General features: G+C 35.3%; 14 protein-coding genes across 32 annotated transcripts; 9 read left to right on the top strand and 5 right to left on the bottom strand.

The window, feature by feature from the left end:
- Positions 1 to 9,776: 9,776 nt before the first annotated feature.
- LOC111017316 (nuclear transcription factor Y subunit A-1) lies at positions 9,777 to 14,951 on the top strand. 6 transcript variants are annotated; one of them, XM_022293031.2, is made up of 6 exons: positions 9,777 to 9,959; positions 11,834 to 12,108; positions 12,296 to 12,411; positions 12,597 to 12,668; positions 13,119 to 13,283; positions 14,152 to 14,951. In XM_022293031.2, the coding sequence occupies exons 2-6, from the start codon at positions 11,853 to 11,855 to the stop codon at positions 14,575 to 14,577; spliced, it is 1,035 nt and encodes a 344-aa protein (XP_022148723.1). In that variant the 5' UTR covers positions 9,777 to 9,959; positions 11,834 to 11,852; the 3' UTR covers positions 14,578 to 14,951. The 6 variants fall into 6 exon arrangements, with proteins under 6 accessions (XP_022148723.1, XP_022148724.1, XP_087977120.1 ...); XM_022293032.2 differs by having other exon boundaries at positions 11,848 to 12,108; XM_088120994.1 differs by having other exon boundaries at positions 11,851 to 12,108.
- A 147-nt stretch (positions 14,952 to 15,098) lies between these two features.
- On the top strand, positions 15,099 to 16,790 carry LOC111017318 (uncharacterized). Its single transcript, XM_022293035.2, has 3 exons — positions 15,099 to 15,380; positions 15,495 to 15,976; positions 16,384 to 16,790. Exons 2-3 carry the CDS (start codon positions 15,706 to 15,708, stop codon positions 16,638 to 16,640), a joined length of 528 nt encoding a protein of 175 aa, XP_022148727.1. The 5' UTR covers positions 15,099 to 15,380; positions 15,495 to 15,705; the 3' UTR covers positions 16,641 to 16,790.
- A 777-nt stretch (positions 16,791 to 17,567) lies between these two features.
- LOC111017358 (calcium-dependent protein kinase 8) lies at positions 17,568 to 21,210 on the top strand. Its single transcript, XM_022293098.2, has 9 exons — positions 17,568 to 17,882; positions 18,226 to 18,780; positions 18,951 to 19,074; positions 19,200 to 19,343; positions 19,575 to 19,727; positions 19,813 to 19,928; positions 20,014 to 20,181; positions 20,416 to 20,646; positions 20,942 to 21,210. The coding sequence occupies exons 2-9, from the start codon at positions 18,259 to 18,261 to the stop codon at positions 21,086 to 21,088; spliced, it is 1,605 nt and encodes a 534-aa protein (XP_022148790.1). The 5' UTR covers positions 17,568 to 17,882; positions 18,226 to 18,258; the 3' UTR covers positions 21,089 to 21,210.
- Positions 21,211 to 21,975: 765 nt separating this feature from the next.
- On the bottom strand, positions 21,976 to 22,521 carry LOC111017359 (Photosystem II 5 kD protein). Its single transcript, XM_022293099.2, has one exon. The coding sequence runs from the start codon at positions 22,426 to 22,428 to the stop codon at positions 22,105 to 22,107; it is 324 nt and encodes a 107-aa protein (XP_022148791.1). The 5' UTR covers positions 22,429 to 22,521; the 3' UTR covers positions 21,976 to 22,104.
- Positions 22,522 to 28,587: 6,066 nt separating this feature from the next.
- On the top strand, positions 28,588 to 30,719 carry LOC111017315 (myosin-like protein). 2 transcript variants are annotated; one of them, XM_088120473.1, is made up of 5 exons: positions 28,588 to 29,122; positions 29,423 to 29,686; positions 29,758 to 29,910; positions 29,998 to 30,216; positions 30,339 to 30,719. In XM_088120473.1, the coding sequence occupies exons 1-5, from the start codon at positions 28,697 to 28,699 to the stop codon at positions 30,636 to 30,638; spliced, it is 1,362 nt and encodes a 453-aa protein (XP_087976599.1). In that variant the 5' UTR covers positions 28,588 to 28,696; the 3' UTR covers positions 30,639 to 30,719. The 2 variants fall into 2 exon arrangements, with proteins under 2 accessions (XP_087976599.1, XP_087976600.1); XM_088120474.1 differs by having other exon boundaries at positions 29,767 to 29,910.
- Positions 30,720 to 41,595: 10,876 nt separating this feature from the next.
- LOC111020626 (phenylacetaldehyde reductase) lies at positions 41,596 to 44,679 on the top strand. The gene is made up of 6 exons (XM_022297330.2): positions 41,596 to 41,764; positions 41,920 to 42,089; positions 42,538 to 42,729; positions 43,255 to 43,417; positions 43,583 to 43,769; positions 44,296 to 44,679. Exons 1-6 carry the CDS (start codon positions 41,644 to 41,646, stop codon positions 44,438 to 44,440), a joined length of 978 nt encoding a protein of 325 aa, XP_022153022.2. The 5' UTR covers positions 41,596 to 41,643; the 3' UTR covers positions 44,441 to 44,679.
- A 7,268-nt stretch (positions 44,680 to 51,947) lies between these two features.
- LOC111020605 (ABC transporter G family member 15) lies at positions 51,948 to 57,537 on the top strand. 4 transcript variants are annotated; one of them, XR_015789404.1, is made up of 10 exons: positions 51,948 to 52,341; positions 53,754 to 53,829; positions 53,921 to 54,382; positions 54,495 to 54,617; positions 54,744 to 54,875; positions 55,051 to 55,335; positions 55,442 to 55,714; positions 55,817 to 55,924; positions 56,071 to 56,482; positions 57,226 to 57,537. XR_015789404.1 is itself a non-coding variant. In XM_088121111.1 (9 exons), the coding sequence occupies exons 1-9, from the start codon at positions 52,106 to 52,108 to the stop codon at positions 56,425 to 56,427; spliced, it is 2,052 nt and encodes a 683-aa protein (XP_087977237.1). In that variant the 5' UTR covers positions 51,949 to 52,105; the 3' UTR covers positions 56,428 to 56,680. The 4 variants fall into 4 exon arrangements, 1 of the variants encoding a protein (XP_087977237.1); XR_015789406.1 differs by having other exon boundaries at positions 57,245 to 57,537; XR_015789405.1 differs by lacking the exon at positions 57,226 to 57,537 and adding an exon at positions 56,765 to 57,201.
- Positions 57,538 to 57,893: 356 nt separating this feature from the next.
- LOC111020604 (ABC transporter G family member 15) lies at positions 57,894 to 63,983 on the top strand. The gene is made up of 9 exons (XM_022297308.2): positions 57,894 to 59,019; positions 60,350 to 60,429; positions 60,604 to 61,065; positions 61,344 to 61,460; positions 61,717 to 61,848; positions 61,970 to 62,257; positions 62,741 to 63,013; positions 63,244 to 63,351; positions 63,423 to 63,983. The coding sequence occupies exons 1-9, from the start codon at positions 58,743 to 58,745 to the stop codon at positions 63,789 to 63,791; spliced, it is 2,106 nt and encodes a 701-aa protein (XP_022153000.1). The 5' UTR covers positions 57,894 to 58,742; the 3' UTR covers positions 63,792 to 63,983.
- A 337-nt stretch (positions 63,984 to 64,320) lies between these two features.
- On the bottom strand, positions 64,321 to 69,081 carry LOC111020623 (protein RETICULATA-RELATED 4, chloroplastic). The gene is made up of 8 exons (XM_022297327.2): positions 68,338 to 69,081; positions 67,803 to 67,871; positions 66,970 to 67,101; positions 66,820 to 66,873; positions 66,672 to 66,716; positions 65,833 to 65,972; positions 64,879 to 65,004; positions 64,321 to 64,735 (listed from the first exon to the last, which is right to left on the bottom strand). Exons 1-8 carry the CDS (start codon positions 68,920 to 68,922, stop codon positions 64,699 to 64,701), a joined length of 1,188 nt encoding a protein of 395 aa, XP_022153019.1. The 5' UTR covers positions 68,923 to 69,081; the 3' UTR covers positions 64,321 to 64,698.
- Positions 69,082 to 75,917: 6,836 nt separating this feature from the next.
- LOC111020606 (uncharacterized) lies at positions 75,918 to 86,668 on the top strand. Of its 4 annotated transcripts, none has more exons than XR_015789326.1 (11): positions 75,918 to 78,683; positions 78,851 to 79,090; positions 79,954 to 80,083; positions 80,597 to 80,749; positions 80,933 to 81,177; positions 81,366 to 81,435; positions 82,291 to 82,497; positions 83,000 to 83,235; positions 84,982 to 85,060; positions 85,164 to 85,276; positions 85,561 to 85,700. XR_015789326.1 is itself a non-coding variant. In XM_022297310.2 (11 exons), the coding sequence occupies exons 1-11, from the start codon at positions 76,342 to 76,344 to the stop codon at positions 85,759 to 85,761; spliced, it is 4,041 nt and encodes a 1,346-aa protein (XP_022153002.1). In that variant the 5' UTR covers positions 75,921 to 76,341; the 3' UTR covers positions 85,762 to 86,668. The 4 variants fall into 4 exon arrangements, 1 of the variants encoding a protein (XP_022153002.1); XM_022297310.2 differs by having other exon boundaries at positions 75,921 to 78,683; positions 85,139 to 85,276; positions 85,561 to 86,668; XR_002602708.2 differs by lacking the exon at positions 85,561 to 85,700 and having other exon boundaries at positions 84,946 to 85,060; positions 85,139 to 85,208.
- Positions 86,669 to 87,479: 811 nt separating this feature from the next.
- On the bottom strand, positions 87,480 to 93,255 carry LOC111020567 (Saccharopine dehydrogenase). Of its 5 annotated transcripts, none has more exons than XR_002602698.2 (14): positions 92,947 to 93,255; positions 92,543 to 92,640; positions 91,346 to 91,428; positions 91,145 to 91,271; positions 90,824 to 90,887; positions 90,121 to 90,218; positions 89,937 to 90,021; positions 89,367 to 89,490; positions 88,803 to 88,904; positions 88,632 to 88,696; positions 88,449 to 88,530; positions 88,287 to 88,366; positions 88,080 to 88,191; positions 87,480 to 87,745 (listed from the first exon to the last, which is right to left on the bottom strand). XR_002602698.2 is itself a non-coding variant. In XM_022297256.2 (13 exons), exons 1-13 carry the CDS (start codon positions 93,150 to 93,152, stop codon positions 88,134 to 88,136), a joined length of 1,272 nt encoding a protein of 423 aa, XP_022152948.1. In that variant the 5' UTR covers positions 93,153 to 93,255; the 3' UTR covers positions 87,956 to 88,133. The 5 variants fall into 5 exon arrangements, 1 of the variants encoding a protein (XP_022152948.1); XR_015789500.1 differs by having other exon boundaries at positions 92,543 to 92,712; positions 92,947 to 93,088; XR_002602699.2 differs by lacking the exon at positions 87,480 to 87,745 and having other exon boundaries at positions 87,956 to 88,191; positions 88,449 to 88,550.
- Positions 93,256 to 101,122: 7,867 nt separating this feature from the next.
- Positions 101,123 to 105,720, top strand: LOC111020661 (hexokinase-3). The gene is made up of 9 exons (XM_022297377.2): positions 101,123 to 101,738; positions 102,616 to 102,766; positions 102,867 to 103,046; positions 103,413 to 103,487; positions 104,101 to 104,256; positions 104,364 to 104,459; positions 104,536 to 104,663; positions 104,906 to 104,987; positions 105,099 to 105,720. The coding sequence occupies exons 1-9, from the start codon at positions 101,467 to 101,469 to the stop codon at positions 105,450 to 105,452; spliced, it is 1,494 nt and encodes a 497-aa protein (XP_022153069.1). The 5' UTR covers positions 101,123 to 101,466; the 3' UTR covers positions 105,453 to 105,720.
- Positions 105,721 to 107,609: 1,889 nt separating this feature from the next.
- On the bottom strand, positions 107,610 to 109,139 carry UBC20 (ubiquitin-conjugating enzyme 20). Its single transcript, XM_022297286.2, has 6 exons — positions 108,869 to 109,139; positions 108,585 to 108,612; positions 108,254 to 108,481; positions 108,107 to 108,170; positions 107,947 to 108,006; positions 107,610 to 107,845 (listed from the first exon to the last, which is right to left on the bottom strand). The coding sequence occupies exons 1-6, from the start codon at positions 108,982 to 108,984 to the stop codon at positions 107,796 to 107,798; spliced, it is 546 nt and encodes a 181-aa protein (XP_022152978.1). The 5' UTR covers positions 108,985 to 109,139; the 3' UTR covers positions 107,610 to 107,795.
- Positions 109,140 to 110,756: 1,617 nt separating this feature from the next.
- Positions 110,757 to 114,271, bottom strand: TTN9 (titan9). Of its 3 annotated transcripts, none has more exons than XM_088120542.1 (10): positions 114,250 to 114,271; positions 113,912 to 113,983; positions 113,719 to 113,766; positions 113,311 to 113,380; positions 113,061 to 113,151; positions 112,851 to 112,912; positions 111,821 to 112,098; positions 111,704 to 111,737; positions 111,492 to 111,623; positions 110,757 to 111,238 (listed from the first exon to the last, which is right to left on the bottom strand). In XM_088120542.1, exons 3-10 carry the CDS (start codon positions 113,764 to 113,766, stop codon positions 111,051 to 111,053), a joined length of 903 nt encoding a protein of 300 aa, XP_087976668.1. In that variant the 5' UTR covers positions 113,912 to 113,983; positions 114,250 to 114,271; the 3' UTR covers positions 110,757 to 111,050. The 3 variants fall into 3 exon arrangements, with proteins under 3 accessions (XP_087976668.1, XP_022153093.1, XP_022153092.1); XM_022297401.2 differs by having other exon boundaries at positions 114,117 to 114,258; XM_022297400.2 differs by lacking the exon at positions 114,250 to 114,271 and adding an exon at positions 114,106 to 114,243.
- Positions 114,272 to 114,824: the final 553 nt, after the last annotated feature.

Genomic DNA, 114,824 nt, shown 5'->3' on the forward strand with positions numbered 1-114,824 from the left:
TTTAATCAATATTATGTTTTATAATTATAATAGTTTGGTTATTTGTCGTACATATTATATGGTGGGAAGCATAATTCCATTTTAAGCTATTTAATTATAACTATAATCAACCCCATGAGAATGCAGGAAGTATTGTGAGAAACAAAACCTTCAAAGTAAGTTTAAAATATTGTTTTATGCATTTGTATTAAGAACAAAATTAATGAGGTTCATGTTGAAATTCCAAATTTTTATCTAACTTTCTTAGATTATGAAATTTGGTTTTAGTTAAACATGTCGGGAGTATATTGTCATTTTGTCTCACTAATCTATCTCCCGCTAAACTATGGTTTTGAAGCACTTTTTTTTTTCTTTAATCAACATCAAAATCAACTTAATTAAACAATTAAAGTGGCTAACCCAACTAAAATTAAATGGAACCAACATATAAGTAGACTAGAATATTCTTGATTCATAAATTTTATAAAAGAAAATCAAACTTACATATATTGATTGGTTCTTTCAATTTTTTAGTTTCACTTTCAATAGCAACTCTTGTTATCCAAATAAATATTTTATTCGAAAAGCAATGGATGGTCGGCTCTTGTTTAAGAGCCTACATAATATATAATTTGATCATGATATAATATATAAATGTAGATATTTTTTTTGGCAAAGGTGATTATGAGAAGTTTCTATAATTATGTCAAACATTAAAGGTACATAATTCGTTTTCATTTTCTGTTTTTCTGAATAGATTTGTATCAAATAAATAAAGGAATCTTCATAAAAAAAAACTAATTAGTACAATAATCAATTCCGATAGCACCAGCACCACATATCAATAAAATTCATAATTATCCGAAAAAAAATCACAAACACTATTAGCTTCGTAAAAAGCACAATAAAGTACAACATTTTAATTTCTTTTTTTCTTACTACCATTTGATTTTTCTTTTATTTTCGCAAAAAGAATAAATATAAAAATGTATTATATATTTAATTTATTTAATCACCCCTGTTGATTCCCCCACGGGCAGCGGGCAGCCCCCTGCTCAAAGTTGAACTAATCAATCAAATAAGCAGTAATACTAATCCCAAGAGTGCCTAAAAATTTGAACTCCCTCTCCCTCTCTTCTGATAATTGCCTCGGGCAGCGGGCAGCCTGCCCTAATTATGTCTACTTATAACCAGCTCGAGATGGGCAAAACGAAAACGAACGCGGCTGACCCTTTCTCTCTCCTGTTTCTCTCTCTAGGGTTTTGTGGGTTTTTGAAACTCCTCCCTCAAATTCTCAATCCTTCTCTTTAATGGGTATCTTTCAAAATTCTCTGAAACCCTTCTTCTTTTAGAACAAATCCCATTGACAGAACCCACAAAAAAAAAAAAAAGTTCAATTTGTTTGCGACCCTTGTTTTTGTTCTCTTCCATTTGGCTTTTGCTCTTCTTTTTGGAGTCAAATTCCAGTGCCTCAATCGACCCTTTTGAGAACAAATTCAAAAAATGGCTCCTTCTGGAGGAAGAATGGCGGCAAGAACCAGAGGAAACTCCCAGAGCTTGAAGCTGAAGAAAATGAAGAAGACGAAGAAGCAGCAGCAACAGAAACTTCCAGCCCCAGCGACAGAAAACGACGTCGTTCAGTGTTCCAACGACGACATCGACGGCGGCTGCAGCACGCCGAGAGCAGAGAGATTCAGAATTCCGGAGATTGTAACATGCCCGCCGGCGCCGAAGAAGCAAAGACCCGTTTCCGATTGCTCTTTCCGGCGATCGCCAATTGCCTTTTTTGCCCCTCCGGAATTAGAGCTCTTCTTCTTCTTCGCGCTGCCGGACATTCCAGTCTGAAAGCTAAACCCAATTTAAGCTCGTGTGTTCATACAAAAATTTACAGAGATATCAATCATCAAATACCAAGTTCTGATTTTTCTTCTCTTTTCTTTTCTTTTTCTTTTTTTATTAGATATTAGTTTCAATAAGTTTGGGGTTTTTTCTTCTTTTTCCAGTCATTTCACTGTGTGTGAGAATTTGAGCTTGGAAATGCAGTTTTTTTTCCCTTTTCAAATTAGGTTTGCTCTGTAATATTATCATGATTTTTTTTCTTCTTTTTGAATTTGAACTGTGTAGGGTTAATTTAATTTGTCCATGTGCCACTACTTTCCCCTTGCGATAATTTCAATCAATGGGTCACTTTTTTCTGTTTGTTTTTTTGATTTTTGAAGTGTATTCAATGGGAGTGATGGTGGGCTACTGCCATTTTAATGGTTCTCTGTTTGTAAAGCTAATTTTGGCCTAGGGCTAGAAGAAACGGTGGCGGGAGGAAGAAGATGAAGAGGGATGGTGGAGTGGAGGAGGGTTCATGGTAGTTACGGTGCACCTTCCGAGGTGAGGAGAAAACGGCGTCGTGTTAGGATGTGGCAGAAGACTGCGCAAAGAGCAGGACTCTGTTTCCCTTTCCTCCATACATTCTCCACTTGTAGAGAGTGACAACACTTTCTGAATTTTGACATTTTACACGTGGCCTTCCCTTTTTTTTTTTTAAGTTTTACATTTTTTTTTTTGGATTCGAAGTTATGACCTCTCCTCTTAATTAAATATATGTCAATTATAAGTCCGTTGAGCTAAACTCAGGTTGACAAACGAGTTAAACTCATATTAACAGTAGATTTTTCTTTTCAAATTTAGAAAAATTTGGCTATAAGACAACAAAGTTTTTTTCTACTCGCTCCGATTAAAATTGTGATAAATTATTTTTTCTTAGTTGTAAGTGGTATAGATCTAGTAGGTAGCATATACCTTCCGTCAAAAAAAAAAAAAAAGGGTAGGATATACCTATTTACTAGTAAACACTCAAATTTATCCGTATTTATATTTTAGTCTATTATTATTTAATACATTTATATATTTAATACTCGTCTCAAGTAGATTTACGTGGTCAAGTACACGTTAGAATCAACATATTAATACATATTTTTTGAAGGCATGTTATCCGTTTATCAAAATCAAAACATAAGAATAATTTTTTTAAAAAAGTCTTGGATCTAAAATATATATTTAAAAATTTTAGAAATAAAAAAAAATAAAAAACCTAGATTGAAATAGATATTTTAGAAGTAGAGAGAATAAAACGGATAAAACTTATTTATGATTATACTATAAAAATTTACCAAGAAATTAGTAATTAATATAGAGTGGCATTTTGTATTATTTTGTGCAAAATATATCATTTTATCCACAAGTATAATCATCCAAATGAAAAGGTTTTTTTAGTATATAAAGTTTACCAGCCAAAAAACACTAAAAATTGACCTCAAAATTTTCCTAAATAATTGTAAGTTAAATTATACTTGTTAAAATTTCCTAAACTACATACGTTGAAAATTGTTGACCATAAATTGAGGAATAAAAAACACACATATATATTGAGAAAATAAAAAGCAAATATTTGTTTAATAAAGTAATTCAAACCACATGTTAAAGCAAACCAATATGATTAATTAGTAACTTAAAATAAATAACGAGAGAATGATGAACGCAGATTAATAATTGAAAGTATTATAGTAGTGATTAAAAGGGAATAATGAATAAGGGGACGTTTAAAAAAAGACAAAAGATAAAAAATAAAAATTAAAAATGGAAAGAGTTATTATTATTTACATATTCACTTTGTCTGAAGTTGAAACAAAACCTCATCCAAATTCCAAACAATGTAAGAGAATCCAATGAATCAAACTCGTGCGGCTTCCGAATCACTGTCTCTAAAATAATGTTACCAAATGGAATCTCATCATTTTTTTTTTCTCTTTTCAAATTTCCCTTTTTCCATATTTATTCCCAAAAGAAAAGAAAAAAAAAAAGAAAATTGGTGAAATTATGGAAGCCCCACATGTGTTTTTGGCACAATCTTTTAGAATCTCAAAACATATTAGAATAGAGAGAGTGAGAGATTGGCTTTGAATATATCAAATCTGTTGGAGCTTTAGGGAATTTTAAAATGTGGGGAAAAGGACAGTTTTGGTTTTATGATGAATAATAAGAGCTCTTTAAAATGATGTGTTTTCTCCTTTTTCATTAAACAAAAATAATAACATATACCCTTTCTTTTATTTCCACTCTTTTATGCTTTTCTTTTGATACCAATTATCATTTGGGTAGGGCTGGATTTGCACGTTATCATATTCATTTTCATCGAGAAGAAAAGAGACACTTCACCCCTAAAATCGAAACAGAGCACATTCTATTCTTTTCACGGCAACATCTCTACATTGAAAAAAAAATTAAAAATAAATGCCAAAAAAGGATAACAAAAACTAATTAAAACAAGTCCTGTGGTAGTTGCTTTTTTTAATACGTAGGAATTGGGAAATTCGAACTCAGGATCAGGTTGGCAAAAAAGAAAAAATATAAATACAAATTTGTGATCTTTCCTTACTTCTAACATACGTGTCTTTTTGTTTACTTTATAAAGTATTCGACATTTTATTTATCTAATACCTACAAAAATAAGTCAAACAGGATAAAATTTTGAAATGAGTTAATGAAGCATGTGAGTGATATATACAAATATTTTTATAGGAAAGACAAATGTCCAGCTTGCTATAGGGACCTATGGAAATTAACCATACAAAAATATTATTGTTAATTAATTAACAAATGAATCATTACTAAAAACCAATTATATCCCAAAGTTATTTTATTTCTCAAACCTCCTAAGAATATATGCACATGTGATTGCATTGGGAAATGTTTTTATTTAACCTACCAAAGTCTATTGAAATAAATATATATTATATGATACAAAATAATTAAAATAAGGATAAGATATATAGATTAAACAATAATTAACCAATAAGTTGAACAAATTATGAGTTTTAGTTGAAACTATGGATGTTCTTGCAATAGTTGATTAATATTAATGGAGACATTATAATTAGATTAGAGAGTCGAATTAATCCAAGCCGGCCATCCCAACTCTTTCTTTAATCATACCATCATTTCCAAAAGCCAACACCTATGGTTTATAAATAGTTGGTAGCTTAATACATTTTTCATATTTTTAATATATTTTTGTTTTATTTTAATAGAATTAATTTTATTTGGTTATTATATTATTTATGAACATCTTATTTCATACTATATTAACTTTAAATATATATCTAACAAATAACCTAGTTTAATTATAAAACTAAGTGGATAATGGAAGAACTCGGAATATCATTTATATATTATAGCCTCTATAATAAGGTTAAAGGGGAAATATAGAAAATTAGTGATTTAATTTTGGCGTTTGTCTTGCAATATTAAATGTGGTAAGGGTTTAAATTTATTTTTCATTTGAATTTTCTTCTTTTTGTTTCGGTGTTTTAGACTTAAAAATTATCGTTCAGTGGATTTTAAACTTTATATTAAAAAATATTTCAATAATTGACAAGTATATTTTCCATAACTATTTAACAAAAACCTTATCTTGTTTCGTCACCTAAAATTCTGCTTTAAAAAATTGTTTATCACACGTATACATGAATAAAACTAAAAGATATGTAAAAACAATTTATGAATAATTAATAATTAAGATTGAAAACAATTTATATGAAGATTTACCTAATTTTAAATTAAAAACAAAAATAAAATAAAAATCATATAATTTCTAGCCCAAACAAACCTATCTTGTAACAAGGGAATCTTATCAAGTGAATAAATGGTTTTTTTGTTTTTTCTAGGATGAAATTTTGTGATGAAGCAAGAACTTTATGCATGTTTCAAAATAGTCTTATTAACCAATCTAATCAGTTTATAAAACATAAAATCATATCGGAACTTTTGAGGAATCCGAGGTTGTTCCAAAGGGTTATTTTTCAAATAAAGAAATCTAAGCTCTTCTTTTCCTTTTACGAGTCAAAATAACTACAATAAAAACTATACTAAATAGTTTTTTTTTTTTTCATTTGCTTTTTTATATTTTCTACATTACATTTTTCACATATAACCAATCTTTATGTATTTTTAAAGTATAACTTGATTTAAACATATTAAGGTAGAATAGTAAATAAGGTGAAAAAAAATAAAAAACACTTGTCAAAATAAGTTTTAAAACTAAAAACATTATTAAAAAAATTTCTCAAAGTCCAGTCTCCGGCACTATTAAAAAATGGAAAAGAAATATCCAGATCATCCCTTAATTATCAAAACTCAAATGTAAAATTAATACATGGTTAAAGATCCCACATTTAAAAAATAAGAACCTGATAAAGGTTTATAATATAGATGAACTACTCTTTCTCTAACCAATTAGTTTTGTGATGGGATCCAATGAATATCGATACGGTGTCAGAGTCCAAAAGCTGAAACGAGTATCCGATCCAAAAATAGGATTTGGTCGAGATAGATGAGTCAAAAGAACTACGATCTTAAGAACATTAAACCTCTAAACGTCAATTGGTTTTGAGACCCGACTCCATAAATATTGATACAACCTGATTGAATTACACTTCCATTCTTAATAAAATGATAATGTTAGATAACTCGACCAATCGAATAATTCTTAGAATGATTTGAGAGAGAGAGAGAAAAAAGGTGTGAATGAAGTGAAGGGTGTTTAGAAACATGAGTGGCAGCTTTTGGGTAATGTAGAAAAATCTGTGCCAGCTTTTTGTCTAAACTTTGCTTGGAGGCTTTGCAGAAAGCAAAGCAATATGGGAGAGGCCAACTCTTTGCTCCCCAAACCTTTTGATTCTGATGGATGAATGGATCAATAATCAATTGGATTCCCTTGCACCCCCAAATTCAATTTGCAATTTGCTTTCCCTTCCTTTTCCTTTTGACCATCTAAATTCATTTTTTCTTACATCCCACTTTCTTGCTCTCATTTTAATACGCTTCATTCACGTTAAATTACAAGATCAGTGTCTAAATCTTGGATTAACTTTAAATTTTGTATTGAATAAGCTCATTAACTTTTTATTTTGTGTCTAATAAGTCAATAAATTTTAAATAATGTAAAAAATAGGTTAGAGAACTCTTCGACCCTTTTTTATAGTTCACGGACTTATTAGATACAAGTTTGTGAATTTTAAATAATGTAAAATAGGTTAGAGACTAGTTAGACACTTTTTTATAGTTCAGTGACCTATTAAATACATCTTCATGAATTTTAAATATTCTAGAATAGGCTAGAGACCCGTTCAATATTTTTTAAAGGCCAATGATCTATTAAGTACCATTCTTAGGTCAACCTGTGATAATTTTAACCTTTAATTTATTATTTTTCAATCCAACTGTTTTTTTTTTCCTACCGTATTTGGGACAATGGTTAAATTACTATTGAAACTAAAAAATTAAACTAATGGAAGAAATGATGTTACAATAACTCAAATAAACTACTTCTTTCTCTAATAATATGTTAAAATTACTAACTAGATTCACAAGTTAAGTGGATATGTTAGGGTGTATTTACTATTTTATTCATATTCTTCTTTTAGTACAAAATATAGGAGTGAATTGAAGATTCGAAGTTATGACCTTCTAGACGGAGATACGTGCCTTTTAGATTGAATATTTTATTTATATTCTTAATAGAGTTTATTACATACCATAACAAGTCTATTAACAGCCAATTTAAGCATAGCTTATTAAAAAAGCATATATCCTCAATTAAAAAAGATGGAATATTCATGTACAAATCGTCATATGTTGTTAAATTTAAAAAAAAAGAAACTCTATTAGTGAATGACGAAAATGTAGTAGTTGTAAATAAATAGACTTAAATAGACTCTTCATCCTTGTTTTGACTCGAGATTTCTTTATTTGGTCTCTCCAACTTTCTTCCTTTATTTCCACATTCAAATTAAGGTGCTTTTTCTTCCTTTTTTTTTTCTTTTCTTTTTAAGAAGAAAAAGAAATTTCCTCAGTATCAAAGTATAAACTGCCAAAAACATAGGCATGGACATCCAGGCCTTGCAAAAGTATAATAGCCATTAATTCATGGTGGGCCTAGCCCAATATCCGGCACGGCCCATATCTCTTTCTTCGCGGCCTATTCCATTTATGATAAATATTTATTAAATTTACGGATTTATTTTATTTTCGGCCACCTATTAAGATTTTTTTTATATCTTACCATCCAACTGAATTAAACCTGGCCTTTTAGACTATAAATTCAGATCATAAATTTGTATCTTAAATAAATTTTAAATCAAGATTTCTCCTATTGTAGTTTGGTACTAGTTAAGTTACAGTAGTTCTTTTTTTCTTTTTCTTTTTTGTAGGGAAAGAGGACTTTGAGGTGAAAATGCCACTTGGCTACGTATTGAAGGAAGATGGTATCACCTCCAACAGAATCCAAATTGGAAAATTAGAATCTCAAAAAGTTATTCTTACTCATAGTCAAATTTGACAAAGGCATCAGCTGACCGGTTACATTCTCTGTAAAAATTATTGAAAGAAATCGAGTTGAAGGAGCATGACAAAAGACTATGATATCATGTAACTAATTAATCTCGTCACCTAGGGTTGAAGTCTCTCCGCAAATGAGGTGAATTGCAACCAGACAATCAGAGTTAACATGAAGATAGCCACAATTAAGAGCACAAGCTAAACGAAGACTTTCTAGAAAGACACTAATTTCAACAAAGTGAGAGGCAAATCAGTTGGGAGGAAAATTGAACCCGTCGCGAGAATAATTCCATGGGTATCACGGAGAAGTAAACCCAACCCAATTGCGACCTTCACAAGCACCAATATACGTTTAATATAAGCTACATTAGTACATGGTTTGATGATTTAAATAACCATATTGATTATCTTGTGATAAAAAACAATAATATTAATCAAATATAACTCTATGTTGGCCTTTGGACTACTCCAAATAATTAGGCATGATTATTCTTGGAAGCCTTTGAGGGCTTGGTACCACCCACTCAAGACTTAAAGTACCATTGCATGCTTATCTAAATCCCAATAAACTTGAGAGTTGAGCCACTTACATGATGCCACATGTCCTAGACTCAATTATCAACAATCATTTTTAGTACAAGCCATAATTATTTTTTCCCCACTCCACCATATATGACACTGTTGTATGGTTTAATTATACATTATTTTTATAAGAGTTGCTTATGCGTCGTTGTAGTTGAAAACATTTTAAACCATATTATGTATCAAAATGAAAAACAATACATTTAAAATATCAATATATCTTATTAAAACATAAACAAAATATTGATGGATAAAAAATTTATTTGAAAAAATTTATATCTTCATTCTTCTGATATTCAAATTAAAACAAACTAAATATACCGTAGGATCAAATAACAAAAAAAATAAAAGAAATGAAAGGTATAATATAAATGATAAAATATGTTATTTAAGAATTGGGTGGTGCGTCACGTAGCCTGGTGGGAAGCTTATACTGATACGATGACCCGGGGGTGATATAAGAGATTTGTAGAGATCAGTAACTACTTTTGGAGCTGGGAGACGTGGCATGCGCTGCTGTCGCTGCTTTAAAGCTGTGGTCCCACTTATGCGCCAAGCGTTTCCCGGACTTTGCTCGTCAAGTGCGTGTCACGTGGGTCAAATTATATTATCCCATTTTTCGCTTTTTATCCTGAAAAAGGAATTATGATAGCCTCACCCGGCCGTGAGTCTGACAAATTAATGACCCACGCCCAACTGGGAACCTGCTGTAGCCGGTTCACCTTTTGGAAAGCCGCTAGCTTCCGAGGCGAATACTCCCAAACCGGAGGGGGAGGTTGCCGGTGGAAGAGTAGCTGGAACTGAAATCGGGTCCCGCAGTGGGTGAGGGAACAGTAGCCGTAGCTCTTGAATTTGAGTTGCCGAAGGTCTTTGTTCGTCTCTGTAATAACAGACCCAAGTCTTAGAATCGCACAAGAACTGAATTGACTGTTGAATTTTTCTTCCCAGATTCCGAACCATCTGTTCCTGAATCTAGGGCTTCGAATTTCCAGAATTTTCTTTGCAAGTGAGTGAGTTCCTCTTTCCCCTGACTCGATTCTTGCAAGATTCTTCTTCTCTTCTACCTTCTGTCTTCTATCTCCTCTCTTCTCTCGTATCTGTTATTACTCTAGGCTTTTCTCAATTCAGTTATCTTTCTTCCCTTTTTGTTTTGTTTTTATTTTGTTCGAGTATTGTTCTTGACTTCTCGTTGCATGGAATCGCGCCGGCTTGGGTTTCTGGATTCATGCGACTAGGATTTGGACCACTAGAGTGGAAAATTTCACTGTGTGCGTTTTCTTTGCTTAGGGAATGGAGTGCGAGTGGAATTGAGATCTCGACGGGAATTTAGAAGTCATGAGTTCGGCGATTTTTGCTCAGTTTTTTAGAATTGAACTGAAGTCGTCGTGCTTTGTTCTGCCTCTTCGAATTTTTATACAGTCTCCCGGTTTTTTGGGCTTCGGTTTCTCTTTGTTCATTGCATGTGGGGATTCTGGTTTGCGCACCTCTTAATTGCCAATTTTAGATTGATTGAATCAACTTGCGGCGCAATCCTGGCAGTTGTTTTTATGTTTTCTAATTTTAATTGACTTCTCGTGCGAATTAGGTTCGAATGTTGTCGGCTTAAAAACGAGCCAAAATATCCAACTGAACGTCTTTTATCGAACCCTTTTTGTAACCACTGCCCTTGCATGTGGGTCATTTGCATCTCAACTGAAATGGCAAGAAGAGCTGATTTAGAGAGAAGAGAAGATTTTAATACGAGGCTCTAAATTTTGATATGATATTTGAGGCTGGGGCGTTTTGGAGGATTCATCAATATTATCCTGCAACTTACTCCCTTCTCATTTTTTATACTTCCGAGTTGTGGTTGAAAGAGTGATAAAAGAAGGTCACCTGTTAATAATTTCTAGTCTAGCACGGAAATAATTGAGCTCCAAAATAAGATATGACGGTGGAAGTAGATTAAACAAGTACTTTGAAACTTGTGCATGGAAATAAATTGATTTCCACTCAACATTACAGGAATTGGTTTATATTTTGAATTAAAGATTAAAGATGATCTTGGCTTGAATTTTTGGAGTTTGTTCGACATTTTATACTTGTATCTCTTCAAATTTGAAAACCTAGGAGTTTCAAGTTGTGATTTAGCTGCTATCAGTAAAGCATTCGCAATTCCAAGTTCTGGCAAGCACAAGTTAGATACTTATTTGGTTTCTGTCTTCCAAATCATGGAACCCAGTTAATGATAGATAACCAGCTCAGCTTGGAAGCGAATGATGTAAAGGTGTAGAGAATTTTACTTTCTTTAGGTGATGAGCCTCATTCAAGCGAATGATGAGCAATTCTCTACACAAGGATTGGATATAGTTGTATATGCTCTGGGAAAGAACTAGATAATCATTATTGAAAGGAAATAAGAAGCATAGTTAATTGTTAAGAATGGCTGTTGCTGCTGCTTGAGGTTAAGTTTTTCTTGGTGATTATCTTCTGGTCCTGGCCTTTCCCTATGTTTCCTCCCCAGCCTCTTAAATACCAAGCCACTCTCCAATCTTACAGAAAAATATTTTCTCCCTCATTTGGGACCATAAAATTTAAGCTGTAAGCCAAGCTGGCTATTGAATGTTCTTTTTTTAGTTTCCTTCTCTTGCAACGTGCTATTTTAAACCATAGGAGGAGTGAAACTATTTCCCTTTTCTCTTCAGAAAAGAAAAATGGACTGGAAGATCTCCAAGGTTTTTTTAATCTTAAGAATGATGCTTCACTTTTTTTTTTTTTCCCCCTTTAATTTCTTATTTTACTGCTTTTCTCATAGGGGGAGTGGTTCCCCTGTTTATCAAACACTGGTTCTGCATGCATGATCTGTTTATTCTAGTCGACTCCATTCTTTTATGGTATCTGACAGGCATCATTGTCCAGAAGGTATGCATTCAAAATCTAAAAGTGTGAATCAACTAGAATCTGAACCACCAAATATGCAGCAGACTGGTAGTTATTCTGAACCTTGGTGGCGCAGTATTGGGTACAATCCTATCTCCCCGCCAGCAGCAGGAGGAAATGTGTCCAATTCAACATCACTGGAATGCACTAATGGTGCTTCCGAATCTAATGAGGGTCAGTCGATGTCAAATGATGATTTGAATGAAGAAGACGATGATGATAACACAAAAGACTCACAAGGTATGGCCTTCAACAATAATGTAGACATGTTTGCTTGTGAATCTTATTATAGCTCTAAGCAAGGCACTTGGTGTTTTTAGCCTTTTTAGTTATGAGCTGAAAATATTATACATTATCTTGGAAGTTGAGGACAATATTAGCTTATTGGATTGTTAACAAATAACAAACATGTTATTATCAAACTCAGCTGCAAGTTATGGGCAAGAACAGCACAACACCCAGCGTGCTGTTTCAACTGCACCTACAGTGCATGGTGGATGTATCACACAACCTCCTCAGCTGGAACTTGTAGGCCACAATATAGTGAGTTTTTTTTTTTTTTTTTTGCTATAGTCTGGTTGATTTCTTTCTTACTGTAGAGACATCTTGATAGTATACTTGCTGACTCTTAGAGTCCAGTTTTTTAATATTGAATAACATTGGATTTTCATCCGATTTAAGATATTTCTGAATTTAGTGGGATTACTAGTATTTGTTATTTTTTGCAGGCGTGTGCATCAAATCCATATCAAGATCCTTATTATCCAGGACTGATGACTGCCTATGGGCATCAACCTTTGGTATGTAGTACAGGTTAAAATCATAAAAGATAAGGTGACAATTTGTATACATATATATTTTTCTGGTAACTTTTGCACCATAATCACAAATTTTTAAGGTATATATTTTAGCCCTGGTAACCTGGATGTGTACTTTTATTTTTTCTTTTTCTTTGCCTTTTCAATTAGTCAGGAACTTCATGATTGTTTCTTGTCCAGATTTTCACTTTCTCAAACCATCTTAGTAGAATAGCGTGCAAATATCTGGTGAACTAACTGAAATTTTCCAGTTTCTTGGAAGAGGCTGTAGCATGATTATTGTATTATCCTTGCCTGTAAATATATTTCTTGGCCACAATGAAAAGGTCTATCGTCTATGTAAAGGATATCTGAGATCATTGTGGAATGTTATCAATTTTTCCTGATAAGTAAGAGTTGATGTTGGCACCTGACAAGTACTTCTAATTGCAGGGTTATCCTCCTTTTCTTGGGATGCCACATGCTAGAATGGCTCTGCCCCTTGAGGTGACACAGGAGCCAGTTTTTGTGAATGCCAAACAATACCAAGGGATTCTAAGGCGAAGACAAGCACGTGCTAAAGCAGAGGTCGAGAATAAACTGATAAAAGTTAGAAAGGTACAACTGCTATTCGAGTAATTGTCTGTCATGTACTACAGCTTGGCTCTTATCGATGTTAATGTGGCTGGGTATTTGGCTCTCTTGTTCATTGTACTCACAAGCTACCAACATCATTATTAATTGTATTTTATTTTTAATGAAGTTCATTCTTCATGTATACTGCAAATTTGATTGAGTACTTTTAAATTCTCTTACTGAGAAGTTTTTACTCAAACTGTTCGAACCCTTACATGTGTGTTAAGGGCTACTGAAAAATTATTTTGTCGTGCTGGACAGTGAAGTGGATGTACTCACATAGGCTTTGTTAAGAAATAGGTATAAGCTTTTTATCATTGGTTATTTTTCCTGGGAACATAACTTTATTTTCCTATTCGACTTCTTATCTTGGATGTTTAGGATATTGCTAATGGCATATAGATTATATTCCAGCTACTATCTAATAATCAGATTCAGTGCAAGTGGGAAGAAACCCAAGTTTACAAGCTTAACTTACTCTAGGGATCCTTGAGCGCTAAAATGAATGTTGTTAGTACAAACACGTATATGAATTACCAAGTCATTGTCTCAAGACCATAAAAGACTGATATAAAGATGAGTCAAAATTTGTCTTTCAAAATTTCCGGATTTCTTCTTCTTGTATATTGTTCTGCATAGTTAATTCATTACCCTTTGAGACACAAGGCTTGGCTAGCTTATATGGGCCAGGGTTTGATTTAAAAAATCAAATGCCATTTCGTTGTTGGTTCTGTATGTTTGATGAGTGATGATTGTTCACCCCCACCTCTTCTTTTTCACGTCAGAAACTAATGCAGGTAAATTTTTCTGAAGTATCTCTAATATTTAGCTTGTGTTCAATGTTTAACAGCCATATCTTCATGAGTCTCGTCACCAGCATGCCATGAGAAGGGCAAGGGGTAGTGGAGGACGTTTTGCCAAGAAGAGTGAAGTTAATTCTTCGTGCTCTACTATGAAGGATAAGGAATGTGGATCTGGTCAAGCTATCTCATCGCACTCAGCTAGTTCATCTGGTTCTGAAGCTGTGCCTCGTGTCTTGGCTGAAACCTGGAATTCCTCCAATGGTCAACAAGAAGCAAGGACGCAGTTGCATGAGACATATGAAGCTCGTACTTATGTAAATGGCAGTAGCCATTTTCAAAACTACAGTAGCTTCCAAGCTTCATCATATGCTTTACGTACTGGCGAGAGAGGTGAAGATGGAGACTGTTCGGGACAGCAACGAGGAAGTATCTCAGAAAATCAGGCGGCACAGAGGCGTCTTGCCATTAAGTGAACGTACTGAAAATATGGGGTACCCCTTGGTTATATCTGTGGGGCTACATTCCCTGGCAGTCCTCTGCTAGGCGGCAAATCATTCTTGGCTTTGTTCTGGTGCATGTTCCCAAAGGAGATGGGATGATCTAAGTTGGCCATTTGGACCCTAGTTCTAGTTAAGTCCTTGGATGCTTTATTTCATCAACCTCCCCCATTTTTAACTTGTGTATAGAACACTCCATAGATTTCAGACGCTGTTTTATTTTATTTTCCAAACCACCTTTCTAGATCAAATGTTCAACTGTTGTGTACTTGTGAGTGTGTCAAAGCTTGAATTGTGATTCTTGATTTAGTTGCAAAGTTTGCGAACTGTCAAGCCTTTCAGGTTCCAAACATGATTCTTTGCTATTGTATGAATCCTGATTTCAGCCTTTTCTGGAAAGACTGGAAAAATGAACTATGCCTGAAAACTGATTATTTGAACACCTTGAGAGGATCCCGAGTTGGTCGTGTTTTAAACCATTTCAGGTGATTCCGATTTGTGGGAGGAACTTAGATCTGATGTGCTTTCTGGATTGCAGGTTTCATGTATGCTTGATTAAAACTTGAAGCTGTGTATTTCCACTTGTGGAAATGAAAGTGAAAGAACACTGATTTCACTTTGAAAAATGCGAACGAAATGAATTCAACTCAAGCTGTTTGCTGTTCAGAAAGTAAAGTCAAACACAGCGGGTTCTCGCTTGTCATTCCCCAAGTTACTTTTGAATTCTCTTTTGATTCTGTGGAATGCTGAATACCTTTTAAGAGGAAAAGCAATTATTCGTACGTACTTGATATATATATATATATATATATATATTTTAAGAAATAGCTTCCAAACAAGCCGTTATTTTTTTAAGGAATGTTCTTCTCACTTCTCTTGTCTAATCTTGTCAGATATTTAAGATGGAGTAATATTATCTCTGGCGGGAGTGAGGACAGCCATATTCTGGACAAGATCCTGCTAATACTTGTTGCCAAACACTCCGGTCTCATCTTTAGGATCACGCAGAGAGCCGCTTCAGATTCTTGTGGCTTCGGGGAAATGACATAAGACTATCCTGAAGGGCATCCGCTTTTGCGACTGTGGTTAATTAGCAGCACTCAGATGCTTTCTCTTCACTCTCTCTTCAATCAGAACCAGTGGCCACTCTCATCTCCGCCATTGTCAGCCACCAAGAAATGCTATGGTGTTTTGAGGAGAAGGAATGGTCACCCATTTCCTTCTTCTGCTGCTCGCAGTTGCATTGTGTGTGCAAGGGAGAGAGATTCACAGCAATTTGAGATGGACCCAGATAAGGCCAGGCAAGCCCTTCAAGAGCTTGATCAGCAGCTTCAATCTTTCTCCAAAAAACAAGTCACTCCTCCCAAGATGAAAGGTACCCCCCCTCTTTTCAATACTAATTCCAAGTCAAATTTGTTGCTGCTCAACTTTGGTTGAAGAGTTGATTGAACTGACTCGATGAGGGACGATATCGATATGGATTAGACTCCTAATTCTAAGTAAAATTTGATGTTTCGAAACTTTGGTTGAAGAGTTGATTGAATTGATTCGAAGCAAGGGCAATATCGAGAGAACATTAGTGTGGTGTATTTGTAGTTTGTGGAAGCTCTTGCTTTTGGACCAAAATTCTGCGGCAATAAAAATTAGTAGCTAGTTTCTCTTTTCTTCCCAGATGCCCTGAAAATACCATGATCTGCTTCTGTTGTGAGAATCAAGAATATGAAATGCTGGGTTGTGGGAGTGTTTCTAACATACGCATGTGGTTTGCAAAAACTTGTGCAGCTCAGGACATGAAGCTTCCAAGAAATCAAATCAGAGGAGAAATGTCAGAGATTTCAGGATCCCTTTTAGCAAATTCAGCTGTTTTTCTCTTCATCTTCTCCATTCTCTACAATGTGCTGTTTTATACAGTCATAAAGCCTTCCATTGATGGTCCACTAACAAGTTCTATCAGTTCTGAGAGAGAACCCACTGAGCCACCAGTTTTGCAGCAGCTTCCACTTTCATCTGAGTTCATACCCTCTTCACCTCTTAGCTGAATTTTTATATTACTAGAAAGAAGATATTACAGAAATTAAACATGGGTGTTAAATTTGTATCAAGAAAAAAGTGATGAAAATGACTGTTTACACTTTACAGTATATTGATAGTTGAGCCAAATAAAACGTGTAAACAAGCAAGTTCGTGAATTAGTAAACTCAATTAATGTAACTCGTAATATTAATAAACTCTAGCTTAGAATAAGGAAGTTTTATGTCCTAAAAACTTTAACTTGGAGGCAAACAGCAACCTTTAGGTTCTAACTTTGTTATAATGTGAACAAATAGAAAATACGTTCTCTGTGTTATTGAAAAAATGCAAAAATTACAACTATGAAAAATTTGTACAATTGTTTTTGGAGAATTCTGGTTACCTTAAGAATTTCAAGGGGTTGAATTACTGAAGTGTTTAAAGGCCTCTACAATTAGAGCATCTCTACATTATAAGCATTGATAGGTTGGTTTCACTCACCAGCCACTTAGCACGGCCTCGAGATTTGCGACATGAGATGGATGATCGGTCGAGCGCGATTTCATTGCATATAAAGTTGGAGTTCAATCGAGATTCTAAAGTATGGTTCATCGACTTTGTGGATATGATGTGTTCAATTTCGGACCTCAATAAACTCTCTTCTATGCCGCCCAACAACAATCTCATGCCGAACCTTTAATTTGAGCAATTGCATCTAAAATATAAACAAGATTTCCATATGATAAAAGAGAGTTATAAATAACCCTCCAAATCCAACTACAAAGATTATACCTTGAAGTACACTCTAAATTAAGATTTAAAATTAATTAATTTTGATGGTATTGGAAAATGAGTCATTAATTTGACTTATTATCCAATGGAATTATTTTTCTGAAATGCAATGATTATTGGTAAATTTGTTGGTAAATTTAAAATTAGGAAAAACGAAAAAAAGAAATGGAGGTGGTGGATTGAAAAAGAGGGAAGCACAGAGGTGGGGGAGGAGGGTCTCGTTGGTGTTCCCGTCTGGGTTGAAAGAAACTTTGAATCCAAGGTGGGGGGAAGAAGATTTTTGGAGGAGGGAGGGAGACACAGATTCTGAAACCCAATTCCAAATCAAATCCCCATTCACATTCTTGAGATTCATCTTTCTCCTTCAATTTCCAGATTCAAATCCTCCAATTCTCCTCCCCGCCACATTCTTCCCCTTATCCGGCCATCTTCTCCGGCTGTTCCTCCCAATGTCACCGTGCTTCAACTGAAAATTCCAGGTGCGTTTTGTTTTGTTTTGTTTTGTTTTGGTAGCATTTCTCTCTCAATAGAAAAGATCGTTCTGGACCACGTGGGATTGTTATGAACATGAATCAAAATCTTTCTCTGTTTGTAATTCTTGTTTTATTCTCTCGAAAATTGTGATATCTTGTGGAATTTCCAGATGTATATTAGTGGAAATCATCGTCTCCGTTATCTATCTCCTTATATGTATGAGTATTTACTTGCCAGCTTCTCGTCTGAGGACAAAAGAATCTTTGGATCTTAACTTGTATTTTGGTGTCGTTTATGAATTGCTACTTTTCATCTATGTTTCTGACCCTGAATGTGTTTTCTTGTAAGGCCTGAGCATTTCGACATTTCTGGATCTTGACCATGGGTAATTGCTGTGCTACTCCTGGAACTCCTTCGGCTAAGCCTAAGACTAAGACTAAAGGCAAGCACAAGAAGAAAGGTAATCGGTCTCCAACTGACGACAACAGGAAACAAGTGAATGGTGCTGGTAACAAGCTTCGGGTTTTGAAAGAACCAACTGGTCATGACATTTCAGCTCACTATGATCTCGGTCGCGAGCTCGGTAGAGGTGAATTTGGAGTAACGTATTTATGCACAGATACTAATACTGGTGAAAAGTTTGCCTGTAAATCAATATCGAAGAAGAAACTTAGGACTGCTGTTGATATTGAGGATGTGCGGAGGGAGGTTCAAATTATGAAGCATTTGCCCAAGCATCCGAATATTGTTACACTGAAGGACACTTATGAGGATGATCAGGCAGTTCATATAGTGATGGAACTGTGCGAGGGTGGGGAGTTGTTTGACCGAATTGTTGCAAGGGGGCATTACACAGAGCGTGCGGCAGCTGTTGTTATGCGGACGATTGTTGAAGTTGTTCAGGTGAAAAGAAAATGTCGGTTAACTTAAACATGGAAGATTTTTATCTTTTTTGTAAGTTTAGTTTAGTTATAACTTATAACTGTCTTAATTTATCTGAAATGAGCAAATGTTAATATCAAGGCTTTTGGCATATTTCAATCTTTTCTGTTTACCTGCATTTCGCTTTACAGGTTTGTCATAAACATGGAGTGATGCATCGTGATCTCAAACCTGAGAATTTTCTTTTTGCAAATAAGAAGGAATCATCCCCATTGAAGGCAATTGATTTTGGGCTGTCCATCACTTTTAAACCAGGTATTACGGCTTGTGTTCAATCGACATGTGCGATTCATGTTATCGTTTTGTTGCTCTTGCCACACCTTTCTATTTGCTAATGTCATGAAGAGTCCTACTAAACATTCATGTTTCTATTGGATTAGGCGAACAATTTAACGAAATAGTAGGCAGTCCTTATTACATGGCCCCAGAGGTCCTGAAAAGGAATTATGGTCAAGAAGTAGACGTTTGGAGTGCCGGGGTTATCCTCTATATCTTACTCTGTGGCATCCCACCATTTTGGGCAGGTTTGAATTTTTGTTCTCTATTCAGTCAGTTCAGGTCTTAATAGACCATCTTTTTAACGGTAAAGGTCATATTTTGAAAAAAATAATGAATTCATGTACCATTTTGTTTAAATTTTAGTTCTTATTACTCGTGGCTAGAATCTTCCACACAACTAGCCGGTCGGTGTGTAATTTTTGTAATTAGTTTTTCAGGTTTCCTCCTCATAAGTTGCATTCCAATTTTCTATGTAGAAACTGAACAGGGTGTAGCACAGGCAATTATTCGCTCGGTTATTGACTTCAGAAGAGACCCATGGCCTAGAATCTCTGATAATGCAAAGGACCTCGTAAGGAAAATGCTTAATCCTGATCCCAAGCGGCGCCTTACTGCTCAGGAAGTTCTAGGTACTATGTACACTGATTTCACAAGCATAGATCTAGCTCTTATATGAGAATTTGCAAACAGTACCTGAAATAATGCTTTGTGCAGACCACCCATGGTTACAAAATGCTAAGAAGGCCCCTAATGTTCCACTAGGCGAGACGGTGAAAGCGAGACTCAAGCAATTTTCTGTGATGAACAAGCTGAAGAAACGAGCTCTGAGGGTAATAAAGAAAGTCATTCGGGGTGTTCTCTAGATTTAAGATTTCTTGAGTTATAAATGACATTCCATTTGATGATTATCCGTAGGTGATTGCTGAGCATTTGTCAGTGGAGGAAGTAGCTGGCATAAAGGAGGCATTTGATACGATGGACGTTGAGAAGAAAGGGAAGATACATCTCGAGGAGCTACGAACTGGGTTGCAAAAGCTTGGACATCAGATTCCAGACTCAGATCTTCAGATACTTATGGAAGCAGTATGTACATTTCCCCGTTTTGTTTTACTTTCATATCCTTCAGTGCGGTACATTGAATTTGCAATCTTCCTTCTTTCTTGGAGTTGTATAATTTCTCAATTAGTGAAGGTGTAGAGGGTGATATTCTCTAAAATGAAACTGAAAAGCAAGGGAAAAAACACTTGTCAGTCTGTTTTCTGGAGTAGTAATCAGATTTTGAGACACAATTACTGAGTCAACTTTTGCTTTCTACAGGCTGGTGTTCATGACGATGGAACCCTGAACTACGGAGAGTTTGTTGCGATTTCAATCCACCTTAAAAGGATGGCCAACGACGAGCATCTACATAAAGCTTTTTCATTCTTTGATCAAGATCAGAGTGGTTACATTGAGATCGAAGAGCTTCGAGCTGTGCTAAATGATGAAGAAGAAACAAACAGCGAGGATGTCATCATTGCCATTATGCATGATGTCGACACGGATAAGGTTAGCATCGCGATCCAGTTTTTAGAACGCTTCGTAATTCTATGATAGAAACCATAACTAGAGGACAGCGACTTCCCAAGTAGTCGAGGTACTTAGATCCTCCTCTACTTATAACATGTTCCTTGGCTAATTACTAATATGGACTTGCTATCTTAATAAACAAACACTCCCAGTGGCATTCCTAAAATTATAGTTCCTGTTTGGCGAACATCTGAAAGTTGTTCAGCTCCATAGATCTTATAGATGTGGAAACTTTTAGGCCAGTTCTTCCAACCCTTTTATTCTCCTTGTATAGGACGGACGCATAAGCTATGAAGAGTTTGCAGTCATGATGAAGGCGGGCACCGATTGGAGAAAAGCGTCGAGACAATATTCACGGGAAAGATTCAACAGCCTTAGCTTGAAGTTGTTCAGAGAAGGGTCATTGAAACATACTAGTTAAGGTAGATGAAGATGAACCGTCTGAAAGATGAAATGAATCAAATGATATTTGAAGAATGCAAAAATTTGGAATATATATATATTTTTATATTTATATTTATATTTATATTGGGTTTTCTGCAATTCATTTGTGATTATTTATTAATACTATAATCTATTAAAATATATTCCCAGTGAAACCATTGGAGGATCATCGAGGTCCCAAGTGTGTGAACTGTGAACATATTCTTCCTCCCAAATCACTCTATTATTAGAGCTTTGCTTGTTTTTTAAGGTAGAGCTGTTGTGAACTTACCATTTTGCCCTTCCATTTGCTGAAGTAGAGTTAACACTTTGTGGGATCTTCTTGCCAATTCCAACCTCCATTATTGACTCCTCCACATTCATATTCTTTTAGAGAGGGAGAAAAAGTTTTTCTTTCATTATTTTCTGCAGACATGGCTTTAATTAATAGTTCAAATGCTTGATGTATATAGTATAACAGACAAAAGACCACCAAAAAAATCCATTCATAGATGTACAGATAAATGTATGAACTTTGATGATGATACGCATGCATTCCAGATTATTCACTTTTTTAATTTAACATTTTTAATCTTGATCTTCAATGTGCTTAAAGATGAGTCATTTGGGTCCTTAATTCCTTTTGTAAACCTCCACCAGACTGAAAGTGAAACTAAACAAGCAATCCATAGTAAAATTCTGGAAAACCAAATCTAATCTGATTATTAGATTGCATTGGTAATTATAAGTTTGGCCTATGAACTACCAAAATTTTGTCCATTTAAGCTTCCAAAAAGTTTGTAACAACTCCTCAATTTTTAGATTGTATGTATGCAGTTTGAATACTTCAAAAACTTTGAGTTCGAGGAAGAAAAAGTAGAGAAAGACATCAAGAGGTTCATGGCAATTCATTGCTTTCTTTTACAGATTTTACAATCAAACACTGAAACCAAACGAAATGGTTTTAATGGAGAAGAAGAAGTAGAAGACACAGCAGAAAAACATCTCTCTCGATCAGTTGCGACAGATGCGCGCAGTGGGCATTGTGACGCACACCGGAGCATACTTCTGTTTCGCTTCTGCGCTGCCGCGCTTCGGCTCGTCCGCCATCGCTGCCTTGGCCAAGGTGGCCGCAGCCACCGTCACGGCGGCCGCCACCAACTCCCGCCGCCCCTGCCAGCTCTCCACCTGCACACTCCTATTCATCTCCAAGTTGGGCTTGGACGCGTCGTTCGCGGCGGCGGAGGCCTTGGCCACGATTAGGGCTCTCCGGGTAGCGGCGGAGGGATGCTTGGCGGTGAGGGGGAGGAAGGAGGCTGCGATTGCGGTGGACGCCATTTTTGGGGATTTGGAGAAATTGGATTTGTGTTGAGAGAGAAGAGAGAGTGGGAGAAGAAGGATATAGTGGTAATGTTTGGGAGTGGGAGAGTGCCCAATTCGTTCAAGGTTCATGTTCTTTCCATCATCCATTTCCTTATCCAAAACAGATATTCTAACCACTAGTTCTTTGCCACGTGTCTTTTTCCTTTATCTCTATAAAATACCCTACTACTTTCAAAAATGAAATTTGGTTTCCAGTCAACCACATAATTGAATGAGAATAAAGGTTTGGATTGGATTCAATACCAATTTCATCCGTTTGACTCTTAGTTTCGTCAAATTTTACAAATTATCTTTACTATTATAGATATTACCATGTTGAATGTGTGACATATTTTTTAGCTAGTGTAATTGAATTCGCTAATTGTATTAGGGTTTATAACTGAGTAAAACAAGAGAAAATGTGAGTTTTCAAGTAGGTGAAAAATAATTTAAGGATTATTTATAAAGCTTAACTAAATCATAGATAACAACTTGAACTAAGGCATCATGACCAAGAAGTCATGAGTTCGAATCTCTCACATCTCAAACTTTGTAATAATCACTTCCTTTAAAATGGTGTAATCTCATTCTTCTCTTACTATTTCATCAATCTCATTCTCAATCTTATTATAGACTATCAAAAGTTAGAATGAGGTTGAGTTATCAAATTGTTTAGATAAGTTTGATTTAAGTTTCAAGTTTTTTTAGTACAACAGATATGAGGATGGGGGATTGAACCTCCAACTTCGATGAAATGAGCAAATGAAACCACTAAGATAAGTTTATGTTGGCCATTTGAGTTTCAAGTAGTTGATGGTATCTTCTATTATTAGTCTTTATTAAACCAAAACCAACCTAAGCAGTATTTATGATATAGTCAATTATACGTTGTCGTCCTTAATTTCATTTCACTAAATTTATATGAAAGAAATATCTAAATTATTGGAAAAATATAAAAAGGGAAAGTACGAGGATGATTAATTTTTTACTGGATTATTGCGTGATTCTAGTTTGCATGACATGTCAACCGGCGATTTGATATGAACTCGTATATAAGTTTAGCTAGGAACCAACAAACAAAACCTTGCATCGATGTGGTGCTCAACCACGTATACTTAGAAAATTAAGTTAGTACTTAATTCTAGCTTGATGTAAATGTAAGAGATTCTGTATCTTTTAGAACGTGAAACTCCGCCTTTTATACTAAAAGTATTAGGAAGTATGGTTCTCTCATCACGATGGTTGTACCTATCATTTAGCAGTAGCTTCTGCCGATAATCAAAAGATTCGTTACTAGTAGAATTGGCGGATTTAATGCCAATCAAACTTCCTCATGTCGGAGTCGAGTTGAGCTATGCTTCTGGACACGTGGGCCACTGCTCGTCCTCGTCGTGTCTGATTTGAGGCATGGATACACGTTTCTGGCCCGGGGTCCTCTTGACCCCTTAACAGTATTATATTGTTAAAATATAATATTTAGAATTAAAAAAAAATGGTACTGTACTTGGACCGTAAACCTGAGTATCTGTGTGGTATAGGTATAGCAGAGTGTCGTCTTTTACCATGCCGATAACCAGGGCGACATTTTCAAAATTTGAAAGTTTGGAAAATAGATTGGGCCTTTAATCGGACTCTTTTGGGCTTCGGCCCACGGGCCACTGGACTTGGGCCCCACGCCCAACTAACCAACCACGTTTCATGCAGCCCTCGACTCACTCACCAGTTGTCCACCTTATTTTAATATTTTTCAAGGGGCATTTTTGTAAATACATGTCGTTATTTTATTTTATTTATTTCTTTTTTCGTTTATTTTCTTTTTCAATTTTGAATGCATCAAAACAAAAATTAAAATTAAAAAAAATAATAGAAACATTGGAAATTCTGTTAGCAGTGCCCTTGAAATACAACATACAACAAACTTAATTTTAGAAAACAAACTTCATTATGTTATTTCCAAAATTTATACGCATAAAAACGTTTTTTAAAATGGGAAACAAGAAACCAGGGGCGGGTGTACGAAGGGCTGAGAGCCCCCCGAACTTTTAATAATGTAGAGTAATAATATACAAATGCATAAATTGTTAAGATATTCATCATTGCTCCAGTGGTTCAAGTCTCCCGCATCTTCAACCAAAACCTGTGTTCGAGCCTTCATCTCAAGTTTCTTTTCCTTTTTTTTCTTTTGAAAAAGAATAGTATAGTTTAAATTCTGAGGACTAAGACAAAAAGAGTTGGATGATAGCTATTTTTGGTTGTACTTGTAGGCAGAAATAATATGAAATATGGATAAAATGAAATTTGGTTTTTATCAAGGTATTGCTTCAAAAAAAAAAAAGAAATTTAAATAGGGTATTAAATTTCAATTTACATGTCCGCATTTCGTCCATCTTTTTATATATTCATAGATTCAATATAAATAATTAATCGACATTTTAAAATGTTCCAAAAAAATTGACATAATATCACTTAGACGTAATATTAATATTAATAATTTAAAATTTATTTGAAAAATATGATTTTTTTTTTGTTAATTTAAATATATATTACACTTTTGTTTTTTATAATATTTTTATAAATATCCATCGAATTGAGATTTCAACATGATTTTTAAAATTTTGATTTAAACTACGTATTTATTTTTTCTGGAATAAATATATTATTGTTTATTAGGAAAGAGAAAAGAGAGAAATTTTGGCTAAGAGATTTGGGAAATAATCATGTGCGGTAACTAAGAGTGATAGTTAGGGTCAGAACGGTCACATCATTCGTGTGAGTTTCTTCATTTGGTGCGCTCTTCTCAACTTCTCTGCCCATTGCACTATTTTTCTTTTTTTTCTTTTACAGTCTTTCCTTCAATTATTCTTTCCCATTTTTTCAAAATTTTCTTGTTCTTATTTTGAATGTTCAAGAATTATTGGTTCTACTCAACATTTGAAATATCGATACCACGTCGATGTCTCAATTTTATCATGAAAATATCGATACTCATGGATATTGTTAAAAAATTATGAAAATCAATCCATTCATCCAAATTAATTAAATTAATAAATATTTTTAAAATTTGTATTTCTAATAATATGTTCTCATCAAGATGTCAATTTACTTCTCATGCCTTATGTTGAACTCATTGACACATGAAAATGTTGACAAAAATATTCAAATGCCAGACATTAATTTAATATTATTTTTTTAGTATGATATGTGGGGTGGAAGATCGAATTCACAACTTCTTGGTTTGAGACATATGTCAATTACCGTTGAATTATGCTCGCTTTGGTATTTAATATATTTGTTGAATTATGATTTTAGTTTCGGTTTCGATATGAATTTTGTAATTTTAAATGCCAATAATTCTAATTTTTGTAAAAGATGTAGGGTGTTTCCCAATTGCTACCCTTACTATGATATTATGTGTAATTTATTTTTTTTAATGAAATTGTTCCCATTTCAACATAGGTGTTTGTGTTATTATTACAAATTTTTCGTTACAAATATTTATGATAGAGAAATATGTCAACGCTAGCATAATTCAATGATAATTGATAAATATTTTCAATCAAGAGGTTGTAAATTCAATCTCCCACCTTACATGTTATACTAAAAAAACAAAAATATAGAAAAATATGTCTATCGGAGCATTTTGAATTTTAAAAAGTGCAACTTTGTTTTAAAATATTACAAACCAGTTTTTCTACACATTTCTCAAATAACAACTTGATGCTGAAGAAATAGGCTGGAGAAGATGGAGTTGAGATTTAGATTTAATTAAATTAACAAAGTTTATTATATAGTGATTTTATTATTTTGAAGGAGGGTGTGGTACATTTACAACGGTAAAAATTCATGAAACTGCGTGACCAAATTGCAGAATTCAATATTAAATTAAGCCACGTACAATTTTATAAAAATAACAAATGGAAGTTAAAAACCAATTGAAAATTTTATTTATGTAGTTACTGTTTTAACTTTTTTTGTTTAGAAGGTTCTGCTTTAATTTATTAATCTTAACAATTTTTTTTTTCTTTTGAGGCAGAATCCTAGCAATACTTAATCTAAACTTAAATAATTAAGTGTATAATTCTAAAATCTAATAATGTCTCACTCTCTGTCAAGAAGAATGAAGATATTGTCATTTGTTATTTGTCAGTGGAAAGTTTGAACCCCATAATAAAAGGAATCACATTAAAAATTAAAAAATATATAATTTAAAAAAAAAATCCAAGCCACCCGACCAAACCAACAATTCCCTTAAACGGCACGTACAAAATACAAATATTTTTATTGGTAAAATAGGCCACCAATCATATATATTTATATGAAATTTGGCTGACACATACACCTTGTTATCTGTGACTGTCGTTTCCTTAACATTAAAATATTTACCTTGTCTTTTTTTGAATTCTATTCTTTTTCCCTAAACGTTTATATATTTTACTTTATTTTAGATTTAAATACTACTTATGTCCTGTATTATTATTTTTTTGTTGTTGTTATTTTTCCATCTACACACTATCAAAATATTTATTTTAGTCTATTTTCAACCTCGATTTTTTTTAATCGTTTTACTTCCAAAATGTGCATTTTTTCGTTGTATTTTTTGAAAATTGACATTTTAGTTCCTATGGTTAAAATTTAACACAAATGTTCCTATTTGTAAAATTTAACACAAATTTTATACATATTAAAAATCATTTTAATACAAATTTATAGCTACGTTTTAAAAAATTAGTGATCAAAGCGTCATACTAAATATGTGATAAAAAGAAGTGAGATAAAAATAAAAATACCAAAATAGTTACTTGAAACAAAGCCAAAAACACAAAAATAGTAACTAAACCTTTATTTTATCAACTTTGTAACAAAAAAAAAATCTTAAATTACAACCTTGATCCACAATTTTGCCTAATTTAAAATTATAAGTTTAAGTACTTAATAAACACAAATATCTAAGTTAAAAAAATTATTAGCCGCTTTTTAAAATTTAAGAACTTATCGAACACAATATTGAAAGATTAAAAACTTATTGTACACAACCACAAAAGTATAGAGAACACTTATAATCTAACCAAAATTATTTTAGTTATAATAATTAGTTAGTTTTAATGAACTAGAAAATTGATACATATACATCTTTGTTCAATATTTATTTGATTAATAAGGGACCATTTGGTAACATTACTGTTTCTTGTTTCTCGTTTCCAATTTTCTTAACAAATCTATGCATTTTAGAATTAACTTTGTTTCTTGTTTCTCTCCTTTTTTTTAACATTTTCACAATTCTATACAAATTTTTGAAACAACCAAAGCAAGTTTCTTTTTTTTGTTCCTATTTCCAACATAAATAATAAATAAAAAATTTATTTTATCATACTTTAATTCTTAGAGGTTGAAACTATACAATACATTTTTCTTCATTAGAAGCAATGAAACATAACGTTACCAAACGGACTAAATGTCTACACAAACAAGTAGAGCAAGTGTCGAGTTTCTTCCAAATTTACTCACTTTCTATGAAAGATGTAAAAACTTTAAAAATACCTAATCAGCCTAAAGAAACATCCGTAGTCCACTTATTTAATTGATAGATGTCTATATAACATATAGTAGCTAGATGTCAAGCTTCCAAATACAGTTAATTTCTAAACCCTAATTAAATACAACTTCAAACCAAACCCAACATTTAAAAAAGTTAATGCTAGAAGAATGGCAAATAAAGTAGGGCAAGTATGTTTAAACAAATTAGTTAGTGTGGGTGTGTTTTGAGTTTGGGTTTAAGGATTTGACCGTTGTGCATTGAATTGCTTAAACAAATATTTTTGTTTTTAAATTGGAGCAGAAAGAACTCGTGGTCTGTGGCGCTGAGCTGACTTTATTGTTTAGTGGTTTTTGGTTTGGTTGCCCAAAATCCGAATCCTTCTTCCTTTTTCCTTCATATATATGTCCATTAATGAAAACCGGTGGTGCTTGTGTTGTGTTGTGTCACTCACATTTCTCACCATTCAAGGAAATAAATTAGGCCATGCAAAAGGAAAAAACATTAACACACTACTCACAGTCACACATTACAGCTACAGCAGCAGCTTTCATTTGAAATCTCTGTACTCTTATTACCAGTTACCCACTTCACGAGGTTGCACGCCTCGATTCCTTTCTCTCTCTCTTTCTCTCTCTCTGGTTTTTGTTTTCCATTTTCGAAACCCATTGGGAAAAAAACGAAGAGCGATTTTTTAGCCTTTAGGTTCGTATGTCATCTTTGGCGACAGTGACTGCTACGAGAAGGCCGAAATGGCAGTACCCGCAACCGGCGCCGCCGACTCCGAGGATCCTCCACTTCCCGAGGAGGCCGAGGACGAGGCGCCGGCCGTCCAAGGCCCTGCCGGCGCCGGGGAAATCTATTTTGGGGTCTGACGGGAGAGGGAAGCTGGAGGCCTTGTTTGACCAGGAACGGGAGTTTTCGAGGGAGAGCTTTCCGGTTAGTTTGCTGGAGGAGAGAAAGAGTGGAGGTGGCGGTGCGGCGCCGGTGGAGGAGAAGTGGAGGTTTCAGGCGGAGATGTTGAGGGCAGAGTGCAACTTGCTGAGGATGGAGAGAGAGATTATCAATAAGAAATTGGAGAAGATGAAGCTTCGAATGGAGAGGACTCTGAAATCAGCAGTTCAAGCTCTTGTTTCCGTGAGTATTATAGTCTTCTATTTCCATTCCATTTCAGTTCTCTGTTTTCTTTCTAATTAGAATGGAACTCAAAATCTCTAAACTAGAACTTTTGATTTCCGCATTTGAAATTGAGCTGAAACAGTAGAAACTAATCAATGAACTCAATCCTCAATAATCATGCTTCACTGTTTGGTTGCTCCTCAATCCTTAGTAACTTCTTCTACAAAGCGATTTTGTTGTTAACTGGAGTTGGATTTGAGTTTTCTGAGAAATATTGGCACCAGATTTTTCATCTTCTGAAAACCAAGTTTGATGCAGGGGAGAAACAAGATATATGAAGGCAAGGACATGAAGATGGTGTTGGAGGAAGAGATCAACTATTTGGGTCAGAAACTCGAGAGATTGCGAAGGGGCTCGAGAGATAAACAAATGGAGGTTAGAAAGTGCAGTAATTTTGACAAACGAGCGTCATTACTACAGAGAAAGCTGGAAAAAATTGGGGAGGATTCGGATGAACCGATTGTTACAGAGAACAAGTCTTGTAGGGATCATGAAAGCTTCGTATCAAGTGGAAAGTTAAATGTAAGAATGGCGCAAATATCTAATAACCGATCCTAATTTTTTCCATATCTAATCTGTTTTCAACTTTGAAGAATGTTCAGGTGGAGGTTTTGAGGAGAAAAATGGAAAACCTGTCAAATGGAACTTTGTTGGAGATGATGAGGGAGGAATGTAGGTCTATGCTTTCCACTACAGCTACCACGAAAATCAGAGCTGAACATCCTGATTCTTCCATGTCAAGACAGGTAAATTTCTCTAGTCAGGCAATCGATTTCAACCTAATTTGAATAGAATTCAAGTCTATTTAACATGAATGATCTGTTTTCGTTCAGGACTGGACATCACAAGAACAAAATCAATGCTCAGGACATTGCAAGGCGATTATTCGAAGAATCATGGAGCAAGTTAAAGCAGAAAAAGATCAATGGTCTCAAATGCAGGAGATGTTGAATCAAGTGAGGGAGGAGATGGAAGAATTGCAGGTTTCTCGAGAGTTCTGGAAAGATCGAGCCCTAGAATCCGAGTCTCAAATTCAATCTCTACAATCTTCAGTAAGAGCATTTCTTCTCAAAATACACATATCAAAAAAAAAAAAAAAAAAGAACAACTACTCCATTACCATATATTACCTTGCAATCTCTAATCTGATGATTCAAAATTCCACTTATGCTAGGTCGAAGAATGGAAACAGAAGGCGATGGCGTACGAAAGCAAATCGAAAGAAGCAGAGAGATCGAAGATGAAGGGACATGGAAAAGCTTCCTTACCAGATGAGATGGAGAAGCATGTGTTGATTTGCCGCATGAAGGAGAAGAATCCTAACCTCCATACACGCGATGTTCGAAGCAGGCCTAGAGAAATCGCCATTGATGAACAACAACAACAACAACAGAAAAATCGTTCGCAAATAAAAAAACTTGAGAAATCTCAACGATTACCTTTCCGAGATATTGCTAACCTTGTTCATAACTAAATTTGAACGAACTCCTCGTTAGCTCAACGAAATTTAACTTAATTTTTATGCATTGATTTATTTCCTGAAGTTGTACATGCATTTTCAGTCTTTACCCTTTATAATAATTTAAAGATTTGCAAATCCGAACCTATTCCGAGGAAAAGCCATCTCGAACAAAAATCGTACGTATTTATAATATATATATATGAATTTAAATAAGATTCGAACTCACCCTCTTTTAATTTGAAATATATGTCAATTATCGTTAACTTATACCTGTGGACGGTTTGAATTTTAATTTGAAAGATAAAAATGAACAGAAAAATTTTATAAATAATTAACATTATCTAAAATTTACTCACTCTACTAATTCAACAATTAGTGAAGCACTCTCTTAAATCTCAATTTGAATGATTTTAAATTTTACTAGTATAACTTAATTAGTATTTGAATGTTTTTTACAACTTTTTAGTCCAGATCGAAATGGGTCAACGTAGGCAAGTGAGACAAACTTGAGTGTTACTCGCACAACATCCAAGTCAGTTTAGTTCGAATTAAAATGTTATACTTTGATAGGAGAGAAACACTCAATAGTAGGTGGTGCATCCGACATGCTGGATGCTATTTGATCGACCATCCAATCATGAAAAATATTTAAATTACACGATAAAAATTATTAATATTAATATATTATACTCATGTTAGTAATATTTTTTACATTTTATCAATTTATTATGTAATACTACGGCATATCGATACACCTTCAATATCAACATAAAATGACCTCTCAATTTTTTTTATTTTAATAAATTATATGTTTGTACATTATTAATAAGTTTTTTTTTTTGTTTTAGAAAGTATGATAGATTTTAACATAAGCCAAATTATAAATATACATTTTGGGAAATTTTTGAAAATTTTTAGTGGACAATAGCTTTGTTTTAAAAATATTATTTTAAAAAAAAATCATCACACATATAATATTTAAAAAAAATAATTACAAAGTAATCATTTTCTTGAGCTTATAAATCATTTATTGTGGAGATAGAATTCAAACTGAGTACTGTTTTTGTTATGAAATAGATATTTTAATCGGATCAACAATCACTATACTGTTTTTTATGACTAATACATTTTTATTTCTTATCTAGAAAAAAAAAAGACCAAACTCCAATTATAAGAGAGAGAAAAGGTGACGATTATAATTTATTTTCTATCCTAGCGATTTTTATTTCAGATGTTTCATTTGAGATTCAGTTTTAATCTATTAAGAGATAATTAAACTAATCTACTTGTAATTATTTTTTCTATAATGGGCATTTTAAAATCATCTCTAATTTTTTTGGTTTACTTTAATCCTAAATTTTTATGGTTGTTTTTCTTAGTCTCTAAGTTTTTTTCATTTTGTAATTATATATCTGAATTTTAAATTTTCTAAATAATAAATTAAATTTCAAATTTTATTTTACCTACTTGTTTCATCAAATTTAATCAATGTCAAAACAATTTTACTAGTGGTGTGAGCTTATTAAAATAAAATCCCAAAGTGCACAAATGTGAACATTTTTCACATGTTAACTCAATAGATACTATTATAATAATGTTTATAATAAATTTGTAATTCATACTTTGAGTTTATAGTTAAAATTAAAAAACAAAAATCTTATTTTGAAGTTTGTTTAATAATTTTAAATCATTTTAAAAAGATGAGAACAATAATAAATAAATTTTCAATGAACAAATTAATAAAATAATATTAACTTTTAATCAATTAATCAGTAGTATATATTTTAATAATAATTATTACTACTCTTCCATAGATATTTCATTACAATACAATACAATTCAAATAATTAAAATTAATAATTACCTTTCTAAAAATAATAAATTTAAATTGTTGGGTGGCATGAAGCAAATTTAACAAAAGAGTTTACTCGGTAGTAAATTTTGGTTCAAGAATTATATTTGAGAACTTCATCCAATTATAAACCTAAATCTAATTTTTATACGTCTCCAAATTAATAAATCGTGTCAAAAATAAAAAATTAAATCGAGTTAAGGTGTCGGCAAACTAGTGGCATTAGTATACACATTTAAATTTGATAGATTATTTTTGTTATTTGCGGATCAAATCTTACTATTCAGTGGATAAAAAATGTCCCACATATTTTTGGGATGAGTACAATCTCACTTATGCACTTTCTTCTATTTTCCTTTTTTTTTTTGTTTTTTTTGAGATATCTTCTATTTTCCTTTTGTGTACAAATAGTTTTTTTTTCTTTTTTAGAGTGTTTTTGTGTACAAATAGTTGGAGAATGATACGGTTGTCATATTTTATTCCATATGGTGCCTCGTCTTCATTGATCCATATTCACAACAGAAATTTAAATTTTAAATACATAATGAAAATTTTGTAAAAACAAGGATTAAAATGAAGGAGTTAGCTCGTGCAGCAAGGCACGAGGTGTGCATCATCAGGGAGCAGGGGCCGACCTGCCCAATCACCTTCGACGGTGCAGACATGGAGGAGGTCCACCTGCCCCACAATGATGCACTTGTGATTGCTCCCTTGATTGATCATGTGGTGGTCAGGAGAGTGCTGGTAGACGGGGGCGCATCCGCTAACATCCTGTCCTTACCGACCTACCTCGCTTTGGGATGGACGAGGTCGCAATTGAAGAGGAGCTCGACACCGCTGGTTGGGTTCTCTGGAGAATCGATCATCCCAGAGGGTTGCATCGACTTGCCGGTCACGCTGGGGCAGGACCAAACTCGGGTCACTCAAATGGCCGAGTTCGTGGTAATTGACGGTAGATCGGCCTACAACGCCATCTTTGGGCGACCCATCATCCACTCATTCCGGGCCATTCCCTCAACACTTCATCAAGTTTTGAAGTATCCCACCACCAATGGCGTGGGCACGGTCCGAGGGGAACAGGCCGCTTCGAGGGAGTGTTATGCCTCCGCACTCAAAGGCTCATCGGTCTGCGCCCTCGAAACTCTCGCCGGCAGGGATGGGGCGCTCGAGTTCGAGGATGACCTGTCGAGGAAGGAGTTTGCCGCACCCACTGAGGAGCTCGAGCTTGTTCCTCTGCTTAGTCCCGAGAAGCAGGTAAGCATAGGAACCAAGTTGGGGGCCACCGACAGAGAGGAGCTAATCCACTTCCTCAGATCCAACTCAGACGTCGTTGCGTGGTCCCATGAGGACATGCCTGGCATTGACCCGCGAATTATGACGCATCGCCTCAGCATAGATCCATCGTTCCGACCTGTGAAACAAAAGAGAAGACCTATAAACAAGGAGATGAGTGATGTAATTGTTGAGGAAGTTAACAAACTTTTGAAAGCTGAATACATAAGAGAAATTTCGTATCCCGAGTGGCTCTCCAATGTTGTATTAGTTAAAAAATCTAACGACAAGTGGAGAATGTGCGTAGATTTTACGAACTTAAATAAGGCATGCCCGAAAGATTGCTTCCCACTGCCGAGGATTGATCAGCTCGTGGACGCCACAGCCGGGCACGAACTGCTCACTTTCATGGACGCCTACTCTGGGTACAACCAAATCAAGATGCATGTCCCAGATGAAGGTCATACCGCTTTCATAACGGACCAAGGTCTGTACTGCTACAAGGTCATGCCCTTCGGGTTGAAGAACGCAGGAGCGACCTACCAGAGAATGGTGAACAAAATGTTCGCCAAGCAGATCGGCCGGAATATGGAAGTGTATGTGGACGACATACTTGTCAAGAGCAAGCAGTCTAAGTCGCATCTCTCCGACCTGGCCGAAGCCTTCGAGGTCTTGAGGACATATCAAATGAAGCTCAACCCGGCTAAATGTGCCTTTGGAGTCTCTTCGGGAAAATTCCTTGGCTTCATGGTGCACATCCGGGGAATCGAGGCCAACCCCGAAAAGATTAAAGCCGTGATCGAGATGGAGGCACCTAAAAGTCTGAAGCAGCTTCAGTGCCTCAATGGCAGGATTGCGGCCCTGAACCGGTTTGTTTCAAGGTCGACAGATAAGTGCCTTCCTTTCTTCAAAGTCCTACGAAAGAAAGGGCCGTTTGAATGGACAGCGGAGTGCGAGCAAGCGTTTCAGCAATTGAAGAGCTACCTCTGTTCGGCGCCTTTGCTCGCCAAGCCCATGCCGGGGGACAAGCTCCAATTGTACTCAGCAGTGTCTGACAGTGCCATCAGCTCGGCCCTAATCAGGCAAGAGGAAGCGCGGCAAAACCCGGTCTACTACACAAGCAAGGCTATGACCGAAGCCGAGACTAGATACCCTCAGTTGGAGAAGTTGGCTCTCGCTTTGGTCACCTCGGCCCGACGACTTAGACCATACTTCCAAACCCATACGGTGGTGGTGCTCACTAACTTGCCCCTAAAAAGCATCTTCCATAAGCCGGAAGCTTCTGGACGCCTAATGAAGTGGGCAATAGAGCTAAGTGAGTACGACATCCAGTTCGAACCCAGAACTGCGTTGAAAGGTCAAGCAGCGGCAGATTTCATAGCCGAGCTCACACCACCTTCCGAGCTGAACGAGTCCGACCTACCTTGGACAGTCTATGTCGACGGATCCTCCAATGAGAAGGGGTGCGGAGCCGGGGTCCTCTTGCTCGGACCAGGGGGCGAGCGATTTGAGTATGCCTTGCGGTTCGGCTTCCGGACTTCTAACAACGAGGCTGAGTCTGAAGCATTTATTGCCGGCCTGCGAGTTGCTCGAGCGTTGGGGGCCTCTTGTGTTAAGGTCTTTAGTGACTCCCAGCTGGTTGTGAGCCAGATCAAGGACGAGTACCAAGCCAAAGACACTCGAATGGAGAAGTATTTGAGCAGAAAATTCTAACGCTGACACCTTGGCCAAGCTAGCGTCGGCGTACGAGATCGACCTGGCCAGGTCGATCCCCGTCGAGATCCTAGATAACCCCTCGATCTTAGAGCTAGATCAGATGGAGATCAGCACTCCAGAATCTTCATGGATGGACCCGATCGCGGACTTCATTAGGGGCAACTCACCACAAGACCCCAAGGAGCGCAGAAAGTTGGCAACGCGGGCAGCTCGGTTCGTGGTCCGAGATGGGGCACTGTACCGACGTGGCTTTTCCCTGCCTCTATTGAGATGTCTAACCCCTGAAGAGGGCCTGTACGTCCTCAGAGAGATCCACGAAGGAGTGTGCGGCAATCACTCAAGCGCCCGGTCGCTGTCAGCCAAAGTGATCCGACAAGGATACTATTGGCCGACCCTCAGCCAGGACGCCAAGAAGTTCGTTAGAACTTGCGACAATTGCCAACGCTACGGAACCATAATCCACCAACCTCCCGAGCTGCTCACCCCCATCTCGGCCCCGTGGCCATTCGCGCAGTGGGGGGTAGATATCATTGGTCCTTTCCCTTTGGGCAAGGGCCAGACCAAGTTCGCTGTGGTTGCTGTGGATTACTTCACCAAGTGGGCCGAGGCCGAAGCGCTCTCCCACATAACGGAATCCAGGGTCACGTCTTTCGTATGGACGAATATCGTCTGTCGCTTTGGTATACCGCAGGCCATAGTGACAGACAATGGGAAGCAGTTTGACAACGCCAAATTCAAAGACTTTTGCAGCAAACTTGGCATAAGTCATCTCAGTTCGTCACCCGCACATCCGCAAGCAAATGGGCAGGTGGAGGCAGTCAACAAGATCATCAAGCGAGGCATCAAACTTAGACTGGACACCAAGAAAGGCAGGTGGGCCGAGGAGCTACCAGAGGTTCTATGGTCGTACCGGACCACCAAACGAGAATCGATGGGTGAGACCCCGTTCTCCCTAGCCTTCGGCTCCGAAGCTGTAGTCCCGATTGAGATCGGCATGCCATCTGACAGAGTAGAGCATTACGAGCCTACGACAAATGAGGAAGAGCTACTCCTCAACCTCGACTTGTTGGAAGAAAGAAGAGCAATGGCCCAGCTACGCCTGGCGGAATATCAGGGCAGAATGGCCAGACATTACAATGCCCGCGTTCGACCTCGGTCCTTTCAGGTCGGAAATCTGGTCTTAAGGAGGGTCCAAACACATGTGGGTGCCCTTGATCCGACCTGGGAGGGCCCGTTTGAGATCAAAGGCATAGTCCGACCTGGGACGTACACGTTGGCCGATCTGAAAGGAGACATCCTCGCGCACCCGTGGAACGCGGAGCACCTGAAGCGTTATTATCCTTGAAATGCCAAAAGGGTTTTCAATGAATCTATAAAGACTGTTCCAAAAGAATTATGATCGGAATAAATGTGATGATTTAATTTCATGCTTCCGAGTTCGACCAGAAATTAAATGGGGGCCGCGGACTCCCACGCGATCGCATTCCAGCAGTTGGTTCAAATTCAATCCTCCGAAGCCTAAGGGTACGAGGTGCGATGCCAAAGCCACTGACACGAACTTAAAATTCAAAACCTTCAAGGCAAAGGGGCGATGTGAAAAGTTCAAAATGATCAAGCCTCCGAACTTGGGGGTACGAGGAATGATATGAAGAATAGCTGCGGATTTAGGATTTTAGCCTTGTTACCTTTTTTAAGTTAAGGGTGAAATGTTAAAAATCCAGAGTTGATGCAATGCATTGAATGCTAGACAGAGATTCAAATTCAAACTTTCAAATTATTTTAATTAAAGGCGCGACCTCAAAAGTAAGAGGTGCGAGATGACATTAGCTGCAGTTCAAAGGAAAAGCAAAGAAAAGAGGTTGCCAACAACAAAGTAAAAGCAAATGGGAGTCCCTTTATTGAATAAAGAGCAGAGCCAAGGCTTATAGACCTTGCAGCTCTGCCCTGACACTTACAAAACCAAAGAAAAGGGAGGAAGATCAGCGAAAAGCCTCGTGAAGGGTGGTCGCCTAAGAGCCCGCTTGAGGAGCGCCCTCTTGAGTGGAGCCGACCTGGTCCTCTTCGGGATCGGAGTAGTCAGAGTCCAGATCTTTGACATACTGATCCACCAACGCTTGGGGGCCAGGGGTGCCGCCAGGACCAGACGCCCACTTCTCGGCATACCTCCTTTTCAGACTGCTGAGATCGATCTGAAGGTCGGGCATGTCGGAAGCAATGCCCTTCATGAGGAACTTGAAGCCCGCGTCAGAAAAGTCCTTGGCAAATCCATCGAAGTCGGGATGTTGCCTAAACGATTCCTCCAATAGGACTCCATTGCTGAGCCGCTCCTTCGCCGTCTCCAGCTCGGCAGTCGCATGCTCCAACTCCTTATCCTTCGCTTCAAGCGCTTGGAGCATGTCGTCCTTCTCCTTCAGGAGCTGGAACTTCTCCTTCTCCAAGCCCCTGGTGATAGCGTGGGCAGCTCGGAGTTGAGCCTTGCGCCTGTCCTCTTCTTTCTTCAGCAGCTCGGCCTGAGACTCCACCTCGGCCTTCAAAGTCTCCACCTCAGAGTGAGCCTTCAGCAGCTCATCCTTCATGGTGGAGGAAGCAGCCTCCAAGGCAGCAGAGAACTCATCTTTTTCCTTTGCTGCCAGAACTTCCCTCCCATCCAGCTCGGCCTTTACAGCCAGAGCCGATTGAATGGAAGCAACGAACGCCTGAGAAACGGTACAAGGGAAACGTTAGACCGAGCTACCTGTTGGGCAAAATTAAGCAAAAATGGGGACGCTGGTCTTACCTCGGCGGCATAATCAATGGTTCTCTGCAGAACGGACCCAGGGTCGCTCACAAATTTGGACGCCCTCCTTAGGCAGCGGTCCAAACTTGCAGCTGAGATGCGGGACACCTGGTCCCTCACCCCGGAACTTGACAGCTCAATTCTGAACCGTGTCGTCACGTCGGACGTCCCGCCCATCCTGGCCGCAGGATCGTCCACCCGATCTGCAAACTTGCAGGCAAGACCCTGCAAGCTCCGACCTCCGAGGGGGAGATCGCCTTCTTTTTCTTCCTTCTTCGCTTCAGAGGGGCTTCCCCCCTCACCTCCTCGCCCAAAGGCGGGGCGTCCACCGCCTCGGTCTGGGCGTCCACCGCCTCGGGCTGATCCCTGGGGCGCTTCTCCCTCGAGGGACCCCCAGAAGACTCCAGCTCGATCACTGGGGCTGGATCTTCCGTGGCAGGTTTCGAACTCTGGGCGGCCTCAAGAGCATGGGCTCGGCCCTTAGACTTGCGCTTCACGCCGCTTGCAAATTCGCAAACCATGGCTGCGAAATAAAAACAGGGGTCAACACAAGGTTAGAGGAAAAAGGGGAGAGGTAAGCTCGGCATACCAAGTTCAGAGTTCGGCCTTGAGGATTCAATGGGACGAACTGCAGGGTTGTAATCTAGCAGCCCGGACTCAAGCAGCAGTTCGTCGGTTACCAGGGTTCCGACCTTCCTACCCCTCGGAAAGCGCTCATTGTAGTATTTCAGCGTATCGAAGGAGGCTTGCGTAAGCTCGGGGACTGGTCGGATTGAAACTGCACGAGGACAAAAACCGAGTTAGACCTGAATGACGGAAGAGAAAACTACGAAAAGCAAGAACTACTCCGTACCTAGGTTCCCAAACCTAGTGGGGACGTCAAAGAAGGAACGACCTGACTCGTCCTTTGCGAGCCATTCCCCGGAAGCGTAGAACCACTTCCTCACCCATCCCTTGATGGAGGTCGGCCCCTTAACTATACCGCCTGCGCCTTTCCTTGCGCACATATAGAACCGACCAGGCTTCGTAGCTATCCTTTTCACCTCGAAGCACGCGAGGAGCTGGTCTACGTCCAACAGCTCGGCCTCCTCACTATCCCGAGCTCGTAGCCAAAAGAGGATGGCCAAAGCGAAAATGACACCCCACCCATTGGGGGCCACTTGAGCCGGAGCCAACCCAGTCCGGAAGAGAAATTCTTGGACAAAAGGGTGAAGGGGAAGTCTGAGGCCGTACTCAAACATTTTGAAGTAGAGAGTGACCCATCCCTCTGGAGGATTGTCAGCTCTCTCCCCCTCCTCCGGAAGCCTGAGGAGGATGTTCTCAGGGATAGCGAACCCCCTACGAAGGGATCCGAGGTAGTGCTCAGGTATCCTAGAAGGGTATTCCAAACCCTGACCTGAAGTGGAGGCGTCACTATCCTCCCCGTCATCGGAGATTCTAAAGTTTTCTATCTCCTCGAGCTCGGACTCTAACCTACGAGCTAAATCGGATCCTAGGTTGCTGCTAATAGAGGACGACATGGCAGTTATGTTCGAAAGAGAGAGGGAAGAGACCGACCTACCAAGGGTTCGAGCTGCCTTCAGATCGAACTCCAAGAATTCAAGGAACGTAAGGTATGATCTGAAGGATTGGGGGCATTTATAGCCCGTCGGAAGAATTTCCCCACCGTACACGTGTAATCAACGAGCGGCTAGGATCCTCTCTGAGACCCGAAGCGTCGGAATATTTGAATATTCCGACGATAAATCTTCCGCGACGGTTGTATTTTCCCACGAATAGGAAGTCGCCACGTGTCCCAAGCAAGTCGAATGAACTTCTCTGCCAGGTCGAGATCGGACCAGACAGAGAGGGGGCCAATGTTTGGGGAAGGGAATACCCTGGACACGTGGAGGACCCCTATTGGTGCTCCAAGATGGCTCATGAGTCATGCCCAGCTCGGATGTCCGAGATGGCCGCCACCAACGCCGACAAATGCTAAGTATGAGGGCCGAGGTGAACCTGGCCCAGGTCCGACCTACCGGGGAGCTTGGTAGGGGCCGATGTGAGCAACTGTCTACGACGTGATTATCGGGTGTAACCGTCGATCCCGAGATTACCGGGTGTAACCGACGGTCCCGAGATTACCGAACGTAACCGTCGCGAGATTAGCGGGACTACCACCCATAAGTAGAGGACTTCACTCCACGATTAGGTACGATGATTTCTGACCTCGAACTAAATTGGGAATCCGACCTATACTGACTTGATCGTCGGAGTGCTCACCTTTTTGTGCAGGTCCGCCCAAGCGTTCAGGTCAGTCCGGAGGCCGAGTTCGAGCTGCAATCTGGAACACACTGTTGTGCATATCCTTGCATAAACAAAATAAATCCAATAATAACAAATTCAAATACAAAATTCGTACTCTAAATCAAATTTGTATAAATAATCATAATAATTTTGTCTTATGTAATAATTTATGTGGGTCGATGGATTTGGATTTCAGACAATAATTAAAAAAAAAAAACTCAATCGGTTTAATTTAGTCGACAAGAAAACTGAACCAAATTATTTATGGTAGTTTCTTTCTCTCTTTTTCAATTTTCAATCTCAAACAAAAAAAAATGATCGATCCATTGTCAAACTCGAACCGACCCAAATCGATTCAAGTTAAGCCAAATTTTATTCTAATTTTGTTTCAGGTTAGTTTGTTAAAGTTTGGAAGAGAATTTAAATGAAACCAAATGTTGTACCATGGATAGAATCTATTGTCTTGAAAGCAATTTCGACATGACCATGATGCTAAATCGTTTGTTCGTCAATTGCTCCTTAAGATTAACACAATTTCTAAGCATACACTCTTCAAAGCACAATGAAACCCAAGAATAGAAAGAAGTTCGATTTTATGTGGAAAAAACGAAATCTCTCCCAATATTTATTTTGTATATCTTGTTGAAGGAGGAGAATAGATTTGATTTTTTTTTTAAATGAAATAAAATAAAACATTTTTAACTTAACTAATCAAGACATTACAAACAAATGAATGAATTAAAATGTTTAATGAATTCATTAAAATTTAAATAATTAGTTAAAATAAAAATAAAATATTTATTTTATAATAATACTCATAATTAAATATGTGTCAAATTCTCGCCGAGTCATGGGCCATTCCCAATCCATCATTATAATTTAATAACAATCATTTTACTACAATAAATAGAGAATACAAAGACTAGTGTGCGTATATATATATATATATATATATTTAATTAGTCATTATTAACGTCTGCAAAATCAACAAATTCTGAAAATTTTGTAATGATTTGAATGGGGGACCAAATAAAAAAAAGTGAAAACTAGAATATATAGGAGAAAACAAGTCCAACTCTACCACTCACAAAATCTGAACCAAAATCAGAGAGAGAATGAGCGGCGGAGCGGCGAAGACTGTGTGCGTCACCGGCGCCTCTGGATACATCGCTTCTTGGATTGTCAAGTTCCTTCTCCGGCGGGGTTACACCGTCAAAGCCAGCGTCCGAGATCCGAGTTTGTCTCTCATTTTTCTTCTTCCGCTTCCTCCATCAAATGCATCACAAATTTACTTCACAATATTCTGTTTCCCCACAAATCCTGCTGCCTATTTCATGTTTCCTAGTTTTTGGCGACTTGTTTGATGATCGGTTTGCCTTTCTGTCCCGTAGGCGATCCGATTAAAACTGCACATTTGCTTGCACTCGATGGAGCGGCTGAGAGGCTTCATCTGTTTAAAGCCAATCTCCTAGAGGAAGGTTCATTTGATTCTGCTGTTCAGGGCTGCGAAGGGGTTTTTCATACAGCTTCTCCCTTCTTCCATTCTGTTTCAGATCCACAGGTTTGTCCACTGCAAAGTATGTATGGATTGAGCCTAGAAGATTCAGAGTTTTGTATTGTGTGTCATATATGTCTCTGGAAGTATTATGTTAATGAAACTAGTTTCTGAAGAATTGTGGATGTCGCGTAATAAGAATAATCAACTTATGGAAGAACAATAATTCCCTCAGATTAGCTTTTACTCGTTATAGAAGCAGAAGAAAGAAGACTCTAGGAGTTGTTGTCTTATTCACTTCTATTTATTTCTATCTTTTGTCTTCTTTTTCACTACACAGGTGTTCTTTCTTTCCATTTCTGCAAATATCTTATAGCATGAAACAATTGAAATTTCGTTTTTAATTCATGGAACAAGTAAGAAGTATATGCTGGTCGAGCTGCTCCTTAGTAACCCTGAAATCTTCCATGGTAAAGGGGATACGTTGGCCTTTTAATAAGATTCTTTTTTTCAGGCTGAACTTATTGATCCTGCATTGAAAGGAACACTGAATGTTCTTAAGTCAGTTGCAAAATCATCAACTGTCAAGCGGGTTGTCTTGACATCTTCAATTGCTGCTGTTGCTTATAACGAAAAGCCTCGTACTCCCGATGTTGTAGTTGATGAGACTTGGTTTTCTAGTCCGGAGGTTTGCAAGGAATTGAAGGTATCCATTTCATTCATTTTTCATACTCCCACCATCCTTGGTAAGAAGGCAAAAAACAGAGGAAAAATAAAAGAGTACTTGTGAGCATGACTCCACTGGCTATCGTACCTTGTCATGTGGTACCCCGATAAAAAACCGATGCATACACATAATTCTAACTTCAATTTGCATTCTCAATTTCCTAGAGCTCGCTGAGTTATGGTATCAAAGAGGTTCTTATTGTTAATAATATTGTATGGATTTTTTTTTAATGTCTTCTTTCTCTGGATTGGATGTCTGTCATTTTGTGCTCCTCTTTCCCTTGATATGCTCCACAAGTTTCTCAACAGAATTGAGAAAGAAAGAGCTCTCATCATTTTTTTTTCCCTCACCTATATCCCGATTTCAATTAAATAATCAAACATGGAAGTCACACCATATGTCAAAGTTTGTCCTTGTTTCCTATCATATTTCTGTATTACAGTTGCCTCAGTGTTTCAGAAGCTAAATATAAATCCTTTCCTCTTATTTCCTTATGGGTTTCAGCTTTGGTACGTGCTCTCCAAAACTTTAGCTGAGGAGGCAGCCTGGAATTTTGTAAGAGAGAAGGGAATTGACATGGTTACCATAAACCCTGCTATGGTTATCGGTCCATTATTGCAGCCGACTCTGAATACTAGTGCTGAAGCTATTTTGAACTTAATATCTGGTATTTGTTCGGTTATCTGGGGTTATGCTTAACGCGTTTCCTCTTTCCTTTCATCAAACTGTTTTAAGTGCTTAGTAACAATGAACTATACATTGCATCAGAATTCTTCACAAGATCTTTCCGAGTATGATAAATCTATAACCTTGTGGTTTTAATCTAATGCAGGAGCACAAACATTTCCAAATTCCACATTCGGATGGGTTAATGTCAAAGATGTTGCTAATGCACACATTCAAGCCTATGAGATTCCATCAGCTAGTGGAAGATACTGTTTGGTTGAGAGAGTTATTCACTATTCAGGAACTGTGAAGATTTTACGTGATCTCTACCCTTCATTAAAACTTCCAGATAAGTAAGTTTTCCTGATCCACACCTACCCTCCGAAGAACTTTATTTATTTTTAAATGGCTTTCCCGACAAGAATAGTATCTTAAATTATTTCATCTGCAAACTTGCTTCTTTGTAGCTTCCTTGGCTTTGATTCCTAGCATTTATCCCTAAGTTTCTTTATAAGAGAATCAATCGAACATTTTTGGTAAATCGGACAAAGGTTGGTGGAAGATTCTACAATTTAGCGAATGAGAACAAATAGAAAACTAATTTCATAAAGTGCGTCATGCTCTTTCTTTTGGCTGAACCATATTCTGAGGCTCTGAAATTTCATGACCAGAACTTTATCATATTTTTTATTCTTGCATGAAAGAGCATCAAGGTTTCATAAATCTTTGATCTACAAAGATTTCATATTGCTGTAGTTGGTACAATTAATCTGCACCTCAATCCTCTTGAAGCCGTGATCATTATAGGTGTTATCTGTCATATTCATACTCGGTTTCGACGACAAGTCTAGTTAATCAGTACTACACTTTCAACTGCAGGTGTGCAGATGATAAACCGTTTATACCGACGTACCAGGTCTCGATGGAGAAAGCAAAGAGCTTAGGCATTGAATTCATTCCTCTAGAGGAGAGTCTGAAGGAAACCGTTGAGAGCTTGAAGGAAAAGAAATTTGTCAGCTTCTGAGTTTCCTGAAATCACTCAATGCTTATTGTTATCAGAAGCCAATAATCTCAATCTCTGGGAAAGCCTTGTGATTTTCTGTTACGGTGGTAGTAGTAAAATTTCTTCTTTGCGATCTATCTAACTGAAAATAGTACTGTTACCTTGTCGTAATAAGTTATATTTGACATTTGAGTACTGTATAACGGCTACTTCAAGGCACTATAATTCGAGAAATGTGAGAAGAATTATCTTGTGTGAAATTGAGTCGATGCAATCGAACGATTCTCAATTATCGAAGTTTAAAGTGAGAGAGCTGGTACTGAAGGTTTGAAATTACAATAAGAAATGAACAATAGTATATCTTGACTCCTCATCATGGTCTATATTGTTGGCTTGTTTATATAATATTTAATTAATAAAAAATCATACGAACAATGTTCAAGATTCAAGATTGTCCATACCAACCACAAGCCTAAGTTGGTTGCCAAAGCTTGGCTTTGGAGATACTTACCTTGGGTTATGGAGCCTGTGCTTAGGCAGTGTGAATTTAGATCACTCTTGGCTTTCAGCTTTAGTTGGAATGCCTCGTGTCCTCATCTAACCACAATGAAAGAATTTCCGATGGACTAAAAACGGTTCGTAGTCTTGTCGATGGGGAATTCATTCGGTGTGATCATCATATATGCCTCCAAGCCTCCAATAAATCACCTCAGGAGTCACAACCTAAACATAATTGCATCTTCACATGATTAAGCATGCTTGAAAAGTTTCATGCTTAGCCAATGGAAATAAACGGCAACATAAAGGATAGGTAATGTCAAGGGCACCAGGAGACAGTAGTACCTAACAAAGAAGAGCAAATGCATTACAAATAGAGGTTATTTTCAAGAGATCAAATGCAAAATCACTAGAGCTACTTATTGATCAATTGTTAATCAATGGTAGGGAGAGAAACAATAAATCACATTCGTTTCCTTCAAGTTGTGATAGTTTTGGCTTTGGCAACCAATTCTTTTCAAGAGATCAAAAGCAAAATCACTAAATCAATATACATAAAATTGTCCCCTGATCAAGGGTATGATTTGCTGCAAAAGCGTACAAGCATGCGGATTTACACATCGAAATTTCCTGGTATGGATGTGAGCACTACGGATGTCTAAAGAAGTCGACGTTCTTTCCTGGACAATAATATAATTGCTGTTTGAATATCAAAACCGAGAGATATCTCGATTAGCCAGCTCCAACATAATGCCCACAACATCTAGAAGTGATTATCACAAGTTGTGAGGCTATATTTCTTTCCTGGCTTTGATTCTCAAAATTCTATAATTCTAATATTCTATATTTCCTATTTAACAAACGGCTTCACCAGAGTGTTTTCTGATCCTTGTTTTTCTATGCTCATGGCACTGTATAAACACGATTTGTGATATAAACGGAGAACAAGTACGCTACAGTTTCAAAGTCGCCTTCGAAGTTTAAGCTGAATCATAGTTAGAGATTTTCTCCTAAGGTAGATAAAGAAAACTAAGAGACAAAAAGAAAGAAGTTTCCTATCTCAACGTCTTGAGTCCGTAGGGAAATACTATAACCTCAAGGAAACCATAAAATACAACAAAATCCACGAAAGTTTCAAGTAAATATTCCTGGAGAAGAAACAGAGACTTTGTAATGGAGATAAAAAGCATCTCCCCTCTCTCTCAGCAGCTACGTACGGTACTTGATTCCTTCCAACTTCCGTACGAAAAGTGAATCTCCTTCTCCCTCTTCGATCAAACCAAGAAATTTCATTCTTCGGTTTCAGTAAAATGTAAACGTCTCAAGATCCAAGCAACACGAACAAACAAATTTTCCAGAGGAAGAAGTTTAAGAAAAGTTACCAGTCGTTCTGAACAGCAGATAAGAAGATATTGCCAGAAGGTGGAAGAAGCTTGGAAACGAGCGCCGCATAGAGAAAAACCAGAAGGAAAACGAAGCTGACGACCACGAACGAGAATCCATGCCACCAATTCACCGCATCTTGGCGGGAAACGAACAATCTGAACAAACTCATCCCAACCAAATTCAAGAAGATCGAACAGCGAATTGACGGAGCGTTGAATGAGATTGCTGGGGAGAAAGACGCAGGATTTACAGATGCTGGGCCCAGATTAAACCTAATTGGGCCCACCAATAGGATGTTTCAAAAGCCCAATAACGGCCCATCAATGTACCACACGTCCCGCCACTGGGTCCCGGGCCAATATATTCTTCTATCTAATTATGTAAAAATAAATAAATATGTATTATTTAGGTTAAAAAAACACTTTTCACTTTCCTCCCTTGAACTAATAATTTAGTCCTTGAATTCTAGTATTTAATGATAAGTTATAATTTGGTCCATATAATTTACATTTTGTAATAATTTAGTATGTACCATGTAAATTTTGTTACGGTTCAATGAAGTTTCTTACTTACCTCGTCACTTAAGAATACACGTGTTTAAACATTGTCTCAAGAAGAAAAGACCACAGGGATGAAATTATTACGTAATAAACATCGTCAATACTTCACCTCACATGATTTTTCATTGTATAATTTAAAATAATTATGTATTTTAAATATTAAACTGTTACATATTAAAGTTTAGAAACTAAATCATTACAAATTAAAAAAGTACATAAACTAAACCATTATTTCAACCAAAAATATTGTGGGTGGATGAGATAAAACATAAACAACTAGAAATTCATAAAATTTATACATTTTGAATAAAATCTAATAATCTATTTATACTAATATAATCACAAATCATAATTCAAATAGAAAATTTATTTCAAATTTAATCTAAATTATATATTTTTTTTCAAATGACATGATGTAATAATAATTCAAATGAAGTATTTTTAACATACCTGTTACCCATTTGGCTAAAGTAAAATAATCTTAAACTATGAAATAAAGATATTTTGAACGTTTGATTTTCTAATTATATCACTAATTATATCACAGGAGGAAAGTAAACTAGCCAACCTATCGTAGTCAATAGTCAGTAGTCAGTAGTAGTAAGTAGTTAGTAGGGGCTTGCCTAATTGCATTACTAATTAATGAAAGAGAGAGGAGTGGAAATCTTTTGAAATAATACAAATTGTTTCAAAAGTAAAATGTTAGAATTGTATTTTATTTTGAAGTATTTTCAAATATTGTTCTCATTTGTAAATTTTAGAGATGAATAAAATTTATGTTTCAATTTAAAATTGGTTCGAATCATATTGCAATGTAACTAAAATTATCTAGAAATAAAATTGAGTGATATAGGTAGATGAATTAAGAGTAGGAATAAATCAAATTTATTGAAAATTTATTTTAGGCGATTGAATCGGACTTATTTTAAATTTGAGAAATTTCTTAATACTTTATTTTTTTTTTTGTTTTTATTAACTGTTTTGAAAGGAGTATATTCGTGATTTTTATTTATGATTTTGGATTTTGATTTTAAAAATATTTAATAAATAATATTATAGAAGTATAAATGGGGCTAAACTAGCCATCATATTTTCTTGAGTTTTTTTTTCCTCTTTCGTTTGGCTACGTGGCTTCTACATTTTCCACACATTGGCTGCCCCTAGAAAAATAATTTCTATACTGTGTCTTTTAAAAAAAAAATCGAATAATAAATGTTTATATGGTTGGCTGGTTTAAATTATTGTCAAACACATTAATACCCCATTTTCAATTGTCACTTTAATTATTCTTCAAAAGAAAATTGTCACTTTAATTTAATTCCACTGTTAATAAGATATTGCCTCCCATCTTCAACAGCTATTCTTATATAATATAATATTATAAATATCTTCATGGTTAATCTCAAAATAAAAAATTATATATATATATCAAAGATAATAATTAATATGTATTTTTAAATTAGGTAGAACGTCCAAATTTTTTAAAATAGCATAATTCATAGCGAAGTTATTTTTTTCATTTTTTTTATAAAATAAAACTTCATTAATGATAGCTTAAATCCGATTGGGCAACCGTGACATCGGCCTCCTTTCTAGCTTTCTTGAAAAAGCCAGAAGGGATAATGAGAAAGCCAACAAAAATTCAGAGAAGACTAATTATACATATAACTCACTTAGGTAGTTTGAAAGTAAATTATTAAAAAAGATTTTTATCTGTCTGTGATGTTTGACTATTTATGATAGTGATACATGCAATCCATCGTTTGATAATTTGAAATTTATATTCGAGCTAATTTGGAAATTTGTAAAAATCATTTTTATTTGACTTTTATTTATTTTTATTTATTTTTGAGAAATACTGTAATCTTGTTTCAAAAGTATTTTTTAAAATAAAAAAAATTAAAAAGCAAAAGTAGTGTTGTTGTTTGATAACATTTTTATTTTATTTTTGCATTTCTTCCAAAAAAAAAAGCACATTTTGGGCACTTGCAAATATGGCAAAAAAATTTTAGTAAAATAAATAAAATAGCAATCACATTTAATTTTTTCAAATATAGTATTTTTTTCAAAAAAACGGAGGTCCAATTATAAAATTACAAATTCACCATTTAATATATCTGATATATATCTGTAATATATCTGACCACTGATATATATCACTGATATAATAATGATATACAATTGATTTACTTCTGGTATAATCATGGTATCTACTCAACTTCTAACATGTCTTACCACTGATATACGTATGATAACAATTGATTTACTATGATACAACACATATATATGTGATATGTATCTAATTTACCATTGATATACAAATGATATACCAATGATATAACTATGATATCTACTGATATAACTTTTTATATGATTTACCACTAATATAACACTGATATATATTTGATATATACTTAATATGCTTCTAATTTATCACTTATATACCTCTTATATAATCATTATATCTACTAATATAATTATGATACATGGGTTGATATAATACTATTATATCCAATATTTTTTTTCTGATGAAAACAATTGTGCAAAATTTTTTATTTTTTATTTTTGAAATATAAAGTTATTATATAAAAACTTTAAATGGACCATGAACGTCCAAAAAGGCAAGTTTATAAATTTAAATATCTCTTATATTTAGTATCTAATTATATATATATATATATATATATATATATATATATATATATTTGTTGTATATCAGTGGTATATTTGATAATGTATATCATGGATACATCTGATACTGTATATTAGGGGTACATTGTATATCGGAAGTATATTAGAGTTATATCGGATGTACATTAGATATAGATTTGATATATATCATATACAAATTTACATCGGATATATATCAGATAAAGATTTGATGTATGAAATACATCAAATATATATCAGATATCATCAAGGTAAAATTGAAATAATAAAAATTCCGAAAATAAAAATTCAAATATTTTACTATATTTGAAATTTTGAAAAGCTGGTGACATTTTTTGAAATACATAAAATATTTTTGCTATTCACTGTAATTACCCCGAACATTTTCTCTAGTTTAAAAAATATCTTCTAACTACAAACCAAAATTGAAAACTTAACAGATATTCAAAACCTACTTTGTGCCTTTTAATTATTTTTTAAGTTTGACTGATATTTCAAAGAAGAAAAATTTTGAGAAAAATAACATACGTAATTTTAACAAGCTTCATTAAAAAAAAACAAAACAAAACAAAACAAACAAACAAAATTGATATTCGACGTGTTGTGCTTATTCTTTTCTTCCACAAATATTTTCTAAAGTATTGGGAAAACTTGAAAAATGTTTTTGAAACACTGGAAATTCGACTTTTCTTTTTTGAGTACTTAGAAATTGGGACTTAGAACATTTTTGTTGGGTATAAAATTAAGTACGAAGTAAATATTTTAATTCATGACCTTTTAATCGAAAATATATACTTTAATCAATTGAGTATGTTCCGCACCTTATTATTTGTTAGAATGATTTTTAAAAAATCTTTCAATATAATACCAAAAAATATCGAACAACAACAATATTAAGAATCCCACATTGAAAAACAATGATTTATAATAGACATGAGCTACTTTTCTCATTGCCAATTGATTTTGAGATCGAACCCCATGAATATTAATATGCTATCATAGACTATTGAGCTCAAATGAGTATCCGATCCAAAAATGGGATTCGGCCAAGATCAATAAGCCAACAGAACTATGATATTGAGGGGCATATAATAGAACCCCATGAATAAAATTGTATCTAATAGATTTATGAACTTAAAAAATAATTCAATAAATCTCTAAATTTTTAATTTCTGTGTAACAGGTCAGTCCTATTTAATACATTTTAAAATTTACGAAATTATTAGACACACAAAAATGAAATGTCAGAATAATTCTATAAGATAGTGTTCAAAAAATTGGATGATCTAAAAAATCCGAACAACCTAATCCAACTCATGCGGTTTGGGTTGTGTTGGTCTCAAATAAATGAAAACTATATGAGTTGAGTTGTTCAATGATTCATATGAAATAAATTTGGATTCAGTCAAAACTATTATTACTTTTTGTAATTTTTCACCATATAAATAAATATTGACTTATGGATCTTGATTCAATATTAAAAAAAATACGTTGATAAATATTTAAGATATTAACAATTATTTTTATTTGTTATACAATATTCTGAATAAGTGACACGAACAACGTACATCATTTCATGTTTGGTTGGATTGACTTTACTATTTAATAAAGGTTGTTTGAGTTAAATAAATTTACAATCCCACCAATTAAGTTAAATTTAAAAATAAATCAAACCCAAACCCATACTATGACAAAATTCAAGTCGTTGAATTAAAAGGTAATGGATTTATCATTCACAAGACATTTTCAAAGTTTATACTCATTTATACATAAAATCGAGGGTTTGAGGACCATAGGCACTAATCAAAAAGTTGGAAAACTAAATTTGTAGCTTAACCTAAAACAATGTTTACTCTCTTTTTGTAATAATTAGCTAAGGGTTTTTCCTTTTTCCCTTCATTTTCTTTTTCTCTCCAGTGATAGATGGAAACCATCACATTCACATATCTCACACATTCCCTTATACATACGAAACCTAATCAATCCAAAAAGAAAACTTAAATTTATCGAGTTAATCACGAATTGTCCAAATAGATTAAGATACAAACCAAAGTAATTAGTTCAAACCTCATGATAACCACCTACCTTAGACATGAATTAATACCTATTTATTTTTCAACATCAAATAATAGTACAATCGAATGATCGCTTTGTGAGACTAATCGAGAAGTACATGTAAACTGACTCGACATTCATGAATATAAAAAGAAAAAAAATCAAAGATATATATATATATATATGAGGTTCATTTAATATCCCAACTCACCATCCAATCTCACATGACACTTATAAACCTATTTTCTCTCTCATCATTAATTTGGTGTGCACCTCCATTCGTGGTAGCATTAATACTACACTCTACTTGTAGTTGTATGTAGTTGTAGTTGTAGTTGGGTGTGAACTGTGAATTCAAACAGTCCCCAATTCATAAACCCATCCAATTCTACATAATAATAATAATAAAAATGTGAATTCAAAATTCCAAAATTCCATCCCCTCCTCTCCTCTATCTTCTCCTTCTTACTTTCCTCTGCTCTGGCGCTTTTATCTCTCACACACAGCCTCCACTCTCATGGAAGAAATAGAGGCCGCCGGAGGAAGCCATGGCCACGGCGGCGAAGAAGCTCTCAGGCGAGGGACTTACCTGGTGTGGGAGGATCTCACGGTGGTTCTCCCCAATTTCCGAGATGGCCCCACCAAGAGACTCCTCAACGGCCTCCGCGGCTACGCCGAGCCCGGCCGCATCATGGCCATCATGGGCCCTTCCGGCTCCGGCAAATCCACCCTTCTTGACACTCTCGCAGGCCAGTCCCTCTACAAAATTATTTTATATTCCTACCCCTCCTCATTAATTTTCTTTCTAATTCGTCCCTCTAACTCTTCATAATTCATATATTGCATGCCTACAAAATTTCTCCAAAATAAATATGAACTTGAAATTTTGGATATCTAAATCAGGATTGTTGAGAATGCATGGGTATTGGGTTGTATTCTAGAGATTGTTTGGATGTGATGATAAGATATTCTAACCGGGGATTGGTCTATATGCTTCTGTTAATAAGTGGGACTTATTTCTTCATCCTCTGGTTGTTGTTGTTGGTTGGGTATTTATTATTTCTCTGCCCAATAATTTTTAACTTTTAGAGACTTAATTTTCTCTTAGGGTAGTCTTTTTGGAGTTGTTACGGCCCCACCCACCAAAATTGAATGATTTTGACAGTCAACAGTCAGCATTTAATGTAATTTATAATTTCTCGCTATATATATTAAATTGTATTACAAACTCAAACTTCTGTATTTTTTTTAATCATGCTACATACCTAAATTGTAAAAATGTGGAACCAAATTTACCATCTTTTTACAAACTCGAACCTCTGGTTTTTTAAAATAGTTTAGCTAGATCTAAGTTAAGTTGGGAGAACCAAATTTGATGCTCAATTTTAAAATTAAATAATTGATGAAATTTAGGAATACTCACGTACAATTTAGCTTGGTTCAATTTTTAACCAACTACAAAATTGACTGTAATAATATTAAGAATCAGACCAACTATTCTTGAAGATTTTATTTAATTCGGATGTTATGCCTCAATTTTAGGTTTATTGGGTCGAATTTTACCAGTGTTGTTTTGAACCCAAATTTCAATTGAACATCAAAATTTAAGGATTTTTAGCCAAATAAATATCCATTTTATTTCTTATTATTTTCAAACATAGTCGTAATATCATTTAAAATTTTTGTAAGGAATCACAAAAATAGCAACAAAAAAAAAAGTATATGTTTTTATATATATAATTTTAGATCTAAAATTTTACAAAAATAACATAAATCTCGCTAGAGAAACATAAACCAGAAGTTACATCTGTGATTTTATAACCATATGCACTGTTCATATAGTTAATTCCTTTTTTATTTTCTTTTAGTTTTTCTTAATTGTATAATAATAGGAGGAATTACAGTATTGTCAATCTCAGCACGTTGAATTGGCATTAGATGAACGAGTATGTAAAAAGAAAAATGAAAGATGAAATATTAGATCAATGAATAGAATCAAATAGAAGTAACTCTACTCACCTTCGAAACATCAATTTTGTAGATTACATGTAGGAGACTGCAAACTAATTATCAATTAAAGTTGCATAACATGAATACTCTGATTCAAATTGGATAAAAAATGTACTGAGAAATTGTGGGTGTAATGTGTATGATTAAACAGGCAGACTCTCCAAGAATGTGGTAATGACTGGGAATGTCTTTCTCAATGGAAAGAAGAGGAAGCTTGGACATGGCGACGTCGTAAGTACTCTCCCTCTGTTTCTAATGGCTACCTTGAAGATACACATGTATATATTAACGTAGAAAATGGAAATATACTTCAAATTTGCAGGCCTATGTTACCCAGGAAGATATATTACTGGGAACTCTAACGGTGAGAGAAACCATAAGCTACTCAGCCCAGCTGAGGCTTCCGAGTTCTATGACCAGAGATGAGGTCAATAGCATCGTCGAGGCGACCATTTTGGAAATGGGTCTTCAAGATTGCGCCGATCGATTGATTGGTAACTGGCATCTCCGAGGAATTAGTGGTGGGGAGAAGAAGAGATTGAGTATTGCAGTGGAAATTCTCACTCGCCCTAGTTTGCTCTTTCTCGACGAACCCACCAGTGGCCTCGACAGTGCCTCGGCTTTCTTCGTGATTCAAACTCTTAGAAATGTCGCTCGTGATGGCCGGACTGTTGTTTCTTCCATTCACCAGCCGAGTAGTGAGGTTTTTGCTCTATTTGATGACCTTTTTTTGCTCTCTGGAGGCGAGGCTGTTTACTTTGGGGAAGCGAAAATGGCTGTACAGGTATGGGGTTCGAGGTTTAAGTTTGGAGACTGTGGGTTTTCGTTTTTCAGCTTCTAACTTTTTGATCTTTTGCTCACTTGTTCTTCTGGGTTGTTGGTTATCTGTTTCCTAGTTCTTTGCCGAAGCTAATTTTCCATGCCCAAGTAGAAGGAACCCATCTGATCACTTCCTTCGATGTATAAATTCGGATTTCGACATTGTTACGGCAACTCTCAAGGGGTCTCAAAGAATTCGAGTAAGAAGTTGTTTTGAATAGTAACCAAGTTCAACAAAACCTCTGGTGGATCGAATATTTGAATTTCCATTTTCTGATATATGGTTCATTCATTTGTGCCTCTTTTTGACCACTTTGAATTTGCAGGACATCCCAGAATCATCAGACCCTTTCATGAATTTGGCAACAGCTGAAATAAAGTCAATGCTTGTTGAAAAATATAGGAGCTCAAAGTATGCAAGTAGGGTGAAGGCCAGAATTCGAGAAATATCCACCATTGTAAGCATGGTTCTGTTACCTCAATTCCTCTAGAAATCCAATAGCCATAATAATATCGCCTCATTAGAAGTTATAGGAGCTTGAAGTACATGGAAGTTCAATTTTTTTGATTTTCTTGCATAGGTAAATAAACGATTCTTGGAACAGATTGTATGAACAGTTTCACTCTTTTCAGGAAGGACTTGACGTTGAGAAAGAAAAAGGAGACAGTGCTAGTTTGTTGACGCAGCTCTCGACATTGACCCGTAGATCATTCGTGAATATGTGTAGAGACGTGGGATATTATTGGCTAAGGATTATTATCTATGTAATCGTCTCCATATGTGTTGGTACAATCTACTTTGATGTTGGAACCAGTTACACTGCAATCTTGGCTCGAGGAGCCTGTGGTGGATTTATAACTGGCTTTATGACATTTATGACTATAGGGGGCTTTCCATCTTTCATTGAGGAAATGAAGGTAAAACATCTGATATTGGAAGAGAGTTTTTCTTTCAAGAGTTTCCATAAGCTTGGCCTGGCACTATTTTTAGTTTTTTTGAAGTTTTAGTTTCATTCTTCTGCAGATGTTTTACAGAGAGAGGCTCAATGGGTACTATGGAGTTACTGTGTTTATACTGTCAAACTTCCTCTCTTCTTTCCCATTCTTGGTTTCAATTTCAATTGTTTCTGGGACTATCACCTTTTTCATGGTGAAATATCGGCCGGAGTTCTCCCGCTACATGTTCTTCTGCCTTAATATTTTTGGCTGCATCTCTGTAATAGAAGGGTTGATGATGGTTGTGGCTTCATTGGTTCCAAACTTCCTGATGGGAATTATAACAGGCGCTGGAATCATTGTAAGAACTCAATAAACCTTGTTGTTTAGATATTTTCTTTTTCATATTTTATGTTTTGCATCTTCAATGTAAACAATTTTTTTTTTTCTTTTTTCCCTTCAGGGTATCATGATGATGACCTCGGGCTTCTTCAGATTGTTGCCTGACCTTCCGAAGCCATTTTGGCGGTATCCAATCTCATATCTCAGTTATGGCTCTTGGGCACTACAGGTATCATCTTTCAAGGCTTACATAAAAGAGAATGTAGAACTGAATTACTTGGAAGTTTGTTCGGTCTTTCAATAAGCTTACATTTCATGACGAAAATTGGATGGTTCAATCACAATTTAACTGGTTATTTTAAAATCATTGTGTAGGGTGCTTACAAGAATGACTTGATCGGGCTTGAGTTCGACCCAATGATACCTGGAATGCCAAAGTTGAGTGGTGAGTATGTAATCACCAACATGTACGGGATTCCAATAAGCCATTCCAAATGGTGGGACTTAACAGCCCTCATGCTCCTTGTTCTTCTGTACCGAATTCTCTTCTTTCTTGTCTTGAAGCTCAAAGAGAGAGCTTCACCATTGTTGCGAACAATGTTCACTAAGAAAACTCTGCAACATCTTCAGAGGAGGCCTTCCTTCAGGAAAATGCCTTCTGTTTCCTCAAAGAGGCACCAACCTCTTCACTCACTCTCTTCCCAAGAAGGTCTTAACTCTCCTCTCCACTAGAAGCACCAAGAACAACTTGGAAAGCTTGTACCTATAACAATGTAACTTCTTAGAGGTATGTAGTTAGCTGCAGATCCATGTGTCAAGGAATGGAAAAAGGGATATAGTAAATATTTCATTGAAATTTCTTCAGTATGGCGTTGAGAAGTTTTGTTTCGACATCTTTCATCTTCAAGGTTGATTTCATACAATATACACTGTCCACACTTTGTAATAATTTATTTTTCTTTTATTGATTGACTTAAATAATCCATCTCTTTTCTTTTTATGTTTTCATCAATCTTTACTGCATTAGCTTGCCTCTGCCTATCTAAATTATAATTTGACCAATGTATAGGATTGGAATCTGCATCTGAGCACGTCTAAGAAAAGAGAAGTGGAGAAAAAAACCCTGCATCTTCCCTTTCTACTGGGGAAAAAAACCCTGCATCCTTCAAGAAGGAAGTACCTTAATTTCCTGTCTTGTTCTCAGGACGAATCTCTACTTTTATAAGCAATATCCACCAGTACTCTTAAAATCAGCCTGCCACTGCAGATCAAATTTCTTAAAGTTCGTATCTTAAATACCTATGACCCAATTTCTTTAGAGCCTAATTCAAGAAAGTCATGTGCAACATTTAAAGTGAGAAAAGATGAGGTCATCTATAGTCTTGGGTTTAGGATTTTGTTTTTCTTGGGATGTATTGTATCTGTATGTATGTATATATATGGACTGCAGTGTTCCAATGTATTCCTAATCCGAGAAGCCCTGCTATGAGTTCCTGTGTTTTCCTTTATCGTTTTTTCGTCTTATTGCAGATTTTTTGTAACATAGCAGGACCATGAAGACGGAAGGATTACATTAAGACTTCCCGCTGTGACTTCCCTGAAACTTCAGGTTCCAAATGCTCTGAAAATAAAGAAATGGAGCATCGCAAGTGGTAGATATTCATTTGGGCAATACATAATGAGTAGTGATTTGATGAAGAACTGCAGAAGTGCATAATTGATCCCATAAATTTTTCTGACTCTTTCACTATTTTAGCCTTATTTTGAAATGTGCCTTTTTAGGCATTGATGGTTGGGTTTGGTGGCTATATTTATTGAAATTTGTTCCTTCTTCAACTTCTACTCCTAACCCTCCAAGCCATCGATCCATTGCATAGATGAAAATGAACCTTGGAATCTTTAAATACTTGTCCCCCTGCTATTAACTCTCCCCCACTACTGCCACTTGTTAGACAGACGGTGGCATCTTGAAAATTAGGTTCAATCTTTGAATTATTCGATCAAAACCATGGAAAAGGAGAGAATAAAAACCGATAGAGACCTTTCACACGACATCTCACTTTTATGTTTTCTCCATATCTCTCTCCTGTTTAAATTTATACATATTTTGCCAGAACTGAATGCTTTGTCAAGTTTTCTTTCTGATTGATAGCAGAGGAGTAAAAAAGAGAGATGTGTAACATTTAAAACCTGAAATGTTAGTTGATAAAATAAAACTCCATTATTTAGATTTTTTTTTAATCAAAATCAATTATATGCAGTTGGATGTATTGTTAGCATATACACACTGGAAATAACTCACATGATTTTGTAGTGATTTATTTAGAACAAATTATGGCTCTGGTTCTGAGAAGTTGTGCTCTTTTATTGGAGAATTCAATGTTGAAGCATAGCACATGCATATTTTTTGCCTTTAACAGTTTGGACTTGCCTTTTTCTGATATTTTTTCTTTACGTGTACAACAGACCTACTATTGACAACAACTCAGTGAGAGTACATTTGGTATTGCTTTTGAGGGTGATGTCTTTAGATAAAACATTTAGTGTACTTAGTGTGTGTCCTAGATGATATTTAAGAATAATTTTTGTAATCGAAGTAATCGCAGAAAAAATGTTGTGTTTCTTTTTAAGAATTTTTTTAAAATTTTCTTGATAATATGAAACTGTGATACAAAAGAGGGAGGAGACCCATATCCAATGATTTTTAAAATTTTCAAAAAATACATTTTTGGTCCTGTGTAGCCGAACACTGGACAATTTTCATGACAAATTTTAAGTCTTAAAAAAGAAAATACCAATTAAGAGTGTTTCCTTCATTGATACTTTAAAGCACTTTCAACTGCTTCTAAAATATTCACAAACAAACACTTTCCACACACATGGCCAAACATCAAGCATAAACTCAAAGTTTTAGGACATTGAAAAAGCACTTCAGTAAACACACTATTAATGCTGTTGGCTAGCTATGTATAGATGAAGGGGGAAACAGAAAGTATGTTTGGCTGAAAACCAGGACCAGGAGGGTGTGGAAAGTGTGAAAGACATTCATGGAGATTGAGGAGGAGAGAGCAGATGGGAGAAGCTCTGTGGAGGCTGCAGAGAGATCAGAAGGAAGAAGACAAAGCAAGTATGGGGAGGCTGTCATTTCTTCTGCTATGTATTTGGTTTGGGAAAATCTCAGTGTTATGGTTCCAAACCTCTGGAATGGACAAAAGAGGAGGCTGCTGCTTGATGGACTCACTGGCTATGCCGAGCCTGGCAGAATCATGGCCATTATGGGTCCTTCTGGTTCTGGAAAATCCACTCTTCTTGACTCATTAGCAGGTTTTCTCTCTCTCTCTATTCTTTCTCTCTTTCTAAGCTGAAAGCTCTTTGGGTTTCAAGTTCTTCCTCTTCTGCATTAAGAAGCTTGGAAATGATTCTAAATTTATGTAAAAAGTAAGTTCTTCCTCTTCTGCAAATTCTGCTCATGGAGAAACAACTGTGAGCTTTTTTTCTCACAAATCAGTGTGTGACTTACCCCCAAGGGGTAGCCAAGTTGGCAGAGACTTGGATTCTCTTGATCATATTGATTTAGATGTCTCAAGTTCGAATTTTTTGGTGAGCTTAATACAAAAAATCATGGATGTCTCCCGGATCTAGACTTTGGGGTAGGTACACGTGCCCCTAGGTATAGGGGAGCAAAACTCTGACTCCCCGTTATTAAGAAAAAAAAGTGTGATTTGAAATTATGTCATGATTTAAAAATAAGAATAACTCATTTATCAAGTAATGATTTTGTTCTATTAGAACCAACATACCCTAAAAGAAACATTCTCAATCACTCTAGAAACCCATTTGATGACAATTTCAGTTTAGTTCTCAAAAAGTAAGGTTACTAATAATCATTTTTTGGTTTGGTTTTCACACTTTTATGCACTTTTAAGTTTTTAACCAAAAAATTGTACGAGTTACTTTTTTCCCCACCAAATCTTGACCCTTTTGTCAAGAATCTAAATCTGTTTTTAAAACATAGATTACAAGACAAAGAAATTGTTAATCAACAAAGCTATATAAATCCTGAAGACATTTATAACTTCCTTAGGAATTAAAAGATAAATAAAAACCTTAGAATTTCGTCTGCAAATAGAAATCAACCTACACAGTGGGTAATTAAAGCTGCATGGCCTTACATGCATATTAATATTTGCCAATTTTGTTGCTTTGCAGTAGGTCTCATTCCCGTATTTACTTACTTTTTCCAAAATTTGAGTAACTTATTGAATACACTTCGGTTCATTTGAGTAATGAAATAAATGTTTCTGATGAGCTTCAGACATTTAATGCATAGAAAAAAAACAATGGGATTCGGGTCAAATCTCTCAAGTCTGAACCTAACTTGTCATCTATCTATTGGCTTTCTGGGTGGGCCCGTACTTCTAGAAGTATATGATTCACTGCAATGGTTCAGACAATCTTTTTGGTGTAACTAGAGAGTATCCATACCATACTTTACCCATAAAATATTATACGTAACTTTTATTATAATTTAGGAGGCCATAGCTGATTTATTTTTGGTTCTATGCTAATCAGGTATTAACAGCCCTTGAGATATTACTGAATCTTAAGCTGAGAAACATACTGCTGATTATTCTCTTTGAATTTGCTTCTGCAGGTCGACTGGCAAAAAATGCAGTCTTGACAGGAAGCATTCTTCTTAATGGAAAGAAAAGAAGGCTAGATTATGGACTTGTGGTTAGTATTAGTACGTAGATCATCAATCAAATATGAGCTTTCGGTTATCAATTTTACTCGGAACCTATTTCAAACAGGGAGTGCATATTTCTTGCCTAAATGATTACTATGTGAAGATATCATCTTCTACTCTTATGGTTAATTGTTATGTTCTGATTTCCTCCGAAATTTCAGGCTTACGTGACCCAAGAGGATACATTGCTGGGAACTCTTACAGTTAGAGAAACCATAGCATATTCAGCCAATTTGAGGCTTCCAAGTTCTATGGCCAAAGAAGAAGCAAATGATATTGTGGAAGAAACAATAATGGAAATGGGTCTCGAAGATTGTGCAGATGGGATTGTTGGAAACTGGCATTTGAGAGGCATTAGTGGAGGAGAGAAGAAAAGACTAAGCATTGCATTGGAAATCCTCACCAAACCAAGCCTCTTGTTCCTTGATGAACCAACTAGTGGACTCGACAGTGCCGCTGCTTTCTTTGTTATTCAAGCCCTTAGATGCATTGCTCATGATGGAAGAACTGTTATCTCTTCGATCCATCAGCCCAGCAGCGAGGTTTTTGCACTCTTTGATGATCTTTTTCTACTTTCAGGAGGCCAAGCTGTTTACTTTGGAGAGTCAAAAATGGCAGCTGAGGTAAAAATAGAAGTAACTTGATGGAAAATGTGTTTCCATAAGTATGCCTCTTAATCTGAGTTTTTATTTGTGTTCAATCTGTCTCTAATTTCTTCTTCCAAAAAAAACTTTCAAGTGTTAAATCATTTTCTCAAAATTAACATGTAGCCATACACTATGAAACAATTGAAAAGTGTTGAAAAACGTACTCCAAGGTTTTAGAACACTTTCAAACACAATCCAAGTGAGAAAAGCTCACGCCAAGAATGCTGAGACTAAATATTCTTTTGGTTTTGCAGTTCTTTGCAGAAGCAGGATTTCCATGTCCAAGGCAAAGAAATCCTTCCGATCACTTCCTTCGCTGTATTAATTCAGATTTTGATGCAGTCAATATGACATTAATGAGTTCTCAAAGAGTATGTGCATCCAAAATACTAACTACTTCCATAAGTTGATGAACCTGTTTATTTCCCACAGCTAGATACAAATTTTCTTTTTTCCTTGTCCAATCCAACAAAACAAAAGTACCGCATCACTAATGCTGCTTTGTTATTACATCACCGTATGGGTACTTAAATCTAGGAAGCTTAAAATCGCAGTCACCGCTAAGATTCTTTATGCTTTCTGTTGCCATATGTTAAACTTTCCAGTTTTCTGGTTCTAATGCTTCAGGAAAACCAAAAACCAACAGACCCTTTATCAAAGTTTTCAACAGCAGAGATGAAAGCAAGACTTGTTGAGAAATACAGATGCTCTGAGCATGAAGCCAAAGTGAGAGTTAGGATGAGAGAGTTATCAGGCATGGTAAGCCAGGGTTATATTAACTTTCCAATTTCGATTTGCATAATGCAAGGCAATGGTTCTTAAACGGCCGATATTATTTTAACACGAAGCTTACAAGTAGTAGTTTTGATTCTTGATGCAGGAAGGACTTTCTATGACAACTAAGAAATATGGAAACCGTGCTAAATGGTGGAAGCAACTCTCAACATTGACTAGAAGATCAATGGTGAACATGTCCAGAGATTTGGGCTATTACTGGATAAGAATTATTATCTATCTACTCTTATCCGTATGTGTGGGCACGATATTTATGAGTGTTGGTACAAGCTATGCTGATATATTTGCTAGAGGATCTTGTGCAGCATTTGTATCTGGATTTATGACTTTCATGTCCATTGGAGGCTTCCCATCATTCATTGAAGAGATGAAGGTAGCTACCTCCCCTCAATGTTTAGTGCCAAAATATCACAACCATTTCAATAGTCTTTAACTCGCCTGCACAGTAGTTCCCGAACTCACATAATTTTATACAACACATTTAATAACTGACTGCCCCATACTTAAGTCACTCATATAAGATAGAATGAACTGTAGAAACACTAATGTCAATTAGCCTCTCAGGCACTAAATAAAATAGTGAATAACTGTTAGGCTAAATAGGCTGCCCTTGCGTTTTACATATGTGAGAAAGAGGGGGCGGGAAAAAACGCATGAAAGTTAGCAGAGAGTCGGTTAGCTGTTGGAGTATTGAGACTTGTGTAGAACAAGAAGCACTTGATTTAATTTGGCTGATAGAGGAAACTGTAATTGTTGCTGCCAAAAGCATTAGATTGAAGAACTGTTAGCTAAAAAAAAGGAAACTGACACTAAAATTTCATGGTTTTGATATTTGAATATATGTTTTGTAAAACAGGTTTTTCGTAAGGAAAGGCTGAACGGGCATTATGGGGTTGCTGTATACACATTGTCAAATTTTCTTTCTTCATTCCCATTCTTAACTCTCATGTCTGTTGCTTCTGCAACTATAGTGTTCTACATGGTCAAATTTGAAACTGAGTTCTCTCGTTACGTTTACATCTGCCTTGACTTTGTCAGCTCCATTGCAGTTGTAGAAAGCATCATGATGATTATTGCTTCATTGGTTCCCAACTTTTTGATGGGTGTCATTCTTGGAGCTGGTTACATTGTAAGATCAACCATTGTTATTACCTCTTCTTTTTCATAAACAAAATCTCTTAAAGTTCCATCTCTTTCCAAATAGTCCAATAGCTAACAACTAAAATTTTACATCATGTTCCTTCTAACATCAAATCTGAGTGGTTCGAGATTTTCGAACAAGTGAAATGACTTAACTTGATAGTTGACTTGAAATTTCAATATATTTTAACAGGGATTTAATACAAGCGATTTGTGCAGGGAATCATGATGATGACTTCTGGTTACTTTAGGTTTGTGCCTGATCTTCCCAAGGTGTTCTGGCGCTACCCAATATCATATATAAACTATGGTGCTTGGGGTTTACAGGTACTTCTAATTTCTGTTAACAAAAACGCCATTAGAAAACTGTCTAAGATTTGTGTTCGTTTCAAATGAAGGGTGCATACAAGAACGACTTGACCGGGGTGGAGTTCGATTCTGATGCACTAGGAGGTCCTAAAATAAAAGGAGAAGTGATCCTTGAAATGTTGCTTGGATATCAAGCTCATCACTCCAAATGGTGGGATTTAGCTGCTGTGATAATTATTCTGGTCACTTGCAGGCTCCTCTTTATTGTGATCCTCAAGTTGAAGGAGAAGGTTTCACCTTTTCTTCAAACAATTTACTCGAAGCAGACTCTACGACGCATCGGTGAGGAATCCGTGGCTATAAGAAAGTCTAGATTGCCACAGTTCCCTTCTAAGAGACATCAACAACCTCTTCATTCATTGTCTTCTCAAGAGGGACTCAACTCCCCAATCAATTGAAGTGGAGCAACTGCATTCTCATACTAACCATTGGAGAAACAGCTTTTTAAACTTTTACTCCATTGATAGGAAAGGAAACACAGACTTGGACACCTTTTAAGCTTTTATAGTTTATAATGTGACAAAAACATGATGAAAAGTATGTGGAGAGAAGTATTTTTCTTTAACAAATTGCAAAAACCATTAGGTTTACTGTTACTCCCGAACAGCAAACCTAATGGTTCTGGTCCTGCCAAGCAAGGAGCCTCATAAACGTAGTCTAATCAATAATTAAAATACATTTGGAAAAAAAAGAGGGTTGAAATATTTCAATTTTAACGATTACCGAATTGAAATTCACGATAAAAGGCAAACCCAACAAATTAATGTGATGATGACAGTAGCACAAACACAACAATATTATGAATAAATGTCAATCCAAACACAACTTATCTTAAGTTGATAAGACACTTATTACCATTCCATCCAATGGCGGATGGTTCAATCTTCACCCTGTGAATGGTTAAACTCAGGAAAAAGGTAATGGATATGTTACTTTAAAGCTGTATTCGTGGGAGGCCTTATTAACTTGAAACAAAGTTTACTACATTTCCTTGCAATAACAAACTCTGTCCCGAGGGAGAGAATGAAAACTTCACAACCTCACCTCAAAATTTACAGATAGGGGTAGAGAAGAACGAAAAATGATAGAAACAACGGAAAGTCAAAGATAATCAAATCAAACCCAAAAAAGAAAAAGTCACGATTGATCTCACTGTGACTAACGGAGCTAAACAACTAAATTGTAAACTGGAACCTTCCTCCTGTTCATTTTAACTTAAATCAAACCTAGCGAATTAGGTTCACTTTTTGAGATTTGCAGAGACAAAAAGAAGACAGAGTCCATTCGGTCACTCGCTGTCGAGGTCTATTGAACTCCTATCAAACGGGCATAGTCCACCCACCTGGCATACCAAGTTTGTACAATGTGAGTTGAGTTGTACGAGAGAAAGGTAAGTGATCACTACGCTCAACTTTCATTGAGAAAAAATGAAAAAATACTGTAAGCAGTCACGTTTTGAATTCCACAGAGAGGTGAAAATCTTACAAGAGTGAACCAAGGAATGTGTTGCCTGTCCTAACAGCAAAGCAAATTGCACTCAACATAACCTTGTGCTGGTGTAACATTGGTTCCAAAATTCGCTGTTCAATAACACCAGCCAGAACTTGATACCTACAAAACGAAAATATCCGTTTATAAGAAAACCTCTGAAATGGAGGAGTTTTTGACGTCGTGGTAGAACAGAACAAGACCAACAGTTCAATCTTTTACAAAAATCAGTGAGCAGTATTAAGCAAGAATTTTCAAGTTCCACAATGGTTTACAGAAATTACCAAGTAACCATCCTTTTTTCATCTGAAAACAATCCGTTATATCAATTCGGGCCTAACTAAAACATTGTCCAATCAAAGCATTCACTCCTTATTTTCCCTTTTCTTAAGGCTCTCAAACTCTGGTTAAATCCTTTCATTCTAGTATATATAATACAGTTTTTCAAGATAAAGCATAACACTTGCCATCTCAAATGAATATAAATCTCGTCCAAGAGGTGCAAAGTCTCTACTCATGAAAAAAACATTGGCGCATAATATTTGTGCAAAGTGAATAATTTATTTATTTCGAACAGAAAGGAGCCATAGTAGTTTAATTAAAAACTGTAATTCCCCTCGCGGGTGGTCTTAAAAATCTCAATAGAAAGATCAACTTCTTCCATCCTACCTCTTCCCAGCTAGAACTAGTGAGCCCACTGCCCACCCCGTTATCTAAATTCACACTAAACATAGCTCTCCAGCTGTTCCTAAAATATAGTCCGCTATAATATCATATGGTTATCATGATTTATGATGCAGAAAAATAACATACCTTTTAGGATGTACAAGAAGGATAACGTCATAACACAAGATAAGGAAAGAACCCAAACGTGAAATTGAAGAAGAATATGTGAAGCACCATTATGCATCATATAGATAACAAATTATAACTACTGAAAAAAACCAATACCTGAGGTTGCTGGAGACAGCCATATAGACACCATAGCCAACACTAGTGGCAACTATAGGCACATTTTCCACTTCAGCTGCAGCATCCTTATCAATAGCCTTCCTTGCATTGATTAAAGCATTTGTAACAGCTGTGCCAACCTAAACACGGGACATGGTGATGGGTGAATTAGTTTCTGCATTTTTATTCAAACAGCAAAGACCCCAGGTGTTACAGGTAGGTAGCAGCTAAAGAAACAAGAGTGAGGCATAGTGGTTACTGTTGGGGCTATAAAGCAAAACTTTTCATATTTTCACCTATGGGCTAAGACGAGTGGGCTAAGACGAGTCACAGTTAACGCAATTTATTTAAGTGTCACTACAAGAAAGTGGTGCAATGCAAATAATACGAATTTAAAGAAAGAACAAGAGGCCAGGCAATAAAACTCCATGGTTCACTGTTCAAACTTTGCTGCCAAAACTCCCAAACTTCAAAGGACTGTATTACTAGTTTAATTTGACACACGCCAAAAAAAACTGAGAAAAAGAGGGGGAGTGGGCCTGGCTACCTATTCATTTGAAGTGTGGGCAGCCAGATAGAATGGCATCCTAGATAGAATTTCTCAAATGTGAACAGAAAATAAGAAACAGAATCCATGAGTAAAAGCCAAAGAGACACTAGGCCAAACTTTAAATTTTTTATGGAGACAGGCAGCAAAATGATCAAGTGAATATTTTCTCATTTAGAATGACGGATGACTCTCAACAGCAAAATAAGTCATAAAAGATAACTGGAGAATGATGTTATACAAAATACCATAAGAATTTTACAATTTCCAGAGGAAGTATGTAACAAAGTACCAGTGATGAAGTGGTGCCAACTGCAAAAAGCTTGGCTCCATTACGCTGCAAAATTATCCACGGAAAATATAACATATGTTGATCGAGGATTCTGGCATGTCCTCCAAATATATAAAATTGATACAAAATTAAGCAAAAGTTGACATACCGCTATTGAACCAAATCTCTGTAATAATGAATATGAAGTTCCAGACAGAGCAACCTACAACAAAATTTGAGTCCAGAACAGTAATTTAGTTCTCACAATGCTCAAATAAATGTTTGGCAAAGATCCGATTATTCCATGAGAATGACAGACCTGAAAAGCATTATCAGGACATCCGTGGAAGAACCTCGTAATTGCTCCTGCACTCACTGAAAGTGGTGGTCGGAGAGAAACAGTTGGAGCAGGAAGATAAACAAGCATGAAATCTGCTATAATGGCCATTACCTAAAAGAAATACAATTACAAATGTACAAAAAGAGCAAGTGCATATTCAATACTTAAGAAATAAAATACAATTACAATCGAACAAATCAAAACTGTAAATACCATAAATATTAATTCTTCCCACTTGTCAAAGCAAAATACCAGATCGAGCATTTTCCAAAGTATTTAACAGACATCTGCAAACATTCAATTTCATCAAACTAATTACTCTAACATTTCAGTCTTCTGTTACCATCGTCTCCGCACCACAATAGACAGATACTTGCATTAATTGCTTATCTTTAACAGCTTGGATCCAAACACAAATTGTTAGCCATGACTGACATTGACCTCAATTTTAGTTTTTGGATCATCAGCTCCTTTAACGATTCTAGATTCTGCTCACAAACAAATTCAATATGGTTGGCACAATGAGGCTTCCACTTTTCAAATTATTAGATGCATGTGAGATGATTTTTTTTTTTTTTTTTTTTGTATCAAAGTCTCGTGCATCTAACAATTTCGAAAGTGATAACCACACTGTGACCATCACTCCAAACAATCTCTCTTTTGATTAAAGGGAACAGGACGAAAGGATCTTACAGCAGATTAACGTGTATCTAAAGCAAGATCGTACCAGTGCTCAAGTGTTATTACTTAGACATGCGCTAGTGAAACGTATAAAAATCTGATGAGATGACCTTTAATCAACAGAGTTATACCACGTCAGCAAAAACAATCTCGAGCTCGTCAAAAAACTTTTCCCTTCGGCGCTCATACTCTGCAGCAGTCTGAAAAATAATTTACGAGAATTAAATGCAAGAAAGTAAGGAAGAGGAAAGCAGGGAAAGAGATTTACAATAAGTTAATGGGTATGTATGCAAAACGGAAATACATCAGCGAAACTGACGAAATTTTGCATAACAAGTAGAAAACCCGTACGAAAATGTCAGATCAAATAGTTAAGATGCTAATCACAGATTCCAACTTCCCTTCCTGGACGAGCAACTGAATGGCTTAAACCATCATGAATTCAAGGTCACAATAAGTAAATTTTCTTGCAATTCAAAATGGAACATGTAGAATAAAAAAAATTGGGGGAAAAGATTTCTTAGGAAATCAGTGAAGGTGAAGAACAAAAGAAATGCAATAAAAGAAGTCATAAGATCCATGCAATAAAAGAAGTCATAAGATCCATATAAATGATAAGAGGCATATTTACTGATCCGGAATATGAGAGTGAGTGAAGAAGAAAACCTTGGTGAAGACCCCAACGCCGCATTCCATCGCGACCTTAGCTAGGAACAAATCATCCGCCAACAGCCGCTCCTTGAATCCACCAAACTGCATCAGCCATCGGAAGAGAGCAGACTTCTGGAGCTCCAAGAACTTCGTGACCACCGATCCAGGGATTCGGCCGGCCTCGATCGCCGCCGCCAAGTCTTTCGGTAGGCATTCCAGTGACCGACCAGCCTCGGCCAACACCAAAAGCGCATCCGCCCTGTTCTTATCACCAGCATTATCAGAATCACCTTTATTACCATGATCATCACCGCCACCTCCGCCGCCGCCGTGCGAGGAAGAGTTACCGCCGTCGGCGCCACCACCACCACCAGAAGAAGACACCAAAAACAACTGTCGGCGGCTATTGAGATCACATCGGTCATATCGACGAGTGAGGAAGATACCATTGGCATTGATGCTGGAAGAAGAGGAGGTGAAAGCATGGGCAGCGGAGATTCGCAATCGAAGCAAATGCGGCGGCGACGAGTGAAATGAACGATTCTGATTGAAGTTGGAGAGAGAGAAAGGAGAAGGGTTAGTGAAAGTGGCAAAAGCCATGGCGTTTTAGCTCTCTCCCTCTCCCTCTCCCTCTGTGGATCGCCGGCGGCGGAGATTTCAGTTTCAGACGGTAGGGCGCAGTAGGTGGGCGTTGGAACTTAGATGGCAGAAGAAGCCATGGAGGATTCTCTCTCTTTCTCTTTCCCTCTCTCTGTCCAAAAGCCTAAAAAAGGCCTATTTATATATTTATTATTTTCTTCCCAAAAATTCACAATTCCTATATTGTCACACGCGCATCGTCGGTCCGTGGATTTCCCACACGTTTGGGGTATTTCAAAAAGTTACTTTTTTTTTTTTAACTCACGATCCTCGATCGGAGAATCAATTTTTTTTAAGATAATAATTTGGTTAAATTAAAAAAAATTACCTATAAACTTTAAGTAAAAAATACTCATGTTTTCAAAATATCGTAGTTGACCATTTATAAATGTTTTAAAAATATCTTTAACAAACGTATATTAATATTTTGAACTTAAAATCTTTGAATGACATGAAAGTTAACCTCTCAATTTGCTCTGAAAGAATTTTTCCTTCTTAGTTAAGAGTTTTGGTTCTTGTCTACAAAATTTTGCTCTAATCTCCCTTTTAAAATTGATCATTCTCTAAATTTCACTTTCTTTCATATTTAATCCAAACAAGTTTTCACATTAATCACCATGTCGTTACAAATTTTGTCACGTCGATATTTTTCATTCAAAATATTAACGGATGTTTGCTCAAATTCTATTTTTGAAATGTTTATAAAAAGTTTGGAGCAATATTGAAATTTTTAAAATGATAGAGATGTTTTTTAAACTTAGGAAAAACTCAAGGATATTTATTTTAATTTAGTCTACAAATTTCCAAATTTGTAAGATATTACCCTTTTTTTTAACATACGTATGAGTGTTTATTTGAACTAGTCGCCAGAGATAGATCGATATATTTTACCCCTTGAACTATGCTTATATGGATAGATATTACCAAATTAATCATATAGATCATATTGAAAATTTTTGAATTATAGCGAATTGAAATGGTATCTAAAGCATGAGAACAATCCGTAATTTAAGTTTCAAATTTCTATTTTAAAATATTAAGATTAAAAAATATGAGTGTGTTCTGGGTTTTTGGGTTGGTTGGTATCATCGCTGCCCACAACCCCATGCACATGCATGTGCTGAAGTTTTAGAACAGAAAAAGGACAAGAATGCTTTTAATTTAGTTACCCAAATGTTCAAACGGAATATATATGGACCAGCAAATCGAAGCATAATTGAGTTGTATCCACGCTATATAAAGCTGAGAGTTCGAATTTCTTCTCTCATACATATTGTACTAAAAAAATGTTTACGAACCAGTTAATTACATGCGTGTTAAACAAATCTCAACCTTTTCTTTTATATAAATTAACCATATTTGATTGTCAAAATATTTGTAAAATTTCAATATGGCTTAGATACCAGAGGTAAAATTCAAAGCTCTTTAAGAAAGATAATTTATTGAATATATGAATCATCTCATTTTGGTTGATATTTTCATACCGTTTGATAGGTGAGAGATAAATTATTAAAATGTCTTTCGAATTTGTATCTAATGATCATTTTTAATGGTCATGCAAATTTTAAATTGCATCCAATAGTTATTTGCAATTGTGGATCTTAGAATTTCAAAGAGCGGCAAATTTATATAAGCATAATTGGAAAATATATATTTTAATCAATCTTTGAACTTCATAATATGTGTCAATTTTGACCTTAAATTTTCAATTTCATTAAATTGAATGAACCTTTTAGTAAGAGATATGTGTCTTAACCACTTGAACTATGTTCGGTTTAGTGATTTTATCATTACGTTAATCAAACATCGAAACGACAATAAACTTTATACTACATAACAACTAATCGAACACCAACTTTAAAACGAATCCAAATATGTTTGCTCCAAAACGGCATTAAAATATTATTAAAAAATGGCACCCTTGATTCTGCCACTCACGCCATGTCTTTTCCACCCTTCGTACAAAATACATAATGCCATTTCCATTTTTCTTTTAATTATAAATTCGTATTTTTATTGTATATAAAATTTACAAATAGAGATTAAAACAATCTTTTACCAAAAGTAGAAGATCAGGATGGAGGTTTTAAAAATATATAAATTAAAATAAACAAAAACTGAAAATATATAAATCAAAATAAACATTTTAGAAGAGTTGGAGATTAAAATGAACCAAATTAGCATTCAGATAATGTATATCATCATATCACATCACAAATATAAATACGATATTAGATCATCATTTAACATCACAAATATAAATATGAAATTCAAACGATCTCTTATTAAAAAATAGAGAGATTACGAGTTAACGCAATGTGATGGACAAGTATCAACCTGAGCCTACTTCAACTAATTAAGATACCTTACCATTATCAATATACTAAAAAATCAACTATGCTAATATTAACACAATTTGATAGATTGGTAGACATATCAAATTAATATTATTTTTTAATAAATCGTATTAATATTTTATTGATGGTGTCAATGACCACCATTAAATTATAATATGATAATTAAAAAAAACTAAACTTCAGGTTAAATAATCATATGCTAGAATATCATAAATGTATAAATTATTAAAAAAGAACTAAATTTATTTTATTTTAACAACCTTTTTTTTCCCTAAGTTTTGGATTTTTGATTTGTTTGGAACTCTGGACGATGTTCCCGATGTGACTGGGTATTTATTTTATTTTATTTAGGGAAGAATAATATAAGGAATCTCTCTTGCACTGTTTTGTGGAATTTTCATGGGCCCATGGGCTTTTCTGCTTCACTTGTATTCCAATAATGTGTTTTTTTTGGAACGTTACACGCAAATGCAAATATGGCATATCGTGTGTAAAATATTATAAAATTATAGTTACCCCTTTGGGGAGAAATATATATATATATATATATATATACCATGGTAAAACACATATTACTCCCGATTATAAAAAGCAAAAAGTATAATACCATCTCAAGAGGTTGATGTTCACACCTTCAACCCTTGCAATGGTTAAACTAAAATAATAATAATAAAATAAAAATTTTGATTGACTACAATTTCTTTAGAATATTATGTGGAGCACTTGTATGTGGCAACACAAATATAATTAATTGAGAAATAATGTTATGGATTGAAAAAAAAAAAAGTGTACCGACTCATTACGATAGACGTCTATCGATAATATAAATTATAATGAAGATATATGTCAATTACCACTTATGCTCGCTTTGGCAATAAACTGAATAACTATAATAATAATAATTGTGTAATCAACCTAAGCACAGTTCGCTAGACACTGATAAATAACTGTGTAATAAAAAAATGTAAATATGTCAATTATCACGTAGCTAACAGTTCATTCCTGTTATCTGCAATGTTATATTTTCAGACGCAACTACATCATTGACTCTACATCTCATCATCTGCAATGTTATATGTTCCCACACAAATGCATCATTGACTCTACATCTAATCAACATATAGATATATCAGTGGATGAAAATACATTTAATCAACTTTTTTTTAGAACTAGTGGAATAACCAACTTGAATATAATTCAACCAAAATAAAGATATATATCCTTGACAAAAAAGTATTGAGGTCAGATACTCACACTCCCACGTATAATTGTAGCAAAATAATAATAATAATAAATATTATTGTATGTTTTAAATTGGCACATTTTGTAAAGTTCCTAGAAAAATACAAATATCAATTTATGGATTAAGAAGAAGAAAAGTGGGGAGTGATGATAAATTTGGAGATGCCTTACATGCCCAAAAATATAACAAATCCAGAGAGTAAAAACATAGTGATGCAGTTTGCAGGGGGTGCGATTCAGTACTACATTTCATACCCTACAAGACAAAATCTGACGCACACATACATTTCCATTGCCCCAACATATCTTTGTACCAAAATCGTGGCCCTTCATTTTCTTTCCCATCAACAAACTCTCTCTCTCTCTCTCTCTCTCTCTCTCTCTCTCTCACTACATATTTAACAAGCTAATTCTCACCCTCTCTTCACATTCAAACTCAACATTCAACAACGCCATAGAGAGACTTACAAGAGAGAAGGTGAAAAAGGTAAAATTGTTGTTCTTCGCTTGCTATATTGTTACGGGTCTCATTGTAATTACGTCGATGTGATATTTACTTCCAACTTCAAATCAAAACCCCTCGATTTTCGAATGCATTTGAGTTCTGATTAGGTTTCTATGTAGCGTAAAGTGGTAAGATAAGACTACACGTTTCTATTTGATAAGTGAAAGCTATAAATTTACTAATTGATTTCATGAGTTTACACGAACTCAAGTTTCTGAAATGTACCTAATAATATAGAATATAGCTATGTAATCATTTTTTACGAGAGTTTATCTATTTTGTTGAAAGTAGTTTGGAGAAACTAAAAGATTATAATAAACCAACTTAATTTTAAGATTTTAGTTTTATAGGTTGTTTTGTGTGATTTTTCTTTTTTTAAGAATTTGAATATCTGTATGTCTTAATCGATTAAATTAAGTTCATATATTTGAGATTTTATTATTATTAGAATATTTTTATTAGATTCTTTTTTAATATAAAATGTATGGGTGAAAATTCAGACTCTCAATCACATGATCAGATACATGTATCTTAACTGGCTAGGAATATTCTTATCGACGTCCTATGATTCGATTAATATCCAGTCTACTTTTGAATTATGTCGGCCCATTATTGTTTATGGGCCTGTGATCCGAAAACATTTTGGGGCGCCCAGCCCAAAAATAATATATTTTAAATAAAAAATGCAAATTTCAAAAGACGGCTAAAATCCTATCCTTATTTTATTTTGTTTTCTGAGGATAAAATCCTATCCTTACATTGAAGATCATTTAATTTTGTTAACCTGGATATGGATACAATTATTCATTATAAATCTAACATAGATATCCCACAAATTTTGTTTGGAGTCAGTTTTCATTTTACTAATTTTAATATGTAATTTTTGCTATTTATCTACTCAAGCAATGCTAGGTAATTTCTTATTAAAAAAATTAGCTATAAATGAGAGAGAATTTTGACCCATCACTTTCACCATTTTTTCATGCTCAAGCTACTAAAGCAATGGATCCAAATACTTCCAACACTATATCAGGTATTTCTCTGGTTTTATTTTTCGAGCCATACTCTTATCGATAAATAAAAAAATAAACATTTAAGAAAATAATTGTGAAAATACATCAATCCAGTAGTTCACTATTGCTTCGAGTTTTATTTGTGTAGATCAGTTCGAGCATGCAACTGCAATGACGTCGGAATTGACAATCTTACAAAAAGAACTTGAGGAGAAGACGGAGAGAATCAACGAACTGAAAAAAGAGATCGAGGGGACGAAAGCTAATTTGGAGAAGAGGGAGAAGGAGAAGGAGAGAGTCGGAGAGGAAGAAATTAAAGTATTGAAGGGATTGTGTGAGGAATACAAGAGGTTGAGGAAGGAATACAATGAAAGATTGGCCAAACAAACGGGGGAATCTTAGGGGTAGGACTTGGATTGTAATAATTAATTATTATCCCAAACTAATTATTTCTGTCTTCTATTAAAAAAACAAAAGAAAAATATTTAAAATTAATTATTTCTGTCTCTTTGCTTCCTTAATCCTTACATTCTCTCATTTTAGGCAGCTTTCTAATTCAAACTCCGACCTGTCCAAATTTGGACATCTCCAGATTTTGGGATTAATTTGGACTTTTTAAAAAGCAAAATTCGCAGTGCTGTTTATATATGAATATATATTTCAAATTCTGGGGGTTTTAAAAAATATTACCAAAAATAAAACCATTTTTTAAAATATTCGAGAACCTTAAACCATTTTTTATAATTAAAATATTTACTCCACCAATTTATTATTTTAATATTATTAAATGTTTAACCGCTCATTATTTTTTTAAAAATGAAACTGATCAATTACTTTTCTAACCACCGTGAAATTTTGTTTACACTTCCTGCCATTCTAACTATCTCATGTTTTATTTTTATTTAATTAATTATCTTCACTGAGTATGATTATCAGTCCATCTCTTTGTCTTGTTTCTTTTCATTGCATATTCTACCGACTAACAATTCAAAAAGATCTCTGTTTTGTAGTCGGTGTTTTTTGGTAAGAACTTTTTTTTTTTTTTGGGATAAAAATATTCACAAGCTCTTAATATTTATACCAAATGGTGTTTTGTTTTCTAATGTTAACTTTGGCCCCCACACCACAATAAGAACAAAATTGTGCTTTTCAATACCATTAATAATTCATATGGTTATCCTTTTCAAACATATAAAATCTTGTGAATATGGGTTCTCTTATTATACATAGCCATGTATATATACATATACTTTTCACCCCTTCAATAATTTACAATACAATATACTCTTAAAATTCGACCTAATAGTATAATTCTTAATATCATGTTAAAAACAAAACTACCCATAAAATCTTAAATTGGGAGACCTTAGAGTTGAGAGACAATTCTTGATTCTCGATTAATTAACAACTAAGTGACTACACGATTTAAGGATTAAACTAAAATTGTATTGTGGTATAGAGTTCAACAATCACATATCCGTACAATAGTTCTCTTTAAAATGAAATATGTGCAATAAATTATAATGTGACCCAAGCGTGACTAATTTTAATTATAATATATGGTCTAATTCTATGTTAAAGTGAGCATATTTAAATCATTTACCTTTATTTTATACTTGTTCAGAAGATTTATTAAATGTAATCAATGAAAATTGAATGTAATCATGGAATAATATCAGAGGGAGTGTTGTGCAAGTGTTTAAAATAATTTTATTTTTTAAAAAATTTGATTTGATCATTGTGATAAGGGCAAGGAAGGAGATGGACCCAACTTCCCAAATCCAATAATATGAAAATGAAAATGAAAATGAAAATGGAATAAAAGAAAATTTGAAAGAAAAAAGAAAAAGAAGGAAACCCAAATGGGAGGATTGAAGCTGCAACACAAAACATGATATTGAAAGCGCCTCTGGAAGATCAAAAACAGAGCCAAGGAAGACAATTAGTTTATTTTTCAGAGTCATCCATGTGATAAACTGTTGAAAACCCACAAGAAATCTCTCTCTCTTCCTTTTGTTTTTGCCTTCCGACCCAAGGAAATAACCAGGACCTCAAATACTGGTGCCACTTTCCGTTTCAATCCCATACTCGGGTCGAATCTGCCATGATCGTTGATTCTGCATTGGGTTTCAATCGGGATGCCATTGATGGGCGGGCTCAATCTATAAACCTGTGAATCCGGAGGACATCCAGACCCAGTTCCAACTCCCGATTTATGATTCTCCAATTTATTTGAGTTGCGCAAAACCTTGCCCCATACAACATGAATTCATCGAGTTTCCGCGATAATACTTCTGAGTCCTCGAATCCTTACGGTAGGTATTCAAGACTTAGTTCCGTTACCCAACCGGTTCCCCGATCGAAGTCGGGTCTGACGAAGCCGAGAATGGCGAAGGTGAGAAGGCAAACGAGTTCCCAGGATTTGAGGTCTGCGGGTGTTTCGGAAACGTTTCGGCCGTTCACCGGGAATTCATTTCAGGCCTCACCCTGGGCTCAGGACTCCATCTCCGGTAAATCTGGGTCGGGTGAGATTGGGAATCAGCCATTTGTGTTTGGAGGAAACAGGAGCACCTCGAATTTGAACCCGGAGAGAGGAATTGTGGACGAAATGAAGAAATTGGATATCGGAGGCGGGGATGAGTTTGCGACTGCCAGAGACAGGAAATTCAGCTTTAATGTAGGTATGAGTTCGAGTAGAACCGAGGTATCAGATAAAGGAGCCATGGCAGTTGAAACCATTGAATCAAAGCTTCCTGGAGATATGAGAAAATTGAACATTGAAGAAGGGGAAGGTAGTGGGCAAGGTAGTGCTGCACGAATTAACAGAACTAGAAATGATAATTCGAGGTTGAGATCAAATGAACAGACCAAGTTCGGTTTCTGGAGTGGCAATGTTAGTAATTCTCTAGCATCAGAACTCCCCAACAAATTGCAGCATATGAACATTGAAGATAGTGGGAATCATGATATTGGCAGTTCTACATTTAAAGGTGATGGTGTGAATATGTTCGTATTGGATAAGGGTAAAGGTGTTACAAGCTTTCCTGTTGGAAGATCAGAAGATTCACTGCCCGAGAAGATTAAGCATTTGAACATTAAGGACACATTGAATTCAACGAATGTCAACACCCAGAAAGAAGAAAAATGTGTCTTTGAAAGCACCCAAAGGACTGGTGGTAATTTTGTTGAGCAAAAGGAAACTTTGTTGTCAAGAAAGATAGAGGAGTTGAAAATAGATAAAAGGACACCCTCATCTGGAGTATTTGCAGAGAAGATAGAAATGCAAAATTTAAGTGATTTTGATAGGAATCTTGATCAACCATTGGCTACAGACATTAAATCTCTGAAGTTGCGCGAGTGTAAGGATATGAGAGGTAGTCAGGTTCCTTCATATGCACAAAAAGATGGTAATGATAAAAATGGCGTGGCTATGCCATCTTCTTCAATTTTTTCTAGTGATATGCAATTTAATGCTGCTGGTAGTACCTTTCAAGTAACGGGTACAAATAGAAACAAAGAAACAGAAAACGTTCGCTATATGACTAAACAAGAAAGTACTGGATCATCTTTTGTAGGATTTAGAACACCAGATGTAAAAACAAACATTTTCTCTGCTGGGGCCAGTGAAAATTTTCAATTCTCTGCACGGAAGGATCCAGTTAGAGAATTTGGACCAAATATTAGGAGTGGAAGATATAAACCGACCGTGGTTCAGTTGTGTGTTGGTCAGGAGACTCAGGACTATGTTTCAAGGGAAAGGGATCCTTTGGAGAGTCAGAAGGCGTCAGAATCGTGTTCACCAATGGATGTTTCACCATATCAGGAAACACTGGCTGGTGATCCAATTTCTCGTGAAAATTCTGTGACATCCAATGAATCACTCAGTCTTGACAATAGTTCTGTTGCATTTGATGAATCACTGCCGGAGGTCTTAACTGATGTAATAGATGAAGATCTGCTTAATGCTACAGATAGCTTAAATATAAATGAACCTGGTCACAGTGCAACTGACGTGGAAGGCGAAGAAGGTTCTCTTTACCATTCTACTACAAACCATAGTGCTGAAGGTCCTGTAGAATCTGTTGAAGTGGCAGACACTGAAAGCTACAAATCTGCAAATGATGAATTGGATATAAATAGTGATCTAGCAGGTATTTCAGAAGAAACAGAAGCCAGTTCAAGTTCGAAATTTGAGATGCAGGATAGTGATGGCAGGAAGCAATTTAGTTTTGCTTCAAACTCAGAGGATGCGTCAAGGTCTAACTTTATATTTGCTGCCTCTACGGCTGCTCAAGGTCAATTATTTGCATCCAAACGCCAATTCAAAAAGAAAAATTGGGGAAAAGTTGGTCAAGATTCTCATATTTCCCCAACAATTTCTATTGAAGTTCCATTGTCATCCTCTTCTGCACAATTTCGTACATTTTCTGGGAATTCATCACCAATAACACCTCAAAGGAGTCAGAAAGAAGATCCATCTACTGCTCAGTACAAATATGGAGTTGACTCTTGGGTGAACAAAGGCCAGGAGATGAAGCAAGAGTCTATTTCTACTGTAGCAGCAACGGTTGCTGCCCAGGAGGCTTGTGAAAAGTGGAGATTGAGGTTGGTTTTTTTCTACTTTCTTCTCGCCTTTATACTTTCTTTGTGTCAAGATACCATCTTAAGGTGTTGTGCTTGGAATTTTTCATTCCAGTTAGGTGATTATCTTTTACCTCGATATTGCCAGCTTCAAGATTTTTTTTTTCTTTTGTTTACATAACATGTTACAGGGGCAACCAGGCATATGCAAGTGGTGATTTGTCCAAGGCTGAAGACCATTACACTCGAGGGGTGAATTGTATTTCAAGAGATGAGTCGTCTAGAAGCTGTCTCAGGGCTTTGATGCTTTGCTATAGCAATCGTGCAGCAACAAGAATGTCTCTTGGAAGATTGAGAGATGCGATCAGTGACTGTATAATGGCTGCTGCTGTAGATCCCAGCTTTTATAAAGTGTACCTTAGAGCTGCAAAGTAAGGCCCTGCTGTTCCTTTATTATATCTACCACAAACTGTCTAATTCTGAGTTTGATACGCACATATACACTTGTGTGTAACTCTTTAATATACCTTTTTTGACTTGCTATATTGAATTGAACTATATTTGTGTTCCCAATAGTTAGTTGCTTAAGCATTTTACTGTCTAACTTTATGTTCCCGTGTGTCCATTTAGCTGTAAATTTTTACATACATTTTTGGAGCTACCATATGCGTCGATATGGTAATTGTAACCATCACTTATTTTCTTAAGTGTGTTGATGCAACAAAATTTATTTGACTCTGTTTAGTGATTATTTCACCAAAATATTTATACGAACCAACAATTTGATAGCAGTTGGTTCGAAAATGGTTGTTTTTCCTAGGGAAAATTGTGGGGATTTGGGTTAACTTATGCATACCAAACCTCAACTTCTCTTGTCAGACCCTGTTACATAGATAGTTTCTTTAAGTTAACTCGTGACGTCAAAAGGCATGAGTTTATGGCTTGCCTTTTGACCTCAAGGCCGAACATAGGAAGCTAGAACCACTCTCTGATAGAAAACAAACTACAGGACCAACAGAAAACATGTAAGCCTTACATAAGAATCAGTATTGATTACTCCGACCATAGTGTGTCCTGGTCGTATCATGAATGATTTGCTAGTGATTTTTTCCTTATATGCTATAACCTTTTACGATATCAGATACTGTTTGTGTTTGGTTGTCGTACATAATTTCTATCGTGAATATTGTTTGTGTATAGAAATGTTTTTAGACTTATTATGGGTGAACTATGTGTTGTAGCAGATCTTGCAAATTATGTTCCTAACTTACTGAAGTACTATCTTATAAACTAGCTGTTACCTTGGCCTTGGGGAAGTTGAAAATGCGGTACAATATTTCAAGAGATGCCTGCAGCCTGGAAATGAAATCTGTGTAGACCGGAAAATTACAGTGGAAGCCTCTGATGGTTTGCAAAATGCTCAGGTAACAGATTTTCTTTCTAGCATGTGACTACTTTTTACTTTTTTTGTTTTTTTTTGACGTATTGGAAGTTTAGTTTATGCAATGATAATAAAAGTAATTAATATTTTTATTCTTTCTATCCTTAAATTATCATATATTATACTTTTATGCCAATATCTCTTTCGCTAGCGAATATCGGTTTGGTGGGCTTACTCGTTACCTTTTCCTTCAACCATTTAGAAGTTAGAACATTAGAGTACTGGTATATTACTTGAAAAAAAAAATCAATACATTCTGCCTCTAATTTTCTAATTATCATTGGGAACTGTGTGCTAATGTGGTAACCAGGCCATTATTGAAACTCCACATTTTCCACAACCTTTTTGTCTCTTATGATAGTGACCAAGCTTGTCAAGCTATGCGTGGTCTTTCCAAAATTTAGGATAGGCTTTAGGTTCAGTTGATCTCTCTCTTATAATAGGTGTAACTTCTGATTTTTATATGTCCAGCCTTACTTTTTCTACTGGCTTGCAGAAAGTATCTGAATGCATGAAACATTTAGCTGAACTTCAGCTCACAAGCACGTCCAGTGATATGCAGAGTGCTTTGGAATTAATTTCTGAGGCTTTGGTAATAAGCTCATGCTCCGAAAAATTAGTTGAAATGAAAGCAGAGGCCCTTTTCATGGTTTGTTGCACTTCTCTATTGATGTTGTTTTCTCTTTTTCCCATTATATTCTTTTTGTAGATTCTATGAAATTTTACTGCAAGTAAACTGGATTTCATCTGAGCAGCCCCTGAACTTCATCCAGAATGACCTGATGGTTTCTCTTTTTGGTCACCCTTTTTATTCTAAAAAATATATCTGCAGCTTCGAAGATATGAGGAGGTGATTCAGTTTTGTGAGCAGACACTAGACTCTGCTGAAAAGAATTCTCCTTCAGAAGATATTGTCGGCCGGGCCTCTAATCTGGGTGCTTCTGAAATCTCAAAGAAGTTGTACTTCAGGGTTTGGCGATGCCGCTTGATTCTCAAGTCCTACTTCCTTCTAGGAAAACTTGAGAAGGGTCTGGCTTCTTTAGAAATGCAAGAGGAGAAAGTGTCTACAGTAATTGGGTAATTCGTTCTACTTCCTAATATTACTAAATTAGAACTCCAAATCTCTTATTAAGTTATTATAAGCCGGGAAACAAATAAACAAATAAATTGCAATGAAGATAAACTAGGGAGGAAAAAGAATGTCATTTGCAGTTGCAGAAGGTGGAATTGGTGGGACTTGTGAGTTTGACAATTTTAAGTTCCAGGAATGGAAGAAAGTTCATGGAGACATCAATACCGCTAGCCATGACCATGAGGGAGCTCCTACGTCTTAAGGTATGCTCGGCATGATCTACAAGTCATTTTCTTTCTATATGTGCATCAAATCTCTGTCTCTGCCTTTGAGGCTTCTCTATTCTATCATCTAGAATTTGATCATATTCATTTATCATTTTTGCATGCTGTTCGTCTCAATGTGGAATCCTTCAAATTTTCAGAAGGGAAATCTTCTGTTCAAACTTGAACTTGGTTGGTTGCACAAAATTTTCTCCATAAAATAATGTCATATTCTATGTCAATGCATGTTGGCTCATTGTATACACTATGTCTCTAAATCTCATTTAAAATAACCCTTTTTAAAGAAATGTTAAATTGATTTGATCTCACTGCTTTTTATATTTTTCTTTAATCTCAAAACAACGAAAGATCAAGGATCTAGAAATATCATGTTATCAAATGTCAAGTTTGTAGTTGAGAAAATCTCCTTGTTTTTCTATAATTAATATTTCTCTAACACAGACACCAGAAGACACCAGCAAACAGATGGATATATTTAAAGGAATAGGGATTATGATGTATATTAAATTAACTTCAAAAGGCAGTGTTTTGGTCTGAAACTTTATGCAAACCATAATAACTTAAGCCCTTTCTGGGGTTATTAAGGATCCATAAATATCATTGTTTATTTTCCGTGATTAATCCGCCAGTTTAGTGCTCACAAAAGCTATGCAGTTGACTTGGAAATGCCCGTGTCTTTTACTGTTGTATTTGCATTGGGTAGTTGTTTAATTCTTCAATTTCATTTTAGTTGGAGAATGCCTTTTCCCCATACTTTTGTTTTTGTTATTGTATTTACCATTTATCATCTTAATATCAATGTTTCAGGGTTTTTTTTTCTTTAAATGAGTGCAGGCTGCTGGAAATGAAGCATTTCAGGCAGGGAGGTATTCAGAAGCCGTTGAGCACTATACAGCTGCTTTGGCATGCAATGTGGAGTCACGTCCTTTTACAGCTGTTTGTTTCTGCAATCGGGCCGCGGCATACAAAGCGCAGGGCCAAGTTATTGATGCTATTTCAGATTGTAGTTTTGCCATAGCCCTTGATGAAGAATACTTCAAGGTAAACTTTTTCTTTTGTTATTATTATTAGGCATTTGATTCAGATAAAATTCCACTTGGTATTTAAATGGTTGAATTTAGTTTTCCAATATTACTTAGGATGGACAGTGTTGGATTCTGCCTCTTCTGTACAAGGTTTTGAAACACTCGCACACTTATTCTTATTTGTACTTCAATGAGTGAGTATAAAGCTCTAGTCTGTCTTTCTTTCAAGAGAAATGTTGTATGGATTTTGGTAAATTATCTGATTATCATATTATTATTATGTTTTTCTAAGAATTACCCTTTGAAAATATATAAACACGAGAACAGATATCAATGGTTTTTAATCTTACCATTAAAGGACGTATCATATTATTTTAGAAGTATTTAGAAATATACTTTTCAAAATAATTTTCCAAGAAAGAAAACATCTAAATCTTCGTTACAGTCTAGGTGAACGCAACTCAAGAAATAGCAGTTTTAATTACATTTATTTTCTTATTGAGCTTTTATATTCGCAGGCAATTTCTAGAAGAGCTGCTTTGTATGAAATGATCAGAGACTATGGTCAAGCAGCTAGTGAACTCCAAAAGCTTGTATCACTTTTTCCTAAGGGATTAGATATGACCTCCTATCAGTATGCCACTTCTGATCGATCAAGTACCAGCACAAATGACTTGAGACAAGCTCGTCTCCGGCTTGCGGAAGTTGAAGAAGAATCAAGAAAAGAAATTCCACTGGATATGTACCTCATTCTGTAAGTATCACCTGTCATACAACAAATCTGTTAAATAATAGCTGGCTTTCTCTGAGGTGTTGCATTTGGTAGTGAAATAGTGGTCTAGTTTCCTAATATGTTGAACAATTGATTAGATAACTTTTTTTCAACTTTATAGCATTAGAATAAATAGGTTTTTCCATCAATGCAACTATTATAATTTTATCACTCATTGTTAATATACAAAAAATACTAAAATGCAACAAAGATATATTTGAATTGTCAAATTGATGTTATGATGAATATGATGCTTCATTTACTCCCCCCGGGATCCTGCCTTGATCTCATTCTATCAATCTTAGTATTATTCTTCATCCCAGATGTATGTCTGCGGGGGCTAGTAATCCCCTATGCGTTACATGCGATGGCACATTGCTTATGAAATGGGATGAAGGGTCTAAGAAGATCCCACACTGTGGACCATCATGGAAGATAGAACCAGTGCAAGAACATTCATTAATTTAGTTGTCTGCTTTGTGTAGTTCACCATTGACGACCGACTACATTTGTTCAGGACAATGGTCCAGCTCAAAACATTAGAAGAACCTTAACTGTTGTTTGTGGGAGGTTTTGGATAATTCATCATAAATTTTTTTGTTCATCTCGTAAATTTTATCAAGGACAACAGACTCCTTAAAGTGATGACAAAATAATGACATTGGAGTATCTGTGATGAAAGTAGGGGCAAAACCAGGTCGGTTGGTTTAGTTTGCACAAACCAATGTTGAACCGACTTTTTTTTTTTAACCAATGTTGAACAACTTTACCAGTATGAAAAAGAGACAAACCAACCTGATAGACCCCTCAGGCTAACAAAAATTGACCAACCTGAACCAAAATTAGTTTTGTTGTACTGTTCTAAAAACCGCTGTCCTCCCAGCGTAATTGGGTTTTGTTAATTTTGATAATTTTATTGAGTGTTTTTAATTGGACATGCACTAATTTGAAGTATGAGTTTTATCCTCTGCCCATTTCTCAACAAAAAATTTTGCTTCAAAGATGTCCATTCAGGTTATGGGGGTCTAGTCCTTTGAATGAGATTGTTTGCCCTTTCCCTTCCTTGTAATTGAGTTTTCTTTTAGGGGAATAATTGATGTGTTAGGTAGAGAATGTGCCAAGCTAGCTCTTGGATGATTTAGTGCACTAAGGTCATCCTACTTCCTTGTTAGTTCAAGTAGTGTAGCGAATTCTCATTTTTGGGGTTTTTTTTATGGTTTATTTAGGTCATGTTTGGTAATCATTTTTTTATTTCTGTTTTAAAAAATTACACTTGATTTATCACAATTTCTTTGACCTGTTTATCACCTCCCTTAGGTGAATCTTTAGCCAAATTCTAAAAATAGTTATAAGTTTCTAAAAATACTTGTTTTAGTTTTCAAAGTTTGGCTTAGATTTTGAAATGTTAAAAAAAAAAAGTAGATAACAAACCAAAGAAACACAACGTATAAGAAGTGTTTCTAGGCTTAATTTATAAAAATAGAAAACCAAAACCGAAATAGTTATCAAACAAGGACATTGATTTCTTCATTTATTGTGGATTTACACTTCTTTACCCCCCAGAAAATATTAGTTTTACTGACATAATAAAGTTTTTGACATGCAGTTTTTTGGTACTGAAAATATGGAGTGAATGACATCTAAAGATGTAGTAGTAGGATACAAATTTTAAGAGAGGTCCTTGAATTTCAGGTTATGAGAATCGCTAGTAATTTATTATGATGGCAGGGGAGTTGATCCATCTGCATCTTCAGCTGAAATTAAGAGGGCGTACAGGAAAGCTGCTCTCAGATACCATCCAGACAAGGTTTAGTTTTGTTTACTTTGTTGATATGCTTACGCTTTTTTTGTGTACTGTCTCAATAAAAGTTTCTTACCTGTTTAGGCTGGTCAATTTTTGGCAAGAGCAGACAATGGAGATGATGTGCTGTGGAAGAATATAGCGGGAGGAGTCCACAAGGATGCTGATAAACTTTTTAAAATGATTGGAGAGGCATATGCAGTACTCTCAGATCCTATTAAGGTAACTGAGTTTTCTTTAATTCTTAACCATAATTTAGGAATCTGAAGAAAATACGTAAAGATAACTTTTAAGTAATTTGAGGTACTTGAACCGCCTAAACTCCCACAATATTAGTCTACCTTCATTCTTATCTTTGTTGGTAACTAACTCGTATTAACAAACTCCTTAGCTAATTACTAATAATATATATAACTACCATAATGGTGGCATGGCATTAGCGTATAGCTTAATACATTTTACCAAATGATTATAGGTTGTAATGATCCTTTATTTTTTTTTGTCAGCGGTCACGATATGATGCGGAAGAAGAGATGAGGACTGCCCAGAAGAAACGCAATGGAAGCAGCACCCCTAGATCACCACATACAGATGTTCATCAGGGTCATCAATTTGAAAGAAACAGTGTTAGGCCTCAGTGGCGAGATCTATGGAGATCTTATGGTTCTCGAGGATCAGATTTTACTCGATCAACCAGGTACTCATGAGAACTCTATGAAAAACATGTCAGGACAGAATTCAGGCCTTCAAATGAGGCTTTACACCAGCACTCGCCAATAATCGATCATTCTATCAAGAAACCCAGCTGCAGTTTAACCCCTCCCAGTGAGAGGGCCAAGAGTTGACAATTGGTTCATGGACAGATTTCTGATGGCAAAATCTTGAAAAAGAGGTGAAAGTCTAATCCTTAACACAAACAACCTTGACGATGCCATAGAGACATAAAATGAAGGTGTTCCAGTTGTTCCATTTGCATTTAGTAGCTTGTTCATAAGATTAAGAGTGAGGTTTGGTGATTTTAAAGATGATAGATTCATCTTTGATTATAGAGTGAAAAAGGAAAAGAAGAAGGTAAAAACAAAACATACATTTTAGAACAAAACAAAAAGAAGGATGCAGGTTTTCAAGGTTTTGCTTTTTTGCCCCCATGTTTTATGGGGATCTCATTGTGGGTGAGAGAGGAAGTGTGTAGTTTGTTCATAGTGCAATGTACAGACAGACAGAAGAGATGAGTAAACAAGTGAATCACAACATCTAATAGCTGCTTAGTCTCTGACAGGATATGCTAACCACACTCTTACAGTTTAGCGTTTCAACAATGTGGTAATTACCAGTTCTGCATAACGTTTTTAGCGCGTTTGATGTACCCTCTTCTTTTTACACTTGATGTCGAATTCGATCTGTGAGTGACGAAGTAATCCCCATGCTGATGACTGTGTGGTCTGATTATATTCTGAGTTTCTTAAAGAGTGATGTATTATGAAAAAGAAAACAAGAAAAGTAGAACATATATTATAGATTGACTGTGAACGCCTTTGAGATGAGTGGTTCATTTTGTAAATGATTTTTCGGAATGAACTTTTTTATGAATACCAATTTAGAAATTGTTGCGTTTGTCTGTTTGATTAAATAAGATTGAGAACATACTTAAGAACGATCATTGTGACTTTTGAAACAGATGTTGGATATTAGCTTCTTGTTTAAGGTTCTTAGTCTTGTCTTAGTTTGTTTCTATAGCAAGTTTGTTCTTTTTGCTTTCTTCCTTGAAATGTTTTTGTTCTCAGGATGGACCTAAAAAATGAACCTTCTTTTGAGATTTTATCGCAATTATTTCGGTTAATGGCGTTTGATCTAGAAATGTTTAGAAACTTGGTTTAGGCGAGCTGTTGAATAAGATATTTATCGTGAACTCGATTAAAGAATTTCAAGTAAGAATGAGGGATTGATTATCAAAATTAGGACAATATAACAATGAATTTTCAGTGGATCTCACTTTCTATCAAAAAAGTAAAAGAATGAACTGTAATCCTGTCTATCGCCTCTCAAAGTAGAGCCAATTTTACTTCATAGATTTTTTAGAGACGAAGCTTTAAATTTAGGAGTCAATTTGAGAAGGTAGCCAGAAAACTTTGCAGGCCACTAAAAATTCTCAAAGCATTTAAGGCAAAGTCCATAATTTTAATAGAAAAAAATTATATTATTATATATAAAAAATGGTTATCTATGATATAAACTTTTTTTTCTTGAGTGATGACCGGAAGTCGGAGCTTCGCTCCCTTGTACCCAGGGACACCCACACTCGTCCTAAAGTCTAAACCCGGGAGACATCAACAATTTTTAGTATTAAGCTTACCGAAAGGTTCGAACTTGAGATCTAAGTTAGTGTGATGCAGAGATCCAAAATATATATATAAACTAAAAAAAATGTGAGAAAAGTTAATGAATTTTTACTGTAAAAGGTGAAAGAACGAGTTTTTTCAACGTCCAAATAGTTTCCGTTTTCATTGTTGAAAACAAAAACAATTTTCTAAAAGCAAAACCTCCAGCATAAGTAAAAAGTTTCTTAAATCTCTACATAAATTACATGAAATTCCTTCTCGTCATCTGCTATCCACGAGCTAATCTGATCTAATCAGAATCAGAATCAGACAAAAAAAAGGGCATTCTTCATAAATCAACTACTTCCAGCACCTGGTCAATCAGAATCAAACTCCCAAAAGGTTGGTCAAGACAAGCTGACCTATTACATTAAGGGTGTTTTTGGGATGATTTTTGAGGGAAAAAAAAATTACTTGTACGGTAAAATTTTTGGAGAATAACTAATTAAGTGTTACAACTAAAAGTATTTTAGATAATTATTAAATTTTCAAAATCAATTTTGACTTTCCTAACCCAGCAATATGAAAATTTTGAAAAATAATTATAATGGGAAAAAGGACTTTTACCATCACAAAAGTCATCCCAAACTTTCCCTCACTGATAGATAACACCATCAATACGTAAACAAGAGTAGTGTCACTCATACCTCTTGCAACACCAGGAAGTTGACAAAAGAAAGATTTAGTGTCATGGAGAAATATCACACATATATTCCTAAACCAAGTTCTTTGGGCTCTGTTTCAACCATCCATGGAGGCCTGTTGACATTAAAAAGGTGATTATGATAATAGCAAGCTGAAGTACTAATCAGGATATACATGTGTACTGATTCGAACCGTCTAGATCATCTTACTTGTTCATCACAAAATTGATTGTTCCTTGGGCAGCGCGTTTTAGAAGAACTTCCCTGGCTTCAACTGCTATTCCTTCGGGCTATATGGGGATATAATTAAATTTAAAACCAGTGACTTTAACAGTTAACTTCCAGGATAAAGATTTAAGAGACTGTATATACCTCTTCTGGAAACCAAACTCCAGGCTGTGTGCTTCCCTCGAGAACAGCAAGAGCAAATGCAGCTGTCGCGTTTCCCACTGATCTGAAATAGTTCCAATATAACTCAAGAAAGAACATGGGGGGTTAATCTTGGATAGGGATGATTAGAGTTAAATGACGACACCTCTTGAGAAAAAAACTTACTGGGAGAGCCTCCGATGACTGAAAATACCCAGTGTGTTACGCCCATTCGAACACTCCAAATCAACCTACTCAAAAAGAGTAAACGTTTGGAAACTTCTAATACACAAATAGCAATTTAAGACTTCCTACACCTGAAATTTAATGTCATGCATAAGAAGTTTGGTGTCTCACCCTCATGGATACACGTTCTCCAGCAAGGCCATCTAATGCCCGAACAAAAGGATCAAACAATTGGACCAATTTTTGAACTTTGCTTCTATCTCTAAAATATTCCTGCATGATTCAGTCAATCTCCGATTGATATAGGAGCCCCTGCTCATTGTACGCGATGTTTGATTGGAGAGGTAAGTTGTATGTTTTTTGGTTCTTGATAATTTTTAGAAAAATTATTAGACTTTATTGTTAGTTGTTTTGTTACAGTTAGTTATGGCTTTGTAAATATTCTGTAATAGCAGTCTATTTATATGACTAGTTTTATTTAGACTCTCAAGTATAATAAATATTTTCATATTTTCGCACGATTGTATGCATCAAACTGTAAGGCAGAGTAAGACGTTTCTTCAAAATCAGTGTTGTATAAACAAATTTATGATTGACGCACAGTAAGTTAAATAGAGTTATTCAGCAGCCATTGTATGATCCAAGGAAAGACTTTCTTGGGGTTGACTTCTGACATTAAATTTGAAAGAGCTTATTTCAGCAGTTAATGATAAAAATAGATAATTCAACTCGTACCAGAGGTAAAAAATTTGTCAAGGCTAACATTCCCCAATTCCAAAAAAAAGGAGCAGTACCAAAACGAGCACTGACTGTCGGCACTCTCAGGATCTCATGTGCAGTGCTTACCTCTGGCAAATTCCTGAAATGAACATATTTTTACTCAAGATGTAGCTTAAATGTTTCAAAGCAAAGAAGTAGATTTGCCTCACAAAGTGGCGCCAATTGCAAGTACTATGTCACCAAAAGAGCAAGCAATAACTTTTATCCTTAAAGTTGATGGTGATACAAGAAATGGGGAAGGAAATTAGTAATATTCAGCTAACCATAACTTGGAACCATCCACTTAATTCAGAAGACTTCTGCACGTATGGTTTTCTTCAAGACACATCACCAAAAATACAATAAAATACCTGCCTCCAAGATTTGAATATGGATTCCTATGATTGTGTAGTATGGTATACGCATTTTGAACTATAAAAGCAGCACATCAGTCCGTCCAAAAGCTTTCTTATGGTCGGTTTAAAGCAAACCGCAAAACTATGAAATTTTGCACTATCAAAGCTTTGCGATATAGAATGAACTTACAGCAGAAATACATCTCTCTTTCCAATTCCTATTCCAAAGTCAATGTTGAGCATGCCACTATAAGGTTTGAGTTTGAGCTTTTCCCCTGCTTCCAAACACGTGTGGTGCATCAGTTGCTGCCCAGCATACGAGACAAAATCTACATATTATGTAGACAAACACACAAGTTGCCGTTGACACTGACCTTTATTATAGGCGACTACCTCCTCTCCCAGCAGTAAGAAACTAGTAGCTAATATAGTTGGACCAGCACCACCAGTGCCTGCAGTGTAGTAGTAGAATCTGAGACAAGAATTTACATTTAGTTGCTGAAGAAAGAGCACCATATCAATTTTTATATCTAGGTGTCAGAACGACTTCCAAGATTTCTAGTTTAACTGAAGGTTATGCTAAAATGAACTCACAAAGAAAGAAGACAATAAGATTTCAAACGCAATCGCTAACCAAACCATTTTGCAATCATTCCAAATCATACAAAATAGTATGTATGGCATGGTTCTACTTTGAAAGTACTACAAAATTAATTTGGACCAAAAGGATATAATGTAAATCCTTTGCTGCCTCCCATTACAATATTGAAATGAAGTCAGGATTCGAAAATATAAACCATATGAAGGGCATTAAAAATCAAAACCCTTTGATCTGGTTTTCTTCCATTTTCATATAAAATCTCAAAACTATGAAAATTCCTCAAAGAAGATCCATAGTCTATGAAAGACGATACCAAATGAAAACTGAGATTATAACTTGTTTCTTCGCTGTTGGCATAGGGAATTTGTTTACAACCTTTGGCGCCACTACAATGTTGAACTAATAAGTGATGGGAAAAGTACACGTTGTCAGTCATGAGGTCTATTGACTAGTTAAATTATTGTTGGGGACTTCACCTTAGCCTCTCGGGCTCAGCCTTGCTTTCATCTCTTGCAGCACGCACAAGCTCTGCTGCCATTACTGGCATGATGCAAAAGAAAAATCTATCAGTTAGACGAGAATATTGACTTGAATATATTGCTTTTACTGCCCATTGGAAACTAAACTTCAACCTTTAACCATTCTCCAATCAGTTTACACATTGTCTTTCCTATAATACGTTCAGGGCCAATGAATTGATTAAAAAATGAATTCAATTTAAGAGATTTAGCATCTATCATATAATAAGAATGATCTAAATAGGAAAAATGCATGATAAGAACGCATATATTGTGTACCATTGCTCACTCCAGGATAAATGCCAGCAGTTGTAATAGCTGGAATATTTGCATCTATAGCTTTATTCTTTAAAGCTTTTGCGTTCCACGAATAGTTTGTATCATCGCAAACGTCAACATAGGCTGTCTGCATAGACAAAGAACTTCATCAACATATGGTCATAAAAGTAAGATTTTTAATGCAACTGCAGCAGCCCTTTCCTTGGTATCTATGGAAGCTTCAAGTACAGTGCATTTCTTTGTCTGTTGGAAAGGACCGGCCGTGTGAACTACAAGATCCACATCTGTAGTGACAGCTACAGATTTCAGTTAAACGCCCTTGGTGATAAAAATGTTAGAGACTTAAACGCCCTTGTTAAGGGTGCAAGGTTTTCACGTGTTTTGATCCAGACAGAAATTATAGATGGTATCTGTATTAAAGAAAATAGTCGAAAAATATCTATAATACCTTCTTTTTAATATTCTTAGACCAGTGTAAAAGCAGTTTTTTTGTTTTTTTGTTTTTTTTGAAGAAGAAACAACTTTTCGTAGCAAGACAATAAGCAGAAGGTATTATGGGTAAAAGCAGTTACTACAATATTATACATGGTAAGACAATAAAAACAACCAAGGGGGATGAGAAATTGGTCCCTGTATGTCATTTCACTAATCTTAGTATCAATAAACGATGATATTATATTAGACTATATCAGAATTTTACATCAAGGTCAAAGGAACCACCAAAGTTCTGGTCGGTTGACAGTCTTTGGAGGCAACGAGAAAAATATGGCCGTGAAGTTGATCATATAGGACATCTAGAGACAACACCATGTTATTAGTCAGAGCTAAAACTTAAAAAAGTAATTATGTTGTATAAATCAAAAAGAAGAAAGCCGTCGACAGGTGCAGGTGTATCCATGTGTGTTGGAAGTTGGAACTTCTATAAATAGGCAACTGGAATTTGAGAGCACTTATAATAATAATAACAATAAAGAAAGGATCGATTAAAAAAATAATAATAACAACAGTAAAGAAAGGAAAGGAAAGCGCTATTAAAAATTTTAAAGAGTGAAAAATCCTTCAACTGTGATCTTGCATTTCACTCAACTCTTTTCGTAGCCTCGAAGGTAAAACTTTATATATGATAATATTTCCTCGTGACCACAACTTTATGTTTGTGGATAATAAACTATTAAATTGATCAAAATTTGACTGCTTAAGTTTTTACTTCGACTTTTTATTTAAAGAAAAGAAAGAAATAATGAATGAATGAATGTTGCGACCTTTGTACCAATTATCTAAGAAAGATAATCAGCAGTAGCAGCTTCATATTTCACACACGAAAATGGAAATTGGAAAAGAAATAGAACCAAAGAGTAACGTTTCGAAATCATAAATTAATAAGAAGAATCAATATACCTCTCAAAGCAGCCTCCAACGATTTTACATTCTCAACATCGACTTCAACAAAGCGAGAGTTTCCACCGAGCGTCGCAACCATAGCTGCGCCCTTTTCCCTGTCACAGCACGCACTTTACGTCATTTTGCATCTCAATTTAGATAAGGTCGGATTCTCGGAATGCCGTCGACTTACAGACAACGAAGAACAATTTAGGTTTGTACAAAAAAAACTCAAGACGAGGAAATACAGGATAATCCAAACTTCTAATTATGACCTAAAAATGAAGAAATTAATAGAACCGAAGCAATTAAAACATAATATCTACTCGTTGAGTTTCTACTCGGCCACGTTTTCTCGCCAAGCAAAACAGAGTAAGAAGGAAGTGGAACTAGCCGTAATCAAATTAACATAGACGGATCACCTGTTGCGACCACCAATGACGATCTGAAGGTCGGGACAGAATCTGGAGAGAGCAATGGCGGTGGAGCCGCCGACCCGGCCGGTGCCTCCCAGCACCAAAACCCTGGAATTGCGAACATTCTGTGGCAGTTGAAGCGGAAGTTCAGTCTCGGCAATAGCCATGGCCATCGGAGAAAAGCTTTTCAAAGGGAGCAAACTTCCCGCCATCGTTTGCCGCTCTCCGCACCAGGTGAGTTCTGCTTGCCCAGTCCTCTCCTCTAGGCTCTATCCCATTATCAGTTTATCGTTGCTGCTGACGTGGCATCACCACCTTCTTGCGAACAAGTTATGAACAAATTTACCTCATTTCTTTATATTAAAACGGAAACTTAGTAATTTAAGATTAATCGTTGATTAACATTTACTTATTTTAGACTTATATTTGAGGCGAAATGAAAATTATTCTAATTGTATAATCGTGAACTGCTGGCATGAGTAAACGACTCAAACAAATTTGATTATAATTCAATTCGTAATGATCGTAGAAAGTTCATATTCTTGGGTCATTAATAAACAATTTGTTGGACAAATATTCAATGCAGTTACTACAAGATAGGAAAAAAATGGATAATCAATTCCTAGCTAAATCTTAAAAGGTGTGAGTTAGGGTACAGTTATTGGATTAATATTACTATTGAATTTTTTTTAGATAAATATTAGTCTTTTTTTTTTACATAAGATAAATATTAGTCTTGATCTAAAAGAACATGGTAGAACTCAGTCTAAATTAAGCTGAAATTATCTTCTAATAGTCCATTTTTAACCCATCAATTTGTTGTCGTTAAATTTCAAATTAATGTGTGATGCGATCTACTAAATACAATAAAACGTGCCTAATACTAATGGTACTATAAAATATTTTATCTATAATTAAATTTTGTAGTTAAATGTCAAAATAAACCTTACTCAACTGTAATTACTATATATCTCCGACCAAGAAATAATTCACGCTACACATATCTTTTCATGAATATTAATACCTTTGATACCAAGCTAAACCTTCACAAAAAAAAAGTTGTTTACGATTGTGTTTGCTCTCAATGTGGAAATTCATGCTTTGTGGTTTTGTAAAAGTACAAAAAAGTATTGGGTCCGATGGACCCATCTTGAGTCATTTTTTTCAAAACCACTTCTATGATGTTTCTACTTTGTTATGTAGGGCAACACATGAAATTTTATAGGGAGAATCTTAGAGTCTTTACCATGGCTTTATGCACAATGTGGAGGAAAAGGAATGCAACAATTTTCAACAAGGAGAAACCAATTGAAGATCCTCTCGGTAAAGCTCAAAACTGTAGAGTAGATAAGGGGGATGAAAGCCAAAAAGGAGATGCAAATTCACTCATTAGAAGTAGACCAAAACATAAAAGAGACAAAGCATATAATAGAGTTACAACATACAATCAGGTAGTCCATCAACTTTCAAATAGACATTTTTTAGAAAGTAGCCGGCTTAAGAAAAAATGAGAAAATTGGACACCTCCAAAACCACAACTTACAAGCTCAACATAGGTGCAGCAATTCTCAATGTAAATGTTGAATTTGGGGCTTTAATTCACGATTTCAAGAGAGAGATAATGGTAGTAGCAGAACGATTCAGGAAACTCACGGGTTCGCGTGAGCTTGCAGAAACTATGGCTTTTAAAATGAAACATAATTGAATACATCAATGAGAAAAATAAAGAGAATGAGAGCTTCTTTATTACCTCTGGGAGCAACAAAAGCAAAAAACTCCTTAGCAATTTATGCAAGAAAATCAACTCTGAAGTGTGGTCGGAGGAAAATCCATGCCGGGTAAACTGCTCTATACACGCTGATGTTCCTTTATAAGAGGTTTTTTATGTCCTATTTTATTTTTCATCTTTCTTTCCTTACTAAGAACAGTAATCATAAAAATCACTGTTTTTTTTTTTTTTTTTGAGAATTTGAAACTATGATTTTTTTTTAAGAATGATAAATATACATGGATTAATATATTTTAGCTAACTCAATTATGCACACGCTTAGTTTTGTAATTATATTTATTTAACAATTTTTTTGTAATTTTTTTTTTATCTATTAAGGTTTATAAATCAAAATGGATATTGGGCATCTGTTCACCAATGTCATGGCCCAAGTTTAAAACACAGATGCCCAACAATATTTTAATTGATTCACCATATATGTACAGAGCATCCATTTACTTTTCTCTGAAACTGTTACCCGGCAGTGAGGGATGTGGTCCCTCCTCCACGGTGGAAATATTTGGCGGTGGGGATACGGACACGTAAGATAGGTTGGATGGTCACACCCGGCTGGATGGCATTCTTCGGCTTTCACGGTCACCAACCTGTTATCTTAACAGTCCCTCGTTATTGAAACATTATTTGAAAGAGCTTCATGCATTAATAAAGAGCAAATTAAATAAATACGTAGAACTAACTATAGATTTGCAAACCCTAAAAAAAAAACACATTTTCGTTGTTTACATATCCACCTCCACCACGTAGATATTTACTTGTCAGGCAAGAGAATAAAATATATGTGTGGTAGAATAATTTACAAATAATAAATGATGGAAAGTTGTCTTAAGCACATTGTAGATCAAAACATAATATTTGAATTAAAAAACTAAAATGAAATAGGCATCAAAATTTGTTGACCGAAATATACTTAAACGTTGAATATTTATTTTAACACTTTGATAGTTATATTTATATAATCCATTATATACTTATCAATTATATTATCCATGCACGTATCAAAATTTTAGTTTTGATAATTATGTTTTGTTTAAATATTATCATAATCTTTGACATAAATTAATTGTGATTGAAATCCATACTAATAAAATGTTAATGATATAGCGAGTCGCCACATGAACATTAACTTAACTTGGTTAAGACATCTATTTTTTATCTTGAAGTTAGAGGTTCAAGTTTTTACATCTAAATTTATTGTACTAAAAAAAATAAAGTCTCAATGACAATCTATTATGAAAATGAATTATGTTACCATCAAATTAACCATACATGATACAAGTGAAATATATAATTTAATGTAATATTTCTTTTAATAAGTTATAATATGGTCAACTTGTAAGTTTAAATATTCCAACCTTATTTACAATATAATTTTAATTAAAAAAAAGAAACAGCAGTCTTGCGCAATAAATTATTGACAGCCTTTTTAAAAAAAGAAAATTAACGCTCCCAACTGTCACGTGCAAAAATTACAAAGTCACAGCTGGGCTTTTGGAGATAGCAAAATAATAATAATAATAAATAATAGATATATGTAAATAATCAATTGGAAAAAAAAAAGTGGGAAAGGAAAAAGAGTGGTCAAATTCAAACCCACCATTTAATTGGAGTCACCAAGAGGAATAGAATTAGGTAAGATTCACCTTCTATGTTTCTGTGGGCCCCATTGGACTGTCCAAAAGTGGCTTAATTATATAGGTCCTTTTTTTTTTCTTTCAATTATTAAATGGCACATTCTTTCTTTATCTACAAAATTAATAATTTTAAAAACGGCACATTCTTTTATTTCCCCAGAGTAAACAATTAGGTTTACTTATTCTAAATAGGTTGCCAAAAAAATATTGGTGATGTTATTAATTTTACTAAATAAGGCTCATACTAGTGCATTTCTTTTTCCATTTTTATGTTTTTTCATTCTTATCTTTATTTTAGTCCTTTTCTTTTCAAACATATCAATTCAATATAATTATATCAATTAATAATTCGATTAAAATTCAATTATAGATTTATACATAAGCGATAATATATATATAATATTGATATTACTTTTTACATAAATAGTAGAAAGTAAAACTATTTAGATTTAGTCAATTTGATGGCAGATGACGTTAAGACTCAATTATGAGACAATAGGGACCAAAACATTAAAAACATTAAATGAAAAAAAAAATACAGTAGATAGTAATTCTTGATTTTTTTTTCTTTTTTTAAGTCTATTTATAAAACATTTATTTGTATAACAATGACCGTTTGAGCGAAGATGTTGTTTATAAGATTTGCCTTCGAAAAAAAAACACCAACTGAAAATACTCCTCTCGGTTTAAAAATCAAATATTTAGCCATTCTCAAAATAATAATAATAAATATTTAAGGTAAATTTAATTATGTTTCTATTTTTTAGGTCCGATAACTATTTTATTTTAAAAATCTATGTTTGATTTATTTTTCTTTCTTTTCGAAGAATTTCTTACAATTTCTTGGTATGCTTTTGATATCTTTGAAAAATATATTTGAATTATTTGTTAATTATCAAACAAAAAAAATTGTATAAACTGCTTCTTTCTTAGTTTTGAAAATCTAGCTTAGATTTTGGATTTTTTTAAATAGATAACAAAAAGAAAAACATAGGTGTAATGAATGTTTATAGACTTATTTTTTAAATATAGAAAAAAAAAGAAATGGATATGAAACGGAACTTTTTTTTTATCAAAATAAATATATCTAGTAACACTAACTATTTATCAGTTTTTGTTCTCTTAGATTTAAAATTAAAAAATTAAAATTTTGTTATGAATTTTATCTTTTAATTACACATTCACATTTGTTAGTCATATTTATTATGAATTTTATAAACTACTAATAATAAAATCTATATTTTAAGAAAAAAAATAAGAATAAGAAACAAGAAAGTTGAACTCTAAGAGTACTTTATACTATTTTTAAAACGTATTTATTAAAAATAAGAAACTAAAAATATAAATAGCTACCAAATATTTGTATTCCTCCTAAATAAAAAACGAAAAATATTAAACAAGAAATATTACTAAACGAGTTACAGGTTCATAATTTATAATTTAAGGGAAGATTTTTGTGGGATAGAAAATAGTCACCGACCATATATTTGCTTTACGAAAAAGAGATGAAAAAGCGCAAATAAAAGCAGCCACACACATCTCTCTCTTCTGACCAAATTGGTTTGGGCACTTTGATTGGTGAGAGATGCCCCTCCCAAATCAAGTTGTACATAAAACTAAACTAAACTATAACCTAACCTCACACAATCCTTCTAAAATGTCTACTCATTTATGTCACCCTCATGTCCCCTCTTGACTCTTATCGATTAAAAAAAAAAAAAAAACTTCTCTTTCAAGCTCACTTTTTCCTATTTGTTGTGATAACTTTTAATTGATTGCGACATTATACACCTCCAAATTTTGGGATTAAGTTACCCGTATGTTTGTACCTACAGGTGCGGTGGAGCGGACTCAGGGCCAGTTGAGAACACTTGCCATGCACCCATATCCGAGTCTCGAAGGGTGAATTTTAAGTGAGGGTTTCCACTCAGTATCCAAGTCGGTTACAATGTGATGGTATCCGCAACTACCACTCCAAGTTATAGGGATTCAATTGACATAGCCACACAACATCAATTATCGATTAAAAAAGAAAAAGAAAAAGAAGTTACATGTATATTTGAGTTGAATCATGTATAGATAAACTAAATGAAGTGTTTCACATATATATTATTAGACTTGTGTGTAACTCGAGTATGAGAAATCGAGCACGTGTTTGATATGTGAGAGTTTGTTTGTGTTACACGATGAATTAGTTGACCCTACGAGTTATATATGAAGTTACATGAGCCTGTCTTACACCAATTTAGTTATATGAAACATACCTTTTGTGCTACTATTCAATTCTTATATGTATCACATCTTATGCATTTTAACATCTGTTTTCATATTATAGAATTTTTATTAGGCTTTTAAATTTAGGGGTGATTTAACATGTTTAAGATGGTAGCTCGTAAGTTCATTGGTGATTTAATATATTTAAGATGGTAGCTCGTGGGGATTCAAACTCATAACCTCTTGACTATTGAGAGGTATCAATTACCGCTAAGCTAAACTTGTGTTGGCTTAATGTTAATAAATTAAATACAATGGATTAGTACATTACTTTTGATATGCATTATTAATATCATGTCTTAAAAACTCTCAAATCCCACCAACATGAACATAACTTAGGTAATTGGCACCAGTCTTTCAAATCCCCTGTTGAATGGTTGTACTAAAAGAAAATCCCAAATCTCATTCATAAAAGTTTACTGTGTACCTATTACACACGAAGCTGTAATTTTTTTTATTTCTATTTCTATTTCTATTTCGATGCTTAAATTAAACACATATACTTTATAATAGCGACCCTGACTTGATACAAACTATATGCAGTTTGAAATTAAAGAAAAAAAAGAAAGATTTGATCATTTTCTTTTTCTGTAAGTATTTGATGAGTCAACTTTAGTCATTAATTTTAATTTCATCCAACCAAATCACAAATTCGATTACACAGTGAAATTAATATCTCATCGAAATTAAATTATAAAGTTGTTCATAAAATTATTATTTACAATGGCAAATAAAACACGTGTTCCACTTCCATACAGTGAACAAGGGAATCGAAAACGGTCACATTTTAAAATCAAAATTTTAGTTGGAGACAGTCAACTCCGCCAAAACCAACCAACCGCAAAGCACACCGTAAGATCTTCCATTCTCAAATCTGAACGGCTACGATTCACTTGCCAACTCTATGCTTTCGCGTTCCCCCACCAACTTCGAGACGCATTTTCCTAATTTTTCGTGAATTAGCCCAAAATTTCTCCTTTACATTCACTTAAAAATAAAATCATATTGCAAATGACCTGAAATACAGTTTATAAATAAATTATAGAAAACTGATATTAAAATTTTCAAAATAAATATTTACGTAAAATTTTTACACTATAGTAGAATTGCTAGAAATTTAAAAAGTAAATGAATATTCCTAAAAAATCGAAAGAGGTATGAAATGAGAACTGTAAATTAGTATAAAATGAAAGTTTACACGTACTCTAAATAACAAATCAATAAAGTCATGTTATTTATTAAATAATCAATGACAAAATTGAAACTTATTAAGAGTTAAAAAATTAAAACACAGCATTTTAAAAGTTAAAGGTAATACTCTAAACATTTAAAAATAAAAATAATTTCAAGAGTTTTAGGTTCCAAAAACAAGATTGAACCCAATAATATATAGGGGAGATATATGTGTTGGTTGGGGACTGGGATTGCCGATTGCCAACTCATATTTTTTTTTTTAGAAAATAATAAATAAAGGGGGGTTATAAAGTGAATTATTTTTATTTAACGAGATAAAAACAGTTGGTAAAATTGGGCGGGAGAGTGCAAGACAGCAGAGCAAGGTACGTAAATTACAGCAACGTGGAATAATAATAATAATATTATTATTATTATTATTATATTTTTGTCAGAAACGGAGTGGTAATTTAAAAAAATAATAATAATAATAAAAGAAAATGGAAATCTTGGAGTTGGAAAAGGCAAGGCAAGAGAGGAGTACAGAATTGGTTGCTTTTTCTGCCACGCACAGCTGGGCATTAGCGTGAAACAGCTGGCAGTACGGCGTCGTATCCTCCGAATACGGGACGCAGCTACCGTCGCCGCTCCTCCGCCACACTCCCCCTCCCCCTCCCCTCCTTCCCCATCCAATTTCCCTTTCTGTCCCCCCTCCCCCTGTCAATATTTTCCCCTTTTCTCCTGCAATTTCCCAAATTAGCCTCCTTCCCCACAGGTCAATTTCCACTTTGACTTTTCTTTGCTACCTACCTACGGAAAATTCAAAAAAAAAAAAATATATTCTGAATAGTAATCTCGTTATTAAGTTTTTATATAGAGAGAGGCAGTGGCACCAATATGCTTCAATGGCTATCTTCAATCATTATTATTATTGTTATTATACGCGATTTTAACAGGCGCGTTTGGAGAACCCACTAAAGAAAAATGGTTTTTTTTTTTGGTGAAGTTTAAACTTTAAATAAAGGCCAGCGACTTTCCAGAAGGAAGTAGTGTCAAAATGGTAATTAAGTTAAAAAACGAGGAGTATTTTGGTGGAAATGGCTCGCGATGGATGGGGACAAAGATAACAGAGGAAAAGTCGGCAAATATAATCAAACAAGTAAATAAAATAATTATTTTAAAAGAAAAGAAAAAAAGAAGGGCACGGTGAAAAATCGCCGCGGATTTTGTTGTAATACAACTGGTATTTTCGGGAACTCGTGGGGTCAAATTGGTCATTTTGATATAATTGTATAAGTATTTGACCATTCGCTTTCCCATACTTTCTTCTTGCAATTTGCAGACCCCCCAGCAAACCCATCCCCTCGCGTCTGCTTGTCGGAGTGAAAAACCACATTCTCCGATTCTTGCGGCGGCTCCGGTCGGCGGCCGTCGGCGAAGTCGGCCGTAGAGGTGCCGGGGAGGCCTCTGCGGACGCCGGTTTCGGGAAAGTATTGAGACGTTCTTTCACGGGGTCGTTGGAAGCGGAGTGCCGACGGGAGGGTGAGTGAATCGGAAGCGGAGTGCATGTTCGGACGGTGGCGCTTCGTTGGAATGGTTTGTAGTAGGAGAAGAGGTTACGGTAAAGTTTTTGGACGGAGTGAGTGATCGTGGAGGGAAATGGGGAGAGTAGTGGTGGGAGTGGCTATGAGTGTTGCAGTGGTGGCTTGCATAGTGGCCGCTGGTGTGGTTGGTCGGAGAGTACAGAACAGAGGGAAATGGAGGAGAGTGGTGAGGGTTTTGAAAGAGCTGGAGGAGGGCTGCGAAACGTCCGTGGGGAGGCTGAAGCAGGTGGTTGACGCCATGGCTGTGGAGATGCACGCTGGTTTGGCTTCAGAAGGAGGTTCCAAGCTCAAAATGCTCCTCACTTTCGTTGATAATCTACCTGACGGGTAATCTTCTATTTCATGGGTTTTATGGGACTTTGGATTGCTTGTTTGATCGGTGATGCCATTTTTGCTTGTCGGGATATTAGCGTCTAGGAGTAGTTTAACTTTAAGTCTTTTTGTTTTAGGTTCATTTGTTAAGATTCATCGCTCGATTCTATGGGATAGATAATCTTGCGTTTTCTGCTAATTTCTTTTCCTCATTGTTGCGGGTGATATCGTTGTGGCGGCCTTTTGCGTTCGTTTCTTCATTTCTGTGTCTAATATTAAGCTTTTCCTCCTCGTTAATTTCTTCTATAATTGCCTTTTGTCTTATTGTTTTTTATCCTTGATCTTCCGGGCGCCTCTTTTCAGTGGTTAAATCTTTCAATTTGTTTGATTATCCTTGATGACATAACGAGCCTCCGAAGTTAGAATGGCGTGAAGGATTTGGTTCTTTGCTCTTCCCGTTTGTCATGATACGATCATCTATAGGACCGGCATCTATCTTGGAATTGTTGAATTGCACTAAATTTGTTTCGTTTTCTTTTTTGTTATTCCGCTCCTTGTGGGTCATATTTCATTTCCCTCCATTCATTTTCATGATGTGTGCACGATTCTCATCACGTTAAGTATAATTTAAACATTTGCTTGAAATTCCATTTTCTCATCTCCGTTCTAAACATTTTCTAACTCAATTCCGCATTTACTTATAAATCACTAATCTGCATCTAAATGATGGCACTATTGAGCTACAGTTTTCCATTTGGCTTGCTTTAGTATAACTATATTAACCTTGGGTATGCATATGAATTTCACGGTATATACCTTGAAACTGTAGTTTTCACGAAACGATTGTCAGATGATTATAAAATTCTTACGAACATAATATTCTTCCTATTAGGAATGAGATTGGGACCCACTATGCACTTGATCTAGGGGGTACAAATTCCAAGGTCTTGAGTATTCGATTGGAAGGTAATAGATCGTCTATCTTTGAACATGATGTGGAACAGCTTCCTATTCCCCAACATTTAATGACCAGCACAGGCAATGTAACTATCTTTTTCCCTTGATGTTGCACTAATGTTTGGTTTGTTTGAGCTTCTGTTGTGTTCATATAAGATCACTAAAATCAATTTTTTCTTTTTGCAGGATCTTTTTGATTTCATTGCTTCGTCGTTGAAGGAATTTATTGATAAAGGAAAGGATTCTGAGGTTCTTCTAGGTGGGAGAAGGGACCTTGGTTTTACATTCTCTTTTCCCACAAAACAAACTTCCATTTCATCTGGCGTGTTAATTAAGTGGACGAAAGGATTTTCCATTGGAGACATGGTTAGTTGGATGATGCCTATGTAGCTCTAGGCTTTGGAAAGCTCCGCTATAGTGAGGGAGTGAAAGTTATTTCTTGTAAAAATTGTTCCATGCTAACCAAACTGGACATGGTGGGGTACTAGTTCTATTGTTTGCGCATGTCCAAGCATGCATTGCATTTTTTTAACTGAGGATCTTTACATCAACCAATTGAGTTTCATGCTTGTTCTGCGTAATGGCTTTGTGTTAGTATTTAGGCTGATTCTCAATCAAATCTATGCTTTATAGAAAATGGGGGGGGGGGGGGGGGGGGGCGTGATTCCTTTGTGAAGTAGAGTAGGAAATCTGTTTAGTTTTGCAAGGTGCTAAAACTGCTTTATTTGTCAGGTTGGAAGAGATGTTACTGAGTGCTTGGAACAAGCTATGAACAGAAAGGGTCTCAACATAAGGGTCACAGCACTTGTAAGTTTCTGTTTCCTGTCATCACAAGAAAAGTAATCCTAGTAATGTAAGGTCGTTTATGGAACTACAAATGTTAAGTTTCTTTCGAAGCTTAATACAGAAACTTTAACAGAATGTTAATATTTTGTTCAGAGCAATTTTTACAAGTTATGCATGTTTTGCTGCTACATTGTGTTATGTGTGTAGGATGGACGGAAGAAGCACGGAAAAACGTAAGTGTGACTTACTAGCCAACAATAAGATGTAGTTCCTAAGATCTTTGTGGCTTAAGTCTCTGGATTCTCAGTTATATCAAAGCCTTTACTATCTTTTTTCTCCTATCACATGCACCATCATAGGAACATAGATATTAACTATATGCAAGGAACAGAAAAGGTAAGAGGAAGTTTACAAATTTGTTGTTAGGAGACTGGATATTGTTATAACTTATAATAGTTTATATTTGAAGGTTGAAAGATTACCTCTCTATGTCACAGACACACACCCGAGAAAGGCATATTGGCCTACAAACCAGTTGTAAATTATGTGACTCCCTTTTGTCCTTGGATTGGATTATAAGTTGGTGGTAAATTGAATTACTTGGAGGTTATGAGTCAATTTTTCTTTCAAGCAGATAAATGACACTGTGGGAACATTAGCTCATGGACATTATCACGATGCTGACACCGTTGCTGCAGTGATAATTGGAACTGGTACCAATGCCTGTTATTTGGAGCGTACAGATGCTATTATCAAGTGTCAGGGACTTCTTACAACCTCTGGATTCATGGTAGGCAGTCGTCTTTAATCTTTATTTTCTCATATTTTACATTGCTGCTATTATTTTGAAAATTTATACGATTGTCTGAACTCTGAAGTTACTATTTTCTTGATCAGGTTGTTAACATGGAGTGGGGGAATTTTTGGTCCTCTCATTTGCCTAGAACTTATGATATTGATTTGGATTTTGACAGCCCCAATCCGAATGATCAGGTACTGAGTTTTCCCTTTTTCTAGAATTTAATCGTATATGGCGATTAATTTATACTTTTGCGTGAGTATCCTGCAGGGCTTTGAGAAAATGATATCAGGGATGCATCTGGGTGACATTGTGAGAAGAGTGATTCTTAGAATGTCGCAAGAATCTGATATTTTTGGGTCAGCTTCATCTAGGTTATCTATTCCATTTGTGTTGACGTATGTTCCCTTCTCTCAAGTGACTATTCAAATTGAATTTATGACTTTGGCCATTCTTTCTGTAAAAGAATAAATGGAAGTGAGTTTCAGTTGCATTTGATTCATATTGTATAATGTACAAACTAGAGTTGCAAGAACTGTCCTATTTTATTTCCTCTCAGTTTTGTTGTTGATTTTATTTGGATTTGGTTTACTTTTAACCGGTTTAAGCGACTAGTTACTGATTGCTTTTACGTGTCCAGAACACCTCTAATGGCTGAAATGCATGAAGACGATTCGGCGAACTTGAGAGAAGTAGCAAGGATCTTGAGAGACATTTTAGGGGTAGAATTTTTTAAAACATTAGGACATCCCATCCATTCCTCTTTTCTTTTCCAACTTGACACAAAATTCAGAAAACTAATATCTCTTCTCTCTATGCATCTGCTCTTCCAGATCCCTGAAGTCCCGTTAAAGGCTCGGAAACTTGTAGTAAGAATATGTGATGCGGTGACCCGCCGAGCTGCCCGGTTGGTGGCTGCTGGCATTGTGGGCATCCTAAAGAAGATGGGGCGGGACGGAACAGGTGGAATTGCAGGAGTAAGAAGTAGGACCGATGTGAATATCAAAAGAACAGTGGTGGCAGTTGAGGGGGGATTATATACTAATTACACAATGTTCAGAGAGTACTTGCACGAAGCACTGAGCGAGATACTGGGAGATGTTGCCAAAAATGTAATTCTTAGGGTAACTGAATATGGATCCGGCATTGGAGCAGCTCTTCTTGCGGCATCACATTCATCCAATTGATAGCACAGATTTCCACATATATATATTTATATATGAATATATATAAATTGATATATATATTATATATACATATAGAGATCCTGTAAAGTTAGAGAAATTCATTTCCTCAGCATGTGATGTCTCTCTGTAAAAATGGAAAAAAAGGAAGAAGGGATTTGTATTATTTGAAAGTGGAATTGTCAATATCTTGTTCCCTGCAATTATTTGTAAGCTAAATGTCAACTTCATTGGCTGGCTCTTGGAACTGAAGGAGTTGGTATTTTCTGGATTTCACCATTTTTGATGTGGGACTTGACCATTTTTTTGTGCCTTTTCTTCTATTGTTGCATCAGCTTCAGCTTCAGCAGAGCCGTAGGATGCTGATGAGAGAGGGGAATATTTTTAGTGTTGACAAAGACGTGGGTCTGCCCATCTCCATTCTCCATAGGTGCATTCAACAGGTTCAATATTTGGCCTTGTAAGCAATTCTTTTCCCAATTCCAATTACTATAACAGTGAAAAGGATGTCATATCAAAAAAGAAAAAGCTTTCAAGAGAAAAAAAAAATGTAAATTTTTTGTTTACTTCATTTATCTTATTGTAATTGCATGTTAAATTCTTTCCCTTTTTTTGTTTGTCCGTTTTATCTTTAAAGTTGGTGGGAGGATTGCAAATTGGGTTCTCTATGCCTTTTGTCGGTTAAATTATCACTACAGGATGAGCACGCATGTTCAACATTTTGCATAAATTTCGGATAAATGCATTTTGTACGAGTGATGCTGAATCATTTAGGGCATCTTCAAATTGTTTTTAGATTTTATGACCTAAATGGTGAAATCTGTATTTTTAGATTTTGAATTGCAAGCGCATAATCACATTAAAAACCATTAAAATTTTATCAATATACTATTTCATTTATTAAATTTATTTTGTTTTTGTTAAAATTAAAACATGTAAAATATATTATTAATATGAATTATATAATATTGTAAATTAATTATACGACAAAATTTATAACGTATAGTAGTAAATTATTTAATATTAGATTGGATTAAACTAAATATTTAATTAGTAATTGTTATTAATTTAAAAAAAAACCACTATTAGTTTAGTGATATATGATATATTCTTTGAACAATTGTTAAATTAAGATTTAAATTCTAAGTTTGCTATCAAATACATATTTCAAAATATAAAAAATGTGAAATATTTTTTAATGTTTGGGTTTTTGTTCTGATTTTGTACTTAGTCTCCAAAAAGGTACCTTTTAGTTCAATCTTGTATTTATATATTTTTTAAATTGAATTAGAAAATTGTCCATAAATTAATTAATGAATAAATCAGGTCATTGAAACATTCAAAATCAGATAATAGGAATGCTCAAATCCAACTATGAAAATACGGAATTTAAACTCGATGAAGTAATAAAGAAATGTTTCTCAGCCTCCACATTATTGAACTAGAAAAGGAGACGTTACAAGAATTTTTATTGATATGCTAATTCATTTCTAACTTCATCTTAAAATTGTGAAAATGCCATATGGGTGCTCAAAAGTTAATATACGTTGGAGTATAGATATTAGAGTATATTTTATATTATTGTATTAATATTAATTTGTTGTTTGTACTTTATTTTTTTCTGATAACATTAGGTCAACCTTGTATATTTGTCTATATATATAGACTTCAGTAATGAGAAAAAGAATAATCGGGTTCTTTGAAATCTTAGTTTCTACACTATAGACTTTTTTTTTTCTTTTTAAGATGAATTTCGTGGTTCCTATAATTTTTTTTTTAATGCTATATGGGTGCTCACTAGTTCTTTTCCAATTGTAATAATTCATGTAATTAGTGAAAAACTTCCCAAAAGAGAAGGGACTTGAATTAAAATTTTATCACAAATTGGCACATTTATATAAAATTATATGTTATTTAATTGAGAACAATTATAATTTAACAAAAGTATTTAAATAAAATTAAAAACATTATATCGGCTAATTAAATAATATTATATTTTGCTAATTGAGTTAGAATTATCTATCTAATATTCATTAACCTTAAAATTTCGGGATTATATTCATTAACCGTTTTTCTTAGAACAATATTCATTAACTTATGTTAAATTAAATTCCTCTAAAAAACTCTTAAAAGGAGTAAGCAGGATGGAGAACTTTGAAATGAGAACAAAATATGGGTCATCACTTGAAATTTCCACATATAACACAGTAGGAGGGCATATAATATCTAAGAAATGAAGCACACATCAGGAAAGAGTAAACAACAAAAAATAAATCATTTGGTAATCTCCTCTCTCAAGTGCAAAAAGAGAGAAGGAGAGACAAATCCTAGTTTCTCCAAGTAAAACTAAGCTGCTGTTGGAGGCTTGTACAATTTCTCCACCATTTTCCGATATTCTACACCAAACACAGACACACACACAAACATAAACAAGTGAGTCAAAACTTGCATCACACAAATAGAGAAGAAAAATAGTGTTGTTTCAATGGAAACCCACCTTCTTGATTGGACCACATTTGAGCTGCCTGGGTGTTTAGAGGTGAACTTATGTTTGGTTCTGCACATAAATGGCAAAAGCTCATACCAATTCTATATTCCATTCAAAAGTATAAGGATTCAGATTGATATAGAACTATAATTTCAAGATTGAAATTAACCTCCAAGCAGACTCTGGATGGATAGAAGTATAGTTCTCACATCATAGGCTGATGACCATTTATCCTGTGCAAAACCAGATTGTTGTTTATCCTCACAAATCAGAGAAGTAAGAGTTGAGATTTTTGAATCGGCCATTTGTGAATTACCTGAAGTATGTCCAAGCAAATATTGCCATAAACGTCCACATTTGGGTGGAAACAGCCAGTCTCGAACTTCACCTTTGGAGGCTTGAACGGGTAATCGTTGGGAAATGAAAGTGATAATCTGTACTCTGTTCCTTCAAACACTGTGTCTTTGCTTCCCGTAATTGTCCCTTTCCAGCACAATATGTTGTCCTCGTCTGGAAACGCTGAGATCCCAGACTCTCCGCTTATCTGAAATTTCACAACACATTTGATTGATTACGGGCAGTCTAGTCGCAAACTTTTAGAATCATATTTCAGAATTCAACAGTCCAAAATATCAGATGTGTCTTACCATTAGAGCCATTAATTCAGACTGCAACCTGATTGGAAGAAACACAAAAACAAGCAGAGGAAGATTAACCATAAACCCTAAAAAGAATGAGGTTGATCCTGGAAACGCTCGGATTGAAATTAACCATAAACCCTAAAAAAATAATTGAGGGAGACCAAAGAGTAATCGATCGCAAAATCTGCTCGAACTAAAAGAGTATGAAATTCGGAACCCTAGGCACAGAGAAGGGCTCGATCCGCAGCGATATAGGAATCGAAACACGAAAGATGGGGAAATGTTAGTACCTTTTGAGAACAGACTGAGAGTCCGCGGCTTTCGGCGGTGGTAAGGATTGCTTGGCCGGAGAAACAACAGGGTTAGCCGGCGTGGTGTTGTCGGTGTATCGATTAATGGCCGCCATTCTTGATCTGAATTGCAGAAGAAGATACGAAGAATTCGAGAAGGATCAGATCAAGAAAGGGCGAAGCTGTTCTCTGTCCTCTTGGAGAGAGAGCAGAGCAGAGCAGAGCAGAGCAGAGAGAGAGAGAGAAGCGGAGCAGAGGGGGAAATGGAGAACGGAGGGCTTAAAACGACGCTACAAATTCAAAAATTTTTGTGAACGTTATGGTGGCGATGGAGAAGATTCCAATTAGGTTGCTTTTTGAATTTCCAACGGCTACTTTTCGGTCCTCTCCTCTGCTTTAAATGCCACTTTATTTTACAGGGTTTATTTTATTTTATTTTTATATTTTATATTTTTATTTTTAATAAATAAAATACAACTGCTCCCAGTCACCCACCACCTAATAAAAATAATGAGTACCTTTATTTTAAATTTCGAATAAAATATTTAATAAAGTTATGAAATCAAAGTATGGTCCGCAACATTTATGAAAATTTAAAATAAATGATTAAGCATTAACTATCGTAATTTCCTACAAAACTAGTATAGTTCAACGTTAATTGATATGTATCTTAAGAGGTTGTGAGTCTGATCATCATCCTCACATGTTGTACTGAACAAAATTATAGTAAAAAACTATGCTAATTTCTTCAAGGTTAGTTTTTTTATTGGATAAAATAAAATTATTATCTTTTAATTGCTTCTCGGTTTTTTTTTCCTCATTCTCTGTGATGGGTTAGACTTGCATTACAACAAAGAAAATGATATAATTTTTCGAAACTATAATATTAACCCTTGAAAATTTTTATTTTACAAATTGGTACTAAGCGAACATCTTGATTTGAAAAAAAAAAAATTGGGCGTTTTGTTGTTAGATTTTTATTTCTTCTTTCTTAGTTTGCAACTTATTTAAAATATAGATTATTAAATTAAATTTGATGAACTATATTTTCGGGAAGAAAAATAATTTCAAGGTGATGCATCCATATGGAATACATCAGAATGAAAAGACACAGGGTCAAATGACGCATTTGCACAAAGGACAAACCCCACCCTACTTTTCAAAATAGTTTCGAAACTATCCTCTTTTCCCCATTTTTTTTAATAGAAAATTCTAGTATTCCAAAATTCCTGTTTAATTGCAACATTTCGTAAAGTTTGAGGATATGATTCTAACGCTGGTTTCTATGGTTTAAAAATATATATAACATGAGTCTAGCTCAACTAGATATGTACCCACCAAAAAGTTGTATATTCGAACTCTAGTCCCACATATTTTTGTATTAAAAATAAAAATAAAAAAGAGTCACGATATGACAAAGCTAGGTACTATTTTGATAGTCATTATTATGATTTCCTATACTAAAACAATGTTTTTAATTTTAACCATCAAGCCTCGTTTGACAATATTCTCGTTTCCAATTTTATCGAGGAATCTAGCTTTTTACAGCTATTTACGTTTCTTGTCGATCATTTTTTAAAAACATTCTCAAAATTGTTTAGAAATTCGATTAACAAGTTTCTTGTTTTTCTACTCCGGTTCCCAATTCGATTCAACATAACTAAGAATCTTGTTTTATCATTTTCTTTCATTCATGTGTGGGGTCATGTAATTATATTTTTTTTGTTGAAAAAGAGGAAACAAAAACAAGAAACGAAAAGATTACCAAACGGTTTCGTCTCCTTTAGAGGCAGATCCTTCACTTTCTTTCTTCTTTTATGTATAGACAGATTTTTGCAGCAGCACAATACATATGTCTACAATAATGAAGAGCGCAGACCAAACCAAGTTGTTCTATCTGTTTCAGAAGCCACCTTCTTCCTTGTTCAGATATATTCAACATATAAAAATATACATCACTCACTTTCATGGGAGAATCACCATACAATCCAACCTCACAGTTCATTTTAAGAAAAAAGAATTGACTTCAGAGTTCACAATGCTTTTTTTTTTTTTTTTCTGTTTCTGGAGGAGATCTCAAGCTACCAAATGGGTACTGGCAGAGGAGTTAGCAGAACGGTTAAGGAAGCAGACTTTTGTAAGCTTGCTCGCTGTTTAACTTCATTCAGCAACTGTCTTTTTGTTAGCAGTGCAGTTTTATGACCCTTGTTACCTTCTCCAAGAAGGTTGGGCACATACTCGTGCTGAACATGATGACCTCCTTCATCCATTCTGGGGCTACTCTCTCAAAAGTACCCAGAGATATGACCCGGTACAGGATCTCCGTGTCTCCGCCCAATTTATTTATCCACGTTAGACTGAATGAGTAACCTGGTATAACCAAGGTGTAAAAAATAGTAAATTGTCACCAATTTCTCCAGATATCCTAGAAGTAACAGCCACAATGGAGGAGGAGAACAAGCCTAATTTGCAACTCCTAAAAGCTAAACCAGCCACTATGACTAGGCAATACCAATTTGCAATGACAATAATTGATTAATCAAAAAGATAGATGCAACTATACGAAGTTATCAAATGGCATAATCTAAAACTATAAAACGTCAATATCCAATTTTCAAGTTACCACTTGATTTATGAATGGCTGATATGCATATTCCTTCATTTCGATTGGTGGTTGATAATTCCATGCCCATCAAGTGCTCCACAAGACATTGATATGGGCAATTGGTGGAAACGTTGTCATTTACTCTGCCATCTATAGACCAATTTGAGGATTAAATTACAGCAACGCCATCATGCCAACATAATGATATCTTTACATCTACCAATACCAACCTGATTGTTCACTATTTCTTCCACAGCACTCTGGCTGCAGCATTGCGTTGAAAATATAAGAGAGGAGAAAACCAAACGTATTTACTTAAAAAAAAAAAAATCATTAATCAGATATACCAGCTGCATGTTGGCACTGGACGCAGCTTTCTGGGATAACTCACGTGTTGATTGCCTTAGCACGGGATCATCTTGAGCACTTGCATGAAGTGTTCTGAGTTCATCTGTCACTGGAGCAGCCTCCCTGGAGCGCTTTCTTGTATTTCCTCCTGACGAGGCTTTTGATACTTCTCCACTAGGCGTATGCAGTTCATTACTTATTACATTGTTAAAACCACCAAAATTTCCCTCCTGCTGAAGTTTTTGAAGCTTCTCAACTTTTTCAGAGAGAGTATTATCTGGATTATATTAATCCCATATGAAACATTTGTTAGGCAATTGGCACACGAATGCTTGTCAATGAGATATAATTAGTGTAATGCAAAATGAATCTCTGTTAACAGATTCCAATAATTAAATATAATTGACAATGGACAGGAAGGTGAAGGATACAAGCTACAGTGAACCAGGAAGTCAAGCTCTAGTGGGATCCCAACAACTGAATTTAAAGAAGATGAATTGGAAGATCGTACTCACAGGCATTTAATCATAGGGGAATGCATCTATAACCTAGACAATTCACGCGAAACAAATCTCTAGATACTGCACGAGCTAAATTAGCAATTTAACCTGTTGTTAAGTCTGGTTACATCTTACAGATGTTAAACCACCTTAACTTACTTAATGCCGCCAATCAGAAAACATACATCTCAAACTAAGTGGTGACTCTACAATAACGTGTTTCCATTTCAGTAGTAAAAAAGCAATTAAGGTATTATCACCTTCTTGGAAAAAAAAATCCTACATTTCGTACTTACTATGTTACACTAGTTACCCAAGCGTTAGTTTCGAGTTCTTATCTATGGATACAAACCCCAAATAACCTTAGCTTTCATTAGAACCCAAGGCATAGTAATTGTGGAATGTGGACTCTCTCCTCGTTGGAAAGCATAATTTGTGAATTGCTCAATATGAACACTTCTCACTAGAATTGACTTAGAAATTCATAGATGCAAATGATTTTGAGCTACAGATAATGTGCGTCTCTTACTCCTTTGATGCTCTTCCATTAATGGCTTCTGATAATCAGCACATTTTGCATCCATGTTGGACCTGCAACCATACTAGCACACCGTGTTAGCCCATCGAGCAGCAGGTAATAACGTTGCTGGATCCATTCAATCAAACAAATTTCAAGAACAGAAGAACACAAAATATAATGATAACTAGACAGATGCTATTGGTATTTTTTAATCCATACCTGGCTGAAGCCACTTCATCACTCAATTCATTAACCTGTAGACGCAATCTGTCATTTTCACTTTTCAAATGTTGTATCAACTCCTCTGCAGCTGAAAATGAGCAAGAAAATACCAATCCAGGTGTAAGCCGAGAAGCTAAAACATACCACAGTTCAACAACACAACAGTAAAAACAAAACTTCAATCCTTTTGCCTTAAACCTTTGATACCACATGAGATAAACAGACATGGAAAGGTTAATGCCCATACCAGACACATAATTCAAAAATTTTACTTCTTGATCCTTACTGAGCTGGTCAAAGTCAGACATCTTTTTTGTCTGTAAAAGATATGCAACCGTAAGTAAGATGGGTAGTCGAGAATTCAATTTTGGTATGCAGACAAACGATGCATAGAGAGGTACTTAAATTATTGAGGAACAACAAAAGGATAATTTTTCAGATTCATATATAAAATAATTTAAAATAAAGGAAGTAAGTTGTAGATAAGATCCAACTTCATTCAATTGGATATCACTTGCCTTACCCATGAAAACAAAATTATTCAATGCATTCCGTATCAAAACATTGCATAATCGAGTACAAGATAAAAGGCAAGGAAAAATCTTCAACAATCTGGAGAAATTCAATCATCCAATAAAATAAAACAGCCATACACCTTAAGTTTAGTGTACTTGTCGTAGAGCTTTTTATAGAGAGCCTCCATCTGCGAAAAATTGTCGTGGAAAGGAATTCAAATAAGCAGGACTACGTGAGTGAAAACTAAATCAACAAATATGTTCTTTCGGTAGTAACAACGCCATTCTGGGAAACCCTAAATTAACAAAATCTGATGAACAAGAAGTACTTACAAGTCCCGTTTGGCTTCCCAGAGAAACTGGGAACGGAAAAACTGCAAATGAAAACTATTGCGGTGCCAGAATCTGTAAAACGAGGAGAATTTTAGTTTGAGAAACTTTCTTTCACTACACTTCAGTTTCTCAGCCTCCAAACAGCGAAATCTCGAGGAAATGAAAACATATATCATAACAGAAAGCTTCTAGACCTTCAATTTACCACAAATTTGCTCAAGCTTTAGGATTGCAAGCCGAAAACACGCGGGAAATAGAGATTGAAAATCGCAGGGGGAAACGTTGGGAGAAATGTGGTATATTTCGCAAAAGAAAATGAAAATTAAATTATAAAATACTTGTTGGCGGTGGCGCGTCTCCTTCAGTGAGCTCGCTCCGGCAACTAGAAGTGATGGGGTTTTTCCGAAAATTAACAAATAAATAACAGAAATTAATTAATTAAAGTTTAAATTTTTTTAATATGGAAAAGTACGTATATATATCTACACACACATTGTTTGTTAAATGTTAGTAATAAAAATAAACAAACAATGAATCACATGAGAAAATATTTGTTATACTTTATCTTTTTTTTTTTCAAAAGACGATATTATTATTTTAAAAATAATTGAATTACATTGCATTGTTAACTATGTGCAAGGAAAAACCTAGATAAAGAAAGCAAACTCTAACACTCAAGTTAATAATAGTCCAAGGTATAAGTCTTCATATGGGCAATTAGATTGACATGAATACAAAGTGAGGCCTCATATTTATAGACGTAGACTGGTGGATCCCACTCGCCTATCACTTTCCACGGTCGCGAAATCTACTATGCAAATAGATGACAGTTACAAGCGGTTTTGGGGCATACATCGGCTTGACCTTTAACGAGATTGAAGCTTAATCGAGACTTCAACATGCTATTCGTCGT

The sequence above is a fragment of the Momordica charantia genome (assembly GCF_013281855.1).
Source record: "Momordica charantia cultivar OHB3-1 chromosome 2 unlocalized genomic scaffold, Mcharantia_2.0 BLBB01000002.1, whole genome shotgun sequence".
NCBI lineage: Eukaryota > Viridiplantae > Streptophyta > Magnoliopsida > Cucurbitales > Cucurbitaceae > Momordica > Momordica charantia.

Coding starts and splice junctions, on each gene's coding strand:
- TTN9 (XM_088120542.1), bottom strand. CDS start 113,766: ATGGAGGCTCTCTATAAAAAGCTCTACGACAAGTACACTAAACTTAAG. Junction 112,099..112,850: donor AATGGAAGAGCATCAAAGGA/GTAAGAGACGCA, acceptor AATATAATCCAG/ATAATACTCTCTCTGAAAAA. Junction 111,239..111,491: donor AGCCATTCATAAATCAAGTG/GTAACTTGAAAA, acceptor TGGTTATACCAG/GTTACTCATTCAGTCTAACG.
- LOC111017358 (XM_022293098.2), top strand. CDS start 18,259: ATGGGTAATTGCTGTGCTACTCCTGGAACTCCTTCGGCTAAGCCTAAG. Junction 18,781..18,950: donor CGATTGTTGAAGTTGTTCAG/GTGAAAAGAAAA, acceptor TTCGCTTTACAG/GTTTGTCATAAACATGGAGT. Junction 19,344..19,574: donor CATCCCACCATTTTGGGCAG/GTTTGAATTTTT, acceptor TTTTCTATGTAG/AAACTGAACAGGGTGTAGCA.
- LOC111020604 (XM_022297308.2), top strand. CDS start 58,743: ATGGAGATTGAGGAGGAGAGAGCAGATGGGAGAAGCTCTGTGGAGGCT. Junction 60,430..60,603: donor GGCTAGATTATGGACTTGTG/GTTAGTATTAGT, acceptor CCGAAATTTCAG/GCTTACGTGACCCAAGAGGA. Junction 61,066..61,343: donor AGTCAAAAATGGCAGCTGAG/GTAAAAATAGAA, acceptor TTGGTTTTGCAG/TTCTTTGCAGAAGCAGGATT.
- LOC111017359 (XM_022293099.2), bottom strand. CDS start 22,428: ATGGCGTCCACCGCAATCGCAGCCTCCTTCCTCCCCCTCACCGCCAAG.
- LOC111020626 (XM_022297330.2), top strand. CDS start 41,644: ATGAGCGGCGGAGCGGCGAAGACTGTGTGCGTCACCGGCGCCTCTGGA. Junction 41,765..41,919: donor AGCCAGCGTCCGAGATCCGA/GTTTGTCTCTCA, acceptor TCTGTCCCGTAG/GCGATCCGATTAAAACTGCA. Junction 43,418..43,582: donor TATTTTGAACTTAATATCTG/GTATTTGTTCGG, acceptor AATCTAATGCAG/GAGCACAAACATTTCCAAAT.
- LOC111017315 (XM_088120473.1), top strand. CDS start 28,697: ATGTCATCTTTGGCGACAGTGACTGCTACGAGAAGGCCGAAATGGCAG. Junction 29,123..29,422: donor CAGTTCAAGCTCTTGTTTCC/GTGAGTATTATA, acceptor AGTTTGATGCAG/GGGAGAAACAAGATATATGA. Junction 29,911..29,997: donor ATTCTTCCATGTCAAGACAG/GTAAATTTCTCT, acceptor GTTTTCGTTCAG/GACTGGACATCACAAGAACA.
- LOC111020661 (XM_022297377.2), top strand. CDS start 101,467: ATGGGGAGAGTAGTGGTGGGAGTGGCTATGAGTGTTGCAGTGGTGGCT. Junction 103,047..103,412: donor GATTTTCCATTGGAGACATG/GTTAGTTGGATG, acceptor TTTATTTGTCAG/GTTGGAAGAGATGTTACTGA. Junction 104,664..104,905: donor TCTATTCCATTTGTGTTGAC/GTATGTTCCCTT, acceptor TTACGTGTCCAG/AACACCTCTAATGGCTGAAA.
- UBC20 (XM_022297286.2), bottom strand. CDS start 108,984: ATGGCGGCCATTAATCGATACACCGACAACACCACGCCGGCTAACCCT. Junction 108,171..108,253: donor TTTGCTTGGACATACTTCAG/GTAATTCACAAA, acceptor GGTTTTGCACAG/GATAAATGGTCATCAGCCTA. Junction 108,007..108,106: donor CATCCAGAGTCTGCTTGGAG/GTTAATTTCAAT, acceptor ATTTATGTGCAG/AACCAAACATAAGTTCACCT.
- LOC111020567 (XM_022297256.2), bottom strand. CDS start 93,152: ATGGCGGGAAGTTTGCTCCCTTTGAAAAGCTTTTCTCCGATGGCCATG. Junction 90,888..91,144: donor TTATCCTGGAGTGAGCAATG/GTACACAATATA, acceptor GCATCATGCCAG/TAATGGCAGCAGAGCTTGTG. Junction 88,697..88,802: donor GAGAACGTGTATCCATGAGG/GTGAGACACCAA, acceptor CTTTTTGAGTAG/GTTGATTTGGAGTGTTCGAA.
- LOC111020606 (XM_022297310.2), top strand. CDS start 76,342: ATGAATTCATCGAGTTTCCGCGATAATACTTCTGAGTCCTCGAATCCT. Junction 81,178..81,365: donor AAAGTGTCTACAGTAATTGG/GTAATTCGTTCT, acceptor TTTAAGTTCCAG/GAATGGAAGAAAGTTCATGG. Junction 85,277..85,560: donor TACTCTCAGATCCTATTAAG/GTAACTGAGTTT, acceptor TTTTTTTGTCAG/CGGTCACGATATGATGCGGA.
- LOC111020605 (XM_088121111.1), top strand. CDS start 52,106: ATGGAAGAAATAGAGGCCGCCGGAGGAAGCCATGGCCACGGCGGCGAA. Junction 53,830..53,920: donor AGCTTGGACATGGCGACGTC/GTAAGTACTCTC, acceptor TCAAATTTGCAG/GCCTATGTTACCCAGGAAGA. Junction 54,618..54,743: donor AGGGGTCTCAAAGAATTCGA/GTAAGAAGTTGT, acceptor TTGAATTTGCAG/GACATCCCAGAATCATCAGA.
- LOC111017318 (XM_022293035.2), top strand. CDS start 15,706: ATGCTTTCTCTTCACTCTCTCTTCAATCAGAACCAGTGGCCACTCTCA. Junction 15,977..16,383: donor CACTCCTCCCAAGATGAAAG/GTACCCCCCCTC, acceptor AAACTTGTGCAG/CTCAGGACATGAAGCTTCCA.
- LOC111020623 (XM_022297327.2), bottom strand. CDS start 68,922: ATGGCTTTTGCCACTTTCACTAACCCTTCTCCTTTCTCTCTCTCCAAC. Junction 66,717..66,819: donor AGAGATTTGGTTCAATAGCG/GTATGTCAACTT, acceptor ATAATTTTGCAG/CGTAATGGAGCCAAGCTTTT. Junction 65,005..65,832: donor GCTGTCTCCAGCAACCTCAG/GTATTGGTTTTT, acceptor TTCGTTTTGTAG/GTATCAAGTTCTGGCTGGTG.
- LOC111017316 (XM_022293031.2), top strand. CDS start 11,853: ATGCATTCAAAATCTAAAAGTGTGAATCAACTAGAATCTGAACCACCA. Junction 12,412..12,596: donor AACTTGTAGGCCACAATATA/GTGAGTTTTTTT, acceptor TATTTTTTGCAG/GCGTGTGCATCAAATCCATA. Junction 13,284..14,151: donor AACTGATAAAAGTTAGAAAG/GTACAACTGCTA, acceptor AATGTTTAACAG/CCATATCTTCATGAGTCTCG.